Source organism: Blennius ocellaris (genome assembly GCF_963422515.1).
Source record: "Blennius ocellaris genome assembly, chromosome: 4".
In the NCBI taxonomy this organism is placed as follows: domain Eukaryota; kingdom Metazoa; phylum Chordata; class Actinopteri; order Blenniiformes; family Blenniidae; genus Blennius; species Blennius ocellaris.
Window position 1 is genome coordinate 4,403,946 of NC_137653.1, and position 121,896 is coordinate 4,525,841.

General features: G+C 43.6%; 7 protein-coding genes across 10 annotated transcripts in view; 1 reads left to right on the top strand and 6 right to left on the bottom strand.

Moving 5' to 3' along the window:
* cacna2d2a (calcium channel, voltage-dependent, alpha 2/delta subunit 2a) overlaps positions 1-6,453 on the bottom strand; it is a gene marked incomplete at its 5' end in the record, with an annotated part of 149,895 nt that extends 143,442 nt beyond the window's left edge. Inside the window, 2 exon segments of the mRNA XM_080495601.1 lie at positions 928-1,009; positions 6,338-6,453. Coding sequence (XP_080351727.1) covers positions 928-1,009; positions 6,338-6,453 — 198 coding nt within the window.
* Positions 6,454-63,139: 56,686 nt separating this feature from the next.
* LOC308129427 (uncharacterized protein) lies at positions 63,140-74,098 on the bottom strand. Its single transcript, XM_080495368.1, is given in 10 exon segments — positions 63,140-64,857; positions 65,534-65,623; positions 65,726-66,652; positions 66,855-66,933; positions 69,263-69,651; positions 71,373-71,462; positions 71,958-72,253; positions 72,256-72,370; positions 72,372-72,930; positions 74,011-74,098. Coding segments are annotated over 9 exon segments (2,829 nt in total). The 5' UTR covers positions 72,888-72,930; positions 74,011-74,098; the 3' UTR covers positions 63,140-64,530.
* Positions 74,099-80,353: 6,255 nt separating this feature from the next.
* Positions 80,354-84,581, bottom strand: tusc2a (tumor suppressor 2, mitochondrial calcium regulator a). 2 transcript variants are annotated; one of them, XM_080495245.1, is made up of 4 exons: positions 84,159-84,581; positions 82,787-83,028; positions 81,196-81,316; positions 80,354-81,099 (listed from the first exon to the last, which is right to left on the bottom strand). In XM_080495245.1, the coding sequence occupies exons 2-4, from the start codon at positions 82,933-82,935 to the stop codon at positions 81,034-81,036; spliced, it is 336 nt and encodes a 111-aa protein (XP_080351371.1). In that variant the 5' UTR covers positions 82,936-83,028; positions 84,159-84,581; the 3' UTR covers positions 80,354-81,033. The 2 variants fall into 2 exon arrangements, with proteins under 2 accessions (XP_080351371.1, XP_080351372.1); XM_080495246.1 differs by having other exon boundaries at positions 83,983-84,581.
* Positions 84,582-84,731: 150 nt separating this feature from the next.
* LOC308129325 (ras association domain-containing protein 1-like) lies at positions 84,732-96,054 on the bottom strand. 2 transcript variants are annotated; one of them, XM_080495243.1, is made up of 7 exons: positions 95,861-96,054; positions 94,671-95,023; positions 94,085-94,209; positions 86,474-86,578; positions 86,090-86,372; positions 85,880-85,995; positions 84,732-85,777 (listed from the first exon to the last, which is right to left on the bottom strand). In XM_080495243.1, exons 2-7 carry the CDS (start codon positions 94,987-94,989, stop codon positions 85,631-85,633), a joined length of 1,095 nt encoding a protein of 364 aa, XP_080351369.1. In that variant the 5' UTR covers positions 94,990-95,023; positions 95,861-96,054; the 3' UTR covers positions 84,732-85,630. The 2 variants fall into 2 exon arrangements, with proteins under 2 accessions (XP_080351369.1, XP_080351370.1); XM_080495244.1 differs by lacking the exons at positions 94,085-94,209; positions 94,671-95,023; positions 95,861-96,054 and adding an exon at positions 89,323-89,702.
* Positions 96,055-98,501: 2,447 nt separating this feature from the next.
* nprl2 (NPR2 like, GATOR1 complex subunit) lies at positions 98,502-103,975 on the bottom strand. Of its 2 annotated transcripts, XM_080495714.1 has the most exons (11): positions 103,653-103,975; positions 102,548-102,639; positions 102,251-102,419; positions 102,052-102,160; positions 101,801-101,937; positions 100,963-101,060; positions 100,717-100,753; positions 99,964-100,057; positions 99,744-99,861; positions 99,499-99,641; positions 98,502-98,743 (listed from the first exon to the last, which is right to left on the bottom strand). In XM_080495714.1, exons 1-11 carry the CDS (start codon positions 103,731-103,733, stop codon positions 98,676-98,678), a joined length of 1,146 nt encoding a protein of 381 aa, XP_080351840.1. In that variant the 5' UTR covers positions 103,734-103,975; the 3' UTR covers positions 98,502-98,675. The 2 variants fall into 2 exon arrangements, with proteins under 2 accessions (XP_080351840.1, XP_080351839.1); XM_080495713.1 differs by having other exon boundaries at positions 99,744-100,057.
* A 425-nt stretch (positions 103,976-104,400) lies between these two features.
* On the top strand, positions 104,401-111,799 carry hemk1 (HemK methyltransferase family member 1). Its single transcript, XM_080494906.1, has 11 exons — positions 104,401-104,522; positions 106,434-106,607; positions 106,705-106,796; positions 106,885-106,978; positions 107,712-107,852; positions 108,940-109,004; positions 109,110-109,159; positions 109,250-109,355; positions 110,645-110,740; positions 111,053-111,163; positions 111,330-111,799. The coding sequence occupies exons 1-11, from the start codon at positions 104,457-104,459 to the stop codon at positions 111,391-111,393; spliced, it is 1,059 nt and encodes a 352-aa protein (XP_080351032.1). The 5' UTR covers positions 104,401-104,456; the 3' UTR covers positions 111,394-111,799.
* A 147-nt stretch (positions 111,800-111,946) lies between these two features.
* Positions 111,947-114,385, bottom strand: cisha (cytokine inducible SH2-containing protein a). Its single transcript, XM_080494907.1, has 3 exons — positions 113,712-114,385; positions 113,138-113,301; positions 111,947-113,002 (listed from the first exon to the last, which is right to left on the bottom strand). Exons 1-3 carry the CDS (start codon positions 113,729-113,731, stop codon positions 112,476-112,478), a joined length of 711 nt encoding a protein of 236 aa, XP_080351033.1. The 5' UTR covers positions 113,732-114,385; the 3' UTR covers positions 111,947-112,475.
* Positions 114,386-121,896: the final 7,511 nt, after the last annotated feature.

Consider the following 121,896-nt stretch of genomic DNA (forward strand, 5'->3'; position numbering starts at 1 on the left):
CGATATTTTAAACAGCCCTCTGTTGTGTGGGTATCTGCAACGCTCGGTGGGAATACTGAAAAAAAATCACAAAAACATTTGCACAAAACGTAAGAGGCAAATATTTTCCATGGGTAAACACTGTCTGTTATGTTTTGTTTACACTGGATGAGTGCTAAAACTCAACCTATCTCTATAATGCAGCCCGAGTGGCTGCCTGATATCCACTAATGGTCGTTACCCTTTACACCGGCACAACCCCCCCAATCCCCCCCCCCCGTTAGCTCACTTCCTCCTCTCTGGGATCCATCAATGTCGCCGCCACACTAACAGCCACGGCAAGTAACCGCCGCCGCTGCTCAACATAAAGCCACGGGCTCCGTCCCGCCGGGATGAACCCAGACTCGCCCGTACAGCAATAAACGGAGCATATACATCTCGGGGTGCATTACCAACCCTGGGAGCGCGGCGAACATGTGCACACGGCAGACGTATGATGAAACAGTGTCAATCACACTTTGCGCAGCCATCTGCTCGAGCACGAGACAGCAGATACCAGCGAGCGCCGCCACATCCAGCTCAATGTGTCTGTATTAATGAGTCATAAAACAGATAACGCTTAAGTGTGCTACCACCCCCAACTTCACCTTAAAGCTCTTGTTTGATAGAGCTTCTGATTCAATGCCGAGTTTCCAGAGTCACAAGGCACAAAAGGAGAGAGAAAAAATGGTCAAATAAAGCTGATTTATGTCACTTAAAAAGAAAAATACACTCATCTCCATCTGAGAACAAAACAGGATGTTTTACCAAAAACAAGTTAGCATCTTATTTGCTGCCTCAGAGCCAGACGTGCTCCGTTACACCGCACAGCCGAGCCCAGTGAACTCGTGGCGATTAATAATTCAGGGAATCGCAGGGCGTCGCACGCGGCGTGTGACGTCAACTTACCGATCTCATCTGCTGAGTCCCGGTGACGTGCTGCAGAACCTTTTCCAGCTCCTTCTCGATGCGTCCGGCCCAGTGAATCATTCTGCAAAAACCAAATTAAACATCTTTAAACCGCTGACACCGTCACCTAAACATGTCATCGCACAACCATTTCTATCTTGCGAGCGTGTGTGTGTGTGTGTGTGTGTGTGTGTGTGTGTGTGTGTGTGTTTGGTTTGCATTCTACTTCTACTGGCAAGCCGCCACACTCGCCCCTCTTCCCGGATCGTATCTGGAACTTTCCCCGTCCTATCTCTAGCTGATGTCTGGGTTAGTCATCAGCACCTTCTCTGCCCATCACTTCCTGGCGTACATCTGGCCCGGCTGGCGGCGAGCGCCTCGCCCCGGCCCCGTCTCGCCCCGGCCGGGATCAGCGGCTCCACAATAAAACTGCTCGGGTCTGACAGAAGTGCAGCCGAAGCAGGAGAACGATCCCCGTCAGACGGAGCCAAGTTTGGAATTAAGAGATCAAACGGGTTGGAGCCCATCACTGTCCATTGCCCAGCAACAAATGGCTTAATGGATGGACTTTTTTTCTTTCTTTTTTTTTACTGGATCATAGCAGTGGACAACCTGAATCCATGCTGAACAACCAAACAACCTATGAACAATCAGATTGATAAAAATCTGTCATGTGTGTGTGGTTTGTTGGTTTTTTTTCGCCAGCCACTGATTGTGTGCCAACCTTTTCCTCTCAGCAGCCTGGAGATACCTAATCATAAAGCACCTAACACGATCGCTTGTCTTTTAATATGACGACGGAGACAAATGTCATCTTCAAATGTCAGATTTGCTCAGAAGACAAGAGGGAAGAGACAGATTTATTAAATTGTAAAAAAAAGAGTGACAGCCCCCCCCCTCGCCATGACCACCAAGCCGGAGCCTCATCAGGAGAGCAACCGCAGAGCAAACATGCCAGAGAGCGTGTGCGAGTTTGTCCACTGTGTTTACTGGGACGCGAGGAGGAGGAGGAGGAGGGGGAGGAGGAGGAGGAGGAGGAGGAGGAGGAGGAGGAAGCGAACGGGGCCTCCGAAAACGGAGGACAGAGGGAGACCACTGTGGAGAGAGAGAGCGCAGCCACTGTGAAAAGGTCACCTCAATATGAAAAGGAAAACAAGTTTCCAGTGAGAACGGAGCTGACACTAACAGTGAGGGACAATAACCTCCGTCCCCCGAGCCAGAAGCAACGTCTTACGCAACGTCTTCGGTCTACGGGCTTTCGTAAACACGCACACGCGCTTATTTTTTGATGATATACTTTCATATATGTGCGTGTAAAAAAAGCGTGTGTCACATAGGAGTCATCGTGTTTCACAGACTGAAACGTAACAACGGGGTCTTCTATTAAAACTGGAGTTCATAACACAATATTCCATCACTGAGCTTACCCCACTACTACTACTACACCGCCGCTGTCTTTTTTTTATAAAGTTGTCAAAGTTTACCTTGTCGGAACGTAAACTCTTTGACGTAAAACACCAACAAGCTTCTCATACGGAGACACAGAAGGTCTAATTCTTTAATGGCATGCATGAGCTGTACGTTGCGTCGAGTCCTGGACCCAAAACCACAACCTTCGATTCACACGTTCACCAAATGACGACACAGTTCTAAACACGTTATCATGTTGCCACGGTTACCTTGAAAAGGTAATGCGATTACTGATTATGAGTTACCCCTTTTTAAAACGTAACTTAGCTACTTTACTGATTACTTGTTTTGGGAAGTAACTAAGTTAGACTACAAGTTGCTTTTAGCCGCCCCCATCGTCTCAACGTGAAAATGAAACATCTCTGCCGATCCCCGCTTATACATATTATGACCTTTGACCTACATTCTTAATTGTATTTCAGTATTTATTTATCTCGTGATCCAGCTGTTGTCGCATTATTTATCTATTTATTTATTTGTACTGCCTGCTGTATGCTACCATTAAATCCCCCCCAGACAAATTAAGTCTTTCATTGATGGATTGAAAAAAAAAAGGGCGGGGCTTCCTTCCAAAATATCTTTCCACTCAGGAAAATTACAAAAATAGTGCAACATCCCTGCAGATGTGTTATTGTTCCAATGACGAGGTTTATTGATAATGTTTGTTAGTTCGGATTCTTTTGCGTCACCTCCGAGAGCGAGCCGGCCTGTGATTGGCTGATAGTGGGGAAGGGGGCGGAGCATCATGAAAGCTTCCAATGAGGCTGTATCAACCTCACACTATGTAGAGCAGGGGTGTCGAACTCATTTTAGTTGAGGGGCCACATCCACCTGATCTGACCTCTGGAGGGCCCAACAAGTGAAACATAACATATTAAACTGCAGATACGGACAAATGCAAAGTCTTTCCTTCTTTTGATCCTTTTGTAATTGCAAGAATTTGCCAGTCTATTCTTAAATTTACATATTTAAGGAAATCAGATATTATTATATTTGCAAAAAAAAAAACCCTCAGTCACCTGTATCTGGATATCATATTTTTATTCAGGATTAAAACAATTTGTCATCATCTGGAAAATGTTTTGAGTTCATCTGTCTAAAGAATTATTTCACATAAGTTGTTTATATAAGCTGTTTATTGTGAAAGGTGTTTCGTCATGTGACCTCCACAGATGCATTAATGTCGGGGGTCAAATTCTGATCAAGGGCGATTTTGAATGTCATTTTTGCCAATCTAGTGTTTTTAGATCAGCCTCTGTCAGTTTTCATTTTTATACTTAAAAAAAAAAAAATAAATCACATGGCAGGCCGGATTAGATCCTCTGGCGGGCCGGTTCTGGCCCCCGGGCCACATGTTTGACACCCCTGATGTAGAGACAATTAAGTGCAGCTTGTACACAACTCTCAGTTCACATGACCTCACAACATGCAAAAAAGCCCAAAATGGCCTGTAATAGTTGAGCTTCCTGTTCAGTGACAATCGCCAAGACATTTCAGAAGAGCCATGTCGTGAATTATGTGCATTTGAGGCCTCGGAGACTTTCTGCTGGAGAAAAGTCTGCGCCGTCTTTAAGACACACAAGGTGTCATGGTGGACGACGTGACGGCGCGATGATGCTCTCCAGCTCTTTGTTGTGTAATGTACAACCCTCCCATTTGCTTCTGTATTTCAGACTCATTCGCCTCTAATTTAGGCGCCCCGCCATTATGGAAATGCACAAAAAATGACAAAATGAGTCTGGATGGAAAAACCGTGTGTGTGTGTGTGTGTGTACGTACAGTGCCGTCACCACGTTTACTCCGTTGCAATGGATCTCATCACGCCGAGGGCCGCACTCAGATATCTATTAGGGCAAGAGGCTGGACCATTTTTGTGTGTGGAAATAGCATTTGGGGGAAAATTGCTGATGATATTTTACCTCCCAAGAAAAGATTTTTGCTTTCCGTGAAAAATACTGTAAAAATGCCCATTTAGACTCCAGTTAACAGGTTTTCGCCACACAATTTGGAAATGTGGAAATAGCTTCCCCGTGAACACGTTTCCCTCCGCCAGACACACACACACACACCATCGACCTATACGACATCAGCTAATCGTCTCTGTCACCACACGTTCTGAACTTTCCTATGAATGCACTTCCTGACTCAGACCTGAACTGAAGTCAAATAGGTGTGTGTGTGTGTGTGTGTGTGTGTGTGTGTGTGTGTGTGTGTGTGTGTGTGTGTGTGTGTGTGTGTGTGTGTGTGTGTGTGTGTGTGTGTGTGTGTGTGTGTGTGTGTGTGTGTGTGTGTGTGTGTGTGTGTGTCAGGCCTTCACATCCGACTGCAGCTCAACTTCAATTAACTGTCAACCGCCACAGTGATGTGGGTGACCCCAAATCTGGTTTATTAATACTAAGAGGTGACTGAATAGAGTATCTGCAAAGAGAGCGACGACCCATTTATGGTATTTTTATCTGTTTCAACAAGGGCACGGCCAAACTTGCATAATTAGGTTGTTTTCTGTATTTTGCAAAAATGTGACACTGATCCTGTGCCAGCGAATCTGAGATCAGCTCAGAAATCAAAAGAATAAATCTGATTTAAAACATTTTGTCTGCAATATAACGCGGGTTTACCTGTAAATTACCTGCATCACTTTTCTTTATAGAGCTTGAGTAATCAAGTCAATGGCCCAGTTAATTGTGGTTTTGAGTCAATCGAGTGTGATATAAAGGATAACTGATTTTTTGTACCTTTGAAAGTCACCTTGGCCATTAAACTAACGGAGCCCTCGAGGTTTCAAGGGAAAAATAAAAACCCGTAGCACCCAAACATCAGTCATTTCCATCATCACAGTCTACACACACACACACACATTCATTTTGTTCACGTCAGATCAGTCGTGTTGGTTTTAAACAGGCATCAACTGACGCGTTACTCCGCAGACTTCAGGAACTGTTGCACTTTTTTTTTTAAGAACAGCTTATTTTTAAGCAAAAATAAATAAATATATATCAAACTGGGAAAATAACCTCAAATAAACATCTTTCTTTTTTTTTTTTAATGGCCCATTTTAGTAAATTGTTGTCGATGTTTTTCGTGGAATAGCCCGACTCCTGCACAGGTGGCAAATTGTTGCAGCAAACATTACGCGCGCGCGCGTGTGCGTGTGTGTGTGTGTGTGTGTGTGTGTGTGTGTGTGTGTGTGTGTGTGTGTGTGTGTGTGTGTGTGTGTGTGTGTGTGTCCTTGAGAAATAAATCGTTGTATTGTTCGCAAATGATACACACACAAAAATTAAATATTATTTAAATGATCAAATGTTATTGCAAAACTATTTCACAACAGGTGCAGGATGGATTTAGGAATAAATAAATAAATAAATAAATAAACTTCCAACAGCTTTGCTTATTATGCGCACATTTTTTTCTACCGTGACGTTTAAAGATTCACTTTCTGAAACAAAAATAAAAACTGAAACGCTTTAATTGCATGTTATTCCCACGGTGCGCGTGGAGGACCTTTGCCTTAACAACAACACGCGCTGCCTCTCTGTGACAGCACATCCTCTCTATTATGGTTATTTATTTATTTATTTTTACATATTATTTTTATCCCGCAGAATCTTCCCATATGATCGTCTGGGTGAGTTGGAGCACGTGCACGGCTCCTTGCAAGCACGTTCCCCAACTGAGGGAGAGACTTTTTTTTGCCGCTGAACACAAAAAACAACACCAACAACGAGATAAAGATGTGGGAGATGTGACATTCGCAGGATCACAGACTGTGCGTGTGCGCGCGTGTGTGTGTGTGTGTGTGAACATCAGGGACTAAAAGGTAAGCGGCGCGGCGTGTGCAGGCGCGTCAGGGGCCACCTGTCCTAGTTCCGCGCCCCGCATCCCCGCTTCACCCTCCCCACCCACCCACCCCCTAAAAGAAAACCCGTGCGGGGTGACTTACGTGTAGTGCTGCGGGAAGAGGTGGGTCCCGGCGGTCGGCGTGGACACGCAGATGATAAGTACAGTTTGGATCGCGAAGAGGCAGAAAATACCGCACGACTGCGCGCAGATCGCCATTTTCCATTAAATATTCAAGAAACTGGGATAAATAAGAGAGGGGACCGGAAGGACGCGTCTCTCTCTCGCAGGCGAGCTAAGAATAGCCAGATAAAGTGTGTGTGGCCGGAGCTGACGGTTCTGGCGTAAGGCTTTCAAAGCTGGACACTTCAGCCGGCAGTGAAATCTCAATCTGGGGACGCACAACGACGGGGCTTGACAGCTTCGGAGACGCGGACGATCCGGGTCGGTCGCGAGGATCCTGGGTGAGGATCCTGGATGGGGGATGAGGAAGATGCTCCTGCGCCGCTGATGTGCCTGCCTGGCTCCTTATTTGCGCACTCGCTGTCCTCCCTCCCTCTTCGCCGCCGCGCACATTTGCTCCTTCCCTCTCGCACCGTCTCCAATGTAACTGGCGACGGCGAGTCAAGCCGGCCGCGACGTGAGCACAGCGCATCCGGTTTGCAATGTCACAATAAAACCCATCGCCAGCGCGGCTGGCCAAAACGCACGTGTGATCGTTTATTTTCCACCCGAGGCCAATAAGAGTTGTTACGAAAATAAAAGGACTTAGACTTTCGCTACACAGTAAGGGTAAAATATCTATTTATTCTTCGAAATAAAAACGCGCAGCCTTCATTCCAGCGCTCCGTTTTCTTTTCAGGTGTTTTATTTTGGTAAACCTGGCTGCCGAGCTTCCTGTGCCCATTCAGTCCATCAAGTGGGGCTTTATCCTCCAGTGGTCCTTCCTCCTTTCCAAACAGTCTATTCCTGGTGTGCCTGACTGACAGACAGACAGACAGACGGACAGACGGACGGGGGCGCGCATCAGGCCACCTCCTCTTCCTCCTCAAGTCCACTTCCCACAAACTCTGGAATACGAGCACATCCCAAGTCTCTATTCTGGTAATTAGAAGCATGACTCTGGAGAGGGGCGTGTTGCACTAACTGAAGCGTAAACACCCAGCATTCACCTTGAGGCTGCTCTCTAACTATAGTTTGCTGTTATTGGTGCATCTGGTCCAGTGGATGGACATTTTAAAGTAATGCAAAGATAAATCACAGCCATATATATATATATATATATATATATATATAACATATAACATATATAATATTATATAACAATTTTTCCTTGTTGCACATAGCTGTAAACTTATAGATAATTGGGTGCATTTTACTTGACGCTGAACTCAAGTCAGAAGCTCTTCATTTTAATACCAGACAAGGAAAAGAGATGCACTGAACCCTGGAGGTACATCTAATTCAGCATGAAGTTCGCCCCTCAGAGGACTGACTATCTGCCTCTATCAGCTGTGTGTTTGTGCATGCGTGTCGTATGGGCACCTGTACCCGTCCCACCACCTCTTACCGCTCTGCCGTTTCTTCTCTGATCTTCCCCAATTCACCCGCAGGCCGTCCTGGATGTGACACATTCGCACCGATATAGACACAAGATATTTCCAGAAGTCAAGCCATACGTAACAGAATATGGCTTATTGGCTCATGTTTGTCCTTCACAACTGGAATCATTGGAACAAAAGTCCTCATGCACACACAGCATGGCAACCCGAAGGAGCCTTTAGGACTTTTTCATATTTCACCAAATGTCTCTCAGTCAAATCACAGGTTGAGGTTATTCAGTTGCCCCTCGGCGGCCCCCTGGGGGGAATCTTACATCTCTCAGCTCATTTGCTGGGCCTGGAGAGACAGCCAGTCGTGTGTGTGTGTCTGTGTGTGTGTGTGTGTGTGTGTGTTGTCCTCGGTTCATTCAGTCACACAGGTGCTCCGCCACAGGAGGCCACACAAGCAGCTAGCAAGGTTTCCCTGCCCGGCGTTTTCTGCCTCGTCGCTGACCGGGAAGACGGGGCAGTTTTCGGTAAATCACCCGCAAGATGACATGGATTAGAAGCTACAGCGGCCCTCTTCTGCATGTGCACATGGATGTCACGGATCATTCAGTCAGAGCAAATAGCTGGGCCCGTTGCTCAGGAAATGAAAACAAACAAAAAAAAACAAACAAAAAAAACCTCAATGCTTCTATTTTCCCCAGAGCTACAATTTTTTTAAGACGTATCGGGCAGGCGACTCCCTCTCATCCTCCCCTCTGTGCAACTCTGTGGCAAGAGACGACACTGTGTTTGATTTATTATTCTCTCACGTAGGGAAAATAAATAACCCTAATTGATGGCTACTGTTGCACATTAATTTACTGTACAAACTTCCCATTGTGACATTATTGATAGTAATATATATATATATATATATATATATATATATATATATATAGTTGGAGGCTTGCTGACTCATTCCAAACATTTCTGCTGACTCACAGTCATTCTTCTCCACTCTCTCTACACCCTTATCCCACGTAAATGGAGCAGCGAGGATCTCCTTCACCTCTGGGTTGCCGCAACTACGGCAACAGGAAACTATAGGCAATCAGTCCAGGCAACAAGTGTAGAGGAAGAAAGCGGTTTAGTGGTAAACTGCTGCTTAATGGTTCCAACAGTCTGTCGGGCAGGAACAGCATGAACCGCGGTTCAACCGGAACATGGAGGAGGGAAAATAACGGGAATTTAAAAAAAAATTATATATATATATATATATATATATATATAATGAGAGGAATAATTCTGGATGAAATAAACCATCGTTTTATTAACCCCAGAGGACATTTTGTTCCAGAGGGAATAAAGCAAATGAATTATAAATCTGGCAAATCACTTTTTTTATAATAGGCAATGAATGTAACATATTAGAAGTAGTTGCTAAAGCCATGTACACATGTAATTATAAGATTAATTTGGTACTTCTGCAACCAATTGCATTTGTGTGTTTTAAAGATAATAAAAAGAAAAAATTCTGAGCAATAATACTAATAGCTTTACAATGTTCTTGTGGAGACAATCATAGTTTTCATAACGACGGTGTTGAGAGAAGGTCATATCATCAATGCGATCAATAGTAATCTATTACCTCTCCGCCACCGATGTGTGATGATGACCTTGCCACGTTTACCTTGACAGGCCCTCGTGTGCAAATCCACTTTAATATGCTTGTGTTTGAACGGCGGTCGGCAGCTGAGCACAAGAGTGGCACATGAAAGGGTGTGATTGTCACCCTGTGGCGCCGGCTCTCACTGAACACGCTGCGACACCCGGGGGAGAATCCACTCTTTATTATAGCCGATCGATCGGGGATCCGCTCGGTGAAAAAAAAAAAAACCCAAAAAACTACAGATCAATGACCTCAAGCTCTGCTGATCCTTCAAACGGCGAGAAAGGGCGGACGCGACGCTGCCCTTCACTATTCGCGGGATCTTTTCTCCCATTGGCCGTGCAGTTCCTCTCGAAATGATTGACCTGCCAATCTGTTATTGATCCTGGAAGTGGAGCGGAAGGAGGCTGTATCAGACTCCAGCCTTTCTGGGACTGCTCCCCCAGACAGAGGCCAAGTAGGCTGGAGTAGAATTAATCACTCCTTGTTTCCCCTGTCGCCCAGCCTCAGGGAAGTCACCAGTAACGGCACAGGCCACACATCCAGACACACACACACACACACACACACACACACACACACACACACACACACACTGTCCTCTTATCTTCCTTTTTTCCCCCTCCACCTTATCCATCTTTCTCTCCCTCCCTAACCTCCTCCTCTGTCTCTTTCTCCAGCCTTGTATATGCTGATGTTCTGCTGCGCTGGACAGAAAAGTGAGGCTTCACACTCTGTTTAAAAAAAAAAAAAAAAACTAGTGTCGTCAGCATGCCGAATGCTAAGATTTTATGTTTCTGATTAGAGAGGGACTGCGCGTCGCGTTCGCCGCAGATGATAGAGCCAGTTGCCCTTGAGAGAGAGAGTCCCGGCGCTCTCGGCAAACTTCAATGATACCTCTCAAGTGCTCTCTGTAAAAACAGGAGCATGATATACTGTCACTCATTTTAACACACTTTCTTTGAGGGCCTAGATTTTTTTATTTTTTTTAACTTCAACCAGATCTGGAAAGAGTTGATTTGCCCTTGTTGTCTACGTGCGTCTATTAAAGAGATCAGCCGAGTTACTCCGGCAATCAGGGTGATGTTCAGTCTGAGTTTCCTCCCTGCTCATCTTCGCCGCTTATCCGTCACTCAAGTTTAATCCGTTCACCAAAGTAAATAACAGAGTATTTAGGCCCTTAAATGTCTCTGATCTCCACGATCTCTGACGATTTTGCCGTGTTTGTCGGATGACCTCAACGCTTTACTGAAATCAATACGAAAATCCCCCCCCCCGCTCAGCCGCGGAGCTCCGCACACCTCCCGTACTGTAAACTACAAACATACTCAGAGATGTACGGCCGCAAGGCACCCTGGGACTTTTCATGCTCAAATGTCAGAGCGTTTCATCCTGATGATGATGACTCACTCCCCTCGCTCCGAGTCTGCATGAAAGAACAACAGCGCCAATTAATGGCCCAACCTCCCCGACGTGCAACCCTGGGACAACAACTGTTCTATGAAATAATCAAACGGGGGCTACCGTGGAAAAAAAGAAAAAAAGAAAAGGGAAACATAAACATACATGCATTTATGAGCTAAATCTCTACGTTTAAGGGTATGTTTTATCACCCCCAGAGAAATCTCTCCCCCACTTCGCCCACATAGACAAGTGACTGGATGTGAAAACATAGCAAGACTCAGCACTCATTGACATGCTCTACTAGAGGCCTAATGGCCCCTGGGTAATGGCCTCTTTGGTCTTCAGGAAATCCTCCCTCATGCATACATCAAAGCCGGGATTGAGAAGGATAGAGAGTGGAAATGGAGGGGAGGAAAGAGACATCAGTGCCACACAGGGAGGAGAGACGAAATAAACACAGCGAAAGGAAGCTCTTCAGTTGTTTTGTTTACGATATTCACGTAAAGGTCGGCGCAGTATATTTGGTTGATTACACTAAAGGATGTAATCAGCATCGTACACTAGTTTTTATACTAGCAATCTGCCCTGTAGGACTATGATTTACTTATTTATTTATTTATTTGTGTAATATTTTACCAGCAAAAAAAAATGCTTTCATCACTTGGCGATATGATACCAATAGTGATATTTACAATGTGTTTACAAATATTTGAAGGGACTATACCGAAGGAGAAGTCGTATGAATAATGTATTATTCGGCCTCTTCGTACTGTGCCAGCCAACTGAAATATGCATGATTAAAAAATACAATACCGTACTTTACAACGTGAGACACTTTTAGCCAATACTGTAACCGGAGTTTATTTTAAGGCTATTGAAAACCGATGCGGATAATTAATGTAGATTTGTAAAGTGATGTTTTAATATCTTCGTCACGTATGCACGAGCCATTCTCCCCTATTCTTTCATATGTCCGACTCTCTTTCCGTCTCTCCTCCTTTTTTCCCCGTTCTTTGCTGACACGCTGGATCCCACAGTTTACAGCCAGCTGCTATAACACGAGACCTGTAGCCCATACTGCCCAATCCCCCCCCCACACACACACACACTGTCCATGAGCCATCTGCTTAGTCTGCATATCACAGATCTGTCAATGCTATCTAATTATAATTCACACAAAAGTGCTCATTGTGACCCTGACTGTGTTTGCAAAAGTTTTGTCTTCGTCCATATGGCCGGCCGACAGACGGCACCTGTCTGTGTGCGTCTCCCCGCCGACACCGGGTCTCCGACCCGCCGGAGGAACAAAGCAGAGCAGCGCCGGTACACACTCACCGAAAACCATAACCTCCACGAGTCCTCCGCCATTAAGTGGAGCATGTGAATTCGGCCACTTCGCGATGATTTTCAACTCATCTCCAAGTTCAACCTTTGTTTTGTTTTGGGGTTTTTTTGTTCTACCCTTCGGGGCAACACCGGCCCAGGCCTCTATGCAAATGACTCTGCAGGTGAAAGTTGAAATCCAGATGACGGCGTCTTGAGTTTGGGTGGAAATGCGTCGGCAGCCGCACTCCAAGCTGCCGCCGCGGAGGCGTCCTGACATCAGACTGGTGAAGCGCCCGGTGTTGCGATGCACAGTACATTGAACAGCGCCTGCATTACGGCGGCAGAGCCGACAGGCCCGTGGCGCCGTCAGTAGCTCGATAAGGCAGGCGGGTGGTCCCGTCTGAGCGCGGTCGACTCCTCTTCTACCCGTCACTGTGGAGTGAGGAGTGCAAAGTCGCCTGCCCGCCCCGCCGTCACATTAAAGCGCATCTTAATTGGCATTAAAACTGGTGATAAGAGCTTAATGAAGGAATTAATAGATAACACACATTCTGGAGCTTATTCTCCACAGTCACAGTGTGACAGACACATAAACACACACAGCTGTGCTCAAACAGGACATTTTTTTTTTTTTTTTTTACAACCGACGCCAGAGTGAGGGAGAATTCATGAGGAAATAGTTTCCCAGCGGTCAGATGCAGGTCGAGGACTCAAAGCCTATACTAGATTACATCACCTTACATGAACTGCCGTTGACCTGAACATGAACTAATATCAGTCCGCTTCATATATTTCTTTGTTTTTGATTATAACTTAAGGTTTATGTCATATCGACAGAACCAACTGGAACAGTTGTCGCCACGGTAGTACCTATTCTCCCGTTTCATTTCGATAGCGAGTCGGTCCTCGTCCGTTTGGCCCGATGGATTGTGGCTATAGCTTATCCAGGATTACCCCAGATAAATCTAATGGTTGCCCGCTGAGTTTTGGTACAAGTCAATATTGTGATCGGTATCTTTAACCGGCAAAAGAAATAGATTCAAATCAAACTGACGAAAAAAAGGTGAGAAGGAAAAATAGGTATTTTAAGGAATATTTGACAGATTCTGGAACAAGAATCACCCCCAGAAAAACAGAGAAAGACAAAGTTTTGAATGATTGAAAGTTGAAACTCAAAATTGTAGAGTGACTCACGAAGAAGCTTCATCTTGAATTACTGTGTTAAAAAAGCAGGGGGTCCATTCATGACATGGTATAGATGATAAAAATAATTGGGTCATGAATTATTTCTGGATATGGACATTTAACTATATAACATTTGTTGTGGCAGCTAAGTCTGGACAGAAATACCAATATTAAAGTGGAAGGACCATTACTGCTGATGTGATTGTCCAAATTTTAAAAAAAAGATGTCTGAAAGCTTGGTGCTTGATGAAATGACATTGCGCAACAACAACAAAAAACATGTACACCTGAAATATGCACTGGACAGCTTAGTATTTTTCCATCCGTCAGACGGCCATTACAATAACAACAGATATAATAAGAGCAATTATCAGAGTCTGGCATTTGGCCAAGGAGATAGAAAGTATTTGTCAGACGTTGTATGGTAGTGCTGCACAGCGAGGTTGTAAAAGTTGAACATTTTACAGATTAGGTAAAAAAAAACAACCAAAAAAACAACCGCTCACTGGTCGATAAACGTGAGTAGCAACAATCTAAACATTCAGACGTGCTGGTTTAATCTGATAATAATCCACGCAGGCGTCTCTGGATCGTTACATTGGGGACTTTCTGTGTGGATGAGAAGGTGGAAATGAACTCACACACTCGTCTTCTGTTCCAGGTAATCGCGTCGCATCACATTGAAACAGTTATAGCAAATTACAGCCCGTAGCCCGACAACACAGCAGAGAACATGGCCTCCTGTGATGCTGCATTTGGTGTCTCTATTGTTCGTGTTCAGCCGATCACCTTTTGGCTGCTTCGATAAATGAGAAATTAGCTGTACAGCCAATCTGAAGCAATTGGAGCTTTGAATCGTAATCTGGTCCCTCATCTCATCTCAGCTGCTGATTTGATGTTTGACTAACATACTGACTTGGCAAAGTTGGGACTTTGGGAACCTCCTGCAGTCCTTCGTGAAATATTCTGATTCTCCACATTTGAAGCGCAGACCAGCTGTTTCACGTCGGGACTCGGTGACCGAGTGCGTTTGGCCGCGCTGCACCTGATGGTGACGCTAATGGGGGAAAAAATCGCTCAAGGTCGTCGGGTCTCTGCGTTTATAAAGTGAACGTATTTAAAGTGTCGCTATAGGAATGGACAAAGTTTGAGCTGGAGAAGCGTGCCTTGCTCTGCTCCTCAGCTCTCATATCAATATTGAGGTTGTAGTTTTAGATAAACAAAGTAATCACCCAGATTAGAAACTGATCCGCCAGAGAAATAAAATGGTGGAAATATTAACACATTTTTGTGTCTTAACTTAATTAATCATTAAAATAAGGTAATTTGGAAAAAAAACATGGCTGCCAGATTTGAAACCGCATCAGATGCAGATATCTTTATATCTCTTTGCATTATTACATTGAAATATTTACAATTTATTACAATCATGATAAAATATAAATGTTGACAAGTTTGTATTGTCCCAATGCTCCCAATACATGCACTGATTTACTTCTTAGTATAGATAATTTATTTGTTTTACCATCTCAAGCTAATTATGCATTCTCATATTTGAGTTTTGTTCAGAGAATGAAATGATTGGCAAAGAATATTTGATATTAAAAATATCGGTGTCAGATCAATATCAACAATACCAGCTGTGATTTTATATGATATCAGATGTAGTGTGTGTACAAGTACTTAAATGTGAACCCGTGGGTAAAATATGAGTATTCGATGCAGGTTTTTGTTAAACTGACAAGCACTTAACAACATTTCCCTATTGATGATTACTCGCACTGATAATCATACTATAACTGACCATTTACTAGACACCATTATATTGATTTTCTAACAACGGTTGCTGGCTGAACCATTAAAGGTAATAAATCCTGAAACATGACAACTTCAGCTACATTTACCTGAACTGAAAATGTTAAAATTAAATATGTATATCATTACCAAACACCCATTTATTGCAAATTAAGTTCAATGTGAAGTTTTTTGAAGTTAGAGACTCTTGCAACCTAATTTAATCTCGAAAAGGAAATGGCCCTTTGGTTTACGACTAATATTAAATGTGGCATTTTGCCAAAACATTGTGTATCGCTTTAGATTGCAACTGTAATTTCAAAGAAGGTTGATAAGTTCGGGCAACAAGTTCTACCAATAAAACCGTTATGTCAGTATTATCAGTGCAAATGGACTGAGAGGGACAATTTTCTGTTCTCATAAAGAAGCGCCGGGCCCAGACGTGCTGGATATTCTGCATACTGGCAGTTTAAGATGTATCAAGTGTCTGTGTAGAAGACGGATTGTCGTTGGCTTAAAATGTGATGTCAAATCAGTTATCAGTAATAAATGAAGACTGGAGCGTCGCAACATCCACGAGCCATTTCGTTTCTGTGATGATGGAAGGATGAGTGGGGTTAATGATGAGTTTTGTGAAGTAAAAACTAAACATACAGCGAATTTCAAGCTTAGATTGAAGACAAAGAGGCACCAAAATACCTTCACGGTCTTATTGCATCAGTTACATAACAGAACGCTTGAAGGATTTTTGTTGTTTGACACAGTTTGTCTTCCTCAACGTGTCGAATGTTTCAAAACATCATAGGTGAGCAATGAGAAATAGTATATCTTATACAGTATAAGAGTTATCAATAATGATTTATCAATCAATACCCCGTCCACCTGTCCTATCACACTGTAACTCATGAACAATGCATCAAAAGATTTAATGATCTCACAGATAGAATTAAGATGAAATATGAACAACCCAACCAATTTCAATCAATTGGATAATTAACCAATATTTGATTAATCTCCTGTGAGGTATGAAGTTATCGAAGATCGTGTTCAACACTGATTTTATTAGTACTTTGGTACACAGTCCGATATCCGAGGCAGGACTCATTCATGCTTAATAATTTAACCTGGAAGTATAAACCCTCAACCTGGAGCTGGTTTAGCGCTCAGGTAGTTTCTTTTAGAATCACACTGCATGCTCAATAGCACAGTTCCCTGTATGCATGGATTTCCATGATCCAAAGGGATCTATTCCCAACAGCACAGTAGAAACACAAAACAATACAAACAGACAAAAAAAACAACAACCCAAAACGAAGCATGCAGGTGAAGCAGGGAGTTGTGCTCTTATTTGGGATGCTCCTCCTGAGCAACTAATGAAGCCAGCAGTGTAAGTCTTTCCTTATTACAGCTAATGGATTGTTTGTATGATTATTTTATCACGGGCTTAGAAAATTGTTGCATAAATCTTTATTGTCGTCTCAGTGATTATTGCACCTCTTCAAGCATGTAGCGATGAACGGCATTACAGAGATCCATAACACACAACACAGATTAGACTAGACTATAGAAATGTGTTTGCAAAGATAATAGGGGTTGTTGTTTTTTTTTTTTGCTCAGATGTGCAGGTTATATATATGTCTATTTGTGTGACAGTGTGTGTGTGTGTGTGTGTGTGTGTGTGTGTGTGTGTGTGTGTGTGTGTGTGTGTGTGTGTGTGTGTGTGTGTGTGTGTGTGTGTGTGTGTTTTCTCTCCTGAGCCGTGCTGTTTGGGCTATTTTCCCAGAAATGTGTTAGACAGACAGAGGAAGGCAGATGCTTTCCTGTCCTCCCAGAGGAGTCTGTAACACATGTGGAGAGTGGCGAGGCTGGTCATATTAAACACACCATGTGCACCCTGCATGTGACCGTGTGTGTGTGCGTGTGCGTTTGTGTGTGTGTGTGCATGGCTGCGTGTGTCTGTGCAGCATTGAAACGAGCACAGAGTGAGACATCTAGCGGCCAAAGCGTAGCACTACAACAATAAGCATGTGTGGACATGTGACCAATTCTATTCGTAAATTCAAACGTTGATCTATGTTTGTCAGGAACATTCTTTTTATTAAATTATTTTTTTTTTTGACAAGGAAAAGTGACTCCAGTTTTGTGTTTCCTTGCAGTTACTGTATGTCAGCGTGTGTCAGATGGTGGATATTGCTGCCGAATGATACCATCTTTCCTGCTGTCAACACAGTAGATCTCGTAGTTGATGGTGATGTATCATCTGTCAAACTATCGTTTCCAGGACATGGTCCATTGGTCCCGTGAGGCTGCAGACACGATTCGCCACATCTGTACGACCGGTGTCTCCTTTCGCTTGCGGAGTCGCCTCTGGGCTGCCGGGTTGTGTGATTCTGCCGCCCTCAGCGGGATGGCGCGTTGACCTTTTTTTTGGCTGCTAAGCGCTGATTATTTGTGCAGGGGATATTCGGGATCCATGAGCTGCATGGTGAAGCTTATCTCATTTCATCTAATGGCTCGGTAATCAAGACATCTGCACACAAGTAAACAGACCTCTGCAATCCCTTCCATGGCTATTAGTAGAAAATCATCAGGCTTTTACATATTGGATCAGCGTCAAAAGTCTAGTCCGCACTCACACCACGGCGAAGTCCAACAATGCAACAAGCCGATGCTTATAACGGTACGATTGGAGCGCCACTACTGAGAGACGAATTTGAGGTTTGGGTTCGGTGTCTCTCCAGAAGACAAATAACGCATCGGGGGAGACATTGGAAAAAGTCCTGTTGTGGAGTCGCTGTAATTTACAACCAGCAGCTCGTTTTTTTTTTTGTAACACCTGTCCCTCCACACACACACACACATGCATCACAGGCTCAGAGGTTACAGCTGAGATAAACAGGTTTTATGATGCATGCTGCCTGTTTGAGCCTCTTCTCGAGTCTCCAGCCTCTTTGTTACGACTAAGCTGGGAGGCGGGACCTGCCAGTGGAGTTGCAGACGGGAGATTAAGACCTGAATCAAATAGCAGATTAATGGATTGTGCGTATGAGTGTGTCGTCATGTGTGTTTATGTTTATGTGTGTGTGTGTGTGTGTGTGTGTGTGTGTGTGTGTGTGTGTGTGTGTGTGTGTGTGTGTGTGTGTGTGTGTGTGTGTGTGTGTGTGAGTGGCTGGGCAGCATGATGGGGGTTTATTTGTGTATGTATCTGTGTGTTCTTAACCCTTAAAGCCCATGTAATTGAGTAAATATGCATGATGTATTGCTAAACGCACTTTTTCCTGTCAGCGTATCTCGACAGTCTCCAGCAGTGATTGCAGAGATTAAATGTGTGCACAGACGACCCCTGGTAGAAGTCTCACACACACACACACACACACACACAAACACACACACACACTCTCCCAAAATGTCGCAAGTGGAGCTTTGTAAGCGGAGTAATCCGCAGGTAGTGACAGGCTGTGATTCAGTAGATAGTTTTAAATGTTACGACAAGCACGTGAAAGGTTGTTGAAGGTGCTAACGTGTCATCTCTGAGTGTATTTCCTCCGGGGCGCCTTCACTCGGGCTGAGTTTGTGTTTTTTCCGACGTCGGCGGGATCTCGGGCCAGCCTCTGTAATCATCCCCCAAGTGATCAGCACAGATAACATCGAGGGGAGCTCGGTTTGCAGGACAGCGCTGACAACAGGTTTGCCACAGACAATTGGGTGACGGAGCGTAAACAAAGGCACACCTTGAATTCAAATCCCTCCTCGGATTTTGTGATAATTTCGTTCGACTCCATTGAGCAAGAATAATGATAAAGGCAAAGTGCTTATCGAGAAACGCCAGTGTCTGGGCCACATGAAGCATGTCCGCGGCTACAGTGAACACAGGAACTCCAGCCGTGCTGAAATCCTTCACTACAGTGTTGTCCTCATAGTACGATTAAGGTTTATTGCAACTTTGCCCTGATTTGACAGCTCAAATCATTAGTCCTATTAGTTTTCAGAATGAAACTTGATAAAACTGAACGTGAACCAGGATGACATCTACAGCAAGAACAATAACCGCAAACAGGGAAGTAAAACAACAGACACAGATTCAGTAATCCCCCGACACTAAAGTGAATATGACACCGAACATGACGTGAAACATGAAGTGGCTTCGTCAGTTAACATGAGAATGAAAAAGAACGCGACACCATATGAAATACAAGGAAGCACGACGGGATTCAAGCGAGCAAAGTAGTGGGAAAAACAAACCATGGACACGTAAAAGCTGACAGACTGCAACACAAAACACGAGTTAAGGTTGATGTTAGAAGCACATTTGTTCTTATATGAGATTAGTGGGTCTTTATATATATCAGCAGGTGTTTGTATACATGAGCCGGTGGACTTCTGGCGTTCTGCAAACGTTCTGACCCTAAATAGCCAGTAGATGTGATGAGAACCTGTGTGGTTGTCTGACTCTTTGTTTCCCCTGTAACATACTGGTGCCCTGCTCCGGGTTTAACGGAAGGAAAATCCATAGTGGACCACATTCTTATTTCTCGACGAGGCAAATGTGAAAAAAGAATGTGGTGAAAGGAAACGCACGAGCACAGTAGGACAATAAATCATCTTTTTGGAAAATTAAATAAAGTTTGCAGGTAAAGGCCGGGACTTCAACAGTGCCGTGGCAGCGTAGGGCTCTCCATCTCCCTTCCTGAGCTGCTCCAGTTCTACCCATCGACATATCGGCGAGAATTACAAGAATATCTGTTTCCCTGTCAGACGGTGCAGACAGATGAGCAGGATGAGGTGACCGACTGGGCCAAAGATAAAGCAAAGACAACAGCAGGATTTATAACAGGATGTGGCCTCAGTAATTACCCAGTTTGCTTTGAAACGAGGGTGTCATTTTTTTTTTTTTTTTCGGGAGGAGATGACGCATTGATTTCAAGATGAAACGAAGAGGAGGGGAAAGGGAATTGATCACCTTGAAATATCCGCAATGAATAGCAAGCAGGTTTAGCCGTTTAGACGCCCAAATATTTTAATAAATGTATGGGAGCAGAAATATCTACATCAGCAGAGAGGCGTGTTTACAAAGGCCCATGAAACGAGCTCAAATGAAGGGGTGCTCATACGTTTTCCATCAGCTTTGCCCTTGACTTGTCCTGGAGAGAGAGAGAGAGAGCGAGAGAGAGAGAGAGAGAGAGAGGGAGGGGAGATTCTCCCTATTTGTTACTCTACAGGCTGTGTGACTATAGCAGAATTTAAAACAGTAAATAAGGCGGTAATGGACTTTGAGCCTACTGTCATCTCCAGTCTAGCTCTGGCTATCACCCAGGATATTAGCAGATAAATCTGAATGGCTTCCATCTGAGGCGGTGCACAATGGTTATTGATCAGACAGCCCCGCGCCGAGCGGGGGGAGCGGAGCAGAGTTTATTAATTAGGGATTGACAGCCAATTCCCTCTTCTTATTCACAGGACGGACGGCTCAGGAATCCCGATGAGCCGTGTCCTCTGTGCATTCATCAACACCTCGCCTCTCACCGCTTACAAAAACGCAACAACACGGGAATGCACAAGGGGGAATTGAACCGCTGACCCCCCCCGCTCTCTGCTCACATGGTGAAAACCTGGGCACAATGAGAGATCAGCTGGTTATTCAGGTGGAAAATGATCAACCAACCACCCACGCCGATGCTTGTTTTCTTTGTCTCTTGTGGTGGATGACCCTTGAAAACAAAGTTGTCACTTTGTCTGTTTCAATACCAGGATGTAAATTTACTATAACGCAGGTGCAGTGGTTTCTTGTTTTATTTTTTTTCCTCCTTTTTTTCCTTCTTATTCAACCCATTTATCTGCGCTCAATGCCTTTTTGTTTCCGTTCTGATGGCTATATGAACGTCCTGATGGCTGTTCCCCCAGCAGCTCTGCTTCTCCTCCCTAAACTTGACTCTAATAGGATAGAGGGCTTTTCCACTGATTGGGTTGCTAGAGAATAAAATTGGCTCTTAACTGTACCTCGGCGCCGAGCGGCACCCTAATCCAGCCACCCCCCTGCCTTGCACCCCCCCTTCCACCACCCGGCTGCCAGGCTCCGTTGTTCTCCCTCAGCTCTCCCGTATGCTCCGATACGGATCTGATCCCCTGCACAATTTCATGCCTGCTTTGCCCTCTTCTCCTGCAGCAAAGCATCAATTACCCTCATAAAACAAATTCTGCCCCCTTCAGAAGCCGCAGCCAAAAGTGTTCTCCCTCACTCCCACGTCTTCATGATGGGCCAAATAGCCACAAGTGTGCCGCGACTTCAAGCAAAGCCCCGCCTGGGATGTCTGAACGCACGCAAATACGACATATAAGATAATTCGAGGTTTGGAAGACACAGAAGACACTCGTACTTTGACCCTTGCCTCTCGTCTCTGCCACACTGATCCCAGGTCAACGACGAGGACCAAAGAGACGCTGCACCGCACACAAACCACGAAGCAATGGCATTGCTGAAAATATAATATCTCTGAAAATGATATAATTCTGCAGTGTGATGTGGGACTTGATTGATATCTGGCCATGCATGGAGGGCTGGAGCTCATGAAGGCCATCTAGTGATGTGTGAAAGGCAGAATACACCCTGGAGTGTCTCTCACACTTTATCACTGGAAGCTGATGCAGGAGAACGTGCAATGTATTTTTCTTTTTTTTTTTCGTCCTGCAATTACACTGGGTTTTTGTTCAACTGTTCACTCTTGAGCATCAACATATTAACAAGAGGTTAAACACTGTTACGGTCAGTGTTGGTTAGTAAGCTTTGTTTGAATAAGTGAACTGAGAATCAGAGCTACTATATAATTAGAACCCACACACTACCAGTGTTTCAAGCATGTATTTTCAACATGCATTACTTTATTATATTACATTACATTACATTACATTACATTACATTACATTATATTATATTATATTATATTATATTATGTTGTGTCGTGTCGTATCGTATAATATCATATTATAGAGGCTCAATATACTTTAGAGATTTTTGCAATATCTGGAGGGGGTCGAGATGTCATTTAGATTCAACTGATATAAATTGTATAGTTTATGGGGTCTAAATGTAATATACTGAAGTTACAAATAATCAAAATAAATTAAAACTGACACACGTCTAACAGGTGGCCTGAACACAGAGATAAAACAACAACAACAAGGTCAACAGTCTTTGAATGATGGAGGAGAAAACCCAAGCATCCCCAGAGAGAACATGCAAACTGCACCCTGCAAGACCACCAAGTAAAACCTCCAATTGTGACGTTAATCATTTGATCTCCAGAGGAAGTGAACGTGCAATTTCCTAGAATTACAATGAAGCAGTCGACCCACTGAGCTGCACACACTGACACACACACACACACACAAACACACACACCAAAATAAAGACCGTTTATCATTGCTGTTGTCCCGTCGCTGTGCCCTTGTTCACATTCCAGCAGTTCAGCAGGGTCCCTCCTCATTTGTGGAGCCGTTCTCCTCCAGAACATATTCAAATGATATACACTGTCTTCTCATCCGTCTTTTTAAGTGATGCATATTACTTATGGGCTGGATTTTATCTTGGGACTGCAAAAAGAGGAAAGCCTGACATGGGAAGTTTCTCAGTGACCCCAAGAGCTTAGCATAAGCGCAAATAGTTGAAGGGCAGAGGGTAATGGTGCTGAAATGTGAAGGGAAACGTCTGAATACTGTGATTTTTTTATAAAACTGAGGAGCGCTCCGAGAACCTAAACTTCACTGTAGCACTATAGCCGGCAGGGGAGTGTTTTAAATGTATTACAGTGACTCCAGTTCAAGTTTTTTAAGTGTTGACTGTATTTTAAAGTGTTTTTTTTAGTTCAATTAAATGTATACACACCTACAGTGAAACACCAACAGGGCAACATTTGTGCGTCGAGGTCAACAGCAATTCATTCTCCTTCAAACACTCGATCCGTCAGCATCCGGTGCTTAAAAGTGAACGTGAACTCAACACTTTTAAAAGCACTCACTTGGTCGACATATTCCTCCAGGTTTCTGTTAATGACTTATTGAGCATTTTCGTTCATCAGTTAATGAGCATTCAAACACAAAAGGTACTTAATTTCAAAGCAATTATTGCGTGATTGGCTGGAAAACGTCGTCTGCTCGCCAGTCTGCTAAACCCCTGGTGGATTTCTGCATGAATTACTTTGTGTGTGTGTGTGTGTGTGTGTGTGTGTGTGTGTGTGTGTGTGTGTGTGTGTGTGTGTGTGTGTGTGTGTGTGTGTGTGTGTGTGTGTGTGTGTGTGTATTTACTGTGTTAGCTATATTAAACAATATTAAGGGCACACTGGGTAAAATCACAGGCACCTTTAAATTTTGGCACATAAATCAAAATATTTTCAGACGCATCTGACAACAATCAGACGTGATGTCGGTGGAAACTTTTCGGACCGCTGGTGTGCGGTCATCTTGGCCTCCATGTTGGATGAGGACCCGCAACAAACAATATAATTGTGGTATAAATTTGGAAAAACCCCCTCAACAGTAAAGCCGTAATGCCACAAACATTTGTGATTTATTGGTCCTGGATAAAGATGTAAAGGGATAGGATTTTAAAAAAATAAATACCCGGTACTTCTTCCTCCTGCTTTTTCAGACATAAAATTGGAGTGTGTGTCAACTGATCTCTGGATTACTCATTTGGATGAGTGACTCTTTTTGTTTCTCTTGTTTATTTCTTTTTATTTGTACATGTCCATAAATAAATAAATAAATAAATAAATTCCAAAGTGCACATGCAGCGATCCTGGTGGATTTTGAGGGATGGCTTTTGTTCCCCCGCAGTTTCTTTCGCAGTAGCTTTGTTGGCCCCGAAGCTCATGAATCTTCCCCGCAGGATCCGTCTGGGTGAAACATCTGGGAGAAACTCATCACGAAGCCATTCAGCTGATGAATTTGTGCAAAGCACTACAGACGATGGTTCATTATGTGCACCATACATGCTATTGTATGCGCACTGAATTAGAGAAGAATGCTGGCAGTGCCGTTTTGAAGGCGTTCTTCATTATCATTGTCAAACGCTATTACATCCTCATTATTAATGTTCAATTCTTTCAGACACTTTATAACTGAAATAGATATGGTGGAATGGTGGCACAGTTTAAGAAAAAAAAACCCCCAAAAAAAACCCTGTGTCCACAGGGAATACCGATATCCTCCCAGACTAATCTGTTTCAAGTGGCGAACAGAGTGTTCACACATCTCACCATAACATCTGGAGCCACTTCAGAATCACTGCAACAAGTGTTGCAGATGTGTCTTCCACTCTTCTTTCTTCTTTTCATAAACGGCTCCCAACTACTTCTCTTCAAGCTCCACGGACAATTTTTTATCTCAGGAAAGGTCTTTCCCCCCTTTGAACTTGTGGACTTTGACTTTTGGATTTTCACCTTTTTTTTTTTTTTTTTTGCAATAAAATATTCTCCTTGGTTTTCAACAACAGTGTCTGGCGTCTTGAGTCCACCTCTCCCGAGGCATAACCAGACAAAGTCCATTCTCACTCACACATGCGTGTCTCTCACTTTCAATCAGCGGTTTTTGGCCAATTTATTCATCTGCATTACCTGCATGCTCAACACAGAGTACAGAGTAAAAAAATATAGTTACCTTCGAGATCTCCGTTTATTTCATGCAAAACAGGACATTATTGTCTTTGTAAAGGTTGAATTTGTATACTCTTGGACTTCATGGCGACAGTTTGAATAAGATGAAGCAGGGCCTGGTTCTGCAGGTTTCTTCCTGTTAAAAACGCAGATTTCACCTCAGCTGGCTGCATAGTCGGGATTTTCTTTGTGAAAGTGCCTCGAGATGACTGCGTTCTATTTGGTGCGACATAAATGAAGCTGAATTGACCTGAATCCTGTTCTGCGCTCCGTGAGGCCGTCAATCGCCTCGCCGTGTGACTCACAAAGTGGCCGCCAGTTTTCCACCCTCAGACGACCCCTGCTGTATTTTCCCAGAGCCGCTCAGACCTTCTCCTGACACGGCCAAGCAAGACGTGAGCCGCATCCGGCTTGACGTGGGCTGACCTGCGCCGGCTAATAGCAGGCTCTGGGCCCGAAGGCACTCGGGTGTCGAGTCGGCGGAGTGGATGGCGTTGCGGGGCCGATGTGTGTTTGGCAGGGGGGTTGAGACGTAAACAGTCCCAATGATGGTGTGGGAGAATAACACGGTCCGAGACCAACAGCAAACACTTCAGCGTCCGGGCAGCGCTGCTCGTCGGTCGTAACACGAGCTGAATTACACCACCGGTCGTTAACTCCGGCACTCACCATCCCCGACCGGCACGGACAATCTCAAAAATGGCGACTGTGACACGGCCATCAGGAATGTGTCAGTGAAGCACATTAAGCTCCACTCGCAGTATTCCGTCTGACTCGGCGCCTTCACTTTTTCTGCCTCTTTGTAAATCCTTAAGTATCTTTCTCTGAACCTGATGCTTGGCGCTCGCTCTGCGTTGCCAGGTCGGCTTGACAGTGATCAACAGTTTTTCTACTGTAAACGTCCAGGCTGGTCAACGGATCCATGGTTCCTGTGAAAAGAGTAAAAGAAAAAACAACAAACAAACCAGTAGATATCACCTCATCAAAACACTCTGAAGTAGAATAAAACCAAAAATGATTACAAAAAAAAGTTTAAAAGAAGTGAGAACAATCCTCACAGGCGTCACGTGCACTGAAGGGAATGTGGGGTTCAAATCACCAGCTTTTGGTTTTGGATGCAACCTGTTTTAATACTCAACCATCTGAGCAACCGTCACAATCAGTAATACTTGCAACAACTGTCATTTATGAATCTCGTTTATTTTTTTTCAGACACCGTTTCTCAGTTCCTCAGTGAATTTAGTTATTTAAACCAGAGAAAATGCACCTGGTGGATTTCTGCAGTAATCCGACACCATCGGCTACATTTTCGTGGAAAAAAACAGGAAACATCCAATGTGACAATTCTCTGGACAATTTAGGGGAAAATGTGTTCACCTGTGGCAGAAAACTGGGGGTTTTTTTTCCTGAAGGGCAATGAGCCAAAGGTCACGATCGCCAAAATAAAAGACTGAAAAAGAGAATATGAACCATTTCAAAGCCAAATTTAACCTTTGGTATTTTTTTTCATTAAAAGTTCCCATCACACAATAGGAGCATAATTGCATGATATTATGATAAATATGTCCCACTTTCTATTGTTTCAGGAAATTTAAGTGTGATTCACAGAAGCACTGGGAACAAAATCAGCTGGAAAGAAATAGCAGTTGCTTTATCAAACATACTGTTATAAACACAAGATATTCCATCAATGTAATTACGTTCACACAAATGCACATGAGCACACACAGTCATGATGTGGATGTATAACATAGGCATTTGGTGGTGGTGGTATTGGTGGGTGGGGGTGGTGTAGGCAGTTTGCTGTAGTGGGAAGAGATAAACAGTAAATGCGTTCTGCAGCAGTCAGCTCCCTCGTCCTATCGGCTTCCACTCCCCATTTATCTGCAAAGAATCCTGTGTACACGCGCTGCAAAATACCTCGAGATTTCAAAACTTAATTACAGCGTCAAATTAAGAGCATGACAAGTGCCAATAGAAGGCCAGCGGAAGGTTCTTTAATCCCCCCCCCCCCCCCCCCCCCCCTCCCGCCCTCCTCTCCCCCACCCCCTCGCTCCCCGGACTCCCCTCCACGGCACCTCGGCCACTGTTTGCTGAATTAAAAAAAAAAGAAAAGAAATTCCCCAACAGTGGAAGGCAATCAACAAGCACGTGGATTTGCGCGACGCCTTCCCCCACACTTGTTTGTTTGTGTTATTGAAAGGAAAGTGATGCATGATTTAATTGAATGAGGTCCCTTTTTGCAGCCAGTTTAAGGGGGTAAATTTGATTGCGGTTTTAATTAACAAGCACAGTTCTCCCCTTTCATCGGTCCAAGGGATTACAATTATAAACACAATGAGGCAGCAGTCTTGTGGTGATTTGGTCATTTGTACTCGACTGAGGGCTGCTGCTCAGCTGCGCCTTTAAAGATGCCTGAGCGCCGTCCGCGGCCCCGGTGAACGGGAGCCTCATTTAATCCACAGTGTGAAGACCCAGTTCAATATGGACACACAAATGTGCTTTATGTTGTTGTTATTGTTGTGAAAATGTTGAAAAGTGCGTTTGCTTGAGAAATTTGTTTCTCTCAATTAATTAATACACATATTAATATGAATATTATTATTATATAATAAGTGCGATACAATCAGAAAGGTAAAGCAATTTTCTCAGCAGCATGTTGTTTTTTGAATTATTTGCATATATACGCTACTAGACTATTGGAACACAATATTCTTTGAGGGCATTAGAGCAATGAGTCACCTGAGGATGCATAACTTCAACATAGCAGGTGATATACATGGTAAACGACATGTTGCCTGTTTTAAAGGAGGAAAGAAATGCAGCAGTGTGTCTGGGTTGGTCTTTGTGTGGCCAATATACCACATCATCATCATTGGACTTAATAAACCACCACAAATCTGTATTTTTTTTCTTTCTTATTTTCTATCAAAAGCTATGAAGCTATGAAGAGCATTAACCAGGCCCGTTGGTGTTACACATGCACACACATTTGTTTTTTTCTTTTTTTGTTGTTGTTTTTATCGTTGAATTTTATTAGACAGCGAGTCTCTCCAAAAAGAAATGGACAAATTATTACGCCTCATCCTAATGTGATGGCTGATGGCCCGCTGGCAGGCAGAATATTATGAATTTTTTATTTTTTTTCCTTCTTAATTGTACACGTTCAGTGAAACAGGTTTAAATGACACTCTGCAGGGGACGAGCCTTAAAGCAGAAAATCAAGGCGAAATGGACCTTTTTCAATTATTCAAGCATTCAGGCATAATTAACACATTTTTGTTGGCCTGTCATATCTGGACGAATGTTGAGCTGTTGCACAGTGTGACACTAAAATGGGACCTGTGGGTGTTGCACGAGTTTGAAACACGCTGTTGCCTTTAGCTCCTTTAATTCCGAAGCTACAGGCACCTAGTATCCACAGAACGTAAGCAAACACTTAACAGGACTACAATTTTAGATATCAGTTCACTCAAAAACAATTAGTGAAACAGTGTAATGCTATGACACTTTGTGACCTGGGTGACATCCACCCGCCACAAAGACACCACAACTTACACCACAGCGAATTGCTCGCAGGTGTAAATTGACTTCGATACATAAATATTGCCATTTAATATAAGTGCTTTTGGGATTCCTCTTTAACTATTAGGAAATCACTGCCTCACGGAAGGAATTTGTTTGTCTACTGGGAATCATTGACACAAACTGATAAAGTAAAGACAGAAAAGTCTCCCGAGTCCGATGAAGCAATCTTGAATGATGGAGCTGAAACCTTTAGCGGTGTAATTGAACCATTCCGGCTTTATCTCCGCAGCGCCAATGGAAACCATCCTTTTTTATTTTAGCCGGAGCCGGGCAAACAGTTTTTACTCCCCTGCATCTACTTTATCTTGTTTGTTTTAGCAGCGAGGAGACGGAGATGCTGGCGCAGCTATACATTCTGAGGCCGCTGATCTTGATTCCTCAGCGATATTGCCTCTTTAAGACCGCAGTTGGCTCAGCTGGATATTTAATATGAGTCATTACACAAATAAATGCAGTCAGTTTATAGTGCCAGTGATAATAATCATTACCACTTATCACATGGAAACTAGCTTGGGCGAAACCCAGGAAGAACAAGACATGTTGGGCCGTTCAACCATTTTATTTGCTCTAAACAGCTTATTTACATCAGACTGCAGCACAACACTCAGCGTTAAACACTTTGTGTGTGTGTGTGTATATATATATATATATATATATGTATATATATATATATATATATATATATATATATATATATATATATATATGGCACTATAAATATAACAGCAATGATAATGCTGAATTAGACGCTCCTTCAATATATTGATGAGAGAAAGTAGATGATCTGTTTTTAATGAATGTACATTATGTGGTGCATGCATTAGACTGTTATGTTTGTTATGTAACTTCAGCTGTGTCTCTAAAAACACATCCCTAAGTGATCCTTAATATAATTAACAGATAACTATCACCATTTCATTTGTGTTTTTTTTTTAAAACAACAAAGTTTAGATTAAAAAAAACAAAACAAACCCTTAAATGTGTTAAATTTAGTGATTTATTTCTTTACAATGGGATCATACAGATAAACGCTGTTACATAAGGATAAGTGTTACAGCAGCAGCAGCAGCAGCTGTATTGTACACATAGAGTCTGGCTGTGAAGTTAATTTACAGCCCACGTCTCTGGTTTGGCTTGTAAATCTAGATTAACACTAGCAAACAAGTACAAAGATAAAAAAAAAAAAGGAATAAACACTCAGACAGATAAAGCAGGTGATGTGTATCTGTGTGCGTGCGCCGACTTATTTGTCTGCTAGTAAATATACAGTATTTGAGGATGAATTTAACATAAATACTCGGCTCCGTTTCTGCAATCCTTTGACTGAAAACGGGACTAAATATAGCATTTGAATACCCCCGCGTGCTGCTTTTCATTCACCCAACAAATTTCTCCATTTATTCGCATATTCGTAGAAACACATTGGTTAGTTTTGGCACGGGTGCTGTGGTGTGGTTTACATCACAATCGAAGTCAGATTGACTCCCCGTGGGAGTCTGAGGCTCAGGTGGCGCAGCGGGTCGTCCTCCCATGGCGGGGTCATTGATCCCCGCTGCACACGTCAAAGTGTCCTTGAGCTGCTTAAGATACTCCAAATAAGAACCAGAACCTTGGAGGCTCGTCCCCACCGCTGTCCTAACACGTCAAGGTTCAGTATGTTTCTTAGGGAAACACAATTGGATGCAAAGGACCATTATATATTGTAATATTTGCATTAAGTAAATAAATCCAAGCGTATGTGAAAATAGATGTACTGCTAGCTTTATGTGTTCGTGTGTCGACGAACCTTTCAGAAAATCTCAGAAAAAGACTCTTATTGCCTCACGAAAAAGGTAAAAATCACTCAAATTGCTGAAATAAAAAACCACCGGAGAAGGAAAAGAAAATCAAGAAAGCTTAATCTAAATAAAAACAATTGAAACTTAGCGGTTAAACGGTCAAAGTATCAGTGTACGGTGGCCCAAAAGGGCCAACGTCCCCAACGTAACCACGAAATTCACAATACAACAGCAAAAAGCCACACAAAAATAAATCCCCCAAAGAGCTCCTGCATAATACTATGACAATTTCAATATGCTGATTCCTCAACACACGTAGTGACATTTATCACTATCGTACAGCAGCTCACGTTTTATTAACTCTTCTGTCATCAACAGTCCGTCAGACATTATTGTTTGTGGATTTTGCTGTTTCATTGTGGCGTTGGAACTTCTGGGCCACCGTAACGCTGACTAAAAAAAAAAAAAGTAAAACAGCCTAAAGTGTTCATGTGAAGCATTGCATTGTGATTTAACGGTCAGAGGAGTTCAATGTTTGGAGTCCTTCCTCAACTTCAGCTCGGTTTCAGTCCCGCCTCCAGCACTTGTGCTTGATGTTTCACAGACGAAGCAGTGGCGACCTCCTCCTCTCTCCACGAGTCTCGCTCACGCCCAGACAAGGACGTGGAGGGCGAGACGGGCACAGGGCGACTCCCTCCCTCCTCCTCCTCCTCCTCCTCCTCCTCCTCCTCCCCCTTCTCTGCTCCCCCCCAATCCCTCCCCACACTGTAAATGAGCAGCGCTGGTGGAGATCAGCTCCTCCTGGCCAAATGGATTGTGTCAGCTCACAGAGAGCATCATCATCACGCTGCTTAGTTTAGACTGGCAGTCCACTGGGACGAGCCCGCTAATGCATTTCAATCCACAGGAACACACACACACACACACACACACACACACACACACACACACACACACACACACACACACACGCACACACACACACACACACACACACACACACACACACACCAGGGGTCGCTAGAGAGGTTGCACAGAATTCAGATCCAGCAGGAACAAGATCAAGTGAAAGCTGATTTACCTTCAGACTCCATTTTCACCTGCAGACCAACATGAACCCACTGAACTCCTCATAGACTGTCGAACACAAAGAGTCGAGAAAAACCGCTAGACTCAAACCAGGGGACTTCTCACTGTGACGTGGTAGTGCTCACCACTGCACCACCGCGACGATCCTGATATATGTTTTCTGAGCTCATGAAACAAAAAGGATAATTCTACATTTGCAGAGACGTCTTGCCTCCAAGTATTTTTCTTTGAAACTGTCCCCATTTCGCCTAATAATTAAAAACAAAACAAAAAAGGAAGGCAGGTCTCCACATATAAACATGTATCCCTGCATGTCATCCCAACACGTCCTGGCACACATTTCCCGTCCCGCGCTGCGTCTCTTTGTCTCTGTACAGTTTTTTGGGGGATGCAGCACAGGACCCTGGTGACAGTATGAGTCTAATAGCGCTCTGATGAGGTCAGAACGGGAGGGGAGTCGGGTTAATTGGGAGCTGCTCAGCAAATCTCAGGCTGAACGACGATTACAAATCCTCCCAGTGTTAACTGGGGAAAAACACGATAAATATAGTTTCCAGTTCAACTGAGTGGGAATGTGGAGCAGCGTGGTGACGGCAGGAACGCTCCCGGGAGACTTTATCTCCCGCAATGAGGTTATGATAGCGTACTTGAGAGAAGAAAGGACAATTATCACGTCTGGCTCCCGCTGAGTGACGCTGATAAGACGCCGTGTGGCCGCAGACGGTTGTAACCGGGACCAAACAATGTCCAGGGTGAACGTAGGGTCCTGTCTTTTTGTTTTGTCATGTCCCTTTCGGGGCTCCGTAGCCCTGAAGTGACTGTTGATATTTTGGATTTCACGCATGCACGTGAGTTAATATGAAATTCATAGTTAATTTTTATCACAAAAAAAGGGGGGATTGTACCAGATTTTTTTTTTCATCCCATGAGAAAAAAAAATAGCACGACAATTTAAGTATGTTATTTCTTAGCCTAACTTTAAGCACTGTTAAGCTCACTTAACAACGACGTCATTCTTTCCACTCATAACTAGTTTTTACTTATTTTTCTTCAAGTAAATATCAAGTTGTTTTTAGATATTTTCCTGTGCTTGGATTTCTTGTCTGTCAATTTCCATTTTTTTTATGCTTACAGTTGCATTAGTCAGGTTTTTGTTTTTTTTGTGATCATGTGACCAAAATCTCGATACACATGAGGCTTTAAAAGCAAAACTTTAAAACATTGAAGGTGGTTTTATGTTAGAAGACGGCCCACATGGCGGTGCAGTGGTAAGAACTCCCCCCTCACTGTGAGAAAATCCTCGGTTTAAGACCGGGGATCTTTCCTTTGGAGAGTTTGCACGTTCTCTCTGTGCGGGTTTCTTTTGTCCGGGTTCCTAATTTTCCTCCAATCTCTCACAAAAAACATGCAGCCCGAAGTCAATCGGCGCCTCGCCAATGACCTCCGGGGGTTCACGCACTCTCCCTCGCGTCAACGTATTCCGGCTTCTTCTCAAAGTCAGTGCATTTGACGGTTCATTTGTGGGAATTGGCTTTGGGGGGGATTCTGTGTGTCAGCATTTCGATAACGAAAGTGATCCGCGATTTCAACTTGTCAGTTTCGAGTGTTTCGCCTGCGGTAGTTTTGTTTTCATTCACGCACCCGTTTGGCAGAAGTTGCAGCTGAAGCCGGAGCCACGACGGGGGAAAAATGTCCCCGGATTTCTATAAGCACTGGTGGCGTGCGGCGAAATAGCAGAGTGTGAATCCATTTGCAGCAAGAAAAGATGAGAAATGTAGTTTGGTTCTCTCTTTGCTCGTGCACTTTACTTTATGGGCCTCACCGGTCCCATTTTTGTCCTTTTTCAGCCTTTTTTTTTTTTCGGATGTGAGAAATTCAAACAAAAAACCTCCAATGATGAGAAAAGAGAAAAGTTTAAACGCTGCATATACTCATTTCACTTGTTTACTTCCACCATTGTAAAATAGGCCTTCTTTCTCAGCGAGACTCTTTGGTTCTCCGCACTTGACGGGATGGCAACATTTACACAAAAATGAAACCCGCCAGGTCACTCGTGCTAAACACTCGCTGGCACAAAGGTGCAGAAAATTTCAATGAATAATATGCAAATAGGACTTTCTTTCTTTTTTTTCCCCCAAGTCAGAACGACGCTGCCGTAGCTGCATTTTCACACTCGTCCATATGAATTTCTGCTCTCTGTTCTTCTGCTCCCGTGTCCTTCCTGCATCTGAGAGGCATCAGGAAACACCGACCGCCACCGTGTACCCGTGGAGGCTTTATCGGTGTTTGTATAACGGCGTTCTGCAGGCCAGTCCTGCAGGTCACGCTGTCTGGTGCAAACAGGAGAGGAGGCGGCGGGGGGGGCGAAAAATAAATGCAACCAAGAAAAAGAAAGAGAGAGGACAGAGGAAACAGAGTTATGAATAGTAGGTTATTGGCCTTATCATGCATTACATGCTGGCTTTTCTGTACATTGCCTTTCAGCAGGATTGTGCTACTGAGGCGTGCACTTAACTGAAGGCAGGAAAACGCCAAAAATATAATCCAGGGGGAAAAAATGGTGCTGCGCCACATCTTTGTTTGATTTTTTTTTTTTTTGTTGTTGTTGTCTTGTTGTCTTGTTAGAAACTGTGCATCAATTCAGAACGCAGCAGTGTCGATTTTTCTTTTCTTTCTCAGTGCACATCCTGCACACACACTCCTATCCACACACACACACCCCCACACACACACACCTACACACACACGTGCAAAATGCACAATTTTCCAGCATACTTCCCACATCTCTCCACCCACATCCCCTTCCACACAGAGATAGCAGCACATGTATAATTGCAGTGTGCAACAGTGCGCACCTTAGAGGAAATAATTACCACCATAAAAAGAGCAATTACTAACCTGGCAGAGTTGCAGTGGATTTTAATGCTTCTGCCAGTAACGTCTGCTCACATACCGCTCTTTGTTTGTTTGACTAATGGTTTCTTTTGAAGGATAAACAAGCCACATTTACCAACAGTCAAATCCTGTCTGTTTTGCAGACACATTCAGATGTAGCGCGCAGGTTTTGGGGACAATTCGGAGGAAACAGTGGGAGAAACCGGGGGGCTTGAGGTTAATATGAGCTTGATTCCTATAACTGCACATTAAAGGGCATTAAATGAACTGACTGTTGAGAGAGGCCCGCTTCACTTCAGAACGTAATATCCAGCCTCGATGAGCTCATGTGTCATTTCACTCCCTTTCAACTGTTTTGGGACGGTTGCCAAACTCGCTGTCAGCGTGAGACAATTATTCATTTTCTTCCTGAATGTCATTAGAGGATCAGTAAAATGATAAGACCAGAATGGGTAAGTGGCTTTGTGATTTGCATTACAACCACTCGTGCTCATTGACACCCTATTAAAATGTGGAAAAGGGGGGAGAATAACAGCGGCAACTTTTTTTTTTTTTTTTTCAAACTACTTCCATCAAATCACTCAGAGAGAATCAATCATAGTCAGATCCGGAGTCACTTCAGAGAATACGGTTGTTGATCACAGACTGTCCGGACCAGACCAGAGCGCGGCGCTCACCAGTCATCCTCCGAGCTTCAGTGGCCTGATTGATTTTACAAGACATCCACTGCGGATTATCATTTTGCATCATATTCTGCATGTAATTGCACTGTATCGATTAATGCTAATGCAAAGTCAAAGCGGCCGTCGATGAAATGAATAACAATTCCTCTATTGATGGAGGGAGTTTGTTAAAGATCAATAAGCCTCAAAAAAATAACAGGTTACTAGCTTAAGTTAAAATATTTTGGTTTTGGAAAAGGTTGTGGGGGCTGCGAGTGCTGTTTAGATGATGTGTAGGATTTGAGGAGGCGTATTTGAAGAAATGTAATATATATTCACAATTCTAATTTATTTAAATGGTGGTGTAGTGGTTAGAGCTCTCGCTTTTTATATAGTTTGCATGATTTCCTTGTGCCTGAATGGGTTTCCCCCCCCCAAAAAACATGAATTTTTGTTGAATATGCGACTTTAAATTTCGCTTCATGTCGACCTGGGATGGACTCCGCTACCCGCAGTGGTTGGATCAAACAATACACAAGGTCACACACACATTCACACTTTTAAATTTCGATATAAACAATTAAGGCATGTTTTCACACTGTGGGTGGAACAAACAAATGGAAATGACTGCAGATTGGTGCGTAGGGGAAAAGAAAATGACTTAAGCAATGTTGAATTTAATGTTTCAATGCATTTTTTTTATAGCATCGGATCCATCCTTTGACTTACCTGTGATCTTATGTAAAAACAAGTGCAGGGATCCGTTTCTTAACCGTTTACAAAGACATACGGTATGTTTTTTTATCCAGACCTCTTGTCAGCGGCTAAGTGACATATGTAATTGCAGATGTCTGAGTTGGCCTTCACTGACAGCTCATGATGGAAACTTATGGCTGCTTATTAATGACATTTCTTTAACACATGCAGCTGCTTAATTGATAGTTTATCACAATTTAATGAGTCATGGACATTGGAACGGACCTCCAGACCTGATCAGCTGTTATTAGATTTGATAAAACGGGCAGTGAACCAGTGAACATAAAGTACCGACGGCAGAGTGTCACACAAGCGTTTGGGTCAAAAACTGCAAATTCCAGATAAAGATAGAACATAAACAACAGATGTATATTTTGAAACAGATGACGAAAAAGGTCACTGCTGTAAGTGAGTCAGCTGTTTGATTTTTATGAGAGTAGTAATCATTACACATTAGTCTCAGCGATTCTGGCCAAAGGCAGTCATTTAAATGTACATAGTCAGCTGTAGAAGCTGTCATTATTAACCTATATGGGTGTAGGTGTGATGCCCACAGTTTGCTTGTTTATGTGGAGGCTGCTTTCATTGCAGGTACCGAGGAGGAGCAGAGCGGAGCGTCATCATCGGGGAATGATGGTCTCTTTAGCAGCGGAAGCAGCACCTGAGTGGAGTGAGGAAAAGGCTGCGTTATAAAAAAAAATAAAAAATCCTGCTTGAGCCAGTCACTCATCCCTCCTGCTGAGACGCCTTCTGGGTTTTTGTTGATGTTGGGTTCGTTTTGCAGCGGCGTTTCAGTTTTCATAGGTTTACCTTAAGAAGAAGAGTCTAAACTGTGTGTGCCGATGGAGAAGTTCCATTTTATTGGAACAAGAAGAATAACATGAAGGCAACATTATGGTGTGCTGCATTACGCTTAATTGTGTTTAAGTGTTTTAATACTTCAACAAAAAAAAACGCTTGCAACTGGCAATATACTCATGGTGAAAGCTAATATGACCGTTGGACCACTTCGAGGTGGTGAGCAATCACGTTGGATGTATAAAAGCCGGACCCTTTCAGATGTCATTCTGCATTTTAGACGATAGTTACCTCAACATTGTTGAAATTATGACGTTAAACCCACATATTGTGGTTTAAATGGGTGTTGTATTGTTAAATAGGCTTCACTTCAGAAGTTCAAAGAACGGTACATGGTGAGTCACATTCACCCATTCACGCACACCCACACAATAATTGCAGCTTTCGCGAATGGCGCTTCCATCATGAGCACTTCGAGACGTCTCACCACCAACATTCGGATTGGACAATAGCTCTCGAGCCGAGGTTGCCCGTTTACTGTGTTGAATAGAAAATATGGCTGATGGATGAATGAATAATTATCATTAAGACGTTTGTGTGATTTTCTTTCCCCTTATGGGAGACCTATTCTGCCATTCACATCTCTGTCGCACTGGAATTAGGGTGACTGTAGTGCAAACTTCTATTCAGCTAGCTTCTTTAGCAAAGTGGTGGACTTTCTTTTTTAGTTACTGAACATAAAGGTGATTAAGTACTTGATAAAGTCCTTTTTAATTAATTAATATATACATCGATGTATTATTCTGTCACACCCACACACGCAGTGTGGCTCAGAGCTGGAGGTGAAACGGTGACGCACTCATGGATTTGTCAGTTCATCAGTCACCATCAAAGTCCAGGTTTCACTGTTGCCATGAGCGAGTAAACGCATCGAAATCCTCGTGGCGAGAGAAAAACTTTGTGTGACGCTGAATCACAAGCAAGCAGAGGGCAGGACGGCGAGACACATCAGCTCCACATCCGATGAAGTGTTTTAACCAGTTGCCAAGCAACACTGATCAGGAGCCAATTTATCGTATTGAGAATTTGTTTTTGAAAAAAAAAAAAACTTTTGAATTCCCACATTTCTGGATTCTGAGAAAAAACTATGATAAATAAGTGGGTTAATCACTAATAACTATCAGAATGTTCAGATAATATTCAGGACACACCATTTCTATAAAGCAAAACAGTCGACTCTCTTCTCGACTCTCTAACGCTAAGATAATTACCCGATTGGGTTTTGATTTGAGGTTAAATTAAGATTTTACTAAATGGCCATATTGATGGAAATGTTGCCTCAACAGCAGTTAATTCATTCAGCTCAGTCATCCATCGTCATCTCAATAAATGTGTTTTGTGCCGACCATGAGATTTAGATAGAAAAATGTCATTTAATGACATTTTAACAAAAATCACACTCACTTTTTGATTCTCTGACTTATCGTCTCTCGCCATCAGCAGCTCAAAGGTTTCATTCATCCAATTCGCGATAACATATTCTGATCTCATTCACACAGATGTTTGTGTTTCCCAAACAATTCCTTTGAATGACTTTGCTGCATCCAACACAAATTATCATCAGGAAATGTAGTTCAACGCACACTTGTTGCCCCCCGGGATACATTTTGTACCAACACCACATCAAAAATATCAATTTACTTTACAACAAAAATACCTGCAGAACTAACTAATGAGATTCCCTTTCTACACTAGTCGTGTTTTGCGTTTGGCGTTAATTGGTGCATATTATCACACTGAACTGGGAGCGTGTTGCTGACGCTGGTGTTCAGCGCAAAGCGCCGCTGAGCCCGAGTGCAGCCTCACAGAGCCACTGTTTCACTCCACTAATCTATTTAATTAATGGTCTCCAGCAGGATGTTATGACGTAGCAAACGAGAGAATCACATATAAATGTGCGCATGTGAAGAAAAGTCCATGTTTACCGTCATCATTCATTATAAATCATATTATGAACGCGTGTCCTGCATCAATTGCTTTGTAATGATCATTAAGTTTAAGAACGTTTTCGTGCGACAGCTCCTGTGTCATTGTTTCCATAATTTTTTTTGACAATAGACCCTCTTTAATCCGTGCTCTACAATTGAATCTTTTATTTCATTACGCGGCAATTAAATCGTTCATCTGGCTTCCAGTGTTGCAATGTAGCATCGGCGGTATATGTGTTTTAAAGTGACTCTTAATTTGGAAGTGAGGCCGGGCTTTAAAGAGCAGAGCGATGATGGCGTTCGGCGCGCTAACAGATTGCTCGCTGGGTTGGGGAGCGATCAGCATCGCTCCTGCTAGGGGTTTAAGTAACACAATCTGGTGTCTAATTTCAAACAGCTGTCTGCTTCCCCCCCACACACAGGACAGGAGCGAGGGCAGAGGGCCAGAAACACCTTGATGACTCATGGGCTGCGAAAATGAAGATGAATATTTTATATGAAGTGGTATTAAGAGGTTTCAACACGGTCGGTGCAGATCAAACACAGCAAGCCTGACAGCGCCGTCCTCCGCTGTCTGTCTGCACAGCTGCTGGCCCTGACATGGCGGGTCTGTGGGCTGGTGTGGACTTCATGCAAATATGCATCCCAAGTATTTGATCCTGATGGAAATTGGCACAATTTTGGCCTATATCTCTATATTTTGTATGACTAAAATGTGTGTTTTAGGGCGTTTTTAACATTTGGCCTTTACTCCATCGGGAAAAACGAAACAAAATGCATACCAGGTACGTACTTATGCACCGTAATCTCAAACTATCTGGTCGCCCCATTAACCTACATTTGAATCAGCCTTTGGTTGCATTCACTCTTTTCTGCGACTCATTTTGTCTCACGTCATATAGCCCGAAATGCATCATTTCGATTTAGTGCACAAATTAGAAATTGGATTTAATTTCTGTCCTGCTTTAATGTCCTTAATCCTGTTAACTAATGTGGAGTGCGTGCCGTTTTACGCATGCATGCACGCCACGGCGTCCGTACGTGCCACCCCAGTCGCATGTGCACGCTTCCATGTCGGTTCCCTCTCTAACTAGGTTTGCGGGGGTAAATTGAGTGTGTGACTGCATATAATTCACTCTCAGAACAGCCCCATTTCCCCTCTGCCTGCCTGCTTGGTCACACTGATTCAATGCACCGGTAGCGGCGCAAAATCCATACCAATAAATTTCACCTCCGAGGGGGTTGCATGTCCCATCAGCCAGCGGTGCCCCAGCCAGAAAACCAAAACCATAGATGGTTAGCCACAAGAGGCAGCCTGCAGTTCCTCGGTTTCTGATCTCGTTGTGCTTTTATCCCGTTCCATTATGCTTTATAGCCGCGATTTTCTTAACCCCGGCCGGGCCTTGTTAGAACACATCCACGCCGTCATCAGTGTGTTTATATTATGTTGTTAAATCAAAGCTAGAGCCCGCAGGCCTGACTGCGTCTGTCGTCCCATTTGGTCCGTAATGGCCGGACGCTGTCTTCATGATTGATTCTGCTTATTTGACGTGCATCTCGACAAGGGGTCGCAGGCCAGGCTCAGATCAGCCGCAACAGTCAGACTTCAATACTCTGATGTGATGCATGCCCCATTTCTACAAGCAACAATCTGGATTTTATGTGTCACCGTCCCGTCACACGCCATTAACCTGCCCATGGTCTTCATGTCATTATCGATTCTCAAAGGCTACGCGGGCTGTAAACGCTCCCGATGCCCTTCAGAGATATCGCTCCTAATCAACGTGGGACACTCAAACGTGGAGGGAGAGAAAAGGGGGCTTCACGACGCAGAGAGGATAGCTCTCTAATCACACGCATGCTATCTTATTGTGTTCATCCATGTGTGCGTGAGTTACTGTGTCTGCGTTGCATGCGAATGGCGGTTTGTTGACAAAAATGTCTGCTGCTACTGAAACGCAGCCGCGTCCTGCCTTCACACCAAAAGGGTCGCGGAGGAAAGGCAACGGCAGCGAGAGCAAGAGGGGAGTGCTTTAACGATCTGTCCCGATGGTTTGGCCATTTTTCAGATAGGAACCACAAGCGCTCCCTCATCCCTTGGCTGAGCTCCCTCAGAGCCCTTATTAATATTCACAGACGAGATTATAGTTTAGCAAAACATTATCACTGCTGATTAACTGGGGATTGCAGCAAGGGCCAGATTTTCCCTGGCATTTTGATTCATGTTGTGATTTTGCAAGCATGTTGAACTCTGGATACGGTGCATCACTAAGGCATGGAGAAATGGAAATGAGTTTAATTGCACAGACTGAGATAACAGCAGTGTCCCTTTCATTACATTCCCCAGTGGCAGACCGGACCAGTGTTCTCCATGTCGGCTCCTGTTACAGGAGATAGCCAACACGAGTATAGTGCTGGTACGGCGACATATAGCCGCACAGATGTGTGGCATATATAATACGTTTTGATTTCCTGTATTTGACGGGCCGCCTCGTCTATTCTCCCCCTTGATCCAGTCCAATATTGTCAATCCATCACCTCTGGGGAGCGCATGTGACTCTCGCTGTGCGCGATATATTTACTTAAGTAAATTGCTATTTAGTTTGCTTTTGTATGCAGAGTGGTGAGATTTATTTGAAGGAAAGAAAAAAAAAACGTGTCAAGAGGTACTCGCAGCTTTTGTAAATGAAAGAGAAGAGGCAGGCATTGAGCGTAAGGACAAGTGGGGGGAAAAAAAAAAAAAAAGACATGACATGCAACAGTAGCTCACTGCTGGCTGTGCTGCAGACACCCGGCATTCACAAAAGCGGCTGGAGAGACATTCAACATGCTGCTGCGATGTGGCATGGTGGCGGTGATGAGAGCAATTTGGAATCCAAACTAGCATTACAGCTAGAAAGCTAATCTGACCACAGCTGGCTGTCAGCTCCATCACATTAGTGTTGTTTGACATCTCATTCGGCTTTTTAGGAGGTAGGAACATTTCCAGGTGGCAAACAGAGAGTTGCCCCAACTTTTTGGAGATTCCAAAAGAGCAAGTATTTTTCATAGAAGAGCATCTTTGTCTCGACATTGCCTGTGTTCTACTGGAGATAACGTTCTTTGCGAGTTCTTTCTACATATTCGCAGATGGAGTTAAGAGTGGGAGTTCATGCGGTACGTCATTTTCACAGTTTATTTTAAATTCTTATACAATGATCACAATTCCCAAAAAAACATTAAAAACAATATAGTTCAATAAATACACTTTTATTTTGGGTTTATTCTAGTCTAGCCATGATTTCAAAGTCAACCTTCATTTCTGCAGCACTTTGAGCCACAGTATCTTGCCTGTAACCACACAGGTTGTACTTTTTTTGTTTTTTAATTCCTTGGGCCACTTTTGTTGGTTAATGAGGGTTAGCCACAAACTGGCCCTCACAAAAATTGTAAAAATAAAAAACAAAAATGATCATAACACAGATCATTCAATTGTGTGTATATATATATATATATATATATATATATATATATATATATATATATATATATATATATATATATATATATATAGTGAAGGAACACAATGTCTGAAGTAATTGGCCCTTATATATATACAGTGGGAATCTTGTTGGAAGGAGAAACCATTGTTGACTGCTGGAGATGGTTGAATGTGTTTAGATTTGAAAGATGTCGACATGTTTACTGGACACTTTTACTTTTGGATGTCAGTAAACGGATGAAGTGTTCGACTGGAGAATTCATTCATCATACGCGGCGCCAATCAAAGCTTCAACTCGATGTAGCATTTCATCTTGTTGGCTTGGGCTTTACACATAACCGGGTTTTTACATAAGTGGATATTCTCCACAACATGGTAAAGAGCTACCATGAGCTTGCTAATCCTATAGGCGGCAGTGTAACGGGAAGCATAGAGCTTCTGCTCCTCAGGATTTGTGATCGTAAATGTAAACACGGCAAAACCCAAAAACAAACATTGCTTGGACAGCAGCCTTGTCATCACAGCAGCCAAGCTGGAAACACGGTTCGCACACATGCGATGCTGATGATGATGATGATGATGATGATGATGATGATGATGATGAAGATGATGATGCTTCTGTCACAGACTGTGACGTTAAAACCAGTCTGCCCCCGTCTGCATGTAAATGACTGAGTTTTTCCAAAGCTCCACTTTGGCCTGAGGTTTCAGATATAATCATAAGACATTATGAAAGTCACAATGACATCTAAGAGTATTATTCCGAACATCCCCCCCCCCCCCCCCCCCCCCCATTTAAGGTAGATTTTCATTGTGCTGATGTTGATCAAGTTTTGCTTCGCAAATCTTGGTTTCAATGAGATATTTAACCAGTGAGGTCAGTCGTAGCTGAAAGAGAAGTATTAGTCGGTGGGGAGGAACTTTAACATCCAGCTCCACTGCTCAGTCAGTGCAGCACAAAACCAGGAAGCAAATAACATCGCGAACGCAGGATGGCAGAGCTAATATCCGGGATATTTTGTCTTCTCACAGTACAGTCAGAGAAGGTTAAGACACATCATCCATCTAAATAGAATGTACAGCATTTGTCCTGGACTGTGAAAAGATGAGCACAAACACAGACTTTCAAACTTCGTACTGTTTGTGTTTTCTGTTTTACAAACTTTAGGTATTTTTTTTCTTTATTATTATCGGTATTATTGAGTTATATGTGACTTGATTTAAATTTTTTGGGGCAATTGTTTCTGACTTTTTGTTGCCTTGCTCTCTTCCAGATTGCATCGACTATGTGGATCCCTTCTCTAATTTCTGATTTGCCAAACACTCGCAGACACACGTCCACCAACATGTAAAAGCAGGATCATTATAAATAATGAAGACATAGCATCAGAATTGACAAATGAATAATGCAATGTAAAGCGTCTTTAAAACCAATGCATGATTATTATTATTATTATTAAATGTCCTGCATCCTCCCATGTTACAAACTGATTCAGGTTTATATTGTTAAAGCAGTTATTTGTGTTACCTTTGGGGGGAAAAAAGTATTTTGAGCCTGATTTTCAAATATTGCTGCTCTTTGTTAACTTATGTGTTTACTAGAAATACCTGGAGGCGTCCTGAAGACTAATCCATCCAACCAGCCAGATCCTGCATGGGAAAAAAAAAAAAAAAAAACGTCCTAATGCCGTTCATGCTTGCATTGAGAGTTGTTATGGCCTTGTAAACTTGACTGCTTCGTGACCCAACGCCCTGCGAATGGCTGTTGTTTTACCTTGAGAGGAATCAGAAAATATGACAGGCTGCCGTCCAGCTCTGAAGGCGATATACTTGATAGATGTCAGCGCATTTCACGCTGTCACTTGGTCACTAATGGACCAATAAAAAGGATGAAGGGAAGCGATGGAAGATGATCGAGTAAATGTCTTTTCCTCTCTCTCGTTCCTGCAAGCGTGCTCTCCTGTGTTGACACGCCTGGCTTCAGATTCGCACCGCTATTATGGACGGTATGCCTTCTGTTAAAGTCTCTTGAGCAACGACCCACCTAATAGTTATTGTGTATATAAAGATGTAGTTAATATCGCCACGTAAGCATTAGCAGTGGCCTTATTAGAGCAACCTGTTACTATTTGGAGGCCGATAAGAATGGATGGCAGTGTGAGCGTATCAGCTGAAGTCCACTCGTTGCACATCGATTGGTGGTGGAAGAAAGAAAGAAAGAAAGAAAAAAAAAAGACAGAAGGAAAAGTGTCTTCCATTCAATGAGGCCTGACCACATCGAGGTGTGTGCCTTTTATGTTTGTGTATTGCGGTGCGGGTTGTGTGAGTGATGCTGCAAATTGTCCATTTGCAGTATATCCGATGGGCTCAGGGATGTCATTAGTCACAGCGTGCTCGTTCTCATTAAATGGCCCAGTCGCCATGGCAGCCCCACAAAGGCCAGCCCCTCCCCCCAGCGCACCCAGAGTGACAGGCCAATTAGAGCAGGACGCCGTGACATGCAGTCTGCTGTGATTACCGCTCTGAGGAGACACGAGCCAAGCGGGGGGACACCAAACACTGCCGAGGTCCCAACGAGATCCATCGCCAAGCGGACGCGACGAGCCGGGCACCCCCCCCCCCCGGAGGTCGCGTCTGCCGCTCGCCGGACGCCGCCGCCTCATCCCTCCATTACATGTGCCACCTGCCATCGAGGGCGGTTAGTCGCAATATCAACTAGGGGGAGCGGTGTAAACTACACCACCCAAAGGGCTTCAGGCAGACGTCAGATGTCGACGTGTTGATTGTCCGGCAGTGCTGCGTGGATGAGATCTTCATCACCTGTCACACACACACACACACACACACACACACGCACACGCAGAGCACACACAATGCCGCTCTATAATCCCCTGTAAGTACACGCCTCCCTGCAAGAAGCGTGTGACAGTCAGGTATAAGTGGTGAAGACGCAGCGGGAGAGTGAGGAAACTAATCCTGGCGATGATGAGATGATAATAAAAGGAGAAAGCGTGACACAACGTGTGGCATTGAATCTGTCAGCCCCTGAAATGCGTTCGAGGTACAACGCAAGCAGTGACACACACCAGACAACATAAAGACTGCAACGCGGTGCCAAAACAACACATCTGCAGACACACGGTGGCCAAAACACAGGATGTACCTCTACCTCTACCTCTACCTGGATGTTTCACATGATGACGTGAAGATAAACTAAATGCACCACATGGTTTGGGTTTCAACTGTTGACAGTTTTGATCCTTTTGAAATGTAAACGTAAGTTAAATTCTCCAGTGGTTTTCGTTTGGAGTGAATGTTTCCCCCTGTTCTCCTGCTTCCCCCCTCTCACGCAGCCATTTACAAGTTTCCACCTGCCCTCTGTTGCTAATGTCCTTCGTCTCATCAGGAAATCTGAAACATCCACTTGCCAACACTGACAGTCGACGCCTCATCGCTGATAACCATCGTCATCTGTTCGCTTTGTTGCATCATCTCTCACATCTGCTGCTGGAACTCTAATTGTCATGAGCAGCTCAGAACCCGACTTCAATATCTTTGTACACCTTTGAATCTGATATTTCTTTTTAAAAGAAAAAGGGGGATAAATAAACATAGCAACTGGAGTTTACTCCCGCCTCGTCACCTCTCCAACAATAAGCTTCTCTGGACAGTTTCCATCCTCATCACATAGAAAACTGTCCTCGTCAAAACATTCAATTTCATTGTTGTGCAGATGGCAACCAGCCCTTAGTGCTCCACAAATCCCACCTTCATCTCACACAAATCCTGGTTCTCCCTCGACTTTCTCAACTTCAAACCAAAACCTGAAAAAATCTATAGTTTTTCCACAACCTCCTCTGTTTCAACAACTTCTCAGGTCAAGAGTCTGGGTTTTATTCTTGTCAGCACTCAGTCTGCATTTTTTAACTTTGGCAACTTTGGCCCACCTTGGTCCGTCTCTCACCCCTGGACGTGGACTGTCGTAGTTTCCTTCTCTCTGGTCTCCACCTTATCGTCAACAATGGTTCTGGGCAGATTATCACATAGAATCATTCAATCCGCGAAAGCTTTGAATTAAGCCTAAGTATAGTAGAAGTAGTGGTAGTGGCGACAAACAAGAGAGCCACTGAGCCTGAGAAAGCTCCGACACACTTCCACTCATACAAAGGCAGGTAAATGAACAAAAACATGCAAATTATTACATTAACAAAAACAATAAGCTACTAACACATTACAGGCCAAAGGCCGTGGCTTCCATTAGTCCTGTCTGCTTCCACCCCGCTCCCTCTGAGCTCTACCTCTGAATAAAACCCTCTTATCAAGCTTCTTTTAAGAGCACATCGTCACATATTATCACATAGCCATAGAGCCCAGCATGCTTTAGATCACATAACTGCCACCTGGGGCAGGTTTGTTTACGTGTGATTCATTGCAGAAATGGCTGCACGTTGAACCTTCAGTTTATTTCGGTTTTGCACGGTTTGCACGGCCTAATCTGTTTGAGCAAAGTCTTGCCAGAGCACAGGCACACAGGCTTTTTGTGGGTTTCAGGTGTGTCCACATCCACATGGCGAGAACATACAGGAGCGGGGATTTCTGCTGCTGTGGGGCATGTTTGCAGTGAGAAGAAGAGTTAAATGCCGCTTAAAGCTTTTTCAGTGAGCCACAATAGAGAAAATAGAAAATTGGGGAAAAAAAAAAAGGAGAAGAAAAGAGCCGTCTGTCTGGGCAGATCGAGCCACTGGCCTCTCTCACTGCACATCTTTTATGTTTCAGAGAGAATGGTTCACTGGCTTCTGACAATAAAAACCATGGATGGAAGAAGAAAAAAAACCCACAATTTTCTTCAGGCGTTGCTGTCGTCCATGGGTAGTTTCAGCATGAACAGCCGCACAAAGGCTGGAAATTTGCGTTTTGGTTGCTGTTTTGTATGAAATGTGCTTCTTCTTGTACATAAATACACCAGTTTTTCTTTCATCCACGAGAGACGGCGACGACACATTGCAGCAAAAAAACACATAAAAAAAACCCCAGTAACAACATAATGATTTAATTGCTGGTGGAAAAAAGAAGAAGGGAGAAGATATTTATCATGTTGTCAAATGTAATTAAACTCAAGAACTGGGCTGCAGTTATAAAGGAATGAACAGAAATTTAAAAAAAAAAAAATGTCTTGATAAAAGGCTATTTTTAAAAATTCCTACATCAATTTTGAAATAATGGAGGTCCAGTCCATCTGAGATTGGCGAGCAGCTGTCGGTTGAAGCTGCGATGGACCGAGGTACCGGTCCAGAGTGTTTCCCCGCTATTTCGCCCGTCGTCAGCTGGGTTCCGCTCCTGCACAACCGCTGCTTCTAGAAACATAGTTCAGTGTTTTCAAAATTAAAGTCCTCCCTCCCGGTCCCAAGGAGGCAGGTCCAAACCTGCTCCTTGCTTTATGTTGGCCCTGCTTTACCTCGTCAGTTTCAGCTTTATTGTCAGAACTGTTATCTTGTCACGTTTCAGTAAACTTCCCTTCGCCTCAGTGTTTTTACCTTCGTCCCTCCTGGCGTCAGCCGGGTCTTGTTCTTCTCTATTTTCGATTTGAGGTCATGTGGCTTTTCATTTGCGTTGATCAACCCCCACGTCTCATTTCCCTGACCTGCTCTTGAACTTTGTTTTTAAACGCGATTCCTCCTGAACTTTTGTGCTTCCTAAAAGGGACTTTTAAGCCGACGGGTCACGAAGCAACATCTTCTTAAAAGGTGAAGTTTCCCATTTTTGTTGCTGTGTAAAACACAGAAATGGAAAACCATGTTGTGTGGACAAGCATGAGCAGGCCAGCAAAGATAATCAAGTGATTAATCTCCTACTGTAAAAGCCTCCCGTCCTCTGACAGGAATCTCCAAAAGATTTTGCCACCTGGATGCAAAGATTTCTTTCCCATTTAGTCACTGATGCTTGGCTACGAGGGCTGCCTCACAATCTGCCACAACTGATCCCAGAGGTGTTAAATGGGATCAGGACTTCATGCAGATCACTCATGTTGTTCCACACGAGACGAGGACCAGGAAAAGAGTCTTTCTCGCAATGTTGTCACTAAACTGATGTCTAAAATATCATTGTGTGCATTGAAGATATATAGAAAGGACGTATGGCACTTTTCGTTTACCGAACCCTTAGTGGGTGATGCATAAAAAAACAAGCAGGCAAGACTAAAACAAATAAATGTTCATTAAAAACCATCTGTCAGGGATCTATTATTTAAGTACTCAAGTACTGCATGCAGCTCAACAAACATCAGATTTTCTCCAGCATCATGTTATTAAGTGCATTGCAAACTTTGAGGGTCTTTTTATGCACTCATGAACAAATATAGCTTGTCCTATGAGGCTTTTATTGAAGACGGCAAATTCAACACTCGTCTTATTAAATGTCGATCGCTGATGTCATCAGGTTTTACCATGATTTTTGGCCGTTTTCCTTCACTATGATTGATCATACGTGATCTTCTCCTAGAATAAGCTAAAATGTGCTCAAACGTGTGGAGAATGCAATTTAGTTCACTCTGCTTGAGTTGTTTTCACAGAAGTGTATTGAGACCACCTTGTCAGGGTAGTGTTGGTACACTAGTGCATTCACACACAAAACCTAAGGATCGACGGCAAAAACATAAATAGTAAAAAAGAAAAATTATAAATAGAAGTGAAATAGAAAATAGTATCGAAAAGCTATATAGAACAGGCACAATGTAAGATAAGAAAACATTAGAAACAATGTTTACATAGTAAAGCGGATTGATCAAAAAACAGCACAAAGCATTTTATGTCCTGGTTTGTTGTGTGTGTGTGTTCCTATGTGTGTTTCTGTTCAGTAACTCGTCTCTTCTATCGACGACGTCTTCAATGTTGTCCAATATACTGGTGAATTTCATCTCATTCCACTGTTTGTAGTCAGAAGTATTTTACTGCCCTCTGCCCGTCGTCTGGCTCTGTTTTGTCTTTTTCTATATTTCTGTTGCTGAAATGTTCATCTGCTGAACAACATCATCAGAATAAGCCTTAACCCCAGTTTGTCCCAGAGTCTTGCCGTCAGCCAAAGCTAAAAACGGATTGAGACAAACAGCTCGGCTCACTTGGATAGAAGAGATTTTCAGGCAGCAAAATCCCCACACAGGTAGAACAGACCGAAAACACGAGGGCACACCCAGAGAGAAGCCACGTGAAGGATGGAGTTTTTCAATATGGAATCAACTCGGCACCGCAGACAAACAGGAAAATGTAAGAAAACAAGACAAAAGGTGTGACCTCAGGGAGATGAGACAGAGACTAAATATGAGAACACGGAGAGTCAAAACCAAACACAGAAAAACAAGATAAGCCCACATTACTGAACAGTGGGGCTGTAACGGGCTTCCTCTGGATTGATTGATTGATTTTTTTTTTTGTTTCATAGATGCGCAACAACAATATAAAAAAATATATTTGGTGCTTCTTTTGTGCATATATTTCTGGGAGACCTCGATCTTGTGTCTAACGGTCTCTCATAACAGGGCAGGACTACAAAACATTTTCTTTTTTTTTTAATCCAAATGACCAAAATAGCAAAGTCCTGGGGATTGCAGGAGGTAATCGCTGAGGCAGGACAGTGAAACACAAGACTGAGACACCAGTTAAGAGAACCCACCCACATACTTACACTAACACATGCAAACCAACAACCAGAGCACACAGACGACACCCAATATAAGCCACAGCCACCAGGTGAAGAAAATCACAGACTCAAGCGCAGGTGGAGCAGATCAGGGCCGGGAGCAGCAATCAGACAGGATGAGGAGCCGCCACGTTTACACATACCTGGGTTTTTACAAAAACGGACATATCCTCACCTCCGCCCCCCCCCACACACAAAAAAAAATCTTCATTGACACAGACACACATATACACCGTATACATATATTCAGAGCTTCTATGAGCAGCCAAACCTGTAGGGGGCAGTGTACCGAGAAGCATGAAGCCATGATAGCCAACCAGAATCATGGGGAAAAAATCACAATGTCACCAATTGTGACAGGTAAACGTGGCCTTAATATGTGAATTATTATTTCTGTTAAGAGAGATTGGCTTTGTGTGTTGTTGTGTATTTAAAAACATATTTAATCATACTGTTGAATACCATGAAATGTCCAATCAGTCATAAATTGTTTTACAAAATGATTTAACTTACACACGATACAATCCCAAAAAAGGAACCTTAAGGCAGTGTTTTTCAACCACTGTGCCGCGGCACACTGGTGTTCCGCGAGATGTAGTCAGGTGTGCCGTGGGAAATTATCCAATTTCACATTTTTTTCTAAAAAAACATTCGCTTTCACAGCCGCTGTCGGATGTGAGAGCAGTGTGTTGCAGAGTAATCATGTATATATACTCTTCACCAATAGATGGCAGGACAGAACTTTGCCGTTGAAATCGAAACTGAAAGACGTCAGTCTGGTTAATCACCACCACCTGCGGCTGCTCCCATCTTGTGTCAATGTACTGTGTCAGTGACAGTGATGGAGAAGTTTTTGAAAAGGGAGGATTTGAACTCCGAAATAGACATGTTGGTGTTTGTCTGTCTTCTATTCCTGCCAGGATCTCAGCTCTGTGTTCATCCAAACAGGTCCAGGTTTCACAGTGATTAAAAATAAAAATAAAAAGAAATTGGGAAATACTTTTTTTCTATATTTATTTGATTCCTGTTGATAAAGCATTGATGAGAATAACTTTATATTGTTAATATAGGCTACAGAGTTTAAAATTTTACCATTTTCGGGTGATAGTGTTCCTCCAGATCTTTCCAAAGAAAAAAGTGTGCCTTGGCTCAAAAAAGGTTGAAAAACACTGATCTAGGGGAAAACAAAAGAAATGGAAACATATCCTGAATTTAGAGAAAGTCAGAAAAAACCCAAAACAAAAGTACATAAAGTGCAGGTTTTGAAGGACAGTCATTCGATGTGGTTTTCTACCAGCTCACATACTCTTTTTTTTTTTACTTTCCCTCATAATGTCTCCCTTCAAAGGCCGAACCGCCGCCTGAGCTGATCATATAGAAGCAGACGTATAAAACCGCAAGGTTTTGGGGGACGCAGCAGATCTGCATGCAGATGAGAACCTACGTGACGTATAAAGTCAGCAGGCATCACACTTCTGCAATGTTTTTAACCAAGCTATTTGATGGTTGCATTTAAAGGCCACTTTTCTCTCGTTTTCTTTCCATCTCTTCTTCAAATTTTGCCATCTTTCTCCCCAAGGACAAAGCTGTGACTGAAATTCAAGATGACAGGACAAGGTGAGCGAGGAGAGAAAGCGCCTCAAAGTGACTCTAGAGTGAAAACTCCAAGAAAAAAAAAAAAAAAGAGAGAGAGAGAGCGCAAGAGAGAGAAAGAAAAGTGAGAGTTACACAAGCCCAAAGTGAGAGTTGTAAGAAATGTCTTGAGTGGGAATGTAGAGAGGGAGTCCGGGGGCTTTTGAAAATGAAAGTTAAAAAAAAAAAAAAAAAAGCATAAAGAGAGAGGAGAAAGGAGAAAAGAGAGGGTAGGGGTTGAGGGGTTAAGGGCGAAGTTGGAGTCTGTGTGACAGTATCAAAGCCACAGGAGCAGCAGAGAAAAGCTGTTAACGGGAGCTCGCCGTGCCTTAATCGATTGTGAACAGTGCTGCAGAGCACAGCCAATCACAGGAGCTCCTGGAGACTTCTCCGGGTTAGAGCACTTACACGCTGTCTGCCGCCCGATCAGGGAGACGATGCAGGGAGAGGAGAGCGAAAGAGACAGAGCAAGAAAGAAAGAGGGAGAAAAAAAAAAACTCCAAAGAAACAAGGAGGGAGGGAGGGAGGGAGGAGGGAGGGAGGGAGGGAGGGGGGCCACAGAGAGAGAGAAAAGTGGGACTTTGTGATTTTTTGGGGGGATTTTTTTTTGTGACCTTGAAAGTTTTGTCTTCACAAACCGCACGCGCCAGTTGATTTGCTCCATCGCTTCATTATCGCTTATTCGCTATCGTTTATTAACTTCACACGGGACTTTTCCCGCTGTACGATTGACATTTGGAGGCCCGTCAGACGGCATCGAAAACACATTTGAGCTCTCGAAACACCTCCTGACATTTTGCTGCAACCTCCCTCAACAAATTCCCGCCACGTGAAACTTATGAGAAATAGAGAATAAGTTATATACATGAGACAGGCATGAGGTACCTTGTCAGAACTCATCCAGAAGGAATATTGTGATACATTAATGTTGTTTTTGGTTGTTGTTGTTGTTGTTTTTTTTTAACACAAAGTGAATGAAAACGCAAACAGATGCAGCAAAGCGGCTCATCTGATCCAGTTCTGTCATCTTCACTTACTCGTCTGATTTCCTCCTTGAGTTTTTTTTGACATTGCGCCTCATTAGTTTAAACAACTCGCAGACGGATGCGACTGGAGACAGAATTAACCGACTGTACACCATCAGCCCATTTTAATTCGGCTCCAAGTCTTCACTCGAATCAACTTTTGTTTGCTATAATTGGGAAAGTGTAAATACATTTTGCATCGCAGCTAAAAAGATGACCGAGTGAACTTGGTTTGTTTCTGGCGCCTCACAGTGAAACAGGGTCAGTCTGTCTGTGAACTCAAACACGAATAGATCTGGTCAGAGAAGCCGTTTCCAGAAAATAAAAGCGAGCGGAAACATTTCTGGCGGTTAATCTCTCAATCCCAGTTTTCTTCCGATACAACTGCTGCAAACATACGTCTTTGTGAGCAGAACAGTCTGCCGGGTTAATGTCAGTAACAGCAAATAAATACCACTAATTCCCTACTATCAAAGTTAGAAAAAAAAAAATAAAAAAATTTAAAAATCGCTGAATCTTGAAATAGACAGACATTTCACTGAAATTCAAAAAGTTGGGCCCAATCTATTTAATAACATCTGAACGCAACTTTCCTTTCATGGGGAGAAGTCAAATTAAAGGGAAAGAGAATTCTTCTCTTTGTTCTCTGCTGAAGCATAACGGCTGTGTTTGATAGGCGTGATAGTGTGAGAGGGAAGAGAATAATGGAGATTATGTAATTCTGCGTCTTAAGGAAAATCCAGGTCGAGTGTGAACATTCTCAAACACTGATCACTGATTGCACAACCAAAAATATACCATATATATATATATATATATATATATATATATATATATGTGTGTGTGTGTGTGTGTGTGTGCTCACAATCAGTCTTTATTAAGCTGCAGATTTACATTTGAAATAAAGCAGACGAACTTGACGCCACCAGCCTAAATCAGATTATCACTGGCGACTGTTGACAAATGAAGCAAATATACTGTCTGATGCTCGTTTCCGCTGTAGTGACTTGTCATCTATGAACCACTGGAGACTTGCTATCAGACCTTCCTATGGAGGGGCTGAGTGCAGTTTGTCTAACAACAGGTTAATGCGAGAGTAACTGGAGACAGACTGTTTATCAGGACGATGTTATTTATTCAGTTTGGCCACAGATATTTCAGAATCGCAGGCGGGCCCATAGATCACGCTGCCTATAGAGTAGCTGTAGCGTGGTATGTGAGGAGGAAGGAGGGAAGGCGCCGGGGTAAATCACCTCCACTGTTCTCTGTTAATATATAAACACACTTTATAAGAGGCTTTTCTCCAACAGAGACTCCAACACCAGGGCCGACCATGATTTTTGTCAGTAATGTTCTTCTTTGTTGTTTTTTTTAATATAACTTCACTCCCTTTTCTGTTTTTTTTTTTTTTTTTCAATTTACTCCCTAATTTATATCATCGACTGAGTAGAATGGAGGCCAAGTTTGGGGCAATAAAAAAAAAAAAAGCTCCATCCATTTCTCTTTATCCAATTCAACTCCAGGAGGGACCCTCTCTCTCTCTGTCTCTCTCTCTGTCTCTCTCTCTCTCTACGCCTCCCCCATGTCTGTTTTCCAGTAGCATTTGTGAGGATATAAAATCGCGGCCGCTTGTAAATTTAGAGCGCAGATCTCATCCACCTGTGGGAAGGTCAAAATGAGTATCCACTACCAGGGGGAGCGGCTACTCCCCCAGGTGATGTCATGAAGGGAATATCTCTGATTTGCCCGTATGAGCACACGTTCTATAAAAAGCAAACAAGCGAGGCAGATGACAGACTGTCTTCACTTCCAGGGCCTCATATACAGACTATGGGGACACACATTGCTGTTAGAAAACCTATATAGAGTGAATTTTGCACAATACGGGACCTTTAAAGGCCAGAGGATGCACTGTGATCAAACTGACGATATAGACAGTTTTTTAATCAAAAGACAATCCCACATCTGTCTTCAAACTCATCAAGTCATTTCATTGCACCTCTTACACCAAAACAGGTTTGAGACACCAGGTTTCATGTGTTAATGAATAATTTTGCCATAATCCTTCTCATACAGGATTGGTTTCCAGATCGAGACATCAGGTTCTATGTCTATAACATGAAAGAGCGATAGAGGAGGCTTCTGTGAGAGACCATTCCCCTCTACGTACATCTTTACACGGTTCCATTTTAATTTGGCGGTGTGGCAGCTGCACTGCAGGGGGCCAGTGTTTGCATAAACCTGTTGTTCAGTTACTCAGCCGAGTCTGCGACGACACCTACGCCAGTGCTGTGCCGCCAACTGATTTTTGGAGTTTGCTCATTTCACTCCCCATTTAGGCTGATTTCCCACATTAAGCATAAACTATGACTCAAATCCATTCTCAGTGGAAATCGTGTCTTGAATTAAAATGCCAGAGACAAGGCGAAATGAAGCCTTGTCTGCTTAATTCTTTACACCCTGTTACAGAAAGAACTCAGCTACAACTTCTGCCACACACTGACAAAGAGACTTTAAAAAAAAAAAAGCAAAAAAAAAACAACTTCTACACTGGTTGAACCAAACAGTTTTTTAAGTGCCAGCAAAGTGCCAGTCAAGGGCAAACAGTCAATAACCAGAGCCGCCCCTTTAAATGTCAGTTGTCTAGGAAACAGGTGCAAAAAAAAAAAAATGGAGGATTTGGACGGTGGCTGAGCAACCCAGGAGCCACCGTTTAGCAACGCCCAAGAACTAGAGCTCTGCCAGGCGAATGTCACCCTGCAGAGTCACGCTGCTCCACTGGAGCACTGAAGGCTGAGATTCAGGCAGACAACCGAGGGGAGGGGGGTGAAAAACAACAGAGACCACCTGATGGCATGATCCTCATCTTTAGTAGAATTCCTAAGAAATAAGTGTGGATCTCACAAAACACGCCGTTTGAAAAGAGCAGATGTCAAATGGGAAAATATTAATGTCGTAGTGAATTAATAATCACAATTTATCGATGTGCGAAAATCCCAATGCATCTTTTTGTCTTTTCTTGGATAGTGAATAGTGTGCCAAACTCCTTCATTACATTCAGATCACCATACTCATCACCATAGATGAGGCACAACATTTACTAGAAAAAATATATGTATATAATTAAGATTTCAGGCCTCTCCCTGGAAATGTTGCAAGAAAACAGGTAAGTCAATACAGACTTTGCTCCCATGTCTCTGAACAGAAACACTATTCACTACTGCCCCCTGCTGTGAACATGAATGCTGCCCCTGGACCAGAGTACTGGGAACACCAGGACAGACAACTAAAATACCCAAACAACAATGAACAGTTACTTGTGCAGAAATACTCGCTTATGAACCAGATCCTGACATTGAGTCTACACTTGGTTTGAAATCAGAAAGCTGATCGTTATACAATATGAAGGCAAAGTAACCAGACAGAGTGAAATATAATTTAAAGAGAGTATATACCACAGCATTTAGATGCAGCTGAATAAATATCTGAAATTCAAAACCATTATCTCCCTCTTTTCGATTCAAACAAATCCTGATTCCACTGCTCTGTTTGCAACCCGCAACGAATAAAGGGACAAATTCTGTTTGGGAATCGGCTCTCGGCCCGTTTCCATGCAAACCTCGGAGGTGGTTCAATTTTGGTCTCAAACGATGCGATATAAACACAGGCCCGGAGAACGCAGGTGGCCGATCCCGTTTCACCTCCTGATGACTGTGTGTGTTCACAATTACATGTCGGAATGCGATAAATAGCACACGTTATGCTGCCGTTTGGCGGTTTCGGCAGAAAGCCACGCCGGCGGCGGGCAGTCGGGTGGTCGTCGCATTGGGCGCTTGAGTCACAGCTCTGAGCTCTGTTGTTGTCGCCGTTAACGCGCGACGTGTCTTCTTTAAGCTTCTTGATGGTATGCGGACACGGCTTGTGGTCGGTTCCCCTGCTGACGGATGGACGGACGACAGATGCAGTCCTTGCATTAGTCAGACTCATGGCAGCAAATGTGCTCGATTCAAATCCAAAGACTCCTGCCAGCAACGCTGTCTTGCAGCCGAGTTTTCCCACAGACGTTGTGCATTGCATAATAATAACAGCGGCTAAAGGAGATTTGGTGATTCATTTGGCTTGTGTCTGGAGCTTATATAAATACTTTATGTATGATTCTTATAGTCAGTTTTCCTGTTCAATTTGAGCCCTATATGGTTATTGCCTCGTTCATCTAAAATCAACTAGTTTATATAGATTGAATCAGCCATTCCAATTGTAACATGGGCTGAGTCACGTGACTCAAAAGCTACAGGGCAGGATTTAGTGGACCTGAGACACTGGCAAGGTCATAATCTGGACCAATGTATAAACGGTAAGACGTAGTATGGATTTTCTTTATAGGATCGGCCAACATTGATGAGGCTCTGAAGATTACAAACTACACCTCCCGCCGTCACGATAAGTTGGCTTCATAAACTTTGATCGGAGTGGACAGGGACTCATGGATTATCAGTTCAGAAGACAGATTCATTCGCGCCTCACACAGACTTTAAACCGCCATTAGACTCTTCACAAAGCAACCCGCAAACATAATGGAGGTCGTTGTCAGTAAACAAAAGGGGGGAACGAATGCGCCCTCCCAAATGATTTAGAACGACGTCATTAATTGAATGGTCCAGTAGAGAATCACGCCTTCGGTTCCCCCGGCTGTTATCACTGGCAGGTTTATACAGGAAGCCTCGTGTCACGCCGCACTGCAGTGACCATTCTTCTCGAAATCAGCAGCGTTTCCCGTGACCTCTCAGTATCTCAGCCAGCTCACTGGGAACCTCAGCAACTCCCCCCCCCCCCCCCCCCAAAACAAGGCAAAACAAACACTTAGTCTTGTCATGATTTAATGTTAAATGTCTGCAATGCGTTTGGGTTTCACCTGGCTGCGAGACAAATCCCCCCTCGTAAAACAATAAGTTAAAGCTAGAAGTAGGTCACAGTGATAACGGAGCGTGCCTGTGATATGAATTAATTATATTTGCAATGCTTGCCGAGTAAACTTTACTCTTCTTTTACTCTTTGGAGTTATTATCGGTGTGACATAGAAGCAACTTAAGATGGAAGAAAGCGTCCCTGCAGCTTCCTGGTTTTTTTTTTTTGTTTGTTTGGTTTTTTTTAAATGAAGGATGGTTTATGTAATGTAGATCTCCATTTGTCTATCCAAGCTGACATCAAGGACGTCCCCCTGATCTCTCTGGTTAAAGCAAGGAGCTTGGCAATGTCACTTTCATAACTCATGACCTGCAGTGACAGATACACATGTCAGCACTTCTTCAAACAGATCTGCATTTAATAGCATCAACGTGACATCCATCTTCTTTTCCCATCAGCCTCCTTCACGTCCTGTTCTCCCACCATTTAGGACCCCCCCCCCCCCCCCCCCCCCCCCCAACTTCAACCCACGCCCGAAAAACAAACCGAGCAGCTGTGACATGTCAAACGGATTCTTTTCCCTTCCTGTGTCACATTTCTTTGTATCCCTCATCGTCTCCTCCCGTACGCAGGACGACCCAGCTCCTATTCTCCAGCCACGGCCGATTAATTAAGGCCGTGGAGACGCAGATCGAGGCAGACAGATCGGATCCTTGAAACTTTGCCGTAGTGCTGGTGTCGCTGAACGGTGGAAGGCAAGATAGCCGGCGGGCCCGACTTGGATGGGGACCTTTCAAATCCAATCGCGTCGCGTCGGTCCCCGTCCCAGCCCGGCTATGCTATCAGAGCAGATAACGTGCTCCAGTAAAGGTTACGACTCACCATGACATTTCTGTGGAGACCCAACAACAATCCTCTGATTCCTGCGCTCTAATCTTGAATTCATGTGCATGTTTGTGCGGGCACTTCCCCGCTGCGAGAGTGTGCACACGGGCTCCACACTCCGGTGTTTATAATACAAAAGGTTATGGAATAAAGAGAAACAGTTGGTGAATCAAAACAGAAAGAGCAGACAGCCAATTAAGAGAGAGAGAGGGAAAAAAATAGAGCCACAAATAACATAAAATCTCGCTTTTCATCATGGAGAGACCAGAACAGTCTCTAGACTGCTCAGTTGACCTTATTCTGAAGCATACATGTACTATGGAGAGGTGAAATTCTTACGAAACCAAACATCGGAGGAGTTTTTCTTGCTTCCTATAAGGTAGTTTTCCCTCAACATGCAACCACTGAACATTCATCAAAGTGCATGAGATGTGAACTTTTCAAATATGAAAGAACATAATAGGAAAACAAGTGTATTATTAACTCAAAATAAGTGAGATTATGGTTCACAATATGTTTACTGGGTGTTAACAATGGAACATGTAACCTAATATCCACCAATATACTATACCACTCCATCTAAGTTAGGGTTAATCATGTCTTTTAAAATCTGGAGACGTTCAATAACCAAACACGTTTCTGAAGTGGAAAAAAAAAAAAACAACATTCCCCAATGTCTCTACATATGACAACCTCCCAACAAAATAGGAGCTACTGTACCAATGTTTGTGTTGCTCACTCATGACGCAGCACAATTATTTTTCCTGTCAGTTTTCTGTGTTTAGGAAGAAAAGAGAGAACCTGAATAAGTACCGACAGGGAAATGAAAAGTGGAGACAACAAAGGGAGCAGTAAGAAAGAAAAAAGTCCGCATTTTTTCATGGTTTATTCCAAAATAAAACTTTAAACCGTTTTTAGATGAAAGTGCAAGAGTTGATTAACTAATTATGCGTTCTGATAATCCAAGATGTTTGGTTTTTTTTAACGAAATTGAAGACTGTTAGCAAGCGGCTAAATGAATAAAGCCTCCTTGATTTTCAGGAAATCAGCTTTTCTACCTCTCGTTTTTCCGTTAAACTTTAAAACTAAGACTTAGGTATCAGTATAGGTATTTAAAACTTAGGTGTTGTCACGTGAAACGTTGTCATGTAAAGTAGTGCCATGATAACATTTAAATTTAAAGTATTTCTTCTACAGAGTATACGTGATGGAAGTGTCTATATTTTTTGCACAAAAAAAACTAACAAATACTACCAAGAATTACTACAATCCAAATCTAAAGTCAATTATCTGATACCTTCTGGTTGAAAATACAGTGAAAAGTACAAAAGACATTTTTACAAACCCACCCTGACAACAAAAATCAATGTTTTCTTTGAAATCTTTACAGTTTGCTTGGTGGTTTGTCGGCTGGATTGGAGCCTTTTGGGGGCAGTTTTTGACCCACAGACTTTTCATTTGACAACCCGGATTTAAAGGCTTTTAACTGACAGCAGCTCCGGGTGCAAATGTTTCTCTCATTGAATAAAAATGTGAATATTTTATTTACACTTGGGTTTGTCACTGAGATTTTCTGCAGCAATTCGAAAAAGATTAATGTAAAATTTAATTAGGGTGGCAGGTACTGCTGACATTAACCACTTATCAGCACGCCATTGTTTTGATTAAGATGCTCCAAGTGGCAGAAATCAGATATGCATCGTTTGTTCTAAAGGTCAGTGGTTGTATATCAGGGGGAAAGCAAAATGCAGCCTGAGTTGCTGTGGGATAAGAGGTTTGCACAGAAGAAGTCAAACGTGTGTGCTCAACACGTGAAATCAATCTAAGAGTCGGAAATCCAAAAGCAGATTGTCATCCGAGAGTACAAAGTCCCTCGACTTTAACTGAATAATTCACTTTAAAACAAACTCAGAATGCACATTTGGAAAGTAATTCGTAGCAAAAAAAGAAAATCTTCAAAGAAAATCTTCAGGTGGCACAATAACGAGTTTGTAGCCCTTTTTTACGCGTTTGTTTATTTGATTGTAATTCAAGCCATTTAACTGAGCTGAATACAAATGCAATATATGCTACCAAACGACCGAGAGCTAAAAGTATTCTCTTTCAACGAAGAAGGAAAAAAAAAGAGCCCATCACTTCAGGCGCTCAAACTTTGCTCAAAATAAATGACAGCTCATTGGAGGTATTCTGCATTAGATTGAATCTCATATCCAATCAGTAATTTCCCTGCTGAGCTGACCAGTGCGACACTTCTTTGTGCCACAGCAGCCTCCACTCTCATAACAAAAGCATTTCTCTTCTGAGATCCACTTCATTACCCAGACTAATATGGAGCAAAATGTTTATTCAAATGAGCCAAGATCAAATCCTACAAAATGAATGAGAAAAGGCTGAAATGGATTATATGCTTGCAGGAGAAGAAGAAAAAAAAAAAATCACATTTGAATTAATTACAAACCGAAAGGGCATCATGGTTGAAAAAATGCTTATTCTTCCTCTATTTCCTCCGTTATTTTCCTATTATCTTGCGTTTATTTAGTGTCGCCACTCCTCACTGGCCAGCATTATCAGTACGGGGCCGTAAAAACACAGAATAATTACATTTTATCAGGATCAACGCGACAGCGACAAGCATTGCGAGCCCGCCTATTGGCTGTTGTTTCGAGTAGAAGGCCCATTGTGGGATTTTGATTGGCCTCCGCCAGAGGAAAGACTTTCCATTAGCGATTGATTGGGTGGTGTAATTTTCCACCTGAGTGGCTCCCGAACACCGCAGTTACTGTGCGACTTTTGGCAAAGTGTGTGATTGTGACTTTCCCCCGGCTCCTTAAGTGATATTCTCTGAGCCCTGATGGGGTCTTGTGGGGCGCCGGCCGGGGTGGAGAGCAGCGCTATCCGTCGCACGATAAGTCACATGTGACAGTCTGTCAGGTCACCTCTCATCAGGAGGCGTACAGCGAAGAAAGCAAATCCTTAACGGCAATAACACACACACACACACACACACACACACACACACACACACACACACACACACACACACACACACACACAAAAAAAACATCGACGCAAAACAGGCGGCCAGTGCTGTTTATCCTTTGTGTGGGGGGGGGGGGGGGGGGGGTTTGTTTGTTTGGTTTTTTTTCACAACAAATTCATGTGCGAATGCTTTGCTCGCCATCAGCTCCCCTGCATCCAGCCGAGAGACACGCCTCTGCAGGATGGCTGCTGCTGATTCTGCCAGTCGACAAGCAGCCTCTAAGTGAAGACGTATCAGAGCTCCATCTCCTCCAAGTAGGACACCGTGACCTCCCCACCACTCTGATTCTTTTTTTTTTTTTTTTTGAAGGCGCCTTTTCATTTCAAGTCTCTGAATCACTGCCCTGATTTCATTTACTTACACAGAGATGCAGTCAAGGGTGATTCAAAGGCCACTTTTCTATTAGTTTTTTTTTTACAGCCCCCACTTGCTGAACGTGTACATGACCAAATGCACTGCATATTGATTTGGTATGATATGAATATATGTCCCATAAGTTCAAGGTAGAAATATAGGCTCATAACAAATTACCAGTTGGTCATAAGTAATCCCTGCAATGATTTAAAAATATATAAAAAACATTGGACTGCCAACACTGCATTGATATCAGTGTGGCTGGGTAAATACGTACATGTTGCCGACTATCATCAATTTCAGTTTCTAACATTACCGGTTAAACTATAAGACTGATTTCAAAGTACTTTCCTTACACTTAATCACATTTATCTTGGGCTTGGTGTGGTGGGATGTACGTCAGTATAAGAGTTCAATACGTGGTCATAGAGACTTTCCCCCTTCAGATAAACTGACCTTTGAGCCACAAAAGGTGTAAATGCGTGCAGATTATTCAAAATGCTGACCTGTTTCTTTCCATTGAGACACTTAGAAAGTGTCTCGAACACATGAATGATGTAAATAGCTGCGCATCAGATCTATAAGCAACCCGATCAAGAGAGTGGAGACCTCTGAAGGACACAGAGACAGAGCGTGACAAAACAGTTATTAAACCGAGCGCGAGGCGAGACGATCTGCAGACTGAGCAGCAGGGGAAGAGGGGGACGTGACCATGGAGGGGGTGACAGAGCGAGACGCCAAAATGAAGAAATGTGGACGAGAGGATGGAGAAATAGAGAAATAAGAGGGCCTGCCAGACCTGACGGAGGGCGGAGGGAGAGGAGACGACCACTCCAGGCAGATAAACCGATCGGAAAGGACTTCTGCTGCGTCTGGAATGAAACGAAACTGTGCTTCAGTGCTCGAAGTTGAACAAGAGTTAGAATATTTCTTCCGGTGTGGTTTATGCAACGTAAACAAACCTCATCAAAATCTAAAACTGGAGTATCAGACAATTTCTTCTGACTGCAGAAAATAGTCAAGCGGCGCTGGACGTCAGTCATTATGAAAGCCCTGATGTGTTTTTGTCCTGCATTCACGACGTGAACGCAATTTCAGGATATAGATATAAATCTTTAAATTGAGCTATTTGGGAAAAACACTCGATGCCGGACAAACAGACAAACAAAGACCAAATCTGTTTTTCAAAAACAAGCACAGGCTGCACATCTCTGGCTGAGCGTCTATCTCCTCCTCATTTCCTCGCCATCAGTGGGTTATGATAAAGCCGGAAGCGGCAAACTGTAGGGCCTGGTGGGAGTCTCTTCCTCCTCTGGCCTCGCCGAGCCTCCGGGGGGGGGGGGGGGGGGGGTAAAAAGACGAGGGGAATTACTATCAATGACAGCAGTTTGGAGGCGGCGGTGGCAATCAGATAAGACAGAGCTGTACATGCCACTTGTAAATCAATCAAGGTCACCTTACATTCCCTCTGGTTTCGTTTTAATCCCGCCTGGATGCTGCTCACGCGCCGCTGCGGCTTCAAACTTATCTGGATCTGACACACTCAGGAAAATATGACTTTACTTCCCCAGGTATTTTTGACTCTTTCCGTGATTATGGGCATTCAGAGCTCTGACCTTGGGGGCCAACGCTTCTCTGCGAGTGAACTGTCATGCAGCACCACCTGCTGGTCACAAATATATAGTAGAAAAGAAAAAAAAGGTCAAACTGAGCATGAAAAAAATGGATCTTTCATGTCGCTCATGTTATGTAACTGTGCTGTATTTTGTTAAGGTACTCATCATTGACTTTTTTTTTTTATTCTCTTTTTATTGCAATATAATCACATACATAAAAACATAAAAATGTTGTCAATCTTCTTGTTCTTGTTGATTAAAAACTCTGTCAACAATCCTCCAAACAAACAAAACAGATTTACCTCCACATTCACACAATTACCAGATTTGTGTCATTGTTTTCATTATTTATCAACCCAACATCCTTCTCTCAAGAATTGTGGAGTATTAGTTATCAAAGATTACATTTCTTCTGAACATGTTTACATTTAATCTGTACATTGCACACAATGCACATCTCACTTTCTAACTAATATTTTGCACTGCTCTGTTATTTTATTTTATATTTTATTTTATTTTTATTCTATTTTCTTGTGTATATACTTATTTATTTATGTATGTCAGCACCAGGGTAGACGGCAAAGTAAAAATTTCATTACACTGTGAAACCTGGCTTTTACTGTTGAAATGACAATTAAAACACCTTGAACCTTGAACCTTAAATAAATCTGACATTCACAGGTCAATGCACAGCCTGATAACCATGATGACCATTTCAATCGGCTGTGTTGAAGTAGGAAAACTTAAACATGCAGGGTGTCTGTAATCCACATCCTGGAGTCAATAACACTTTCTCTTGGAGCCACGACAGGCCTTCAAATCATGTGGAATGGCGTTAAAGTCAGGTTAAAGGTCACACACACACACACACACACACACACACACACACACACACACACACACACACACACACACACACACACACAAGTAAAGCAGAGTCGCAATTACTCATAAATACCTTTTTAAAGACTGTTATGGGAGAATATACCAACGCACACATGACGAACATAAAAACTCCACACAGAAAGGCTCCCAGAAGAAGACCACCATGCAGCCTGATAAACATTGATTAAATACTGAGTTTTGTTATATGCCGTATGCTTTGCACCATATCGCATAAAAGTTGTGTGACTTTTCAGGAAGTCATATTTCGCTTTGTAACAGCAGTCCGAAATAACTCTACATATGGTCGGACAGCAGCTTTTAATAGCTCGTAAATAATCTTTTGCAGAAGTTCAGTGTGAATTTTGTTTGTTTAAAAGTGTTTTTGTCAAGAAATAGTGAAATATGTGGGCCATGCTTCTCAACATTATATCGCGTGTAAAAGGTCAATCTACACTGACTTCAAAGGACTGTAAATATTCCAAAATACAACTCTGGGTGGACATATTCTAATGTAATGTCCCTCAATAAAACAGCCCAGTTGTCATTTATTCAAGAATATCGCTGTCAAATAGAAATGTCCCCATGTGTGGTGTCACCTGGTGGCGGACTCTTAAACGTTGGAAAGTCAACACCGTCGTTCAAACCTCGTTTGAAACTTGCCTCGATGAAAGTCTTAAGTGTGAGTCGGCTCGGAGCAGCTCTCTCCGCCCCAACCAGGGAAACACTTGCACTGAAACTCAGACCTCATGAGCTTTACTTCCCGCGGGTGCATCCGTCCCAAAACCGTGTAGTTCCTCCTCCCTCCCGGTCGCCTCTCGGACACCACCTTCCACCGGGCGGGGCGGAGGTGGAGGTAGGCCCCGGAGCTCGGGTCCCTCCTCTGGCACCGGCCCCGAGAGGAGCACAAGGTCCAACTGCAGAGGACGGCGGCCGACGTCACGTTGACCAGGTAGGAACCCAGAGTGTCGTCGATGTAGGACTTCACCGCTTCACACGTGGCCTGAAGAGGGAGAACGCAAAGGCCGGGTGTTTTACTGGAGATCGCCGAATTAAAAAAAAAAACAACCGATACGTAACATGAAAACGATGATTTACACAAATGCGCCTCTGCTATTTACGTACGTCGTTATCTTCGCAGGTTATTTTGACTCGGTTCATATATAACTACAAACATCCGACCGACAGAAAATCTGTAACCTGCATTGCAGTTCCTCCGTTTCCTTGTGTGACTCACTGGAAACCACAATCTCATTACTGAGTGAATTACTGGGTCTTAAAAACCCCAAACCATACACTTACAGTACTTTAAATGAACACCAATGATGCAGTTTTCGGGGTGGGGGAAAAATCTACATGCACACAAACTTCTTTTTTAAATTTCTAACACTGAGGCGCTCTGCTTATATATTCAGGATTATATATATATATATATATATATATATATATATATATATTCTTTTTTTTTTTTTAAATACAGGAACTGTGTTTATAATTGTGTATATATTGTATGTACTACTGTAAAAAAAAAAAAAAAAAATTTACTTGTCATCTTCACACAATCTATCTTGCTGAAGCTGGATGCTGGATACACTGGTGTCGATGGACAGACGGATGGTGTGTGTTTATGTGTGATTTATCTAAAAAAATAAAAAACAAAAAAAAGCCATAAGCTGTACCTCGGATTTTGAAAAGCTGGCGTCGCCCCACAGGATCACACCTGCTGCCCCTAAGGCTGCGCTCTCTCCGACGGTGTAGACCAGGTGCTCCTGCGGGACACACGAAAAAAAAAAACACTCGACCCTTCAGACCAAATCCACCGCCGGGGAGAAAGAACACGACGACTCGCCGGCGTGAAATCCTCCACTTGCCTGCGAGAGGAACTCCAAGGTGTAGGTGTAGACGATGCGGCTGTAAGGGAACACGGGCGGCGGCGAGGGGCCGGCCCGGGCCGCGGCCCTCGTGGCCTCCAGGACGCGGTGGCGGGCGTACAGCAGCACCTCTCTGCGGAGGCCTCGCTGCCCCAGGCCCAGGTAGATGTCGGGGTAGAGGGCGGACGAGACGTTCCACAGCCACAGCAGCTCGTCGTTCCTCTTCGCCTCCTTCGCCGGACACTCGCCCGTGTAGTTGGCGCCGTCGTAGGAGTTGTAGCAGCACGGGAACCCGTAGTAACCCCACAGACCGCCGGGCCTCTCCTCCCGGCCCAGCCTCACCGTCTCCTCCATGAACTTCCTGGCCGCCTCCTCAAACTCCCGTCGAGCCGCGGCTTCCACCTGCGCGGGGCTCCAGTCGGGATGCCTCGCCCTCACGAGCGAGCGCGACCCCTCCCAGTAGACCTGCTTGCTGTCCCAGTTCCTCTCCCACACGGGCCGCCAGCTCTCCCAGTCCACCACCGCCAGGCCCTGGAAGTCCCCGTCCGGGATTCTGGTGCGGATGTGTTCCCGGCCCGCCCGGAGGTGCTCGTCCAGGCTGCCGTTCTGAGGCACCCCGCCGTTCCGCGCCTCCCCCCGGCCGGTGTAGCTGGGATACAGGCCGAGCATCTCGGAGTAAAAGATGGTAACGTTGTCGCCCGCAAAGCTCTGGTTCTGGTTCTGGACGATGCTGAACGTGCCCAGGTCCAGGTCCACGCCAAAGCGAGAGAGGCAGCTGGCCGTGGGGGCGTTCCACACCTTGAGGAAAGGGACCTGGGGAGGCGGTGAGAACTGGCGTCCGGAGACGTGGACGACCAGGATGAAGAGCAGCAGCGGCGGCAGCAGCAGCTCCGGAGGGAAGGACTTCATCTCTGCAACGATGTGAAACTTCAGAGCAACATTGCAAAACGCCGTCGTGTTAATTCAGATTGTATACAGAAGCGTCGCGTGAGACTGAACGTGGTCGGACAATGGGATTTCATTTCGGTGCAAACTTGTGGTTTGGTCAGGCCTCGAGTCTGCTGTAAACTTCGACATGTTTGTTTTCTGATCAGCTCATCCTCACAGTACAGATGTGATAGCGACGTACGAGAAAAAAAGGTTTGCTGCCGTACAACGTCGGCGGTTCAGATTTAGATCTCCTCGCCGTGTTCAGTCTGAGGATCTCACTGAAACGGGGCGACTCACAACGGGCAGATTCACCTCAACACATACCTTCATTAGAGTTTATGGCATCCTCTTAAATTTTACACTTCATATCATCGTCCAGGAGGGCTGGGACCTTGTGGAAGACGGGTTATAGATTTAACTGCTGGCGTAAAGCAAACCAAATGTTCCACAGTGATAAAGATTAATATCGCTTTATGTTTGTGCAGTGCATCCGCTTCTAAAAAAATAAGATTTTATTGAAGTTACCGTCTTTCAGGTTATGATATTGTATTTATTGTTTTCTCTTGTTTCTTAAATTTTGTTTTTTTGTCATTTTGCTTATATTTTTTCTATTCTTTCAAGATGCTTGTTGTAGGACCCCGTCGCAAACTAGTTGTTACATCTCAGGGGGTTATCCTGTTGATAAACAAACAAACAAACAAACAGCATTTTAAAAAACAAAAACAAATTTCCTGCTTGAAGTGGATCTATTTTTGGGGGTGAACAATTTTTTTTTTTTTTTTTTAACTGAGATTCAAGAGAGGAAACTTCAAATGTCTTTGCTGCAAACGTTCATCCTCTTCTGATCTTGTCTTTGGTGTAGAGGAAGAGCTCAGACCAACCACGTGCCGTCAGCTTAAACCTTTGTTTTGAAAGAACTACATGAACTTGACACAAAAGTGCGTGTTTTCAGGAGAATTGGCTAAAACATTCAAATTAAACTTTTTACCAGCAGTGACGCCTCCTCATCTTTTAATGCAAGCTGATTTCAAACTGATCACATAAATCATGTGAAAAGAAGCTGCAATGAAGAAAAACAAAAAACAAAAACAAAAAACAAAACACAACCTGCTGTGACACTGAGTGTGAAGCAAACTGACAAACACTCACTTACCTAGTCTAAAACTGGAGACGCTCTCTGAGCTGCGGTCCAGTTATGCAAACCAGAAGTCCCGTGATCTGAATGATACATTCAGGAAAAATAGAGGGGAGGAACAAATAAAAGGAACCAATCCGAGCTTGTGCACAGGGATTCCTGACGACCAATAAAAGCATGCGTGTTGAACCCTCTCGCGATGCAGGAAGATTTAAAGTCACAGGCAAGTCGAAACGCCACCCCACAAGCCTTTTTTCTACCTCAAAAGTTCGTTTCAGTAGAAAAAGAAAAAAAAAGTAAATGGGAATTTAAAAAAAAAAAAAAACAGAGTTCCACTAACTCTCCTCCAAGATTAAAGCCATAATGGACTCTCCCAACTCCAGACTTAAATGTATGCTTCACTTCACTCTTTAAAAGCAGTAAAAAATAGCTCTCGGTTAACAAAACCCTACAATTACATGGGGAAGGGGTATGAGGCTGCAGTCTGCAAAACGTGTCCCAACATGAGAACCAGCTGGATTTGACCCCCCCCCCCACATGCGTCCCCCGTGAACTTCACTCTTTATTGACTGCAGACAACAGTAACCTGTTACTGGCCAAAACCACATTTTAACCTCACTGTCTCAATGGAGACAGTTGTCCTGAAACACACACACATACACACACACACACACACACACACACACACACACACACACACACACACACACACACACACACAACACACACACACTTTCCACTGCTGTAAATCCTCCAAGAAAACACACAAAAGATCTCCACAAAAGGTTTATTTACTCTGACGAATGAGAACCTCGGTACACGTTTGCTTACGGGACACATTCACGTCAGACGTCAAAACTGGAGAAATGTAGTGTTTAAAGAGAGGAAACTAGTAGTCATATTGGACATGGACTTAAGAAAATGTCCTATAAAACGCATGAAAAATACATTCAAATAAATAGCAATACTGTATTTGCCTCTATAAAAACATCAAATGTCAGAGAGAGAGAGAGAGAGAGAGAGAGAGATCAGGCACTTGAAGTGTGTTGTGCTGTTTTGTTTTGCTTTTTTTTCCCCAGATGTAAGTGCACCACCGCCACCGTCACCACGCAGCTCAGACATACATCAACTCATTCAGCACATCTTTACCACAGAAGCCTCCTCTTGGTGAGAAACGGGGGAATCCGACACCTTGGGAAGCAGTGAACGAGAGGAAACTGAGAGCAAATAACGTAAACAAGGTCACTTCCAGCAAATCTTTCACCGTTCAAAAAAAAAAAAAACGAAAACAAAGAAAAAAACTCCAATATTATAAACAGACATTGCTTTGCAATTTCCACAGTGTTTCTATTTAAACTTCACTTTGTGTCATCCAACGTTTTACAACAACAACAACAAACGACAACACCAGTCGCCCCCATACAGCCCCTGATGACCCCCCCAAACATGTCCGAGAGCTTTGGTTTTATGACCAGAGGAGCAGAAACGCCATCGCCACGATCACGTGCCGCAGCGCCGAGGCCGCGGCCCGACCCGCCGCCCCCCTCTGGTGCATGGGGTCCGTCTGGTCGCAGCCGTCCCCCTGGAAGCCGCTGTAGCACTGGCACTGGAAGGCCGCGCGAAAGCCGGCGCCGTCCGCCTCGCCGAGCTCGCCGGCGACGGACGGCTTCCCGCCGTGACTGACGACCTTGAAGGTGAGCGGGTTGAGGTGCAGGTAGACGTCGCTGTCCGGGTTCCGGCGCAGGCAGCGGCCGTGGGAAGCGCACAGGGTCTGGCTGCACAGCTCCGCTGCCGTGGAGACGTTGAGGAGGTATTGACTCAGGGTGCCGCGCAAATATGCGTCCAGGTCGGAGCAGCTGGCCTGGAGAAAGGGAGGGGGGGGTGTTGACTGACTGTTTATCATGAAAAATGTCACCGTTGACGACTTTTCACAGGATGGCACTTTCAGATTGTTTTAATCAGAGGTTTGTGAAAGGAAACTACAAGAACTTTATGTGTCATGCCTGGAAAAAAAAAAAAAAAAAAGATTTAGATGTATTAATTAAGTAAGTGGGAGGAAGCCAAGTGTGGGGGAAATTCTACACAAGCAGATTCCACATTAAAAAAGCTCCAAGGCAACAGAGCAACACCGATGTGCTGTCGTACTTATTTCATGATTTCAAACATCTTTGATTGTGCATCTCTGAATTCAAGCATATTTAAATATTTTTGCACAAAGTAAGTTATCAACTGATTTTGTTTATTTTTTAAATAAATGAGATCCACAGACTGTCCCGTTACATTGAAAAGTAACTGAATTCCACACTTTTAAAAGGGTTTTGAAAAGTGGTATGCGGTGGAGTGGTTAAGATTAGACGTCAAAGAAAAACCAGATTAAGAAACTTTCACGGCCTGCATGCTTTTTGTTCCAGCAAACGTCCCTCAGATTGATCACTTCTTTGTACTTTTCAGGTCACGTCGGATTGAGAGGCTTTGGTGCAAAAGAAGGGAAAGAACATTAAATTATATCACAAGTAAGAAAAATCAAACATCAAACAGCGGAGACGTTTGGCCACTAAATTAGAGGCATCGATTCATTTAGTCGGATCAAGTCCACTTAACCAGCTCCAGAAAAAAATACCGAACCCCACGCCACAAGTAAAAGTCGACTTTGACGGTGAAACAGAACACGAGCGTCTCTCCTGATATTCACCCAAGCTGCTGAAATCTACATTCCTCTTTGTCTTTTGTCTTCAGACGCACAGCTTCCTACCCTGCTTCAGATAGAATAACACAGATCTACTTGTACTTGTCCCTCTTTTTTTTTTTTGCAACTGTTGTAATTTTTGCAGCATCAAGAACTAAAACTGGAAACATGATGCGAGTTGAGCAAAGTCCTCAGATCTGCTGGAAATGAAATGTATTACTTTAATACACGCATCCAACTTGAATATTTCTGCCATTTCAACACTTACTTTTGTGAGGATTTAAAGCCAGTTTAAATATAAATGTTTCAAGGTTGTAAATGTCTCGAAGTGGATGCATTGAGTACATGTATGACAAGTGGGTATGTGGTTACTTGCAGTCGTTTGTGCACGGTGAATATTCACATTGCCATGACTTCTAAACTGTTTATACAAGCAAACAATTGTTTAACTAGTTCATACTGTATTATATGAACTCCAAAATGTCACCAGTTAGTTTAGAAGTTACAGAACAAATTTAACTTCCCCGATGAAAGGTTAGTGGAGAACACGAAGTCGATGTTGCATGTTTCTTCCTGTCTCCTTCCTGCAGAAGTGATGCCTTCCACAACAAAAACAAACCGCTCTTGGGTGATCGGAACATTTAATTACGGGCCCAAGTCGGATCAAAGTGCCTCCGATAATGCCATCAAAGTCCTCCGGACTAATGTCTCCGCCGAATCGGAGGACCATGTGACTCGGGCCGCCCCGGAGGAGCTCCCGGCATCAAATGACTGCACACATGACAGACCAGAGCAGCGGCTCCAAACCTGATCTGGTAACATTTGTGGCGAGTGTTTGTGAGTTGCTCCAAAGCAATTCATGTGGGGGGTTTGATGCGTGGTGTGTTGATGCTCACCCTGCTGCTTGCGTACCCGGCCTCCCCCCACAGGATAATCCCAGCTGCTCCCAAGGCCACGCTCTCCCCGATGGTGGAAACAAGATCGGTCTGTAAAAGATGAGACAGCACTTTGCATTTCTGGGAGAACGGGGTCGAACACAGCGGCGGAGGAACCGTGCGACGGGGGGTCAGGCTGTTAGCGGTGCCATCAGGCCGGGAGGATGTGAAGCCAAGCTCTTATCTGTTAATGCTCCCATAAGGAAGCAGTCAATCGGGTGTTTGGCCAGATTTTTCTACTTGACCAACACCCATCCTGCGCACCACACACAAACGAAAGGTATTGGGGTGTCTTGACTGTAACCAGAACAGGAAAAGGACTGTGTGCTGTCGATAAGGAAAAGTAGTGCGAGAGAGCTTTTGTGAAGCATGCGCCGGCACAGAGGGCCACAGTGTGACAGGGAGGATTAGGCCGAAAGATGGAAAAGAAACAAGGCCACACCGGCCTGCGTGGTTTGACAGCCGATAGGAGGGCATTAGTCAGATCGTCGGAGCGGGAAAGAGGAGAGGAGCCGGAGTCGAGAGCTTCTAAAGTTAGACCGTCACCTCAGTCAGCTGCTCCGGGGAGTTGGCGTAGGTGGGTCGGGTGTACACGAAGACCGGGCGCGCCAGGCCGTCGCCCGACGAGGCCAGGCGCATGCCCTCCTTCACGCGGTTCCGCACAAACTGGCGCCCGGAGGCGGAGGAGCGCAGCACCGTGCTCATGTAGACGGAGGGGAAGAGGGCCGTGCTCTCCGTCCACAGCCACTTCAGCTGCTCGTTGCGGGCCACCTCCACGTCGGGGCAGCGCCCGGTGTAGCTCTCCAGGGTGTGCCGGTAGTCGCGGCCTGAGCAAGGAGATCATGACGCTGCTGGATAAAATACACAACTACCACCGCACGGTAGGCGCACATCACTTCCACCGCGCTGATTTGCACTGAGTTCGCAGCAGGTGTGATTTTAACGCTGACTGTTTGTTGGCGGGGGCCAGGTGGGGTTCTTCTGGCGCACCAGCTCCCGGGAGTGCCGGCGGTAGACGTCTTTGGTTTCCCAGTTCCGTATCCAGAGCGGGCGCCACTCCTCCCAGTCAATGACTGCCAACCCCTCGGCCTTGGGCTCGCGTATGTACTTCTGGACGCCCTCCGGCATCTTCTCCAGGTGTTGCGCAAGGTTGGCCGCCTGCGGCAGCCCCCCGTTCACGGGCGTCTGGTCCGGCTCGTAGTAGGGGTACAGGCCCAGGCGGTCCTTGTAGAAGATGGTCAGATTCTGCCTGACAAAGCCCTCATTGGGCGAGGCCACGATCTGGAACTGGTCCAGCTGAAAGCGAATGCCGTGCCGCGGGGCGCAGTCCTCTGTTGGGGCATTCCAGGCAAGGAGCAGAGGCTTTTGGGAGTACAGCGGCCATCTCGTGGGCTTCAGTCCCAAAGCACAAAGGCCTTCCCACAGCAGAGCATTCAGCAGCAGCACTTTCCAGAGTGACAGAGTCCAGTACAACATGTCTTCAGATGTGGATTGACAGGACCGACTGTCGCACTCTGCTCTACAATTCAGATTGACATTTAGGAGGGTTTTTTTCAGTTTAGTTGGCAGATAAAAGGCATTTCTACATCAGTCATTCATGAATCGAACACTTCAAAGCCCTCGGTTAAATTTAGCCCTCCTGTCCCAGTAAGAGCCACAAGCATGACTTCACTTCAGATTTTTTTTCATGCTACTCAGACTTCAGCTTTACTATAGATGTATAGTAACCCTTTATAGGGCACTAACTGAAATCCTATTTAACGTTTTTACAAGGTGTTGTTGAAGGATATTTCAATCCTTTACAGTCAGTGTAAATATATATCATTATATTGAAATAATTATATCAAATCTTTTGCAAAGAGGCATAACATTGCCCACAATCGCATGTGTTTCACTACTTATTCCTTGTTAAAACATTCTCTAAATGGGCATTGTCCTACAGTATAATGTGATATTTAGACAGAAAAATACAGCAATTATGACTCACTAGACTAACTAAGTGTAAGTTTAAAATAGTCACTTGTAGTGGTGTTCTGTGTAAAGTGCTGATGATCAAGTAATTGTAATTTTTCACATTTTCTCATATTTTTGGGATCTATATATCAATCAGATCCCATAACTGGGAGCAAACAAAACGTACATCACATAAATAACATCGCTCGATAAGCAGTACAGATGTTTATTCCTATATTCTAGTATTTCCTTCAACTTGACATTAGATGAGAAGCAAGCATGTGACGCAATAAGGTCACTTGTGTGATTAAGTTTAAACATCCCAAACTGCGAAAAATGTAATGCACGAGTATTTTTTTTATAACTTTTAAAAAAATATATAAATGGCGACTGTGTTTTAATGCATTTCTAATAAAGTACCCAACAGCAAATAGTGCACTTTTTTCATAGTTCATCTGAGCACTATTAAACATATTAAACTGTAACTAAAGTGCTTTCTTTCTGCAGATTACCTGTTAACAGAAAGCATCCCTCTCTCAGTCACATGCAGACTTCTGCTGCAGTGTTGCTAACTGACAGGAACTGTGGTTTTACGCGTTCCCTTGCAATGAATGAGGAAAGTTTCCAGTTTGCTGAACAAACTTACCTTCACATGCAGACTGAGGACGCATTCCCCCGCGGGCTGCAGCCCTCCAGCTCCCCGCGCCGCTTCCCCCCCACCCTCCCCTGCAGCCTCTCAACTGGAAATCAATCAGTGTGAGCAATTTAAAAAAAAAAAATTACAAATCGTGTGCGTTTAAAACTGCATGGATAGGATGTGATATGTGCCGCATGTAGCCCGTGCAGACCGGAGAAGGGAGCCAGCCCAGCAGCCCACCCCCTGCGAGGTTGTCAGTTTAGTTGCGCCCCGTTCACTGGAGGAGCTGGACCTCCTTCAGGACGGAACCATTCAGGCTGTGAGAGAGGGGGGGGGGGGGGGGAGAAGGAGGAATGGACGGAAAGGCAAACCGGACATCCATAATACTCTGTCAGCAAGTCGTATGTGCCAGTGTGGTATGTTTGTTCTCCACATATCCTCACGCAACCCCTATCTAACAGATGTATGGTTGGATTATTTTGTGCTTATTGTGTAAAATGCTCGTCCTGCGCCCCCCCGTACAGTGTCTTATGGGTCAGTCCAAGAAGTGAAATTCACACACGGTGCGGCTGCGATCGCATAAAGTTATTAATCATAAAACTTTGAGAGATCAGAGTTCAAAATACATACATTCGTAGGACAAATTGAAGCTTTCAAATAATAACGAGCACAACAAATTTGTTTTCGAGTTTCAACTTCTGTCTTTGAAAAGAGCAGTATGACTCACTACTTACTAAGTGCATGTTTAGAAATAGAGATTTTCAATTGCAGTGGTTTAATGTGTAAAGTGTTGATCAGTCGTATCCCCTAACTGAGAACAAACTAAAATAATATCACAAAAATAACATATAACAATAACTATCATATATATGTATTCCTATAGCCCATATATATGTATTCCTACATGCAAGCAAACATAAAAATGTTTAAAAGTGTCCAGAAAAAGATACTCCTCTCAATAACTACTTATTGCTAAGCATAGCATGTTCAATTGACATTTCAGACAAGTGTACAAATGTTGAATTTTAATAAAAGAAATTATTTTTCTGTTGAAATAAAAAAATGTATTCGCTAAAACTGCAAACAAATGGTTTTAAAATTCATCTATATTGTGAGTGTATAGTCTCAACGTGTGATTTTAAATGTAACAAATCAGACCACACGTTTCAAATGTTACCTAAGAATGGGTATACATACTTGGAATATATACTCTATTTACGTCATTTTCCACCTTCAAGAAGAACAATCATACATTTATGTTTCTCTAGCAAAATCAAACAGAAGTAAATAGAGACAATATAAGCTCATTAGATTAATTGGGACTGTTATAAGACATTTATTCTGCAGCAGGTCACCGATTAATGTCTATTTTTAGTTACCTGCTGCATTTAGGATACAATAACTTTATGCTTACATTGTAAATCCAAATTCCAGCCTTTTAACAGAGAAAATGTAAAAGCTATTAAACTATTACATGATTGAAAGCAGTTATGACAAATGCAAAGCGGAAAATAAATACTGATATAAAGAAAAAAACAGCAAGACACAAACATTTACTGAAAATATAAAAATGAAGCTTACACATTGTTAAACATAGAGAACATATTAAGATGAATAAAGGACATTTATTGCTCCCGAAATATAAGTAGCAGATGAAGTCATATACAGAAAAGAAACACAGGAAGAGCAAACATTTCCACAATCTTCTGATCGTTCCTTTTTTCCATGTGTTAAATCAGTAACCCGGGTGCTTTGCTGTCACTGAAGTGATTTTATTTTGCCGTCTTGCCACTTAAGTGAAGTGTTTTTTGTTTTTTTTCCCCCTCCACTAATACTTTATATACACACTTCAGACAGTGGGCACAAGGCATCTGGCATGCAGATGTCACTGCTGCCTGGGGGCCATGCGATGACAGCCGCTGGCAATGGCTTCATGATGAAACCAAGTACCACCACATGTCCCGTTTCCAAGCACTGCAGATAGGGAGGAAGCCTGAGGCCACGCTCACACATAATTAAAGGATTCATAAACTGTCTTGATGAGGAGGGGTGGGAAGTGTTACTCTCATCTCTAATAACCCGTTGCCTCGCCCCGACAGTGCACGTCTTTAGTTTAAAAAAAACACACACAAAAAAATGTATCTGAAAGTTAAAGTTTGGTCTTTGCGAAGCTGGCGGACATCCTGGGCACGTGGTTGGACTGAGGTCGAGGCCTGGAAGGACGATGTTTTCCTGTGTCCCAGTGCTTTCGGCTGTTTGTGCGCAGAGCTTTGCTGACTCACTTCACTGTGTCATCAGTTTCTCTCTCTTTCTGTTTTTTTTGTCCCCCCCCCCCCCCCCCCCCCCCCCCCCTCTTCTCTCTGCTCTTTCTATGCAGAGTGTTTGAGGGGAAATTTGGGAGCATGAGCGGCCCACGTGAGCCAACAGAGGGAGGGAAAAGGAACAAAAAAAAAAAAATGGCTCCTCTTCCTTCGCACACCGAGTTTCCCTTTTGACCTCCGAACATTACGTCAGCGGGAGTCCAGGATGGTCAGGAAGTGGGAAACAATGGCAGGGGAACTGGATACACACCCTGCCACCTCAACCTTGTGTCCCGTAACACTTTTATGAATTGCGCTGAATTTGGGTGTCCCTGCTGGATGGTAAACTTGTAATGAGAGAACAGTCCAAAAGTCAAAAAAAAAAATACTAAAAGAAACATTACTGTGTTATGAAACCCTACAATAAACACATCCATCCCATTTGACACTGTGTTTTTCAATCACAGCCCAGGGTGACTCTGAAGTATGAGTGAAGTAGTGTTTCAGTCGATTAAAAACACATTTATTGACTTCCTTGGCAGAAATTAGATCAACACGGTCATGCAAATGACCGAGGCAGCTTTTCCAGGTCAATTACGTGACAATATTTACAAATGTTTGAATTTAAGCCTTCAACTTGTTAAATAATGTTGACAAACCCGGTGAACACGGATTTGTGATTTCAGTAAACACCGGATCCATATATACCACAAGTGAAAGGCTTGAAGCGTAAAAGCAGCACTGATTAGAGCCAGAGATCAACTAAAAAAAAAAAAAATTATCTTTGCACGTGCTGAAGAAAACCATGAAAACTGACTTTATGGATGAAATTATTTCATTTGGAAAATCCTTCTTTTGTGCGAAGTCAGTGGTTTGAACCTCGGGGTCCTGAAGACCTAATTCCGTGGAACCTTAGGTCTCCAGACGTCTCAAGACGTGCAGGTCAGGGAGGACGATACAGTCCCGCGTCTACATCGACATGGTTTACACTTGAACTCCTTTACAGACGATTCTTCCAAGAGACTCTTATTCATGGTTTGTGTTTGCGAGCAACCAAAAGAGAAGGAAGAAGAGTACATGTCCATGTCTTATCGCTGTTATTCGACACGCTTCATTCACTCGCTCACAGCTAATCAGTTTGTCCAAGTGAAAGTGTTCCACTTGTCCCGAGGCGCTCTTGAAATTGTACACGTTCAGATATCTGTTCAGAGCAGGGCAGGACGTACCAGGATCCAACATACCGGCAGCCTGTGCATGACTCTGCTAATCTCCAGCGTCTCGTCTTCTCAATGAGACAAACATTCAAAGTGGCCTCTTTTTTTGTTTCCCAATCCTGTGAGTGACCGTGTAATCATACATTTTTAGTAAATTCTCTTGGTACCACCCTGTCTGGTGTGTAGATTAACTGAAAGGCCAGTTCTTCTGAAGAAAAAAAACAAACCTCACTGAGGTCACGTTGACCTTTTTTTCAACACGCAGAGGAAAATTTCCCAAGTTTCAACATTCATAGGAATTTAAAATAACCCTTTTGTTCGGGTTTGTTGGATTTATCTTTTGTTATTTTAGCAGAAACTACAGTAATAATGATATATCCGAGTAACTATCCACCCACAAATCCACTCCACCAAAGTTATTGTAGTGAAGTCTAATGGAGCAGATTTTCATTCCCACCTGCGGGAAAGTTAGAATAATCTGAGCCCGTATGAGTTGACACCTTAAAGTGGGGAGATCGTTAAAAATTGATAAGCACTTTAATTTTCCTCAGTATTAATTGTAATTTTTCAGGCCGGGGCTATGTGGTAGGGCATAAGATTAATGTGCAACACTAAAAAATGTCACATAATCCACCTGTGAATCCCAATAACACATATTTAAAGCGATTACAGTTTGTCAAATGACTCCAAGTCAGCATTAATAATTCTCTTCTGCTTAAAATTAAATCAAGTTTCAGTTCTCTTCTTCTAATCGTTTATAATCACTGCCTCTGTCCACATGGTGGGAATTTTCCCATTAGAAGACATTACAGAGCTGCACTGACTCACGACGCACGTATGTTTTTTTTTATTTATTTTTTTAATGATTTTACAAGAAAGGGCTCATCCTTTTAATACCGGCTGGACGCAACATGAAAGACCAGTGGAGAGGAAACACATCAAAGCAACTGACCTCTGGCCCAAAAAAACGCACCCAAACCACATTCCTCACAATTACAGACACCAGAGAGCGCCTGCAGAGGAAGGCCCTGCCCATTTATTGTGGGGATTTGTCATCTGCACACAAGAAAATATGTTTACATAGCTATTAAAGTTTGATCCCGTGCCAGCTGCCTCCAGCTCACCGCCTTTCAGATTTCGGCTTCGGAGAACATTGAATTTAATCTCACAGCACTTGAGGGACCGTGCTAAATTATCCACAACAGGAGAGGAGTGGACATGTACACTAATTTGAAGAGCCACATAAATAAATAAAGGGAAACACAAAGCAAAGTGGCGTGGTTAACAGTCGGCGCAGGAGCAGCTTTTTACTGCCACCTAGAGGGGGCAAAGCTCACGCATGGGAAAAGCTGTTAAAACTTAACCTTGACAGTTTTTTCTGTCCCCTGCACAAGCAGAAGCAAGGGAAGAGAAATACGGGTTGAACGGCTATTTGATTTGAACTCGGGACAATGAGGAAAAGCTGAAAATAGGAAACAATCTGAAGACGTCGGGGTTACGATTCCAGCGAATGAGCTCGTGAGTCACATGCAGCCTCGACTTGTGTTTGAATTCCTGGCTGACAACACGGTGACATCTCGACCAAATCTCCACGAATCGGCATCAGTCGTAATCCATACACCCTCCATCAGGGAACGGCAACACGGAGGCCTACAAAATCTCCAGCAAAGGTCCAAATTGTGAGATTTTTTTTAATATCGTTTGACAAATTGAGCTACTGATTTTACGTAAAACGCAAAATAAACAGCTGTAAATTAAGCTCGTTTAATACACATGTGCAGATTTGGCAAAAATGACATTGTTAGAATATTTGAGTTTAATTCATATTATAACAGATTGCATGTTAGGCAATGTTTCCAAAAAATATTAAAATGTAATATATGTCACAACAACTTCTCCTTCTGCACAAAAACAATATAAGTTGATTTGGGGAATAAATATGAAGGTCCATATAACTTGGCACGAAGGCTGGAAACAAAAAATTCACAGCGCTCCATCCAAAGGTAATAAAATACAGCGGTGAAACGTTTGACAGTTTATTGTACTCGACACAAGATGTTTCCTTCTTTAAGTCCATTGTCGGGCTTCAAGTTTCCACATCACTCTCACGTAACCCGTGTATGGGATCATGTTTGGCTTCCAGACAAGTTAAGTCACTAAATCCTACTTGAAGATCCACTTCTTAGACTGAGATTTAAAAGGAGAGCAGATAAACCCCTCTGCTTCATCCGTCTAGTGTCAAACACTGCAAACATATCGGTCCGCACTGTGAGGCAGGGCTGGGTGAAAAATGCTGCGGTGGATTATTAAAATGAGTCCCCCCGGGGCTCAGACACACATGAAACGGTCACTTACATGGAAATGAGGGGAAATGTACGGTTTAGCTGTTTGTGAAAACAGGCCAAGTCGGCGGGGAAAGTTTGTAAAAAGCAGCAGCTGAGTGAACTGATCAAGTCAACGACGTGCACACTGGGACAAAGTGAGAAAAGGCTCATGATAGAACAGGAAACGCTGCATCTCTTCACAGGATGACACCGGCGTAGCATCCAAACAGAGAAATAAACAAAGCTCATTATTCAGGAGAGGACAGAGTTAGAAAAAAGAAATGGAATTGATTTAATCTGGCTGGATAGAAAGAAGATAAATATAGAAAACACGCCCCGTCATGTTGAATGGATTTCTATTTTTGAAACAGAGAAAGTCTTCGCCTATTATCAATGACATTTCTCTTTTATGAACTTTATCCTTCAGCTGTTTTTTTTTTTTTTTTTAAAGAAAAAAAGAAAAAGGAATCAACACATTAAAAGGAGTGTGGACTCATGTTTCAGGTCAGTGAAGCATTTATTCAAGTATTTCCAACTAAGAAATCTGCAATTATTTACAGTACAATATGTTCACTAGTGCAGGTCTGAGCTCCAGTAACTGAGACAGACTCCGACGTGACGATACAGAACATGACCGGTATGTACAGGACGTTTCACGATCCTTCAGCTCTCCCACCCCCGCCACTGCGTCCCGCTTTCACACATTCACCCGAACACAGCTAAACACGAATACACGGACGACGACGACACACAAGAGTCTAAACGCTCTACGACTCAAAGAAGGCATGAACCATTGAAGCCTTTTCACATCAAAGATGTTTCGTTGGGTTTTTGTTGTTTTTTTTTCCTTCCCTGCAAAAGACTCACAAGAGAAAAAAAAAATACGACTTCGGTCTGATGTACTCTCGAAGACTTTGGGGGGTGGAAACAACCTGGGCCGTCATCGCTCTTCGTGAACGTCAAAATATGGATTGAAGTGAAGAGGACGCTCGTCTGAGCGAAGCTGAAGTTTATCATGTTGAATTGACTGCTCCAGTCTTTTCTTTTCTTTTTTTCCTCTCTCTCTCTCGTCAGACTCCAGGTCCAGGCTCCACCGCAGCGTTCTGGACTTGAACAGAGTCACTGCTCCCTGAAGAGCGCTCGTGGTTTTTCGTTCTTTCTTTTTATCTAAGTGCATGAGTCCCGTGCAACTTTTCACACCTCACAGAGGACGATGGGGAAATCTACATGAATGCAAGGGTGGTCCAGTTTCACGATGCCCTGAAAACACAAGGAAGGAAGGAGGGAAGGAAGGAACCGTGTTGGGTTGGACTCTCAGGTCTGATACAAACACTCCCGGCGCTTCTTTAAGCTCACCTGTGGTATCAGATTCTTCTGGATTCTCTTTAACTTGGACTTTTTTCTGCCGTTTTTCGTCACCACCGTCTCTTCATAGAACTCGTGAGCAAGATCTCCATCCTCGTCGTAGTACAAGGAGCTGTCGAGACAGCAGGCGGGCAAACATTTCAGACTGCGGGTCAGGAAGTCCAGCTTTCAAGAACATGTTCTCATTTACCAACATCTTCACACATCATTATCTTTGTAAAGGTATGAATTACGCTGAATTCAACTTCTAATGGTTTTCCAACATCAAGATGGATTCCCGTACCTGGAACGATGCCCCAGAAGTGAAGAAAGTCTGTCCTCTCTCTCCCTGGCTTGTTTCAGTTTTTAAAAAGTGTGTTGCTCCAACCAGCCAATCAGAAATCAAACCCTATATAGTGTCATCGGGGGCTTAGCCAATCCCAAGCCAGGTAGGCTCCTCCCACAGAGCAGCTCTGCTCTGGCACATGGCACCACAAGAAGAAGTACTTCCTCCTCTTCCCAAGAAGGGCATGTGTGGGGGCGGAGCCAGTCCAGCTCTCACAGACACAGCAGATTCTGAACGCAGCTCCTATGATCCAATATTCTTTGAAAATCAAAGAAAAGCTGGATTTGGAGCAAATACATTTGAATACAACATTTTTGACCCAAGGGAAACCCATGTGAAAATATTTAAAAACTGTATAGTATGAATCCTTTAAGGCTACTTTCACAAGGAACAAAATGTAAATTTGACACATTGTCGTGAATACGATTTACAGTCAAACCTAATTCCGCTGTCCAAGACAACATGTTCTTACAGTTCACTGAATGTCATGTTTCACTCCACTATTTCACGTGGTCACGACTTTAAAAAAAAAAAAAAAAAAGCTCAGAAGAAAAAGGTTTCAACTGACAAACGTTGAGGTAGTTTGATGCATGGCCTGATGGGCCACAGGAGACTTTCTGGCTCCAAGTACTTGCGGCAGCTTCCACACCACAGTGCAACTGGATATTTTGGAGCGCAAAGTGTGAGTGCCATGGTCACAACTACCACACAGCAAGCCACCGGGTCACAACCTACGAACTGCACGTGTGAAAGGTCTCGGTTATTCACAATAACGGCCTTGTTTATCATGTCACGCATGCCTCACTTTGCTGGAGTGGAGCTAATGGGTTCATGTGATCTGCTTCTGAAGTTCAGGATAATCTGATCACTTCGACATGAATAGATCCATTTCCTCAGCAGGAGCTTATAAAAATTAAATGGCACAGAGAGGACAGCAGGAAAGACTGTGAAAGCACAATACTCCTGTCACGTTGAGATGGGATTGCTAGAAGTTACAGAATGACTGTTGAATATTAAATCTTGAGTTTATTTGAGAGTGCGAGTGGATCCAGCTGTCCGAAACACAAACACAGTGTGAAGTAAGTGGTCCAATTATTTACTAGGAATAATAGAAAATAACAATACTGTTTTTTTAGTGGAGCAGATTCTTTTCCACGGCAGTTTATTAAATTGTAACTGGTGTATTGTCGTGAGCATTCTGCCATCAGATTCTTATCAAAAAAATGGGCAAACAAAGTCCAATTATGTTGTAATTACCTCCTCCTGGTAAAAACAAATGGTGTTGCATTCCTGGAACCCTTGAGACGAGCCAAAGACTGCCCGTTCCCATCGCTTCCCGAATCGCTTCCGCCGCCGCTGCCTGAGAAAGGCCAGACACCTTTGGCTTTGGACCCGCTTCCTCCCATTCTCCTCAGAGATAAGGCATCGTCTCTTAATTGGAGCGTTCGGTCTGTCTGCTTGGGGGCCAGATGCTCTCAATCGCTTCGTGACGCCAAGTCCTAAAAAAAGAAAGCGTACAAAAGAATGAACACTGCCTGGAGGTGGTTTGGTTTCTTCTGACCTCAAACGGTGAAGAAATAGTTGGTTTTTTCCGTCACTGACGATCGATACAATTTCAAGATTCCTTTCAAGTCGAGGAACTGCTCTATCTTTTCCGACAGCATTTTATGGTTGGCCTTTGTAATTCAGCTTGTTTATTCCCATCTGTGTGGACAGTTATTTTTGAAAAGTAACTAAATGGGCACAAATTGACAAACTTTTGAAAAATAACAAAAGCAAACAAAACAAAGTGCGTAAAATCTAAATCAGAATAACATCAGGACACAACATTTGATTAGAATAGAATAGAATAGATCAAATTGGTGAAACAATTCTGTCAACATGAAGAGATGAGCAGAATGTAAAATGTTAGACATGTTAGAGGAACTTCACTCCAGTTACAACGCTCACTTTACTAAACTCTTAAGCTTCAACTGTAAAACTGTTCATCCAAGAGTAAACAGCCAGGTAAGGTTACACAAACTAATATCTGAAACAGATCCTAGTTTACCTGCGATCACCTGCAAACCTCCAAGACATAGCTGGGTCTCTCATTAACTGATAGTATGATGCAGTAGCTTCGATCAATGACCACAGCTGGCGTGTCATGGGGATGCACAAGTCTGTCAACTGCCAGCACAACATCTTGCACCGATTGAGACATTTATCTCGAATGACTGGAGCCACTGCGTCGCGTTTGACATCGTTATGATAAACTGTGCTAGCTGCACGTCAGGCTAAACCGCCTGGGCCAACACACACACACATACACACACACACTAACTGTGTCCGCGGGCAGTCCCACTCACAACGCGGGGTACGTCTCTGCGGTCTTCCACGAACGCGGCCGCGGTTTCAAAATTCGCCACGTTTTTCGCTCTAAGATGAGCCCAAGAGGTGAATGCTATGCTTACATGCGGCTAACGATCACCGGGCTAACGGAACCTGCTCGAGGTGAGTTAGCTTGTTAGCTTCGCCACACTGACGCAGGAGCGAGTCGGGAGTTTCCTGCAAGACACGCGCAAGCAAACTTCTTCCCGACACAGTCCGGGGGGTCTGACGCGACCAGGGGGTCGGTTCGGCCGCCTACCTGGTCACCATCTGCCGTCAAATCGACACCACGAAACATAACTTTGCGGCTAGCGGCAGCTGCGGTAAGCGGAGCGCGAGCCGTTTTCAGCTCTCGTGACGCGGCAGCAATCAGCTGATCGCGAGCGTCTGGGTGTAAACACGTCAAAATAAAATGATTTGAGCGGATCAAAATCAGCGACAGACGCATTGAAAGTGCGTGAAATGTGTGAAATGAATTTAGATGATTCATTTTAAAATGTGAACTCGGGACAATCATACTCGGAAAAAAACCTCTCAAAGCAGGAATTAATCATTATCTTCTATTAATATCTTAATTTCAGAGAGGAAATGACTTCTTGATTGTAACATGTTAGTATTTCTTAATTCTTATAAGGCTATTACCAGACTGCACGTGTTTGTTTCGGCTGCATCATGGCACTAATTACCAATTTTCTAAATTTCTCAAGTCTAACAAAACAACAAAAATAATTAAAAAAACCAACAATAATGCGTATATTTTGTTATAGTTTTAAAGTATATGTAGAGAATGTCTGATCTATAGGGAATATATATATTTAAAAACAACACTTGATAGGCTTGAAAAACCATTTACTGAACAGTGCACAATTGCCACTTGGATTGTTACATGTAAATTTGTGCATAGACAGACAAGATAAAAGTGAAAAGTAAAAAAAAAAAAAGACAAAAACAGAAGACGTGTTGTTCAAGGACAAAAGAGCACACATATAAAAGGAATGACATGTAGCTTCCATTGAAACGCATGTATATAAAAAAATTCATTCACAATTTCAGTCAAACAGAGTGACTTTGACATTCATTACCCCAAATGTCCATACATCAGTCATACTCACAAATTGACAGTGAAATAAAAGAGTTGCACCCGTCAGGGGTGTGCAGAGAAGAGAGGACATGGCAGATTCCTGAGCTCGGGTTAAACTGTGATCCAAATACCTTTCAGCTGGAGAAACAAATGTGATTCTAAACAGGGTGTCAAGAGTTTAAAACTGAACGTTAACGGTTTCATGTGTTCTCAATTTTGTTCCTGGAAGTCTAACTTTAATATGATTCGTCTGCTCGATTATCTTGCTTGTAAATTTTGCCATGTGGGGAAAAGCTCTCCAACCTACATCTGTTTAGTCAAAGTTCCATAGCTAAGGTACAGGATATCGCAGGTCACAACCACCGTCTCATCCGCCAGCCTCTGATTCTCTCAACTCATTCTCGCAGGCACATCAGACTCTCCAGGTGTAAGGCACTTCTCATCTCTCACATCATCTCACACGCACATTCGCGCTGGTTCTCTCTCGCTCTCATTGTCTTGCGCCCAGTCTCACTCTCTCGTTCATCGAAGAGACGTCTTGGGAGTTTTAATCTCTGGGATCTTTAGATGCAGCGATGGCTGGTCGTCTCCGTTCGCGACCGTCCAGCCAAGTAGGCGCACGTTGGAAACCCCCGAGCGCGGCGTCCTAATCAGCCGGGGGTGGAGCCGGCCAGCGCCTCCTGCATCTTAGTGCGGGCCAAGGCGTAGCGCTGCACTATCTGCTTGACGTGCTCCTCCTCCTCGCGCTGCAGAATGCGCAGGAAGTTCTTCAGCTCGGGCATGGAGAAGGCGTGCCACTGCAGGGGAAGGAAGAAAGGGGAAAAAAAACGATCACCGACGCATGCGAGGTATGGAAATGAGCCCGTTGGTGAGACGAGCCTCGGATCTCATGCACTCACATTGACTTCACCAGTTTCGTTCTCCTTCAGCACGAAACTGAGGACCTTCTCGTTGGGCCCAGCGTTGAGGCGCAGGCGGAGGGGACGCTCGTCGTCAGATAGCTTGCGAATGTAGACTAAAAGAAGCAGCAAGGGAAAACAAATAAAATTTAAAAATAGTATACAGTAAGAATATAAATATAGTTGAGGCTTATAAAACAGAAGTAATACCTTGGTCATGACGCTCGCTGCGCTCAAACAGTGCAAACTTTCCGGGATTGTCCACAACAGTGAACTTCTTCAATAAAGCCTCGATGACCTCCCGGGAGGAGGTGCGGGAGCTGATGTGCAAATGCTTGGACGCGTCCTTTGGCAGGTAGAAGGAGGTGCGACGCTTGACTCCGCTGGCTCTCCTGGCTCCCGCGTCGGAGCCCTTCTTTGGCGTGGGAACGGACACGGGCCGCGCCAACTTGAACTGCACTTTTATGAAGCCGGTGTAGGACGCGTCCTTGTTCTGTGGGTGCCAAACACCATGGGACACGGCAACGTCAGTGTGATTTCCATCCCCACGTCTCTTCGCGATAATTCGCTTCGAGTTCCCGGAAAGAGACTCACCACGTTCATGAACAGGTTGCTGTTGATCTGAGCGTTGTATTCCTTCACCTTCTGCTGAATGTCTGCGGGCGTCCACTCCTGCTTGCCGGACTCCACTTGTTCATCCTGGAGGGGAGAGCGAAGAGTTGCGGTGTTAAACCAGCAGGTGTCAGCAAACCACAGCGGGACGGAGCGGAAACCTCAGCTCAACAGGCTCCAACCTCCAACCTCAGTATTGGTGGGAGGTTGGAACATAAACTTTGGCCATTGAACACAAGACAAGATTTTTTGGACATCTTATGTCAAAGTAGCTTTTCAATTTCTTCTTCTTCATATTTTACTGGTGTGAGAAGACGCATCTTTCTTCAAACAATGTTTTTCAGTACAGAAGTTTATGACACGCTCCAAAAATCACAACTGTACATTACAATCTGAAATCCTATTATATTACTTTGTTCTCCGAATTTGAATGTGTTTTCTAAATGGTTTTTCCACTGTTTGTTAAAAAAAAGTTGGACTTAAGTTTACTTTACGAGGCCACATTAAAAAAATAAATAAAAAGGATTTTGATCTTGAAATGTTGATTTTGTTGGCTGTGTATTTAATCATTTTCACAACCGCCAAGCTTTGACCAAGTCTTATCATCTTAGAACTCAAGACCTGTACGCGCCACTCCCATTTCCTGCATCAAACAACAGTAATTAAAGTGGATGTGCACAAGTTCCTCCTCAACCCTTAAGGGACTCTGTGATTGGTTCAGCGTCTTCCGGTTGCATCAGACTCAACTTCCTGACAACGCAGCAGAGTCGATGATGTCAGCTCTGTCCAATCCTCTACTGTAACTGATCCCTGGGTGTAGGAGGGCCGAAGGGGGGAGGAGGAGGAGGAGGAGGAGGGAGGGGGTTGAGGGAGAGGTTTGTGCAACTTGCAGCTGTTTGCAATGAGCTCTTCCAAACGGCCCGGCGCTGCATTCCACAGCCTGGTATTCATGTAAAAATAGCCGGCCCTCACAGCCTCCCCTCACAAGTGGGAGAGACAATGCCCTCCCTTGTCGCTGAGGCACATCCTGTGAAGTCAGCTGCCTCATCAACCGCACAACGCCAGTCATGTTTCAGTCACGGCCGGTAACTTCTTCTCTGTCTCTGTGGATTCAGCTTCGAGGCAACACATTTTGATTCTCTGTCAACACAAGAGCCAGTTCATAGTCGAGGGAAGAGACTTCCTGAAGAGTATACCCAAAACACTATTGCCAACAAGACACACGCATGAGCCTTGATATTTATTCTTTTTGTCTTTCTGTGGTTGAAAATCCAATTAACTGTTGGACCGCAGGGTAGCTAATAAATACCCCTTCAAGTATTAACACAGTCGGCCGCAAATAAATCGATGTCAAGCTGAGAATCAATAGTTGGGATCTGCAGGCTCAGTGAAGGGCAGAAACGTTAACAAGCTGCTGTTAACTCAATAAATCATTACAATGGCCAAGTTGAGCTTTCGAATGTGGTATGAAGGGAGGAAGAAAAAAAAAAAAAGCCACATTAACTGTGCCTCTGCATTCCCACAAAAGGAGTGCCATGTAAACACAGTGTGGGATGTGCCAATGGCATTAAACTAAAGCGGCCGCCGGAGAGGAGCGGAGGAAGGTGCGGGACAAGTATTTCAACAGCAAACCGCTTCTGTTTCAGGGTTAGGAAAGACGATACCTCCGTGGGCGTGTGTGACAAAAACAAAGAGAAAAGAAGAAGTCCAAAAACCCATCGCATGACTCATGTGTGACAGAGAAAACAGTGCGAAGAACCCGAGAGACAAGTGAACCGGGTCGTGGGCGCCGGCGTGGAAACCCGATAGGCTGGCGTGCGTCATGAACAAGACTTTTGGGTTTAATCTCTGCGGGAGTTCAGAGTCAGACGTGGGTCTGTGCCCTTTGGCAACAAGCCGGATCACAGAGAATGCCAAGCAGGCATGAGCAACAAGGCCTGGGAGGTCAGAGGTCGCAATAGTGACAACAAGACAACCAGAAAGAGACACTGAAAAGAGAGAAAACGTTTAAGAAGAGATGCCACAATAAGACACAGCGAGATTAGTACGACGCAAAACGAGTAGAAAACATGATTTGAGACAAAGAGATTATGGGAAAGAGGCAGAATTATTCTTTATTCTGTTTTGTGCTGATGCTTTTGAGAACGACACGTAAACACAAAACGACATGGAAAGAGAAGAGGAAGCAGCTAAAAAAAAACAACAACCTCAAAAGCGTGAAGAAATAGGGATGAAGACACATGCAGAGACTTGCACAACGAAGACAAACAAACGAACAGAGTGAGGAAAACTGCTCCTAAATGTCAACAGATAACAGAAACATTGTCTGTCTGCTGGTTGTGGGTAGGTGGTGGTGGTGGTGGTGGGTGGGGGGGGCCATTATCTGTCAGTGCTCACAAACCTCTGGTCTCAAGTCCGCCCATGTCTCCAGATCTGAGTGTTTACAGAGCCAACTTTCTTTCCACGGTCTGTACTCGACTTTTATATAGAGTTTCCACAGTTCAGGTCTGTAAAGCGTGTTCGGTGGGAAACGAGCTTGGAGCCTGAACGCAACACTGGGAAGCATTGAATGGGGGGGGGGGGAACAACAGACCCCTGCAGGAGATACAGATCTGGCTGTTCAGCAAAGACAAGCAACTGTGCGCAAAGTCGTCTAATAAAGTTTAAAAATAAATAAATAAATAACTGACAGTAAGTGAAGCAGAAGAGCTCCTCTCCGGTTCCCCATTCCGTCTCCTCTCACTTCCCCCTTTTTCCTACCTCAGTCTGACACTAAAATGCTTCCGGAAATTCACGTTCTAACTCCTTATTCTTTATTTCGTCACCCTCACCTGCTTCACGGTCGGAGCGGCGGCGGGTTTGCGGCTTTTGGGGAAGAAGGAGGTCCGGGCCGTGAAGAACTGCTCGAACTCGGAGTCGGACTCCTCGTCGGTGCAGTAGCCGCTGCTGGTGGAGCTTCCCCAGGTCATCTCGAAGGAGGGGGTCTTATCTTCCGTCATGGTTCTCAACGCCGACAAAAAAAAATGTCAAAAAAACCCAAAAACGAATCTAATAAAACGCTTGATAATTAAAAAAAAAGCCTGACCGGGTAGAGGTTCACCGACACGAGGCAGGGAATTGGTCAACTAACGGCTCCGTAAGAGCTTCTGGAACGGAAAAGAATGTCGCTGAAAGTTTCTCCTTCTCAGGTTTAAGAGTCTGCCGGCCACGTTTCCACTGAGCAGAGTGTGTGAAACAGGATGTGAGCCGGTCCCCGCCCCGGTGCCCCGGTCCTCCCCTCCCCTCCCCTCCTCCCTCCCTTCCTCCCCCGGCGAGGCGCTTCCTTCCCCCTCCCGGCAGAGGCCCCGCCCACAGACACCCAGGACCGTTGGGTTTGGAAAATACACAAAAAACTCGAGTACAGCCTGTGATTGGACACAAATACCACAGCCTGCAGCCCCTCTCCTCCTCCTCCTCCTCCTCCTCCTCCTTCTCCTCCTCCTCCTCCTCCTCCTCTTCCTCAGAACATGGGCAGAGTCACATGATGGCGGCCTCCAGGTCACGCCACACTCAGCATGTGAAATTAATTATTTTCACAGCGTGTTCAGCGTGTTGTGTACACGTTTCTAGAAATCCCCCTGCGATAATCTTGTCTCTAGATTATCGTAGGGGGGGGGGATTTCTTTCTTGGAGGGCCACGTCCATCGAGGTTTGACGAACCGTGGGCCCCAGCAGGAAAACACAGAACAGAATAGAAACACTTTATTAATCCCTGAGAGAAATTCTTGGGGAAAAAAACAACAACAACAACTTGTAAATAAGTTCTCAGCATTTAACCCATCCTTAGACACCGTAGCGGCAGTCGGGGAGAGGGTGAGTGGAGGGGCGGTGTTGCTCAAGGGCCTATTGCTGCAACCTGTCAGCCGTGGGAATCAAACCAGTGACACTCAGACCCCATGTCCACCGCACAAAACTATGAAAAAAGAACAACAACTACACACACACACACACGCACACGCTACTTTGACTTGAGTATACATTTCCGATGCTGTTTCCAACTCTGCCGGATTCTTTCTTTCCGTTTTCACATGAAAGAGGGAAGTTAGTCAAGGGAAGGAACTAAATACTTCCTTATTGAGCATAAATAACTAACTCAAACACAATTTTTTTATAGACTCGCCCAGTGGTTATAGTTTTGATTCATGTTATTGAATTTAAAACTTCATTCGATTTAAGGATTCAGAGATGGAGGAACTAATAATCCCAAGAGACTATGGGGGAATAGAAAAGTGGCCGATTGTCAGTCCCTCACAGGGCAGATAAACACAACAAATATACTCAGACTCATTTAGAGTCTTTAAACAGTATTATCTCATTGAAGACGCCTATTCAAACTCCACACAAAGTCCCACTTTTTCTTTACCAAAGTGAATGTTACACCACCTTGTGGACCATCTCCACTCACTGCATTTAATCAATTATTATTTTGGCTCCTGTCTTTATGCTTTCATCACTATTTCTGTCATTAATTTAGATTTTCCCATTGTACTTTTGAATTATGTCTTGTATTCATGTTGTAAACAAACACCATTTTCTATTTGTTATTTAATTAAATACTGCTTAAGATTGCAGCTTCACGTTTTTGTATTGCTTTGTCGACGCAATTAGCAAACATTATGTATTCTTATTATTTAGAAATGTGTGCTGCATTTTGATAAGGAGATATATTCCTGTTAGAATCTGGGAGTAAAACAGGATAGGATGCCTTCACATTCTATAAAAGCCACGTTGTATTCAAAAAGATAACATAAACAAACATACTGTATATCAGAAGCTGAAAGTGAATTCAATTATCATAAATATGACTCCATATATAAAAAAATAATTTTCTAGTGAGGTTGAGCCTCAAAAACTCAATAAAGGAGATGTTTACAGACTGTTTTCATAACGTGGCGCCGACGAAAACACTTGATAGTGTAAAAGTCAAATCCCTGGAATTCATTCAAGGGAGTTTCCAGGGTCAATTTTTATCTTTTTTTTTAAAAGATTTTCTAAAGACATAAGAGTAAGCACATTAACCTCAACAGAGACCATTTAACTACCGGAAAACCTGTAGTAAAACCATAAAATCGCTCAAAATTGCACATATTTCATAAGTAATACCTTAAAAATGTGAATATTCTAATATAAATGAGGTCAACTTGTGTATTAAGACAATCTACTATTTCTAAAGTGTCACACAACAATCCTGCCTCCTGGTGTGTCATTAACATTTCATTGTGAGATTCAGAAGAAACAATTAAGTTACCAAATACATTTGCCCAATAACAGATTGAACACTTGTCCTGGGTTGTTGTTTTTTATTTAGGTGTGTAACTCTCATCATATTATAATGACTTAATAAATGACATGAAATGTATGCTTTTTTATTATCAATATCTAGTCACTATATTCTATATTTGAAATGTGTTTCATTCTGTTGTACTTGTATTTACACGTTGTCCTGCTTGGAGTAAAGAAATTGAATATTGAAATGAATTGAATTTAATCCAACATGTTTTAACTGAATTGACTCTTATCGGCTTCAGCCCTGTTTCCCTATTAAGGCATTACAGAAGATAGATGAATGAAATGATTGATTTGTGACATATGACGTAACGTACAGAGTCTGAATTTCAACAAGATGTATGTATTCTTATTCTACATCCACTCCGCATGTGTCCACTGTGAGTCCCTCAATCCTGAACGTCCTCCTCCTTCAACACCTTGTGAACCGAAGCTGAGATAATCTGGTCATTTTGTCCTGTTGAAGTCACAGAAAGCAGCCAGTTGTACATAATGAGTACTATAGAGCAGTATTTTTCAACCTTTTTTGAGCCAAGGCACACTTTTTTCTCTGGAAAAATCTCGAGGCACACCACCACCTGAAAATGTTAAACTCTGTAGCCTATATGAACAATATAAAGTTATTCTCATCAACGTTTTATCAAAAGGAATCAAATAAATACAGAAAAAAAGTATTTCCTAATTTCTTTTTTTCATTTTTACTCACTTTGCTTTTTCTTTTTCTTTTTTTTTTTAAACTCCACTCATACTGGGGCCTTCATCTGGCTCAGTTGAAGGCCACGGGCTCATTTTGTCCAGGTTCCAGTTCGGAGTTAGCATTCTTCCTTTTCAAAAACTTCTCCATCACTGTCACTGACACAGCACTTTGATACAAGATGGTAGCAGCCGCAGGTGGTGGTGATTAACAAGTCTGACGTCTGTCGGTTTCGCTTTCACCGGCACACCCTCACGTCTTGTCTCAAAGCCGACAGCGGCTGTGAGAGCAAATGTTTTTTTTAGAAGAAAAGGTGAAACTGGATAATTTCCCACGGCACACCTGACTATATCTCGCGGAAACACCAGTGGTTGAAAAACACTGCTATAGATTTCAAGTAGAAAAAAAATGACTACGGGATCTTATTTATCAAAATGATGAACAACTTCTGTCATCATCTATCCATCTTCTTTAACGTTTATCCAACTCAAGGTCACACATGGTGGAACACGTGGAACTTCAACGTCTTGTAGCAAAACGATGAGTGAGAAAAAAATGGCTGCCGAACATCTTTATATATAAACCATAATTCACTTTGACTGCAAATATGTACTGTAAAGATATTTCAGTGTTCAGAAATCCTCTTAACACGGGAATGAGGTGCTGCGTGCATGGAGATATTCAAACACAAAGCAGAGTGAATCCAGGTGTTATGGATAACATGGTTTACAGCTGCATCGCAGTCCAGTGAGACAAGCTTTGGCTGCAGGTTAAAGTCAGTCGTGTTCTGTGTAGGAGGCGCCAAAGCGTAAACCGCCCTGCAGACCACCTTGCCATAAGTGTACAATATTCACATTCTTGTCGTTCCCTGATAAGCGACGGATCCTTGAGCGGCTGAATAATACCAGTCAGGCGCCGAGCCCTGCTGCGCTGACTGCAGTTCCAACTTTTCAGTCCGCGCTTACCTTGGAAATGATTCCGAATGCAACAGTGCACCGTGTGGTCTGAACGCGAAAACTGAATTTGTAAACGAGTCAAAACAAGGGGCAAACATGAGGATTTAAAAAGAACATAATATACTTTGACAAATACAAAATGAAACATTACCATTTAGCTTTCTGCACTTGATGTTTAGGATTTGTCACATTAGATTTTAATCCATTTTTCTTTGATATAAACGACACACGAGCTGCTTTTATACGCCGTAACTCGTCAAGGTGAAGTGGATCTCGATGGGGAGGTGGTGACGCCTCAACAACACAAACTTCCCCCTGCAAATCGATCCACTTCCCCTCGAACAAACGTGACGCCGCCACCTCATGTGAACCAGCGAGGCAGAACCGTTGCCAGCAAGTAGGCGAGTCGTCCCTCGCCGCGGTGCAACCTCCGGCGCAGGTGGCGATACTCGCTTACTCAAAACACAACCGCCGCGTCTTTGAAACACGTTGCACAAACCCGATGGTTGGCGGGGGAAATGTTGAGAAATAGGACCAGTTTCCATCACAGTGATGTTGGTCAAAGCAGCCTAAATAGAAGAAGAAGGGTGGAAAAAAAAAAAAATGAAGAGTCTTTACCACATTCGTGTCTGTTTCGATCACGTGCTCCACGACGCAAGCGCCGTCGGCCGCAGGGCCGCGCTCCCAGCTGCAGTCCAGCCGGATCAGGGCACGGCAGCGGTAGTGGCACGTGAACTTGCAGTCTGTGGAGTCAGAGAGTCGGGAGAGTTCAGACAGACGCCGCCAAACATCATTTCACCGGGTGACTTGAGAGATTTTACGACGTCAGAACGATTCTCTGCGCGTCGTTTGTGCAGCTGAAGCTCAAGAAACCACCAACCAAAAATAAATCTCTGAATCATGCATGCATGCTCCGTAGTTTTCAAACAACTATTTTGTTTTTTTTTGCAATTTTGTTTGAAACATGATCATAAAAAAAGGTTAATGTTTGAGTAAAAATAAAGAAGTTCAGGATTATGTGGGCCTGCAGCTCCACTACTGGCTACATCTTCCTCTGCATAAAGCCAACTTCCTTTTTGTGTTTCAGGGTTGCTCTCATTTCTGATCATGCATATGCACAGCAGCAGCCACACACACACACACACACACACACACACACACACACACACACTGATGCAGAAACAACCGAGGTAAGCTGACTCACTGACACACCGCAGGCTCTGCTTGTAGAGGCCCCAGATGAAATCCCCACACAGGTCGCACCACGTGGGCTGAGCGTGGCTGCAGGGCAGGAAGTTGTGTCCCTCCCCTCGCTCCTCGTTCAGCAGGGGGTCCTGGGTGCTGCTCAGCACCCGGATGATGCCCGCCCTGCTCAGCAGGTCGGGCACCTTTCCCGGGCTGATCCTCAGGGCGTTGGTCCTCTCCAGGCGCGGAGGCGAGCATGGCGAATGCGTGCCGGCCAGCTCTATCTGGTCCCGGCTCGACTTCAGGTCGCGGAGCTCAATGAACTCCCCCCAAGACATGGTGCGGCTCAGAGCTGCTCGTCCTCCATCGTCACTGACGGGCGGATAAAACAGATTACTGCATCAGCATCGCGACATCTGTCCACCTTCTACACACACTTTAAACATCAAGGAGCTTAAAGCAACAACTGATAAAGGTCACGACTCCAAATAAATCACAGAATAAAAAGAAATGGTTGCTTTTGAACACAGACGGTGTGCTTTCCAATATCCTTTACTTTTAGAATCCTCAACATGAAAAGGTAAATGAAATGATAACTGTTCCTTTGAAGGGTAGAATCCATAGCTTTCAGTGCAGGCAAAATAAATCTATGTAACAGAGGTGCACTAAGAGCAGAAACTTTAGAAACGATAATTTCACGTGTTAAAAGAATCACAAACTCCAAGAATACTGGTGCTATTTTGTAAACACAGCACTTTTTTTCTTTGGACTACTTAGGATATGTTGTTATTTCCCAGAAAGGAACTTGGTTTAAGTGGCTGATGGTCATTTCAATCACATCTGAACCAGGTAACAAATAAAATAGAGCCAAATGACTGAAATTGGTCCTTTTCATTATATCAACTGACGTAATTCTCATGAATCGTGTTTTTCTCAGTTTTGCTTCAAATCCTGGAGAATGTACACGTTTCTATTTTGTCTATAGCCTCTTGATTTCTAGTAAATGTAAAACCGATGAAAAGTAGTGTGTGTGTGGGGGGGGGTTAACATCCTTCAAATTATACATGTACGGTAAAACCCAGTCGTTAAATCGTGTACAGTAAGAACTGACGTGTCCATAAAGTTCTGGTTCAAAGCAACGTTTTCTTCTATTATTGAAGAAAATGTTCGATCAGTACAATAAAGTTCATTGTCTGAAGTCTAACTTACCAGCCGAGGAGAAAGAAGCTCCGCCGCTTTGTCTCAAACCTTCTTCCATCCGAGGAGCAAAACTTTCCGCTGAAACGTGTTGAGGACTTTTTCCCAAGTACAGCGGAGGAGAGCGCCTCATCTCTGGGAGGATCCGAGCCGAGCGGCGGCGGGACGGAGAGCCGAGAGCCGGGGAGAGGGGGAGCCGAGTGGGGGAGCCGGGCTCCAGCTGCTGACGGTCACATCAGGCAGGCAACGATCAGCCAGGAGAGAGAGAGAGAGAGAGAGAGAGAGAGAGAGAGAGAGAGAGAGAGAGAGAGAGAGCGAGCAGTTGAAAGAGAGAGCAGTTGAAAGAGAGAGTGTAGATGAGACTGAGCTGCACATCCGGAATGTTCTCTCGTAGGGGGAGCCTCTGAGTCTGCAGCTCTGCAGAGTGGGCGTGCAGCGCCCCCAAACTCTGCAACCCCCAATCTCACCCCTAAACTCTGCAGCCCCCAATCTCACCCCCAAACCCTGCAGCCTCCAATCTCACCCCTAAACCCTGCAGCCCCCAATCTCACCCCTAAACCCTGCAGCCCCCAAAGCCTGCAGCCCCCAAACCCTGCAGCCCCCAAACCCCTCAGCCCCCAATCTCACCCCTAAACCCTGCAGCCCCCAAAGCCTGCAGCCCCCAAACCCTGCAGCCCCCAAACCCCTCAGCCCCCAATCTCACCCCTAAACCCCTCAGCCCCCAATCTCACCCCTAAACCCTGTAGCCCCCAAACCCTTTAGCCCCCAATCTCACCCCCAAACCCTACAACCTACAATCTCACCCCTAAACCCTACAACCTACAATCTCACCCCTAAACCCTGTAGCCCCCAAACCCTTTAGCCCCCAATCTCACCCCTAAACCCTACAACCTACAATCTCACCCCCAAACCCTACAACCTACAATCTCACCCCTAAACCCTGCAACCTACAATCTCACCCCTAAACCCTGCAGCCCCGACCAAAAAACCCAGCAGCAATCCCAACAACCCCTGAAGCAATCCCATCTCAAACCCCACACGATGATGAAACTCAGAAAAAAATGCATTTAATTTGTACATTGCTTAAAACTGATTGAACTTAACCTCGTTCACGTGCAGATTATTATATTGAGTTGATTATTGTTATCTTTTCGGTCGACGTTGGTTATTTTTTTACCACTTAATGTATTTGATATTAATGGACGCTGCGGTAATCAATTCCTCCGATTGGTGGAGCTTTTATAAAAAGAGATTTGACTTGGAAGAATGATGAAAACATCAACTGGAATGGAAGCCAATAAAAGAAACTAGAAAACACAATTGAATTACTTTAGTTCTAATAAGTGAAAATCCCAAGTAAAAATATTAACATCCAAGGAATTCTTATATTTTATTTATAAGAGTGACGTCACTAGCAGCTTTGTGGATACAGCCACTGAAGTGTGACAGTGACATGCTCAAGAATGAGCTCTTATTTTGGAGGGTCTGGGTCTGGGACATGCAGCCAGGCCAGGATTCGCTGCAGGTGCACCAACGTTTGGCAGCTGATCCGTGAACATGTCGACGAAACGACGAGGGATGAATTAACGTCTCCATGGAGAGGGTCGGGCAGGAGGAGACAGCAAGAGGATGCACAAGGCTCCTCTGCTTATTTGATTAATAACGGCAGGAAGGGGATGAGAACACCTATAATGGGAGGAAGCGTCGTCGTCAAAACAAGCAGTGGAAACTGAACCTGAGATGAGATATAAAGGCTGCAGGACAATGACCTGGCAACGCACGCTTCCTACACCACAGCTCACTCTTAATATCCCGCAGGATGAGGACGATTCAAGATCAGATAACTCAGTTTGAGACTAAAAGGTGCATTTGTTTTCATTAAATCGTCCATTTGTATCGGGAGAAGCATTAATCAGCAGATGCTATATTGCATATGACGTGAATTTAAAATGCTTTTATTGAGCCGGGCCTTAAAAAACACATAAAGGAAGAGTCTGTTCACTAAGGATGGTACGGCCTGGGTACAGTTCGATTTCCTGCCACGAAGGGGCGCCAGATCGACACCTGCGATCTGATCTGCTCCACATTCAATCACTTTGTAAGAAGTTGCACTGCATCGACAAAATAGGGACGTCATATTACTTAAGCACAAACAGTAGGAATATTACGTTCCTTTATAGCATCGGCTGTTACTGTCTGAAAAATATAGCAAAAGATTGTAAGGATTTCTGATTTATTCTGTCGGCTGAATTGGTGTAAGGGTTAGGTAGTCCTCAACAACACACGGGGTGTGTAGTCCATTACACCTAAGCCTAAATCTCTGCGTTGTCTGCCTGTGTGTCAAAGGATCCTCTTCAAAACGTCTTCAAAGCTTTGAATCGTCTCGGGACTCAATATAACTTATGAGTTGTACAATACGAACCATCCTGAGGTCACCAGGAAGTTTACTTTACTGAAATTCACTTGTAAAATTGATCATCATTAGTTTTATATGTGATTAAAATCTCAGGAAAGCATATATTTCAACTTCTCTTAACACCCAGAGCTCCTCGGGTTCATATAAAAGGAGATGAAATAGGAAAAGCGATCACAGACAAATCGTCACATTATAACATGGATTTTATTTTCTTCTGTTGGATTGCATTAAGAGTAACCTTCATCACTTCTATCAGATTCCAATGATGAAAAGCAGGTCACCGTTTTCTTTTAAAAAAAGTAGTTAACAAAGGTACAAAAAGTTAGCACATTTTTATTAGTCGATTTAAGAAAAAAGTCTAGGATGATGAAGGCATCTCTGGTTGAAGCGTCTCTGCGTCTCTGCTTGGCGTCACTTCCAGCACACGACGATGTTGGGATCGTTTTCCAGACGTTCATCCAGCTCCTGGTAACTGATCCCTGCAACGTCACAACATCGCTAATGAACGATTTGTCAGCGATCAGACAGACCAGCGGTCTGCCACCTTTTCCCCGTTAAAAGAGCTCCTTTTGTCACTTTCCAACAGATAAAACTCGTCCGGAGCCACAAAAACACATTCAATCATAAAAGATCGCACAGCTTGAGCAGTTAAGTCATGTAGTTTTGCTGAACGTACATTTTACGACATTTAATGATAACAATTTAGAATTCATTTATCCGTTTTTAACTTTTTTTTTTTTTTGCTGACTTTAACTGATTTAGCAAGTTTGGTTATTTAAGGCATTTTAACCAGTTTGAAGCATTTTGCCTATTTTTTTTCTCTTATTGCCAGTCTTCCTAACTCTTATTTTGACACGGTTTATTTTTTTTATTTTTTGCATTTTTATCAGTTTGTAGATTTTTTTAAAACAGCATTTCAGCCGTGTAATTTTTTTTTTTAACCCTTTAAGCATCGAGAATCATTTTGAAAATGAGCCAGGGTTGCAAATAAAATGTGAAAAGACTTAAAGATCTTTGAGATTAAGCTGCCTAAGATTTCTTTCATTTCCTCTAAAGCTTTAATGTATTTATTTTATTTCTTTGTAAGGCATTTCTGTGTTTCTTTCATTCCCCTGTACTGTGAATTGCCCCGTGTTTGAATTGTGCTCCCTCAATGAATTTGCCTTGCTTCATAAAAGACAATAACAGGATGAGAGTTATTCTACAAATGGTTTTCAGGAGGCTTCTGACTCGCCTGTTTTGCAGCAGATCTCGTCGTAACTGTGACAGCCGGTGTAGAGCCGGGGCGGCCGGCTCCTCTCGTCGCGGATCACCTTCACGGGATACTTCTGCAGCCGCCGAATCAGCGACTTCATCAGTCCGAACTGGATGAGCCTCCTGGAAGGCAAACAACGAGACGCGGCGGTGTCACTCCGACCTGACTTTTGCCGGGGTCGTAGCCTCGGGCGGCTGATAAGAGGGGGGGGGGGCGACGCCGACCTCTCGTCGACTCTTTGAAGCTGCTGCGAGTAGCGAGAGCAAAGGTCTCGGACCGTGGTTCCCGGACTCAGGCCGCAGTAGAGCTGGAACACGTCTCGCAAGCTGGCACGCTTCTGACCTGATAGTAGCGGCGACAACAAGGTGGTGAAGGCCAATAAGAGACAGAGAAAATCAAAAAAACAAACAACATTTGTTTTTATCCGCCGTGACCTCGACTCACCCTGTTTGGTGACGTAACCGAGGCACTCCTCCTGGACGGACTTGTCGTCTATCAGGCTCTGCACTTTGGGGGTGGTGCAGTAAACATTGGAGTACTGGAGGGACGTGGAAAAGTTCAGAAAACAATCATCCACTGTAACAAAACCCTCGGTTGAAAGTTGTGACGACGTGTGAACTGGGAGTACAAACAGGAAGCGATGGTTTTCAGCCCCCCCCCCCCCCCCCCAAACTATAATTTCTACTGTTTGACTGGATTTCAAACCTGTTTGCTGTGCAACTTTAGTTGTTCAGAACTTTTGTGTAAAAAAAAAACCCCCCCAATTTTTTTTTTACCAAATTTTGTTTAAAATATATCACAACATAGGAGATGCTGGATGAAATTATTTGTTGGAATAAAGAATGAAAGATTAAAGATGTGCCAAAATGTCAATGAATGAGTAGCAGCCACTCTTTTTGTGATGAGTTATAAATGTAAGGGTAACTGTTGTTATAATGACATGTCACACATAGATCTAAATAGTTAAAAAACATTTTTTACAAAAAAGCTCCTCCAACTATTTTTCTGTTTTTCTATTTATTAAAAAAAAAAAGCATCATATCTGGACAAATGTCAATACAAGGTGATCCGAAGTGCGACCAATAATACAAGGTTTTTATTTTTTCCATATAGAGAATGCCTTCTCGACGCACCGCCTCAACCCCGTGACTTAAGACGTTAAAGTCTCATGAATAATGTGAACTTTGTTTAAAATACCTGGAAGATTGACACCAACGTCACGACACCGTAATACCTGTGCCGGGGAGGGAGGGAGGGAGGGAGGGGGAGAGAGAGAGAGAGAGAGAGAGAGAGAGAGAGAGAGAGAGAGAGAGAGAGAGAGAGAGTGTTTCAGGTTAGGATTAGATAAACATACATAAAGCGTTGCACCTTCATAAAATAAGAGAGAAGCTGCAGTTTCTCGATCAGTTAAAAATCACAAGACGTCAATGAGCGGGTACCTACAGGAGGTTCTGTACCGCGATCCGAACAAGATTCAGCTCCACGTCGGCTTCAGCCGAAATCTTCTGTATATGTCGGAAGCCGTCAATGTGACGCAGGATCTGGAGAAAACGACACGTAATGTTAATGACCTGATACGCAGAGGCCAGCATTAAGTAATAATGGTGCAATATGTAATAATGCCATAAATATTCAACTCATTATGTAATAACGCCGCATTTTGTTGACAAAATGTGGGTTTTTCACCTTTTTCTTTTCTTTTGATGTGATAATTTTTGCCCTTTATTTGTATACGTGAGTCTATGTTTCATAACGAGACAAAAATATTAAGATTATGCTCGTGTCCTGCCGACACAGCGACGGCAGATCAGCTGCCATTGCGGCCGGTAGATTTTCAAAGTAAGACAATCAGTATTTCCACCAGACATTTCTATTTTCTTGAAGAAACTGAACCAGATTGTAAAGTGCATTTTGGTTCAGACTGCAATTTGTTGCAATTTGTAACAAGTTATTACGTAATGAGTAGAAAATGCGTTACATATTGCAACGTTATTACATAACGCGGCGGCACACACCTTAAAAAGGGATGCTCTAAGCACAAGAGTAGATCAGTGGATTTGTACTAGAACGCGATAAACTGGTTTGTTTATTACATCATAACACGAGACTGCACCAACAAATAGCATCTTCTTCTGCACGAATAGCACATGAGGGTTATCATTTAAATAAGATAAGTGAATATCGCTTCTTGACACTACAATTGTTCTCAGTACGTCGTAATCGTGTCTGTTTTTTGTAATAATTTCGTTGGTTTTTTTTGGCGAGGACAGTGACGACCAACCTGTTGCGTGGTGAGATCCCACTGGGATTTGATAAAGTAGTCTTTGCACTGCGTGAACACGGGCACGTCGTACTCCTGAACTATCGGCGGGTCCTTCCGCAGCTGGATGAGCTTGAGGTGAATAGTGTTGGACTCATCTGGACCAGAGAAACATAAAACAACAGAACGTTTTTTTGTTTTGTTCGTTTTATCCCCTTTTGGACCAACGCAACGATCCCAATATCAATGGCATACAGGAACAAGAACACTACCTATGGGTAAAGTGCAGGCTCCTGTGGCGTTGAGGTCCTCCAGCAGCGTTGACATGATGGGTAAAAGTTTCTGCTTGCTCTCCTCGTTAGATATAAAACCGCTCTCCAGCTGCAACACAGCAAAGCAGAAAAACGTGCAGTGACCAAACTTCGCCGGTCGCGTCGGCGCGGTTAGGTGTGTAAATGCGTCGCTCGTCACCTCCAGGGTGGTGAGGTAGCCAGACAGCTTCTTCACAATGGGCTCCAGGGCACACGTGTTGGACTGGGTGTCGCAGACCAGGCCCAGGTTGAACAGGAGGGCGTTGCGGCTGTACTTTTTGTGTTCGATGCACACGGGGCACCCGATTAACTTTTTCCCCATCGCAGTGCTGTTTACGGATTAAATGGAAAAAACAAACAAAAACATGGTTAATGTTTAAGTTTGTTCGCTTTTATACTGATATGAAAGAGAACACATTTGGGTGCATGGAGGGAGCAGAGAGACAGGATGACATACACTGTGATTAATTTGTTTTGTAGTTCTGGCTTGGTGATGATATAAACTTGGACTGTGTCGAAAAGCTCCCGAGAAATGTACTCCTCTGGCACCTGTGGACAGAAAGACACGGCGGTCAGTTCATGTCCCCGCGAGCAGGGAGGGGGAACTATGATCCACGCGATAACAAACCGAGAGGCTTCACATTTTAACGTGACTTACTTTCAACTGCGGCGGCACAATGTTACTCAAACATGCAGCAATGTTTTACGATCGCGATGCGACTCGCGATAAATAAAGAAGCACTTTAAGTGTTAATGTCTTTGTGCTTTGAGATTTGTACTTCCAAATACCAGGGCTGTTTGTCTGCCCTACTTTTAACCAGGCGCGTCGGTCCCATGCTTGTTTTTCTTGTCGTTCTCTTTTAGGTCACATACATCTGAGTTCCTACGAGCAGCATTACATAAGTCCAGCAGTTGTTGAACTCCTTGTTTGTAGTAATTGTTTTCACTTTTATGTTCCTGACTTGTGGCCTGGGGATACGTCATGTTATAATCAATAAGTGATTTATGACCCATGTGGAAACATGGGCAAATATATTGCAAAGGTTGATATTGCAGTGATGAGATATTTTCAATAAATCACGCGGCCCTTCTTTCAACAGTCCTGGACAAAGATCATGTTTGTCTTTCGGGAAATCCAGGAAGTGGGGGAAACAAATGGTTAGTCACGTGACAGATGTAGTAATAATAACAATTCCAAACAGTACATAAAAGGTCAAACATAAAGATGGAGGGGTTACAGGTAGGGTCGTCTCTTAATGAAAGGTTGCAGGTTTGATTCCCCATTTCTACCTGTCAAATTGCCCTTGAGCAAGACACTGAACCCGAAAACTGCTCCTAATGGATGAACTGATTACTTTGCATGTCAGCTGTTTCTATTGTCATGTGAATGTGTGTCTGAATGTGTGAATGTCATTGACAGTGTGAAATGCTCAAATGATGTAAAAGCACTATATAGATAAAATCCATTTACCATTTAAAAGACAATGAACTTGTTAATGGAAGCTGGTAATAAAAAAAAATGAGGAAGCATAAAAGGCTGACTTCCTTCTTGAACACTTTACCTGATATGTGATCTTTGGGCCCAGGGTCGGATGAAACTCACTGAAGAAGATGCACTCTATTCGGCTGCTCATGCCCATCATCCGCCCGCCTGTCAGGTGAACTCCCTCCTCCGTCTCTGGTTCTGACACTGACTGATGGCTCTGTTTACCTCCAGCTGCGGAATGGATAGCGCAAGCTAACCTCCACCTTTCAACGCTAAAATACCAGCGGGCGTCCTCCCCCGAAATTGCGTCCCGGGACAATCCAAGGCTTGTCCGAGCACATTTGTAATTAAAATATTGAGTAAAAGTGTCTGTTGCGCTGATTTCTAACTGTTCACCAACTCGACACGTCCATGCAGGCACGACAGAGAACAACAACACTGCTGCGTTCAGGGACGTTCCGGAACTTCCAATCTTTAATAACGGACGGCTTGGTTCGACGAAAGCGTCTGAAGTAAACAAATATCAGATATTATTTGATTTCATCACCACATTTTCACGTATTATGAATCAAGGTAACATTATGTAATAGGTTGTGTAAAATATGACGTTTGTTTTTAACGCTATGGGACATCTCGTGTTGTAGTGCGCTGAGAAGTGGAATTTATCCTACGGATCCTAAATGCATCAAAGTTCCGTCGAGTCAGTGCTGCGCAGTCTGCGTCGCATGTTTTGCGTCAATTTACGAGCGACCCTTTTGTGCCGGGTCTTAAAGAAAACATGCCAAGCGTGTTGATCACATCACGCACGAGTACAAGGACATGTTGTCTAGATTTCACACTGTGAGATAACTGACTGAGCGTTGATGTGTTTACTTCCGCCATGTGGAGCAGGGCGCTGAGGGCGAGCTGCTGCTGCTGGTCTGTGTGCAGGAGCAGTGGACCAAAGGTGAGCGCTGCTGAAGGCTGATGTTGATCTAGTGTCCTCTGAGTGCAGCTAAGTGTTTTGAGCACACGAGGACAAACGGACACCAGTGTCTGTGTTGACAGTACAACTCGTTTACCGATGCTTCCCTTTTTTTTTATGATTGAAACTGCCGCATGTGTCACACGAAATCATCTACACCCCACATTGAAAATAGAACGGAATAGTTTCCAGTTCTCATATAGTCATATTTTATACCCAATGCCACATAAATTGCAAAACAGATCAACAAACTTAAAATATGTAACAGTTGAGACAAGATAAGAAAAAGTAGACAAATTAGGCTTCAGCTCCGAAGTATAACTTGGAGGAGAATAGAGATACTTTATTGATCCCACAGGGAAATTATTTGACATAAAATGAATGGAAAATAAAGTTAAATAACAATTAAAGCTGCAAAAGCAGCCTTGAATGGTCCTCTTTACTTGCAGAACTCTGCCGCAGCGGACACGCTGATAATGATGTAGTTAGTATGCCAGGCCACGGGAGGGCGCAGTTGCTTGATTTTGTAATGAAACCACACAGACGCGTGTGCAGAGAACAACAATACGCTATAACACGTGAAGAAATTGGAGAGAAGCCGACACCCGTATGACGCATCGGATGTTATCAAGGGAGCGTCTCAACTATTAAACTACTGATATGGACCATAAAACTAGACGACAGACTGTGAGTCATACCACTACGGGTCCGCCATGTTTGTTTACAAGTGGACCAGAAGGAAGGGGACGGAGGCGGAGAGATGCGCATGCGCAGTAAGAGCTCTCCGGAGCCTCCGGCAGTCTCTCCAGGAGGGAATAGTGACCTTGACAGTATTTTTCCACCTTGGGAGCCGGGATAAAAACTTTGTGGATACAGTGGATCTGCACACGGGGCCTTACAATGTAGGACAACCATGGCGTGCACAACTAATCACCCCTGATATGATGTGGAGCGAACATGCATTGGATATCAGCTCAAATAATAAATTCAATACTAAATACTTTCATTTAGTTCGTGAAAATATCGTGGCTCCCTTTTTCCAATTTTGCAGGTGGCGCCATTGAGCCATTTCGCAAGTCACATGTGTCACTCCCCCAGATTATCGAATTCTGAGGAAATCCAATAGGGTCAGTGCTCGGGCCCTACTTAATATGTACAGGCTTAACTATGACAAATATAAGCACAGAAGGAATGGAATTAACAGAAAAGACGGGAAACATTGTTGACAGGGAGGAGTTATAGAGTCGAATGTCCACAGGAAGGAAGGGTTTCCTGTGTCGTCTGTCGCCGAAGGCGCTCCTGCTGTTTACCATCTGAGGGAAAGGTGAGCAGAGGTTCACCTGGTTGTGGCTAAGTGCATCTTAAACAAACAATTTCAGAGGTAAAAAAACAAATTGGTAAAATTTCAACAGCCTGAAGGTTCTTGCATCTGCAGTTTGGAAAAGCCCCAACCCCGAATGGAACTCTGTTCTGTGGTCTGATGAATGACAAAACACCGAAAATCTGATATGTTGTTTATGTTTTATTCAAAGGAAAACTATGGATTTTTAATTAAAGTCATTGTATTCTGTTTTAATTTACACTGGAGGATTGTTGTACTTCTTTTAATCTACATGGCGTTCTTTATATTGTGTGATTTAATAAACTTTTTTTTTTTAATCTTTCACTTTAAGTAAAGTTGTTTACACACCAGTGGTCAGAGGTTATGACAAACATATTGTTAACTGTAAGTCTGAGGTTTGACTGTCATCGGCTCAGCCTTTAACAGTGGATTTTTTAAGCCCTTTGGGAAATTCCTTTTTCTGTATTGGAAAAGTGGTAATCCACTGAGTGATGGACACGAAGATTTGACGTGGACTCGTTTTGATATCCGATTCTTCCTGACGGTTGTAGGTAATACGGCGCCCTCGCTCTGGGCGTGGCTGCGGCGCTCCAGACGTACCTGCGGCCAGGATGACGGCACTCGAGGCGGTGGAGTTCTGGAAAAGGCTCTTTGAGGAGCGAGGAGTGTCGGAGCCCGATCAGTCGAGCCGGTACATCGTCGCTCATCTGCTCGGTGCGAAAACTGTGAGTTGAAGTCTGCGGAGGCCGACCCTCATTGTTCTCTGACCTGCAGTCGCATCCTGAGCGTCACTTCCTGTTGTCACTCTCCGGGTTCATCCAGATCGAAGGTCTGGAGCCACAAAGACTCACAGAGTTTCTCAGCCGAGACGAAACGGAGCAGGTGTGGCGGCTCTGCACACGACGGCTCTCCAGGTGGAAATAGTTTCCATGCGTATCAAGGTGATTTTTTTTGTTGTTGTTTTTTTCACTGATTGTACTCACACGTGCTCATTCGGTGCAGAGTTCCGGTGCAGTACGTCATCGAGGAGTGGGACTTCAGGGATCTGACGCTCAAGATGAAACCTCCCGTGTTCATACCAAGACCCGAGACGGAGGTGAGTGGGGATGGAAACCCTCTGCAGAACAAACGGGAAACAACAAAATGGGATTACTGGCAGGAGGCGAGGTGAACATATCGATGCTGCACCACTCAGACACGAGGGCTTGGAGGCCGTTACAAAAAACGACGTCTTTAACAACATTTTAAAACGTGAACACATGATCCAAACTTTTACACATCCCCTATTGAAAATTCACTTTCTAATGGTTTTCTAACGGTAATATGAGGCCCCAGAAGTGAAGAAAGTCTGTCATCTTCCTCCACTTTTTAGTGAGCGTCTACTCGTACTGGCGAGTCGGAGATGTTCCCTTCATGACATCACGTGGGGAAACAACCCTCTCGTAGTGGTTACGCCCTTCCGCTCTCCGGCAGGTGAAAAAAAACTTACAGAGATTACTGCTATACCGAATAAATTCAGTATGATATGAAACAAACAGAACCGTGACCCTTCCAGTCAGCAGGAGCTAGCGTTAGCTCCAAGGTAGCTACTGTAACGACACCAAACTAAGTAACATATTCAGGCACGTTATATTTGTAATAACCAGTCTGAAAGTCTCAACTCCTTCAACTCCGCTTCAAACTGGCGTGGCGGTAAAACGGCGTTTCTACGAGCCCTAACGATAAACTACGTGAAATTATCTAGAGACATGTATAATGTGGAACCTTTAATTTAGCTGCCTGATGAAAACAAGTGTAATGATTGTGTTCATTCTCTGGTTGTGTCGCAGGAGTTGGTGGAGCTGGTGCTCACTGATCTGCAGACGAGGCCCGGGGTCGGCGCGGAGCCGGACGCTCGGCTCAACACCTGTTTAGAAGTGGGATGTGGGTCCGGGGCCATTTCCCTCAGTCTGCTGCAGAGTCTGCCCCAGGTGCGTTTCGTGTTCCGCAAAAAGAGGAAGTACATTTGCAACTCGTGAAAAGAAAATCACAATACTTTTTTCTAGAATCCAGGGCTGTGATTATAAGAGAGCCATCTCTCTCTCAAAGAAGCAGAGGTGGTTTTTTTGTGTGGTTTTTTTAGAATTTGTTTCAGAAAAATTCAGCATGCAGACGTAAATAGTTTGCAATATGTCGAGTATTTTCGCCCAGTTTGAAGATTGAGAATTGCTGACACGTCGACTTCAATTCCCCGCCGTTTTAATCCCAAACATCTTTTCCAATAATGTTGCGGAAACCCTCGCGTGAAAAGGTTTAATCTACTCAGTAACAGCTGCTGTTCGTACAGATGGACAGTGACAAAACTGTAAATGTAAAGTTAATAGCTGACAGCCGTCTCTACTTGTATTTAAAATGCGCATATGTCACACTTGGTTAACCAGTTTAATTAAAAACAATGATGCTGCATTAATGTGGGGGAACTGGAACGACGTCGTCAGGCCTTTTATTTATTTTTTTGTCTGTTTAACTTTGCTTTTCATTCTGTTGTTTTAATGTTTTTACCGCCTTTGACATTTTTTCTTTCCTTTCTGTCCGTTTGAGGAAAAATACAAACCAGAACAAGAGTAGGTGGTGAAGCTGGACCTGTTTGCTATTAGGAATCAAAACAACAAAAGGAAGGACTAAAATAAAACGCACACACAGATGTGATGGAATTTGTTTGACTGTGTGGGACTCATCCTCAACATGACTGATAATGTTTTTTTAATCTCATGACTTCTGGAAGTACATGCTGTTCCTATGATTCCATTGAGATGTCATATTTATAACAAACAAAGTACATCGTTTGGTGATACGACAGCGTAAAGAAACGCGGCGACTCTCCGCCGAGACATTCCAGGGTTTTCTTCTCCGCTGACTTCTTTCTTCTGTTAACCGTCAGAAGAAAGGAAAACGCTTACTTTTTCTCACGCCGTCAAATAGGCAAAACCAGAAAGGGTTGTTGTGCCTCGGGTGTTTTTTTTTTTTAAACAGCAAGGGTTGAAACTTTTTATTTACAGTTTGTTTGTCTTCGTGAAGCTTAAAGCCGTCGCCCTGGATCAAAGTCAGGACGCCGTGGATCTGACGAGAGAGAATGCTTTGAGGTGTGTTACACCATGAAATACACTTATATCTTTACGACTATATGTTTATCCATGTTGTTGAATTAACTGATGAATGGCTTTTTTTTTTTTTTTTTTTTAATTCAGGTTGGGACTCCAGGACAGGTTGCAGATTCATCACTTAGATATCATGAAAGGTAGGCGAAAGAAGCATTTAAAAAAAATACAAAAATACAAAAACAGACTTCTGATTAAAGGTCATAATGAATCTTTTTATGTATTTTTAGATGCTGAAGCCGTACTGAGGACCTGTGGCCGTGTTTCAGCTGTGGTCAGTAACCCTCCCTACCTGTTTTCACAGGATCTGACGTCACTGGAGCCCGAGGTCGTCAGGTAACTGAAACAAATTCCTCCTAACTGTGAGCGATCATTATTTTTTCAGTGGTTAATGAATGGAAATTTGGAGATTTTCTAATTTTAACATGGATTGTGCGGTAATATCCAACTCTGAACTGGAATAATCTGAAAATGAATGATTTCACCCTTGAAAGTTGTTGAAGGCCTTTCATTTATGTGTGATAAAAATCTTTTGAAATGAATTAAAATGGCATATTTCACAACATATTTCACACTTAGTACTAAGTCCTGTCCTGCAACGTTAACGTCTTGACTGCAGAAAAGTCTTACATAGGATGATTTTTTTTTTTTTTATCATACACGATGGCCTAAAGTGAAAAAGTGTTGACATTCCTGTCTATAATTATTATTCCGTTCAGAAAATCGCAATGTTGCAGTGACGATAGCAAGCAGATTCAATGAAACTGCAGTGTTTTGCTCGAGGCAGGTTGTGTTCCAACCTTGTGCTCAACATGTAATTAAGAATATGAACAAGTTGCATAGGGTGTTATTACATGTTGAGAGAATCAGCCAATATAAGAAGTCACAAAAGAATCCGCTGTACAATTAGTCTGTGCTTATTGTCAAAGCATGTAATTACATGAATTAAGCCACTGTTCTCCACTGGTTTAGAATTTCTATTAAAAAAAAAATCTGATAAGAAGTAATTGGAGATTTAGAGAAATTAAACATACTGAATTAGATGAATGTATAATTACACATCCCTCATGAGAGTTATATTTACTTGAAAGTCATAATGTGAAACAATAATTCACACTAATGATTTGGTTTAGTAGTAGCTTGACCACTGTAATCTATATAATCTGACGTATTCAGGACTAAAGTAGCAGATGAGATAATTTAGCGACATACGAACAAGTGGTAGAACATTAATCACAATGTGAATCGATAATAAAGCAGAAAAGTGTGAACTTGGTTTAATTATGGCTCGATTCCAAGTTTTAATTTCCCCCCATTTCATTTAGATTATTCCACTCATTTGTAGTAGCCGCATGTTTCATATCCTTCACCGAACTGTCGATTTGAAGAAAATCTTTTTCTTTTCAGGAATAATTTGGACCGTTAAATTGGGATAATGTGTGAAAGTCTGCCATCAGCCACTTTAGTGCCAATTAATATAGAAAGTATTTTTGGAGGAAGAAGTTTAAAAGCAAAGGATTGACTCTTTATCACTTCTGGCAGGAAGTCAATTGTGTGGAAAATGAAAAAAATAAAAACGAGACAACAGCAGGATTCACTGTGGTGGCGTTCTCTGCTGCTTCCAGATTTGAAGACCACGCCGCTTTAGACGGAGGTGAAGACGGTTTAACAGTCATCAAGCAGATACTGAGTCTCGCACCGCAGATCCTGTTAAATCACGGGTGAGGAAGCACTGCTGCACACACACACACACCCACCCGCACACACACACGATCCCACCTGGGTTTAATTCCTAACGGCGGTGGCGACTTGTCGCTAGAACAGCATGTTCTGAAAAACACACGTATCGTGTTGCCTCTTTAATGAGTTGAGCTTTTCTGGAAAGACTTCCAGTAAATACAGTTCCAGAAATCTGCCGCCGCCGCCGCTCCCCTGATAACGCCGTTCAGCCGACGATTGCATTTTTAATCCACTTTCTCTTGGGTTTTTTTTCTTTTTTCTTTGTTTTGTTTTTTTAATGTGGCGAGAAACAGACGTGTTTACTTGGAGGTGGAGCCCAGACACCCCCCGCTCGTTCGCCGGTGGGTGGAGGTGAACGCAGAGGAGCTGCAGTACGTTGAGACGCGACACGACATCACTGGCAGGTCTGTGAGGGAAGGCCTCAGAGAGTGTGTGTGTGTTTTTTTTTAATGCCTCATGATCATTATGATTTAAAATTTAAACTCTGGTTACAAGTGCAACTTCACCTTCAGCATCTCTGACATTTAATTGACTTTTTCTTTTTTTTTTCTCTCTCACCCCCCCCTTCAGACCTCGATTCTGCATCCTTCAGAAAGAAGAGCCAAACAAGAACGACAAACTAGATCTGGAGTGAGAAACCCAAGATCCTATTACGCTGGCTTTAGCCCAGGTCACCCCCCCCCCCCCCCCCCCCCCCCCTCACTCCCCCCACCCCACCCCACCCCACACCACCGCTCGCACTGATACGATTCACATTTTCACAAGCTCGCATACTATCCCTATCGCCCGTTGCACTTTTTAATCAGATAAACGCCCGGCGGTCACATCCTGCGCCACAATAAAAGCGCGTGCGGGGTTGGCACGGGCGCCGGCTCAAAGCTGAAGGTAATTACCGAGGCTTTTCTTAGAACCCTCCCTCTCAGAATCTCACCCTCCTCCCAGGAAGCATTCAGGAGTTCCGTGAATCCGCTGATGAAAAGGTCCTCCCCTTCGCTTGTCCACTCGCTGACTCAGATGCAGGCGGTATGCATTGTTGAGCAAAAAGCACGCGCGCACACACACACACACACACACACTGCGGCCTTCCAATTTCCACACACACTCGAAGGCAGCCGCCGTGCGTGTTGGTTAACGACGTTTCTCGACGCGACTTCGAGCAAAATGGAGGGACAAGCACACAAAGGATAGCAACTCCAGTTGGATATTTTAATAGAAAAAAATAAAGAAAATGTACACATGTAAAAGGTACAAAAAAGAAAAAAAAATTGCTCTACTGATAAAAAATAAAATGGCGTCTCAATGGAATCAGTGTACTTCTTTGTGTACTTCCACAGCTGATGAGGGTAAAGCTCATCGAGTTCCTCATCGAGTTCCTCATCAAGTGTTGATTGCAGTACTGCATTTTTTTAGTTTTATTTTTTTTTTCCTTGCAAGTCGTCGTCTTTTTCGCCAAGTCCTCCATAAACCACGCCTGGAACCAGTACACGTTCAGTACGAGCTGAATGTTTGTTGTTTGTTTTTCGTCAGCAACAACACGATGACCCTGCGTCCAGTATTTCGGCGACTGGCCTCCAACTGCGAGAGCAGCGGCGTCCTCTACAGGCACCTCGTACCTGCATTCCAGTTCATTTTTGTGGTTTAGGCGTTTGTTTTTTCCCCGTTTTTTTTTAGCTTCCTCATTCAGAAGCAGCCGCTCCGCCGACCCCCCCCCCCCCCTCACACCTTGAAGGGATAGTCTCGCAAGTATCGCAGCAGGGGCCTCGGGAGCGGGAGCTGGTCGTGGCACTCAGAGTGTGTGTTGATGACGAGGCGCGTGAGGTGCTGCAGCGACGGGAGGCTCTGGGGCTTGTACACCGCCCGCTTCAGTTTCAGGACCACGGACGTCTCCTGGAGGGTCTGCTGGGAAGCCTTGGAAGGAGCCTCCGCCGCCGCCTCCCCCCTTTCCTCCTCTTCCTCCTCCACCTTGGGCTCCTCGGCTCTCCGCCCCGGCCCCATGTAGTGCTGCACGAGACTGGGCACGTTGGGGAAGGACGATATGCTGGGCCGGGCGGGGGAGCTGGAGTCCAGCAGGAACTGGGCGCCGCTGTACTGGATGCGAATGCTGGTGGGTCCCCGCGCCGTCCTGACCGACAGGGTCAGCATGTACAGCGGGTGGCTGCTGTCCCGCACCAGGAAGGCTCCTTCAGACGCCTCTTGCAGTGCGGCGTGGGCCTGGGCGGCAGTCACGGCGCCCCAGTACCATCCTACGCACACAAGATTCCACAACATTAGTCACTGCGAACGCACTGTGCCGTCGAGCAACTTCACCAAATCCCCCCCAAGCCAACGCAAGCGAAACACGAGACTCCCTTTAAACGGTCGTTTCCGACTGCCGTTACCTGAATTCTCTAGAAAGCAGAAGTTGCTGGCGATGGCCCGCAGGTCCTTCGTGGGGTCCCATAATGGAGGGGCGCTCTGAAGGCAAGGTGGAGGTGGTGCAGTGCCTGCCCTCATGCCCCGACGGGCTTCAGAGGAGGGCGCTGCTGGCAGAAGATTTCTGGGACTGCAAACAAAATGGAAGATGTGGTTAAGATTTTTTCCAATGAACAAACAAACCACAGGCTTGATCTTCTCACGTTTCACACAGATTTAGTGTTTTTTTTCTTCTTCTGTTGGCTAGTGCAAATTTCATTATTTATATTCGGCTACACCATCAACCATGTGTAAAAAAGAAAAAAATAATCAAACAATCAATAACTGTAAATGTAGGTAAATCTTTCTACTTCATTACTAGATACTTCTTATAACATTAGATCAGCATTTTACTTAAGTCTACAATTTGTGTTCAGTTCTTAGCCCATATTCGTCTTTACATTTAGTGTGATTAAAATATTGACAGATTTACTTGTTTGTTTTTTAAATTCAGTTATTTTTTAGGTTAATGAGAAAAGTGACAAAGAAAAGTCAACTCACCCGGGGACACAGAGAATCATGCTATTGGCCAAAAAACACCAACAAAATCCGGTCAAAGATCCTCTGAGAAGAAGAGAAACATAAAGCAGGACGGCCGCGTATCTAAAGTAAAAACACCTCGTCTGGATAAACAAGTCGTGTCATCGGGTCGCAGCGGAGAGGCCGAGAGGGCACGGAGCGCGAGAGAGTCCGCCGCACGAGAAGAGTCCGCGAGCCGCGGCGCTTTAATCCTCCGCAGATTATTTCAAAAATATATATACAGAGAGAAGGGAATAAATAAAAACGTGAATAAAGCTCGCGGTGCGGTTCGACAACGGGCTTCGAGCGTGTTGTCGGCGGCGTGGGATCCCAGCGACTGAAGGACAGAGTGTAAAAGGCTCGGCTTTTAAAATTTACCGTTTCCTAGAAGTCTATTCTGAGAACTGCTCGGCACCGGCAGCTCTGACGTCACGCCTCCCCGCACCAACCGCCGCCGGCCATCTCTCCTCCTCGCGCCTGCCTCCGCGGCTCGCGACAGCAATTTTTTTCCTCTTAATTTTCTTTCTTTTCTTTATTTGCTTATTTTATTTATTACTTTTTCACCCCCCCCCCCCCCCCCCTCACACACACACACGGCACCGCACCACACTGAGGCCGGGCTCGGCTCTCCCGTAGCTCCGCCTGCCTTTCGCTGAAGCGGCCGCTCGCTCGCTCGCTCGCTCCCAGGAACCGCGCGCCCGCTTCTGCCTATCCGCTTTCCAGGAACACCGGTCGGGCCTGACTCCGCCCCGCCGGGCGGCCCAGGCTGAGCCTTCGTTCTGGGAACTCGCAGGCTCCACATTAAAGATAATAGGAATGCACGCAGGCTATTTCCAGTAATATAGATTTCCCTCGATCCCGGTGGAAAAACACGGCGAGAAGCTTTCTCGGAGCTCCACAATAATTACACTCGCGAAAATAAGCTGGTTTTTTTTTAATTATTATTTTACTATCAACTCAAACTGATGCGGTTTTATTTTGATCATAGTTTGTAGTGAATTAAAACAAGTATGGGTGTGTGTTTTTGTATTATTAATATGTCTAGGGGAGTCTCACCTTGGAGATTCCTGCTTCTTTTAAGTAAACTTTAAACTCATTCAAACAAACAAGGCCTGTTTCTGAGGTTTAACACAAGATAGACATAACGTAGATACACTTTTATCTATGAGCATGCATTTCTGAACCTCCACGTTCAAAGAAATTGTTTCTTTATAAAGTATAAATGCTTTATCTTAGTCCTCGTGTTGCTTTGTGGGTCTATTTTACCATACAAGTCTGCAATGTGCTGTACAGAAGGAGACACCGACTTGTTTTTGTTTAATAGAAATCCAAGGAACATCCTGTACAGAGACGGGGAAAGAAAAAAACATCTTCAAAATATTTCCTCCAACAATAATTTGAGCCTTTTCCCACCACTCACACAGGACCATGTGGTGTCATAATAATAACTACATTCACCAAAGCCTGCAGATCCTGTTGGCTAAATATCATGGTTTTCCAAGAAATCCTGAAATGAGCTGCTTTATTTTTTTTAACAACAGAAAAACCTGAAGACAACTCTATTCCTTCTGGATATTTAATTTTAGGTTCATGAAAATAAACCAATAATAATTTTCAAAAAATGCTTTAGTTGTTATATAACTGGAAAACCTGAAATAGGTTTCGGTTATAAAACCAACCATAAACCGTCTACAAAAATCACTCCCTTGACACTGGACCTGACTGAAATTCTTTCTTCCTGAAGCAGTTTGTAGATGTGATTTTCCAATCGTGAGATGTTTGCTTTGTTTCATGGCAGTAATTTGAAATGAATAACTTTGCTAGACACATTTTCTTTCAGAATTGTGCACCTGAAGGGTCAACTTTGCCGACTGAAGAGTGTTTTATAAGCAAACGACTTGATTTTGAAAAGTTAAAATGTTTCTAAAATCAAATCTATGCCCCACATGTGACGTGTTTTTTCCTCCCATTTTATTCTTTTGCAGAAGAATAAAAATAAATATTGCACTGAAAGCAAAATGAAGAGGAACTCTGTCCGCGGTTTCTGTGCAGTGATTCTAAATTTGTTTATCCAGCACTTTCAATCAACGCGCTGTGTGTACTCATCGAAAACACTGTGGACTGTTTTAACTCATTCCTAAACACAGTTTAGACCTCGGCTTTAAAGCCTCTACAGACTGGTCCGCTGGCGCTCCAAATTACAAAATGACTTCCCCATTGTCTCTTGTCTGACCTTTGCCACACTGCAAAGGTCGGAGAGTTTAGAAAAAGCAGAGTGCTTGAGTTTCTTTATTCATGAACTGGCTGGTTTGCATGTAAAAAAAGCTAAATAAAATCTATTTCAAGAGTCCAAAATGCAAACAGACATCTCTTAACTACCTTAACTAACTCTGAGATATTCACACTATTGCCAGGGAAACAACACAAACCAGAATATATTCACATTTTGAGAACATATTTTCCTAAAACAGCTTCAATAAAACAGGGATTTATCTTTACACAAGTGTGCCCTTAATAAATAATGCAGCTGAATGTCATGGCTGCAGTTTTGTTCTGTATTTCACATATGGATGAAGAAGCACAAACGTTAAAGAGTCTTATGTCGACGTCTCCTCAGCTACCACTTCCTGATCCAATGGTTTAACGTTAAATTTGTTATGAAAAGTTTTATTATTCTCGTATGTCACCCTGAAGCCTCCAGTGTGTGTGTGTGTGTGTGTGTGTGTGCATGTGTCTACTTAGACTCTCTCAATTAGAATTACTGCATTTATTTGCGTCAGCTTCAACATTTGGAACACGTGAGGCCTAAAATTGGACTTTGCTGACGCAGTCGTGACATTTTCACCAGTGTCCTTTTGTAATCCATGGTTGCACTTCCGAAAATGTTTTCACCCTTTTTAATTTTTTTTAAGTGTACTCCAGGTTTCCAACCACTCCAGTAAATCCTCGTGATTGTCTGACTTTTTCTTTTTTTTGACTCAAACACACATGCTGTTTTTTTTTTTCTAACACCAAATAACAACCGTTTGCCATCAATCTTCAACATTCCACCACAACTTTCCCCCCTGAAAATAGACTAATCACCCACTAACGCAGTACTACCGGGTGAACATCCTCACGTTAATCCAACAGAATCTCGCAGGCGCGGCGTGAGAGCGTTAAAACAGGCGGCCGCTTTTACGACAGCACTGCCCGTCAAATAAAAGTTTCCTGGAAAGTTTTTTTTTTTTTTTTGCTTTCCAGCAAACTTCCCCCAAACGCGTCTCCCACCAGCCATTGTGCGCCGCTCTCTTTTAATCACTCCCAGCTGTGACCATCAGAACAACTTAGGCCAGTCAGCATTCATCCCACAAATCCCACATATGAGCTCGCGGAGATCGTCGGCGAGTTTAATTTTCCAGCACGAGCAGGCGACTCGGGGATGTACCGAATTAGTGAGGGGAGAGATGTCTGGGACGCCATGAACATCGGCGGAGAGAGGGAGAGAGGGAGAGAGGGGGAGAGGGGGAGAGAGAGAGAAATGGGCGTTTCAAGAAGATTCTTAGAAAAGCTTCCAGTGCCTGGAATCGGCAACATAAATTCCTCTGTTGTGCGTTAGGAGACCCTGATTCATCCGCTCAGCTTTTGTTCCCAGAGAACAGGCCTGGAGAAAAATGTGGCTTTTTTTAAATAAGGAGCGCGTTTGTTGATTTGTACAGTTTCACCAAATTGATTATTTTATACGCTTTCAAACATCTGTGAAATGGCATTTAAGTGTTTTAATCTTATTGATTTTGAAAAAATAAAAAAATATTTTTTTTAGTAGTACTTGCAGGGATGGTTCTGGTCACACAGGTGGCTTCAAATGCCAAAGTGTGAAATTCTCAGAAAGCGAAGCATGCGAGGGTTTTGATTCACGGTCCAAGAGGTGACAGCGGACAGCCGGACTCGGTTCAGCCGGTTCGTTCACCACCTCGGGCTGAAACGCCCCCCCCCCCCCCCCCCCCCCCCCCCCAAGTATTCAATCTTCCCCCCACTGGATCTTCCATGAGGCTGAAATTTGTCACGAAGCGAGACGATCCAACAATGGACGGATTGATATGAAGTTCAAAAGCATCCGTGTTCTCCTCGGTGTGATGTGGTTATCCCATAAAAGACAGACGCGGGAGTGTTGAGGGCCACCGCTATTACGTCAGGTGAAGCGATTCACGCCGGGCTCTTTAGCGTCGTCGGGTCTTTCACACGACACGCAGGCTGATGAGACGCACATGCCTCAGACATGTGAACGTGTGCAAGCAATGTCTTCTCAGGGTGGTGGACACGCCCGGCAAAATAAAGACCTTGGGTGAAAAATAACAACTTCTGGGTTATTAAAAAAAAAAAAAAAAAAAAAATCATTGGAATTAAGAAATGGAGACGCCGCCGTGTTGTGGCTGTGACGCGTTAACGGGGCCGTCAGCAGCGTCGGGGGTCAGCGACTCTCATTAAAGCTCAGCCAGGTTGCTGGAAGTCAAGTCGTTGGTGCAAGTCGTGTTATTTTGGTCCGTTTGAGTCAATGACTTGGCGTTCTGTGTTTTCACTTTCAAATCCTGCCGCCGCTGATGAAGGTATTCTTTGTCTGAAGTGAACTTTACACTTGTCCCGTCTCAGGGTGTTCAGATGTGTACCTCATGTTCCCGGGAAAATAAAAATATCAGCGTCGTGTTTTTGGACAAATACTTTTGACTTCAATACCAGATAAAGACATGGTTGTTCAGGCCTGGTATTACATCAGAGCCACGGTGGTAGCAAACCTATCTATCTATCTATCTATCTATCTATCTAGTGACAAAGGCTGAGATATCCTACAGGAAAAAAGGAGTTTGGTATAATAGTAACCGTCGGTACAATTGAAGTGAGCTGCCAACATGAAGAAACGGTTTCACAGGAGCTGCTCAAATCTATTTAGCATTTATTTCAAGTTGGAACTTTAAATGAAATGTAAATGAAAAACAGGATGTAATGATTTTTTGACCAAAATGTAAAGCACAGCTCGGGGATATGATGTTAAGACGACTGCTTGCTGGAGGTTTGGAGATGAATGTCTGATTCCCGTCTGATGTCGAGTTCAAATCCTAAACAGTCGACTGTTTTCTGCGCCAGAGATTTTATCTTGCGCTGCCCCAGATGCTCTGCGCCGATGAAAGGTCTGGACTGCAGGCGGGAAGCGCGGCACGCCGACTGTTCTGAGCCACGTCGTGGCGGTGCCGTGCGGGGGGACAAACGAACCCTCTTGTGGGAGCATCTATTATTTCACACGCATGTCGTTTAGCCCTGATCAGAGATACTAGATACCTGATTAGAAATACAATAATTTAATATTTTGATTCATCAGACTGGAAAAGTACACCTTCGTCTCTGAATATACTGACCAGAGTTCCTGAAGTAGGTTTCTAATTTTAAAAAAAAGACTTTTGGGGTAAATTGGTGACGCCGTGTCCCTCATAACGTGCAGGAGGCTCCGTCTCTTTATGGCTTCATTTACACCCAGTTATGTCACTGAGCCGAAATGCAAAATCATTCTCCGTGTGAAATAGGAGCAGAGGATGATTCTCCATCCCATAATGCCTGCGAACACATTGTGAGCTCTCTGTTGTATGCATGTAATCTGTGTGTGTGTGTGTGTGTACCAATAAGCAAAGGTTCTGAGAGAAAAAGAGAACTCACCAGCGGCGGTTGGCCAATAGAGGGCGCCAGGGAGCCGCCCTCCCTGAGATCAAGAAGGGTTTCTCTAAAAAGAAAAACCAAAAAAAATAAAAAAATAAATCAATATACTATAATTATGTACAAATATATTCATGCCAACAAACTAACAAATGGCCCTGAATTGTATTTGCTCTGGATTTTCGGGATTTCTCTCTCTCGTGGTCTGTGTGTGAATGAAAGCCGCCCCGAGGAGGCGGGGCTTAATAAACCTTAATAAACCAATCAGCATCATTTCATGTCGGAGACTTGGGGAGCCTTTAAAATCGTCAGTCGCCAGACCTGCTGGGTGTTTGGCTTAAAGTCAGTGCTGGTTTGTTTCTACCAGATGTTGAGATGAAAACAACAAGCGGTGATTAATATATTATTATATCTGTCACATCTCGTCTAATTCACCGTTTGAAAGAAGAAATGTGGCTGAGAAGCTGCAGGTCAGGTTCAACTCTGCCCATCAAAGTTATTTTTTTAAACTCACACTAACAGAAATGCGTTCAGAATTTTGCAAATGTGCCCAGGTTTGTTTATGTTTATAAATGTTTCGATATGATTGTATTTATTAATGGCTTAATTATTTGTTTGCAGAATTGATGTGTCGTTTGAAAATATACCTGATGTACCTTTTGTTTTTCCTAAACTCAGACTGTCATTTCCAGTACCGCAGCCCTGAAACACATTCATTTTCTAAAAGAGACTAATGAAGCTTCTCCTTGTATTTGTTTACAAGCATGTTAATAAAAGAGTCACATTAATAGTAACGAAGTGCTCTCTATTCACTCGCTGTTTGAAAGAACTATAATATTTCATCCTCGTTCAATCTAAAAAAAAAAAAAGGCAAGACTGTTGTAATGTGGCTTATAAATTCACTGTATTGAAATGAAGTTGGCTGAAAATGTATAACAATGAAAAGCCCAGCCTAAGAAATGTTCCACCAGACGCCGCTACATCGGTGTTTCCTCGGCTAAATGAGGTTCTAAAGGAAGCACCGAGCCTCCTTTCCTTCGCTTATTGAGAATTCCAACGCGCCTTATCATGGCCGCCACTCAAACACTTCCGGGGTTAAGGAGAAGTGGACAGGAAAGGAGATAGGAGGGAGTGTTCGGATGTATTAGTTTACCGTGGGCGATTGGGCCCATCCTGTGGCCAAGGTAACTGCTCAGGCTCGAGGTAATGCATCTGCTGGAAAAAAAAAAAAAAGAGGAGACAGCAGTTATGCAAATCAGTCCTGTAAAGTGAGAATTTTTATGGCCTGCCATGGCTGCAGATTTATGCGCTATACTCAGAATACACAAGACGGGGCTCCTGCTGAACTCATATTTTATGGAGGCGCTTCAATACACTGAACTGTGCCTCCTTGTTATTGTCGTCACTGTCTGATGTAAACATTCGATGCCTCTTGTATGGGAAATGTAATTATTGCACATGATCGAGGTCAATAAGTAAAAAAAAAAAAGAAGAGGAAGAAGGCTGGGGACCGATTTAGAGTAGTTAATGAACTTAAAATGCCTGCCTTGTTGAGTTTAGTTTTACAGTTGGAGGCGACAGGATGAGATGGAGACAAACCCACAGGAAGAACATGCACTCCACAAAGAAAGACCACAACTTTCAACCACGGTCAGTCTCACGAAGCAGTTATGCAGTCAGATGATTCATTTTGGATTTAAAAGGTCATTTCTGAGCAAAGAAAAAAAAAAACGTGTCAGAAACACGATGGCGTCTTCTGATACCCGGCGAGGTGACCGCCATGGTTACATCACATTTCTGAGAAAAAAAAAAAATCAACAAAACATTTCCTGAAATCTCTGGAAGATTCAGGCAAATGGAGTTTTAGTTATCCAATGATGAAGGCTGTGTGTTCACTTCTATCACTTCTTCACATTTGTCATCGGATTCACTTAGAATATAACACATTTTGGCTATTTTTCATTTGCTCTATTATAAGTCAGCATTAAAATTTTTAAAAAGACACATTTATACCTTACATGAAACACATATGACCTCTTCATTATGACACACTTTCTCAACACCAACTCTCTTCAAGAAAATAATTAAGGAGATGACAGAAAAATAAAACAGATGTCAATAAAAACACTCAACTTTTGGATTCAACAAATATGCCAACAAAGGAGATTACAAGAATATCTGCGGAGATTTTATCCAGACTCCCGAGGTGGAAAGATTCTTTCACGGTTTCCTGCAAAGACTGCCGGAGGCTACCGAACCTGTTACTGCGCATGCGCCTCTCTCTCTCTCTCCCCCCTTCCCTCCTGCTCATCCAGTTGTAAACAAACATGGCGGCCCGTTGTGGTATTACGCGCGGTCTGTATTCTAGTTTTATCGTCCATATCAGTAGTTTTATAGTCGAGACTCACACCTGATAGCATCCGATGCGTCATCAGTCCATGCGGGTGTCAGGTGTTCTCCATTTTCTTCACATTCGTGTTGTTCG

What these genes read in the sequence shown, in the direction of transcription:
- nprl2 (XM_080495713.1), bottom strand. Translation starts at nt 103,733, where the DNA reads ATGATGGGCATGAGCAGCCGAATAGAGTGCATCTTCTTCAGTGAGTTT. An exon ending in GGGATCTCACCACGCAACAG is followed by an intron (nt 101,061 to 101,800) that starts GTTGGTCGTCAC and finishes CGTTTTCTCCAG; the next exon opens with ATCCTGCGTCACATTGACGG. An exon ending in CGTTGGTGTCAATCTTCCAG is followed by an intron (nt 100,058 to 100,716) that starts GTATTTTAAACA and finishes ACGTCCCTCCAG; the next exon opens with TACTCCAATGTTTACTGCAC.
- cisha (XM_080494907.1), bottom strand. Translation starts at nt 113,731, where the DNA reads ATGATTCTCTGTGTCCCCGG. An exon ending in ATGATTCTCTGTGTCCCCGG is followed by an intron (nt 113,302 to 113,711) that starts GTGAGTTGACTT and finishes TTTTGTTTGCAG; the next exon opens with TCCCAGAAATCTTCTGCCAG. An exon ending in CTGCTTTCTAGAGAATTCAG is followed by an intron (nt 113,003 to 113,137) that starts GTAACGGCAGTC and finishes TTGTGTGCGTAG; the next exon opens with GATGGTACTGGGGCGCCGTG.
- LOC308129325 (XM_080495243.1), bottom strand. Translation starts at nt 94,989, where the DNA reads ATGTCTTGGGGGGAGTTCATTGAGCTCCGCGACCTGAAGTCGAGCCGG. An exon ending in TCGAAACAGACACGAATGTG is followed by an intron (nt 86,579 to 94,084) that starts GTAAAGACTCTT and finishes TCTCCCCTCCAG; the next exon opens with GATGAACAAGTGGAGTCCGG. An exon ending in CAGCGAGCGTCATGACCAAG is followed by an intron (nt 85,996 to 86,089) that starts GTATTACTTCTG and finishes TGCTTCTTTTAG; the next exon opens with TCTACATTCGCAAGCTATCT.
- tusc2a (XM_080495245.1), bottom strand. Translation starts at nt 82,935, where the DNA reads ATGGGAGGAAGCGGGTCCAAAGCCAAAGGTGTCTGGCCTTTCTCAGGC. An exon ending in TTTGTTTTTACCAGGAGGAG is followed by an intron (nt 81,317 to 82,786) that starts GTAATTACAACA and finishes CTGTCTCGACAG; the next exon opens with CTCCTTGTACTACGACGAGG. An exon ending in AGAAGAATCTGATACCACAG is followed by an intron (nt 81,100 to 81,195) that starts GTGAGCTTAAAG and finishes TTGTGTTTTCAG; the next exon opens with GGCATCGTGAAACTGGACCA.
- hemk1 (XM_080494906.1), top strand. Translation starts at nt 104,457, where the DNA reads ATGTGGAGCAGGGCGCTGAGGGCGAGCTGCTGCTGCTGGTCTGTGTGC. An exon ending in TGCACACGACGGCTCTCCAG is followed by an intron (nt 106,797 to 106,884) that starts GTGGAAATAGTT and finishes CATTCGGTGCAG; the next exon opens with AGTTCCGGTGCAGTACGTCA. An exon ending in CTGGAGCCCGAGGTCGTCAG is followed by an intron (nt 109,356 to 110,644) that starts GTAACTGAAACA and finishes TGCTGCTTCCAG; the next exon opens with ATTTGAAGACCACGCCGCTT.